Here is a 144,179-nt window from a genome sequence, read left to right on the forward strand (position 1 = left end):
TCATCCGATGGAGATATGACTGGATGGTGCCTTAGCTTCCTGCGTAACTTGGGTACCTGGTGTGGCTTGGGGGATGCTAACGATTAATTACTAAAGTCCTAATTCCAGATGAGAACTAATTCTTTCTACAAGAAATAAGTTTCTGTGAAAGCTATGTAGCTATTACTCGTAGGCACACGGTTGCACTTGAGCGAATGCTAGTTAGTAATGACACCCTTATTAAATTTTATATTGCTCTAACAATCAGTACTTGGTCCTTTCAAATTGTAGCATGAGACTTGCTATAACTTCGCAATTATCATTTACGCGTTTTAGTGTGGTAACAAAATACAGGATAGTAATTAAGGTAGTAGCATCATTGGTATTAGTACCGTGAACTTTTTGGGTGCCACGTTTAAACTCCAGCAACAGCGAGGACTCAAAGCCGTGAACAGCGATGAGGATGTTTCGGTCGTGATTAATACAATGAGAGAACGCTGATCGTGATCAATACCGTGAAAGAATGCTTTCAGACAGCGCCAAGAAGAATGAACAATTGCTTTTTCCCTAGAAAGTCTTGCATTCTTCATCTGCACTTTCAAGCGAGCTGGCATTAAGAGGAATTTTAACGTAGGTGTTCACATGTCGATACCACCCCGCGGTTATTGCTATGTGAGTTCTTGCGGAGAAAGATTGCTGCGAATTAAATAAGCCACAAATTTTCAGCGGAGACAAATAGCATTAGAGAAACTGAGATCGCCTGCTGTGTCAAAAATTTTCTTGGAGTTTAATTTTGGCGGTTGCAATCCACCACGTCTTATAGCTTTTTACCTGAAACATTTAATCTTTCGTGAGCAGTTCATGCCGATGAGCAAAGTAGAAGGCGTAGTACGCCGCCAGGGCCGCAACAGCATCACCACGAAGATGTTACTACATGCAGAGCACCAGGCTTAATGAAGTGACAGGTTGCCCGGAGACAATAACAGCACCACGTAGAGATGACAACATGTAGTGCACAAGGCTGAACAAAGAACAATGCGGCAGGTTGGCGGGCGTATAGCTCCAAATGGGCTGTTAATTCGGAAGGCCTTGTGCCCAAAAAGAACCGGAACAGGCCGGGAAATTGATGGGAACAGCAAAAACTGGCGGCCATAGCGTTAGGAACAGGTATGGCGGCAAGCCACGTCTGTTCGAGAATGGTGCGGAAAAACATGCCGCCACTATGAAACGAATAGTACGAGACATCGTACACATAAGCGTTCGGAACGTTATCGTTATTTTTCCAGAGCCATCTGGTATCATCCAAAGACGATGCGGACAATACCTCGCGTGGAATGGCGGATGTAAAGGGCTGGGGCTGTGTCCCGGCGGTGGTATATAGCGAAAAAATGGCTGTGGTTTAGCTCTGGTTTAACATGGAGGGAAGCGATATCTACAGCTGGCCGAGTGGAACTCGCTAAGTCGAATTGCAAAGTCAGTCTTTCGCCGCTCCGTTTCGCTGGGAGTGGCGTTCCTTCTTCATCTTCGTCCCTGGACGTGGATTCATACTCTCCCCATCTCCACTCCTCCCCCATTCGGTTTCGCCGACGCGCCGCGCCGCCGGCAGCTGACATGGTGGTCTCGGCGCCGCAACGCTAAGGGCTCGAAATGCTAGCGTATTATTGGCGCGCGGCACGCACACCAGCTGCGGGCTGTGACGTCACTACGCGCATGCGCACAGTTGGCGGAGCGGTGGTGCCACGGCTCAGCGCGCGGCCACGCTGACCTAGCGAAGTGGCTGCCTTAGTGCAGCTATGGTTACAAAGAGAATAAATATGAACATTAGAGAACATAACTTCAATTTTGGAGTATTCTGATGCGACCTAACACTTTCCTTGGGCGAAGTTGACAAAGTTTCAAGGTAAAAATGCGCTAACATACGTAAGTTGCACTGATAAATTACAGCACCCCATTTAAATGCAATTTTATGTGCGTTTAACCGTTCATATTGGAGGCAGGCTTTCCGCCTTCATAAAAACTTCTTCATAGCACTGATGCTAGCTCCAAAAAGAGACAACGATTTATGGCAGTTGAGAACTTCTGTGTTCATAGCATGGTTACTGTGCGAAGTCACAGAATTGTGCGTCAAACCCTCAGAATTCATTAACATTTAGGTGTCCTTGCAATTGGAATTGCCGGCAGAATAATCACAAGCCTATCCCCTTTAGTCTCTTACATCCTTCACCGAAGCCAATTGAAATTTTCATTCTTTACCTTCAGCGAGTGCACGCTCATTCGGGTCTGTGCCGAGCATGCTCAGTGAACTGTGATTGAATTACGCGATTTGATTGCTGCTGCCACAGCCCGGTGGTAGCATGGCTACGGCATCAGGGTAAATTTACATAAGTGCACACAAGGCACATGAATGTTTCGACTAACTTGCTTGTGATCGGAGTTTGAAACCGGAAGCACTGCTCGTGCTGTTCTGGGTGCACCCTTCTTCCTTACATAAGCGCTTCACAAAGTGTAAATGTGTATAGATGTCCCAGCTGCCTGAACTCTGAGACGAATACCGAGACTAACACTGCGTATACTCGAAAAAACCTCTGAGCGTTCCAAACGTTCCTCTAGATCAACGCATAAAGTGCTTGTTGGAAAAATCGCTGAAGCGTGAAAAGGCCCATCGAAAGTGTGCAGTTGTTCCTTTATATTGCCTGGTAATTATTGTTCGAACATTCGTATTGTATCCCTTGAGTATCTGGGAGGGTTTTTGCAAGGAACTTGTGTAGTTTGAATCCTCTCTATGCTTGGTTTCGCTGTAGGTTACCTTCATAACAAATTTGTTAAGGTGTAATTCCGGAGTTGCAGTTTGTTTTCGATATATAGACACTTTCCTAACGGCGTACCTAAAGCTTGTAGCCGCCTGTTGCGGGAGTCTTTTATATATCGTTGTTTTTTCAGTGCGGCATGCAGTGGCTGTATATGCCTTTCAATATTTTGAGAAATTTTTCGCGTTGCACAGGCGATTATATGCAAATTATCTGAAACTCTAAAAAAAATGACACACCGTAAAAAAAAAAATTGAAGTACCACAGAAATGTATCCTGACCAGGTATGCATATATATATATATTGTGAAGGAAGGCCAGGCCGCGACGGCAAGACGTTTGTGAAAGAAGGATAGGCCGAGACGGCAAGATGGCTGTGCCTGGCGTTTTTCTAATGGCGGACCCGAGGCGCGTGCCACAAGCGCAGCCGCGGGATGATGATGATGGTATGTACAAGACAAAGAAGATGATCCCTGGAAGGCTCACACAATCTGCCCGGGGGGTCGGAAGCGGCCATCCTGGCCGCTCCTAAACAACCGATGCTCCGCGGCGCACAAACGGTTTCAAACGGGAAACGTAAACAATTTCGGTACCACGGTGGCGTCGATCGGCTGGAGGAACAACAGGTGTGACTCTGTAGTTCACAGGAGAAGTTCGATTGATGACCCGATAGGGACCAAGGTAGCGGTGGAGAAATTTGTCACTAAGGCCAGGTGTGCGCAGTGGTGTAAAAAGGAGTACTTCGTCACCTGGTCGGAAAGAGACCACCCGATGAGCAGAATCGTAACGACTCTTGCGGTCTTGCTGGCAGGCTTCAGTGTTGAGGCGATCAATGTGACGGCATCTGGCCACATGGGATACAAACTGGGCAGGTACTGATGTGGAGGGATATTCAGGCGTAGAGAAGAAAGAACTGTCCAGAATGGTGGTGGGAGGACGGCCGTACACGAGGAAGAACGGAGAGTAACCGGTAGTCCGCTGTATTGCTGTATTATAGGCGAAAGTGACGAACGGAAGAATAGTGTCCCAATTTCGATGATCCGGTGTGACGTACATGGAGATCATATCCGATAGGGTGCGATGAAAACGCTCAGTTAGACCGTTGGTCTGGGGGTGATAGCTTGAGGTTGTCTTATGAAGTGTGGACGATGCGTGAAGAACTTCGGCAACAACTGTCGATAAGGTCTTCCCGCGGTCACTTAGGAGCACCCGGGGAGCACCATGCCGCAACACAACAGATCCCAAAAGAAATTTGCAACCTCTTGATCCCGGTCAGTGGGCACGGGTGCTGTCTCGGCGTATCGCGTAAGGTGGTCGACAGCTGTGATGACCCAATGATTACCTCGATCGGAGAGAGGCAGGTGACCATATAAGTCGATGCCGACGACTTCAAACGGCGTGGCGGGACAGGGAAGGGGTTGAAGGAGGCCAGCGGGTGGAGAAGTCGGCCGTTTGCGACGTTGGCACAGGAGGCATGAAGCGACGTATCTAGCAACGCTTGAGGAGAGGCCAGGCCAAAGGAAACGTCGCTTCACGCGGTCGTAGGTTTTGTGGAAACCGAGGTGACCGGCAGTAGCGTCATCATGGAGAGCCGCTAGGATATGGGAGCGAAGCACCCGCGGCACGACTGGGATCCAACGAGTTCCATCGGGGCAATATACGTAGCGGCGTAGGATGCCATCTTCGAGCTTGAAGTTGCGTAGCTGTCGGCGCAGTCGAGCATTGGGTGGTCTCGAAGCGCCGGTAAGGTGGTCGATGATGGGACGGCAGTAGGCGTCGGCCAGTTGCTGCGAGCGGAGAGCGTGTTTGTTGTCGGAGTCGTCAAAAGAAACTGCTGTGATGTGCGTCGGAGAGGGTCGGCTTTGGTCAGAGGAGGAAAGGCATTGCGTAGAAAAACAGCAGGCTGATTCCGAAAGTTGGCAGCGAGAAAGCGCGTCAGCGTCCTTGTGTTGGCGACCCGATTTATAAAGCATGTCGAAGTGGTACTCTGGTAAGCGTAGAACCCAACGGCCAAGACGTCCTGTCAAATTTTTGAGCGAAGACAACCAGCAAAGGGCATTGTGATCGGTCATAACTGTGAAGTGGCGACCGTACAGGTAAGGGCGAAATTTTTGGATTGTCCAGACGATTGCTAGACATTCCCAGCTCGGTAATGGTGTAATTTTTCTCTGATGGAATCAGGGTCCGGCTGGCGAACGCAATTACTTTCTCACGCGAAGTTGCGTCCCGCTGCAGAAGTACAGCGCCGAGACGGTGACCACTGGCATCAGTATGAGGAATTGTTGGAGCGGTGTCACTAAAGTGGCCAAGGACAGGGTCCGATGTGAGAGCGTGCTTGAGGTTGGTAAAAGCAGTGTCGCACTGGTCAGTCCACACGAAGGTGCGGTGTGCTTTAAGTAGCTCATGAAGTGGAGCAGCAATAGTTGCGAAATTTCTGATAAAACGGCGGAAATAGGACGCCAGGCCGAGAAAGCTGCGCAAATTTGCAGTCCGTTGAGGACGAGGGAAGTTCAGGACCGCGATGATTTTGTCAGGGTCTGGACGAATGCCGTCGCGACTAACGAGATGTCCCAAAATTGTAATTTCCTTCTGTGCAAAGTGGCACTTGGTGTTCAGCAGAAGGCCCGCTGAAGCGAGGCACGTGAGAACCTCATTCAAGCGCGTGAGATGGTCTTGAAAAGTGGAAGAAAAGATAACAATGTCATCCAAGTAACACAATATATATTTTAATTTGCCTCTATTACCAACATTTATGACATGGAACGTATCACGCATTAAGCATGCGAACTAAACGAACCATATACTACGTAGAAAAGAAGCAACCATTATACCATGGCTGGTACTCGCGTATCGGAGGGAATCACGAAGTTTAATTGAAAGGTATGAACTTATATTAGGACAGCGCAACCAAGTAAGGAAAAGGGTTAAGGACCGCAAAGTCGTCCATCAGGAGGAAATGGCCTTGTGCAGGGCATGCATTCTGTAAGTAAGATAGCCAGTGGTCGTTAAGGGCAACAGACTAGATTCCAAGAGAACGTAAGCGTAGCAGGAGGCGGCAGAAAGTTTAGTGGGCGGATGTGATTGACAAGATTGCAGTGATAAGGTGGCCAGGCTTAAATTGCATATATATGAGAGAAGCCTTTGGCCCGCAACTGAGCGTAGTCAGACTTAATGTAGAAGGTATCGAGAATTTATTATTTCAGTGTTTATGTTGTTCAAGGAAACATAAACGTTGCCAGTTACATTGGCGCCCTAGTGAAAAATAAACCTACTTGCATAAAAACGGTCGTGGGCATGCGCTACAATTCTGGGAGCCATTTGTAATAGGCAGCACGTATTGCCGCCATTTTATCGAAAGGTGAATTTTGTGGTGACTCCTCGACGAGGTTGTCCTATTTATGGAGTGCACTTCAAGGATGTTGCCCATATAAAAATTGGTTTGCTGTTGGTTTTCAAATTTCTCGCGCAGGGGGGCCTGTACCTTCGCTTAAAACCGCCCTTGTTTTTTTATCACCAAGCTAATCTTGCCCTTGCTTCCATCCAAGCTTAAGATCCGTTAGTGATCGCGTCCACAAAGTCTGTGGTAAAGAGCGCAGTTCTTTTCATTGCGTTTAATATGAAATCTCCAATGTTTAAAACTTGTTTCTTGACTATGACATTCTCCGTCTTGATGTCGGCCATCTGAAATGCGCCACGTTGAAAGAAACTCGGTTGTACAAAGCCACAGAGTATAAACAGGCCACCAGGAAGAGCGCTGGTTCTGCCATGAGCGCAGGCTCATTGCTTTGCCAGTAAAATTACACAGCACCATAGGAAAAACGTGCTCTACGGTTTCAAACTATCCCTGGTATGTCGTAAGACAGTGACGGCATGGCCTTTGTCCTGCTCGGAACCGTACACGCGGCTGAACTCTTGCAGAAGCATGTCATAATTTCTCGGTGCTCCTCGGGCATGGTGCTCTGGCCTGGTCATCATCATTATTATAATCAGCTTCACTCCGCTCACTGCAAGGCAAACGTCTCCCCAATGTCTCACCAATTAACCCTGACCTATGCCAGCAGCGCCCACCTTATCTCCGCAAACTTCTTTTGTCTCATCCTCCACATTTTTGCCGCCCCTTACGAAGTTTGTCTTCTCTTGGAATGAACACCGTTACTCTAAACGACCATCAACCAGCTTTCCTTCACATAACATGAGTTGTAATGACAGCAAGAAATGGGCTCGGGCAAGGAATGTAATGCGAAGGCAAGATAATCGCTGTTCGCTAAAGGTAACGGTGTGGATTCGAAAAAAATGCCAGCGTAGAAGATGGCGGCAGAAAGTTAGGGGAGTGAGTTTCGGAGATACGTTGGCCGCAGCTGGTAAAGGACAGGGCTCATTGGAGATATATGGGAGGGGACTTTGCCCTGCAGTGGGTGTATTCAGGTTGATGAAAATCATGACTATCAGCTGGATGTACCAGAAGAGGCTTCACCTATGAAAGCTCTTTCGAGTGCAATACAATTCAAGCTGCCGCTGTTAAAGATCCACTGCCGTAGACAGGCTATTGATTTTATATTCTCATTAGCTAAAATTGCTCTTGGGAGCAGCTTCTCTATGAGACAATCATGATAGTTTACACCACCTTGTGCTTATTGCAAGAATTCCCTGGGCCTCTAAATCCAACCGAAGGCGCAAGATAGGTGCCTAAACACCTCAAACAAAAAATAGAAAGTCGTCACCACATTAGTGCCGGCAGATTTGTGGTCTCCGCGAATCGAAGTGTGCTAAAATCTGTCGTATAACAAAGAACGCGCTTTCTACGTCGCGCTCTTCCACATAAGCTTTATATCGATAGGACTGTTATCCATCGAAAGGGCTGTAACTGTCGTCAGCCAATAGTAGTAGAATTAGAGAAGCCTTTCACATCTGCCGATGGAGATTTGACTGTATGGCGCCTTAGCTTCCTGCTTAACTTGGGTACCTGGTGTGGCTGGGGGGATGCTAATAATTAATTAATGAAGTTCTAACTCTGGATGAGAACTTATTCTTTCTACAACAAATAAGTTTCTGTTAAAGCTCTGTAGCTATCCCTCGTAGGCACACGGCTGTACTTGATCGGATGCTAGTTAGTAATGACAACCTTATTGAATTTTATACTGCTGTAACAATCAGTACTGGGTCCATATAAAATGTAGCATGGAATATGCTATAGTTTTATGGTTTATGGGGGATTTAACGTCCCAAAGCGACTCGGGCTATGAGGGACGCCGTAGTGAAGGGCTGCGGAAATTTCGACCACATGGGGTTCTTTTACGTACACTGACATCGCACAGCACACGGGCCTCTAGAATTTCGCCTCCATCGAAATTCCACCACTGCGGCCGGGAGGAATATGCTATGTTTTCTCAATTATCATTTACGTGTTTTATTATGGCACCAAAAAAGAGGATAGGAATTAAGGTGGTAGCATCATGGGTAGTAGTACCTCGAATTCTTTGGGTCCCACGTTTAAACTGCAATAACAGCTAGGACTCAAAGCCGTGAACTGCGATGAGGATGTTTCGGTCGTGATTAATACAATGAGAGAACGCTGATCGTGATCAATAATGTGAGAGATTGCTTTCAGACAGCGCCAAGAAGAATGAACAATCAGTTTTTTTTTTCTCTTGAAAGCCTTGCGTTCTTCATCTGCACTGGCAAGCGCGCTGGCATTAAGAGGAATTTTAATGTTTGTGTTCATGTCGATACCACCCCGCGGGTATTGCTAAGCGCGTTCTTGCCAAGAATGATGGCTGCAAATTAAATAAGCCACAAATTCTCAACGGAGAAAAATAGCATTAGAGAAAGAGAGCACGTGCTGTATCAAATGTCTTGGAATTTAAAGCTGGCGGTTGCAATTCACGACGTCTTAAAGCTTTTCACCGTATCGGTCATGAGCGGTTGTCAACGATGAACAGAGTAGAAAACGCAGTACGCCGGCAGGGCTGCAATAACAGCACCACGTAGAGGTGAGCAGATGCAGAGCACCAGGCTGAACCAAGTGACAGGTTGGCTGGTGTATAGCTCCAAATGGGCAGTTTATTTGGAAGAAGTTGTGCCCAAAAAGAACGGGAACAAGATTTGTCTTCGACGGGAACAGCACTAACTGGCGGTCATAGCGTTAGGAACAAGTTTAGAGGCATGCCGCGTCCTGTTCAAGGCTGATGCGGAAAAACATGCAGCCACTACGGAACGAAAAGTATGAAACATCGTACACATAAGCGGTTGCGCCGTTATCGTGATTCTTCCAGAACTATCTGGTGCCATCGAGCGATGATACGCACAGTAACTCGCATGAAATGGTGCTTTTAATGTATTGAGGTAGTGTGCCGGCGGTGATAAATAGCGAAGAAAGAATAAGTATGAACGTTAGCGCACATTACTACAATTTTAGACCATGCTGATATGACCTAACACTTTCCTAGGGCGAAGTTGACAAAGTTACGAAGTATATATGCGCTGACATCCGTAAGTTGCCCTGATAAATTCCAGCACCTCATTTGAATACATATTTTATCCGCGCTTAACCGTTCATGTTGGAGGGAGGCTTTCCGCCTTCATAAAATTTCTTCATGGCACTGATGCTTACTCCAAAATGAGACAACGATTTCATGGCAGTTATGAATATCAGAGTCCTTTGGGGGTTACTGTGCGAAGTCAAAGATTTGTGGCTGAAACTTTCAAAATTAATTATCATTTAAGTGTCCTCGCAATTGAATTGCCGGCTGGAATAATCACAAGCCCGTCTCCAATAATACTTTACATCCTACACCTAAACCATTATAAATATTCATTCTTTAACTTCACCGAGTGCACGCCCATTCGTGTCTGTGCTGAGCATGCTCAGTGAGGTGTGACTGAATTACGCGATTTCTTTGCTGTTGCTACAGCCCAGTGGTAGCACGGCTATGGCATGAGGATCAATTTAAATATGTGCACACAAGGCACATGGTAGCTTTGACTAAAGAGAATGTGAAATTAGTTTGAACCCAGAAGCACTGCCCGTGCATATCTGGGTACAACCATCTTCCTTACATAAGCGCTTCACAAAATGTAAAGGTGTATTGTTGGGCCCAGCTGCCTGAATTGTGAGGCGAAGACAATAAAAACTAGCACTGGGTATACTCGAACAAACCTCTGAACGTTATAAACGTTGCTCTAGCTCAATACAGAAGACGCTTCTTATTTGAAAAATTGCTATAACGTGAAAAGTTTGTACTAATGTGCGCAGTTGTTTCGTTGTATTGCCTGGTAAATATTGTTCGAACATTCGAATTTCGTCACGGTGCGAATTTATAAGCCGTCCAAAGCAGTCGCGAGTTTCCTGAGCTGCGCAGCGAATGTTCCATTTTTCATCGAGTAATCGGCTCCTGTGTCGACGATTAGAGCGGTATTTTTCCGGCCATCGACAACTACTTCAAAGTTCGACGTACTGCTTCTTGCATTGCACGTCGCCCTCGGCGTCGGGTCACGGCTTTGTCGGGTATGGGAATCGTGGGTAGAACGTGTCGTCGAAGCTTTTCTCGCTAGCGGCGTCGTTTTGAAGGCGGTTCGCGTCGTGGTCGAGTTTTTCATTGTATGCGGCGTCAGCGTTTCAGGGGCGGCGTCTTCATGTTCTATGGTCGTTGGGGGATGTTCGTCGTTTCGCTCGTGAGCAACCTCATCTCCAGAGTTTGCTGTATTTAGTTTTCCCTACGGGGCTAGCAGACCTTCCGCGTAAAGCGGCTGCGTAGCTGCGGCGTGTCGACGCAAAGCGCGAGGCTGACGGTGATGGTGAGCACGAAAGGCGGATCATCGTGTACTCATCTGGATGGGGGTACTCGTCGATTTCCTGCGGTCGTTGGCCGATGCGTGGTCGTGGGGCGTCAACGGGAGATCTTCGAAGACCGATACGTTGGTACGGGCACTAAAGAAAAATATGTCCGACCTCACCACAATGGAAGCACAACGGCCGGTTCTTCCTTTTTGTGTTCGCGCTGCTGATACATATGGATCGCAACCAACTAGCCCGGCAGATGGTGTTATTGAGCTACATGCAGTCTAATTTGTCATTGTATACGTCTGATCATTCATGAACCAAGGCCACTCGGTTCGTCTTTCAATCTTGGCAAGCATTTACGATCAAAATGCGGGCTCACCCAGAACAACTTGGGCCGTGCTTCCAAAGTCCAACTCCTGTCAAAAGCCGCCGTGGTGGCTCAGTCGTTACGGCGCTCGGCTGCTGACCTGAAAGACGCGGGTTCGATCCCGGTCACGGCGGCCGAATTTCGATGAAGGAGAAATTCTGCAGGCCAGTGTACTTCGGGATGTCGGTGCACGTCAAAGAACCCGATGTGGTAGAAATTTCCGGAGCCCATAACTGCAGCGTCCCTTATAGCCTAAGTTGCAAGGACATTGAACTCCCTTAAAGTAGCTCCTGTAACATATTGTTAACTGGAAATTATCAGGTGGTTTCCTAGCGAAAGCTACAATTGCCAAGAACTCGCAGTTTCGCAGTGCTCGCATTGCCATCGTGGTCGCACCGCACCACGTGACTGGTCCCGGGAACAAACGCGTGACGAACCACGTGACAAGAACTAGCCAGAGAACCCGACTAACTTGGACTTGCAATCAAGATTAACCAAGGCTAACCAAGCTATGTCTTAGCTTTCACTACGGATAACCTGGCATAGATGAGCTAAGCCACTGCCAATTTTTTTTAGGTTGGAGACCATATTATCGGCAAAAACAGTGGTGAATTTAACTAACTACAAAGTGTTGGGAAGTTTGGGCGCGAGAACTGTCACTGTGCATGAGAACCGACATTTCCATCATTTTCTGCTATGCTGAGGAACTTTTTTATTTCTAGCTTTTTATTTACTGCCACCTGTGCACTAACTTCACACACTGTGCACCGTGCCAGGCGAACAAATGGTCGCATGCTTGCTGGATGGAACACGATGATTCTGGAAGGGTCGGTTGTGGGACCGGTTTTGCGTGCGACAATCGGGAGTGGTCACTAAAAGTGAAGGCCTGCTGTCTAGTACGTTCCACACGGAGGGATGAAAGATAGAAGCGTACCCTTTGAAACAGATTGGTGGCAATTGCCTCTCTGCTCGTTTTTTTTTAATTTTCAGTCGTTTTCTTTAAATACATTTTGTGTCCGGCACTTCAATCTTTATTTTACCTCTCTTCTTTTGAGCCACCAATCATCCAATAGTTTTCTGCTGACTTCCAACGCCGATTTATTCACATCAGCATTGTTATCTATATAAACCATAGGGCCTCAGGGAGAGTGACGGCGCCTGCGTCGACATCGGGATGCATATCATCACGGTTGAGCGTGAGGTGGTCAATTGTTTCTGCAGATTTACCATGTGATGATGATGATGATGTAATCAGGCTTAATAGCACAGACCCAAAGCGGAGGATTGGCCACGGTGCATTCCCGGTACAGCACATGCGTCATATTCTTCGTTAATTTTTTAGCTGCACGTTCTAAAAGCCCCTGACCTAGCTTCAGAATAGGGTACTGTCTCAAGAAGCAGTGCCCTACCCTGAAGCTGCTCTGAAGTTATCGTTGAACGATTGCTTTCTGATCTGCCTTTGCCAGTATCGATATAGTTCTGCACCATCCTTGCTTTCCATTGAAATAATGCATTTTACCTTCTGCGCTTTTTACCGGCCGTTTAATTCTCTTTCTTTCTCCATCCTTGTATCCTGCATGCTTACTGGTTAGTTTGCTAGTTCTTTTCCAGCAATGTGGTCAACGCTCTATATGTATAAATACTTAAATATGTTAGCTGTCCACTTATTAGCGCTCAATTTCAGGAGGTGTTCTTCATATATTTTATTCCGAACTTTTCGATTACCCTCATCTTTCCGCTCTGCTTACCGTGCCACTTTTAAACAGAACACTCCATGGTGTCATGGTCATTCCGATCGCTACGACCGCCCACTGTTCCTGTTTTTATAGCAGCCGCTAATTTGTTTTGTATACTTTGTAGAGCGCCTTTTCATCCAAGTAAAAAGGAAGTTTGGAATCTACGCAGACCACTTTTCACTTTAACCAGCATTCTGCTCTGCTTGCAGTTATAACCACATGATAGCATTGTTTAACCGTGCCTGTTCATGGCAATCTACATTCCAGGAAGGCTTCACCGATACTTGCCGCTCTTGATGTATTAAATTACATAGCGTGAGCTTAAAGGCTGAAGTTTGTGACCTGCGACTTCACAACCCCAAGAGTGCTTAGCGAAGAGAGGCTCTCTACGTTTTTCCAGCGTCATTTGTCTTCGCTGACAATAATCGTTTGTGAGTTGAGTTAATAGCAATCGCTCTTGGCAAGAGCGCTCACAGCAGAAGCTTCGGGTTGCTGACACAAGTACTACGCCCTAATATCCGTCTTTTTTGGGCGCGCATGCCTGCCCGCGCAAGGAATGTGGGGCTTTCGTCGTAAGCAAAGCTGTTGAGCATTCTTCTTGATGCTGTCTCAAACCAACTACTATCTAAACTCATCACGTCCAAAACCTAAGCATCGTGCTTCAAGGCATCCTGTTCAAGCTCTTGTTAAAGTTGAAACCTGGTTCGTAAATATCTCATTCTATGCACAACAATTCTACCATCCTAATTGTTATTCCATGCATCGCTGTCATATTTTTCTCAGCGAAGCATGATTAGATATAATGCGCATGTGACACATTCACAGGAAGGAGACAGGAAGGAGCAGTGATCGGCGTTGAAGCGTAGAATAAATTTTCTATGAAGAGCAACTAATATGAGTTTATCAAATGTTAAAAGCATTTCTGATAACTCTCCAGGAGAAGTAAATTTTAGTTTCAGAAAGTTGCAACGCCATGTTAAAAACCCCATCTCTCATTGGTGCGTTTAATTAAAAACCTATAACAAGTTTCTGGTTAGCACCATGCGATCCGCCAGCAGTTATGACATTTTAACAAGCGCACGGCATTGTTGCATGTACCGTATTTTGCGCCGCGAAGGACTGCTTAGCGCAAGAGTAACAAACACAGCAGGCCCTATTGGAAGCACAACTATCCGATGACATGGAACAGAACATAGCGGCATGAATTATGAGTTCGGTGATTTGTACTAAACGTTTCATGGAACGCGACCTCTGGTTTTTCAGAACCAGCTTTTGTCGCATAATATTAGCACTTTTGGCGGACGTAAGAAAACAGGCGAATTAGCTGACCAGTAAGCTCGTTAACTAAATTCTAATAATTGTCTTATTATTACAGATAGGCTCCTCATTATAATTAAATATTTGTAGCTGTCTATTATTAATACCCACTATTAGTTTTAAGAATTTCTAAGACGTGGTGATCCTCGACACAGTGGCTCAACTAATTTTGGCCATTCCTCGAGAAATTCGAAAAAGGTGGGTAGGCGTTCCCCGCTTAGCGCCGCCCGTAAAATCACGTTACTCCATGGTAGAAGAACAACGTGTCCTTCTATATTTTGCCCGCGCAGCGGTACTCAGCACTCCTTGTGGCTAAAGTCAACTAAAGTAAACCTAAAGTCACTGGAACGGGAACGAACCGCGACTATCGGCCGAACTTCGGCACGACCACCATATATGATCCAGCGCGTATAGAGTGCCGTCGTCTGACGGCACTCTAGTAGTTTGATACGGGTTTTGAATAGCATAATGCGCGTCGAACTACTTTGCGGTGTTTTAGTGCAGTAAATAAAGCATGCCGTTGCTCTGTTCCAAACTAGGTAACAGTGTGCTGCTGTTATTTTCTTACAACAATCGCGCATTCACAATCGGCAGCGTGTCTATGGGGCAGTAATGCTTTGACGCGCACTCTAAACTATCAGTAATTCACTTCCTGCAACATGCGAGTGGCATGAAAAACAGGCATTGTTTAAGCAGTACTCAGACGCATATTTGGTTCTGCACCTCTGATTACTACGCGATACCCAGTCTACTATGGCAAGCTAGACAAAAAACAGCCGCACAAATAAAACGGTCTGTGTGTGCAGTTTTTGTTCCGCCATGCGTGTCGTGAGTGACTAGCACTGAGTAATCAGTGATGTAACTCGATCTGAACTAAAGTTCACCCTTTTTCCGAATCGCCAACAATTAGGTCTCGAAAACTTTGTCTCGCGATGTGAATGGGAATAATAGCAAAAATTGGAGAAAAGAGAAAAGATTTTGAGACCCACACCTTGTCCTTGTCTACAACTAGGAGCAATGAGGCAGGAACTTCGCATTCTTGGTTTGTCTTCCTGAAGAGTCTGCAAATTCGTTTCCAGAGACGGCTCTTACAACACCTCATGGCTGACGCGCTCAGTGGAAAGGACGCATTGAAAGGACAATATTCCTGACATGCCGGTCGAGTTAATGTTATTTTCTTTCCACCATTAAATCTGGCTTGCATACATTTCGTCAAGTGAGTTGAAGCCCAGCATGACCGGAGCATACTTCATAGCTTTTCGCGGCTATGCGAGTCTGATTTTGTATTCTACGAGGTAGCTTCACAAAGTAAATGGCAATGAATTTCTGACTGAGGTAGGAGATTTTTCCTGACTCCAAAATCTCCTGACTCAGGCAGAGGATTTCAGCGGGCGCTCTAAAGCTCTAATTACACCCGAAAATTTCAGTCAATTTTTTGGTCTTTGACACCAGTGTGAAAATAAGTCAAGGGGAAATTTATTTTTCACAATACCTTTTTACTGCAGTCGGTGCTGCGAAGGGAGCACCAAAGCTCTTGCATTTATTCGCGAAATTTATTGCTACGAAATATTCTTAAGCTGACGTAGCAGCCGGCGTTTATGACGTGTGCCAAGCGAACTGCGAGCGCTGTGCGCATGACATTTCCTGCAAAACAAGGAATGTCCGCAAAAACTGTAAACAGATATGCGGCCTGCGTACGAAGGACGAAAGTAATCTGCCCGCCTACTTGGCTTCTTCGCCACGTATTAGCAGTTTCATTATCAAACTACGGAGAAGCAAGCGGCACGTCGTGTTTGCTGATTTTTCCAAGTGGGACCACGGAAAGAAAGCCTCTGAGTTTTGAGAGAGACCTGCACCCAAATGGCTCATAGCAGAGCATACTTCGCTCCGAGGGCATGCTAAGTTTGCAGCACGACGTCGAAATGCAAGAAGTAAACATCAATAGCGACTAGCGGTTAGCAGCAGACGCGGAGAGCGCAGGTGATGCCAGGCGCGGCCAAGCGTGGATCATTAATGCAGCAAAGTGGCCACGTGATCAAGAGCTGCCAATTGGCGTCGTGGCGCCGATGGCAACTGGCGCCGTGAAGAGGCGTCGAGTGGTGTAGTTCCGCAATATAGTGGCCCTGAACAAAACTATAAATTATGTTATCAGTATGACCATTTAAGTTCGCACCTCTCCCTCTCTGAAAGAGATATAAATTATTTATATTCAACGGAATTGTTATGTTTAGCACTATATAACGTGGCCTTCTCGGCTATAACATTTCACTCCTTTGCCTTCATGTGACTACGACAGGGTATTTTGTAAGCTTCTATGTGTACCAGGTATAATATGTAATAAGCGAGTCTATATTCAGCGATTGGTAAATGTTAAAATAAAAAAGCTCCCACGTAGGGCGACGAATAACAACATCAGATTGTGGTAAACACCCGTGTCTTACTTCGTATTAATTAGGTAAAATTTTCTAATGGCAGAAAAATGTCAACTACTCCGCATTGTTATTCAAGTTGAACACCGTCTACTGCCAACGTCTACGATCTACCGCAAACGTATTGCCGCGAATCTTTGGAGTGTTTTTTCATTCTTCAAATCTGCCGCCACGCCGCTTTCACGCTTTGTTTGCTAGGCAAGACGCGACTAGATTTATCTCGATTGATCGCAGCCATGCAAAGCTCATTATACTTTGTTCCAGACTGTTCTAGTAACTCTGAACGCTTTAACTAGAAAGTTCGTCAGCTTTAAATTGAGCGCGGCCGACAGCGGCCGGCATTCTGTTCAACGACCGCCGAGCACGCTGGTCGCTTCGCCATCGCCGAGTGATTCAGTCCATTGTGGGCGCAATTCATCCGAATAAACCGTTTTCTTTTACAAGTCCTTTTGTCCATCATAATCGCTCCTTCGACTGCCGTCATCACTACGTGACATCTGGTGGAAGTGCTGGGTGGCCTTCCATGTTCCGGTCGCCTTCTTCAAGTCGCAACGCCAGCCCTCAGCGCTTTCCACACAAGGACGAGCCAGCAGCTCAGCGAACCAGCCGACGTCTCCACGGAGAGGAGCCTGAGTTCGGGACTCTTCCGGACCGCACCAGACAGCGAAAACACACTGCTACGAGCAGCGCAACCTCACCGACGATGTCGACACCGATCATATTGCAGCAGCCGCGGGTGCCGCCAACTTTCAATGGACCCCTAGGCAAAGACCCCGAAGAATGGTTGGATCAATTTGAGTGCGTGGCATCATTCAAGAAGGAGATGATGCGCCAAAAATTTGGCACGTATTTTTCTCCTTGGATGGCTCCGCACGCACGTGGTATGAAATTCACGAGTCGTCCGTAACGACATGGAGGCTATTCAAGAAGGAACTCTTGAAGGTACTCACCAGTGTCGTGAGGAAAGAAAGCGCCGAAAGACTCCTCGAGTTCAGGATCCAGCTTCCGATTGAGACCGTCCGCGGTTACGTGGAAGAAATGAAGCGCCTCTTTCGCTGCACCAACCCCCGGATGACCGATGCAAAGAAAGTTCAGTTCTAATGAGCAGCGCAAAAGAACAACTCTTTGGCAGCTTCGGCTGCCAGCCGCCAAAAGCAGTCGAGGAATTCATTCAAGAAGCATGCATGATTGAGAAGGCCTTCGACGTCCGAGCTCGGCAGTACAATTGCCCTTCCTCTGCCCGTGCAATCTTTTCCGACACGATGACCACCCCCAACGACAAATTGCGGGAAGTTATTCGCGAAATCGTTCGCGAGGAGCTAGGCCGATTACTGCCATCCTTCCCACAGCCCCAAGCAGCGAATCTCATGGACGTGGCACGGGAAGAACTGCAACAGGCACTTGGCACCCCGACGGCCACAGAACCCCTGGCCATGACCTAAGCCGCTGCAGTAAGGACTCCTCAGCCCTAACAACAACCTCCCGTCCTCCCCGAGATGATCCACTTGTTCCACAACACCGCCGCCTAGCCCCTGCACGCCCAGCTTATGACCGATGCTCAAGCCCCGGAAATGCGATGCCTGGAGGACTTCCGACAACCGACCATTGTTCTTTCATCGCGGTGAGGCCGGGTATATTTTTCGTCACTGCCCGTACCCACGGGTCGGTCTTCGAGGATTTGTCGTTGTCGCTTCACGACCAACTTCGGCCAACCTCCGCAGAAAATCGACGAGTACCGGCGTCGAGAGGTGTACACGCCGAACCGGCTTTCGCGCTCACCATCACCGACAACCTCGCGCTTTTCGTCGCCACGCCGCAGCTGCCGCGGTACGAGGAAGGTCTCCCAGCGCCCGTAGGGGAAACGAAAGACACAAACCTCTGGAGGTGAGGTTTCTCACGAGCGAAACGCCAAAGATCCTCCAACGACCATGCCGCACGAAGGCGCTCACCCGCTACACCGCATGAAGAGCCTACACTGGCTGCACCGACGCTGCACAAAATGACAACTCCGACCATGACGTAAACTGCCTTCAAAACGACTCCGCCACCGAGAAAAGCTTCGACCATATACCCCACCCGCGACTCGCATACGCGACGAAAACGTGACCCGACGCCGAAAGCGACGTGCAATGCCAGAGCCAGGACATCCGTCTATGAAGTGACTATCCAAGGCCGGAATGTTACTGCTGTAATCGACTCAGGAGCCGATTACTCGGCGATGAATGGTACATTCGCTTCAAAGCTGAGAAAAGTCACAGCTTCTTGGGACGGCCCACAAATTCACACCACAGGGGGCCACCACATTACGTCATCAGGACGATGCACAGTGAGAATAACTGTCAAAAGACATATCTATCCTGCGACCTTTGTTTTGCTACTGCAATGCTCCCGCGAAGTGATCTTGGGCATGGATTTCCTTAATGAAGATCAGGCGATCATAGATCTGCAATCTAAGCTCATCACGCTTTCGGTGGACGAGGCTATTCCTTCGATGAAAACTCTGGAAAATCCCGTTGCCCTGATTGGCGTGGAGGAAGAAGTGAGCGTCCCACCACGATCAAGCGTTATCGCGACCGTAGGCGCCACGAAAGTCATTAGCGCGGAGCCCATCTTTGAGGGGAACATGCAGTTGCTTCTAGATCACAGATTTCCGCAATGGCCAGGCCGAAGTACTGCTCACTAACTTCAGCGAATACCACCACATTAACAGAGGAACGAAGATTGCTTTCTTCGACGAAATATCCGATGTACGAGACTCTTTCGCCCTCTCCGACCCATCGCAGAAGATTCGCCTGACCAAGAGAACTCGCCCACATTCGACATAAACACAGTCCTGCGCCGGAACAGACAACATCAGATCCGCGATCTGTTTCGAAGTTACAGCGAATTCTTTTCGTCATCGCCGAAGGTCCGACGAACGCCAATTCCCAAGCATCGCATTATAACCGACCAGCCCGCACGACCTTTCCGTCAAAGCACCTACCGCCTGTCGCCGCCAGAACGACAAGCCATCCGGGACCAAGTGGAAGAAATTCTTCGCTATGACGTCATCCAGCCATCAAACAGCCCATGGGCGGCACCGGTTGTTCTAGTGAGAAAGAAACACGCCGCACTTCGAATCTGTGTGGATTACCGCCGCTTGAACATAACAAAGAAGGACGTCTACCCCCTCCCCCGCATCGACGACACACTGGACCGCCTCTGCAACGCCAAATATTTCTCATCGATGGACCTCAAGAGCGGGTACTGGCAAATAGAGGACGACGAAAGAGATCGCGAGAAGACAGCATTCATCACTCCGGATGGGCTGTTTGAGTTAAAGTTGATGGCATTTGGTCCCTGTTCCGCACCAGCGGCGTTTTAGCGAGTAATGGATACAGTGCTAGCAGGCCTGAAGTGGCGAATTTGCCTGGTATATTTAGATGACGTCGTTGCCTTCGCCTCGAACTATCAAGAGCACCTCAAAAGACTTCGAACAGCACTTGACGCAATCAAGTCGTCTGGCCTAACCTTGAAAGCAGAGAGTGTCACTTTGCTTACAGAGAGCTGCTGTTTCTAGGCCACATCGTTAGCAAGGAGGGAGTACGCCCAGACCCGCAGAAAACAGATGCTATTGAACCGTTTCCATCGCTAGCCAAACAGAAAGCAGTGAGCAGATTCCTCGGGCTGTGCGCATTATATCGATCATTTGTGAAAAACTTCTCGTGCATCGCCGAGCCCGTGACCCAACTGACGAAAGCAGACTTTCCATTTAAATGAGAAGCGCAGCAAGCAGAAGCCTTCAAAGAATTTCATCGTCGTTTACAGTTCCCACCGATACTCCCTCATTTTGATGAAAACGCCAATACTGAAGTTTATACCGACGCAAGCAGCGTGGGCCTAAGCGCCGTCCTCGTTCAAAAAAGTGATGGGGTAGAGAAAGTCATCGCATACGCCAGCCGTTCCCTTTCCAAGGTCGAGGCTACCTATTCGAAAACTGAGAAGGAATGCCTTGCCATCATCTGAGATACGTCGAAATTACGCCCCTACCTTTACGGACGACCGTTCAAGGTGGTCAGTGAACACCACGCGCTCTACTGGCTTGGCAATTTGAAGGACCCCTCTGGCCGGCTCGCTCGATGGAGTCTGCGTCTCCAGGAGTTTGATGTCACCGTGGTTTACAAGTCCGGACGTACGCACTCTGACGCCAATTGCCTCTCACGAGCCCCTGTGTATACACCGCCGCCGGACGGCGATGCGAACGCTTTGCTGGGACCCATCAGCCCCAGCTCTTTTGCTCAGCAGCAACGCTCGGACCTCGATCTAAAACGTCCCATCAAGCCCCTGGAAGGCAAGGTTTCATAACCCCCCGCTTCATTCAAGCGCAAGCGAGTACTGTGTTCCTTCTGTGTACATAATGATGTCCTTGTGAAGAGGAACTTTGCAGCGAGCAAAACATCCTTCCTCCTTGTTGTACCTGCTTGTCTCCGCGATGAAGTTCTACACGCTTCACACGACGAGCCGACAGCTCGACCTCTCGAGTTTACTCGCACCCTCCGCCGCATTCAAGACAATTATTACTGGCCCTGACTGTCTGCCGACGTCGCACATTATGTGAAAACCTGCCGAGATTGTCAGCGACGAAAGGCCCCTCCCACATGACCAGCAGGATTTCTGAACCCCATTGAACCTCCCTCAAGGCCCTTTCAGCATATCGGCATGGACTTGATTGGCGCTTTTCCACAGTCAACGTCTGGAAATAAGTGGATCATAATAGCGACCGACTACCTGAACAGCTACGCCGAGGTGAATGCCCTACCGAACGGAACAGCAGAAGTCGCCAAATTTTTCATGGAGTTCATTCTTCTGCGACACGGCACCCCCGATGTGCTCATCACGGAGAGGAACAGCATTCACGGCGGAACCAACGCAAGCCATCCTGCGTTACAGCCAAACCAGCCACCGGAGGACAACTGTTTACCATCCGCTGACGAAAGGACTGACCGAGCGCCTGAAAAAAAACCATCGCCAATATGCTCGCCATGTATGTCGATGCCGAACACAAAACATGGAACGTCATACTTCCTTGCGTCGACAGGTGACGCCTTTTAGGCTAGTCCTTGGCAGGGAGTCCTAGACCACGCTAGACGCCATGCTGCCCAACGTTACAGAAGAAGAGAACGCCGACGTCGCCGCCTACCTTGAACGCGCAGAAGAAACTCGAAGGCTAGCCCGATTACGGATCAAAGATCAGCAGCGGACCGACGCCAGACGCTAGAACCTACGAAGACGCAACGCTGATTACAAGCCAGGAGACAAAGTCTGGGTTTGGACGCCCATTCGCCGCCGTGGATTGAGTGAAAAGCGTTTGCGCCGCTATTTCGGCCCGTACAAGGTTCTTCATCGGCTAGGTGAACTGGATTGTGAAGTCTTCCCTGACGCTATATATGACTGCATCCCAGCGATGCCGCGTACGACCAGTTGTCCATGTCGTCCGTCTGAAGCCCTATTATGCGCGCTAAAGGGCGATTCATTTCCACACTCTATTTTCGCAATACCGGGTCGATGCTTCTTTGAGAGGGGAGTAATGCCGCGAATCTGCAGTGTTTGTTCATTCTTCAAATCTGCGGCCACGCCGCTTTCTCGCATTGTTTGCGACGCAAGACGCGACTAGATTTATCTCGGTTGATCGCAGCCAGTCATAGCTGATTCGACGTTGTTCCAGAATGTTCTAGTAACTTTACACGCTTAATCTAGAAAGTTCGCTTTTAGCTTTAAACTGAGCACAGCCGACAGCGGCGGGCATTCTTTTCGACGACCGCCGAACACGCTTGCCGCTTCGCCGCCGCCGAGAGATTCCGTTCATTGTGGACGCAAGTCAGCCCAATAAGCAGTTTTCTTTTAAAAGACCTTTTGTCCGCCTTCATCGCGCCTTCGACTGCCGTCACCACTACGTGACAGTATACTGCATGTCTACTGCCTGATGTTACGTCCCCCAAGGCATTTCTGTTACGCAATATTTTGTAGAAACAAGGATGGAAGGAAGAAAACTCTTTTTACTTTGTCACCTGCATTTTTTTAACGTTGTTTTGTTATATTGAGCAGAAGAAAAACCACACGATAATAAAGAATAAGACACTTTTTAGACGCAGAGCTTAACTAGCTATTCGCCGCTTCGAACGCACAATTATTTTCATGTGTAGTTCTTAAGCAGGAGTGCCACGGCGCCATTAAGTGCGAAATATGCAATCCGCTATTTCTGGTTTTGCAGCACGCAAGCAGGGAAACATGAGTATCAGTGAGTTTAGAAAAAAATTAGCTGCGGTTTAACTACTGCTGAAGCTAATTAGAGATCGAATGTTGTGGTGTATAGGGCAAGTACACGTGGCTTGGTGTTTGTATCGTTGAGTGCGTTCCGGACAGTGGATAGGCAGTGCGCCAACCCTACCACCCTGACGTGCAGCCCACATCTCTCTCTCTCTCACCGCCTGTGTGTACCTTAAAGCGCGATTGAGGTGCCCATTGACCCAGGGAGCCAGTTATGCGCCCTTCCTTTACTCAAAATCGTCGGAGTCTATAAAGTTGTCAACGACAACGCCTATAAATAAAACGAACGCCGAAGGCCACCCGCAGCGGTGGCTGAGTGATTAGGGCGTTTGGTTACTGACCCGGAGTTCCCGGGTTCGAGCCCGACCGCGGCGGCTTCGTTTTTATGGAGGCAAAACACTAAGGCGCCCGTACGTGTGCTGCGCGATGTCAGTGCACGTTAAAGATCCCCAGGTGGTCGAAATTATTCCGGAGCTCTCCACTACGGCACCTTTTTCTTCTTTTCTTCTTTAACTCTCTCCTTTATCTTTTGTCTTACGGCGCGGTTCAAGTGTGCGCAGAAATATGCGACACAGATACTGCACCGTTTCCTTTCCCAAAAAACCCAATTATTATTAACGCCAACGGCCTATAGAAACAGAGGCAAGCACTCGGTTTCGGTGGAGGCGGTTGAGTGACGTCATAGCTGTAGTGTGGTTCATGGTCGGTTCAACGTCAAACGCGCTCAACACGGCGCACACGGCGAAGAAGCAACAGAAGACATTAGTAATGCTCTCGCTTTAAGAACACTCCACGCCCATATTTCTTTGTGCTATTGTCGGCACGCCCTTGTGGTAACTCTATTGACAGCTGAAGTATATTTATCAAATAATAAGATTATATTCCTTAAACGGGGGTCGTGTTTCTTTTGATTTGACATGACTATGAAATGCGCGATGTCTTTCTGAAAAATTTTTGCTGTGGAGTTTGGTTCGTGTATATTTAGTTTGCTTTTTAGTCGCAAAAAAGCGCTTGTAGCTGCACACCATAAAAATGTAATTAATCAACGAGGCTTCCTTGACAGTTCAAATGAAATTGTATTGATTTAAATGTCGCCGAATCCAAGGGGACACCTCGTGCCTTTTCAAGGCATAACTGTTCTTGAAAATTAAAGAAACCTCTTTAGATGCAATAAACTGATACAGCAACACGGATCGCATCCTCTGCGATACGGCGTGGGCCGTATATCAAATGACACAGTCGTCACTCTTTATACCAGCCTTCCGGTGTCTGCCGCTTTCTTCTTGAGGAATACTTGAGTACTGCTATTCAAATCGGGGAAGCACCTGCCAAATGTATTACATCCCATACTTTTTCTCATAGTAAATTTGGTAGCGTGCGGTGGATCTGCGCTAACTTCCTCATTAAATGTATTCCCGTTCTAGTAGTCATAAACCGGTAGACTCCTTCTCGTTTCTAATTCCTTGTTGTCTATCGTAAGCTGCGGTTTGCTCTTCTCACTGCTGAGCAGTGCTTCATCCCTGCAGTAATTTTTATTATAGCAATATCGTTTTCGAAGCTAAAGTCGTTTTGTTAGCGAAATGTGATCAGCAACCTAATTGATATAAAGTGTGCAAAGTTAGCACAGTGACTATTATATTGATGTTGCTTGTGCCTTATCAAATTTCATTTCAAAGATTGCTATTTGACTTCAAAGCGCATATGTGATGGCCCTTTTCAGTCTGTATTCTTAGAAGAAAGCATTTTGCCATCTAATTTTTCTGTCGCAGATGAGGATCATATCGTCTTCTACTTGCAGTAAAACTCGTAACTGACCGTACTAAAACAAATGTCACATCAAAGCTTCAATGTACCACTAAGCAATTCTCGCTCAAAAATGTGAATTTTTAAAGAAAAAGCTTTTGTTTTCTGGTATCAAGCCATTGACACAGAATAACTTCGATGATTGAGTGTTTTTTGAATAAAAAATGGAAAGCTTTGTCAATAAGATTTTTTGAACATTTAGCATTTCATATTTCACTATATAAGCGGAAGACATCGGCTCTAGTCCATTGAGACATTTGGACTTATAGCATTTGGCTTCGAAAATGATTACTCGAATAACTTTAAGACTTGCGGGTACTAAGTATTCGCCAGCCCCATGAAAGTGGTGTCACTAGGATAATATAGCTTCAGTGAATAGCGCAGGCAAAGCTAATCGAAATTTTGTTTACACAATGCAATTGCTCAAGTGAATAAATACAGCTGTTCAGATACTAATGATCTCGAAACAATACAAAAGAGCAAAACATCAAACTTAGAATGAAACATTGTACTATATACAAATTTCGCCAGCTAACAGCATTTTTTCTTTAATTTAGCGAGCAACACTTAGAAAGCACTGTGTTCCGTCATGTTTTCAAACTCTCTCACAGCAGTCGTTTCCATTTCGTCCTTCTGACAATTGCGGTGACCGGGCCTATTGTCGAGTTTTTCAACATTGTCAAGCAGATACGAAAGTTTAGCCGATTTACCCAGTAGGGCATAGACCGCGTATACGTGTTCAAGCTTTTGTCACAAGTCTAGTGGCAGCTATCAGACAATATTTATTGCTGTTGTTCCGTATTGGCGCAAACAACGGTCGTGAATGGAACTTACTTGAAATTTAGAGAATCCTGCCCTTGAAAAGTGATAGGCCATTTGAGCTCATTTTTTCTGGTCTCATTGTTCTTCTTCGCTGAAGTTCTGAATATCTGGATTCTAGCCTTCGGAGCACGGCCTTATCATATTGCGTTCGACGTATGAGGCGAGCAACCGGTTGTATGATGCACTCTAGACGCAACAAACTCTACTCATGGGACAACGCTCTCGTGTCACTGGTTAAACTTACACTGCACCAGGGTGTTTGCGACAAATAAGAGCTCATTATTTTATAAGTAACGCATTTTCTTTAAACATGCGCTTAAAGGGTCATAGTGATCTGATTGCTATAAGCGCCAAGTATTGCTATTGCTACTGCAGCCGCAAGTTTTTCTTTCCATTTGTTGTGGAAACAGGTTCTCCGATATGAACAAACGGCGTGGCGATATACACATTTAAATATGTCGCTTTTCTTTATCCTGCTGCTCTGCGAGCCGTCACCACTTCAAGAAACTTCAATTCTAGTTACACCTACACGCTACAATCTATACCTAGAAGTTCAGGGATAGGGAGTAAATAATCACGACAGAATAGATATTTTTGTTCCACAGATCCAAGCTAGAGGTCACAGTGTACCACCTCAGCCTCGACAACCCTAAGCAAGTGTTTTTAACAGCCAGGCGCTCTACGTTTTCCCAACACTATTTGTCTTTGAAGAGAAGTTCCCGCTGCGCAAAAAAAGAACAGTAACCTTTCTTGGCGACAGCGCGCAGAGCAATATCTGCGGGGTACTCTCAAGAATACGGCGCATTGCTTTCAGTCTTAATGGTGGCGCGCATGCCAGTCTAAGTAAAGAATAAAAGTTTCTCGTCTCAAACGAACCTATTGTTCATTGCTGTTCGTGAGGTCACGTAGCCGCATAGCAACAACGCTAACACTATCGATTGCGGCCAAAAGTTAGGCATGCTCATGGATAGGCACGCAGCCATTCTATTCATCCCTTATTATTGAACGCGACAGCCAGTTTTATCTCCACTTCGCTAACCATTAGCAGTGAGGAAGCAATAAGGAGATGAAGAATTGACCGATTAACTCAAGATTTATATGTTTTTGCCTAACATACTGGCACAAAATTAATGTCAGCAAACATGGGCCTAACGACTCAAGCTACTTTATTCATTTCAACATACTGCTAGCCTCACCCAAGAGGCTGTTGTAGCAAAGGGATTAAAAAAATATCTAGATTCTTGTTATCCTGCAATATATGAGGAGAGAGTTTTAACGTGTCATTCTTGATAAGCTGGCGTGGAAGGCTGAACTGAGAGCTGGAAGGTATTTATCACATCAGAAGGTCAAGTCGCGACTCTCTATGCAGTGCGCATCCATCTTTCTTTGTCATCACAACTTTTTTGCGGATCTTCCTTATTCCTTATTCTTTTTCTCATAGCCACCCACTGAAAACCTCATTTATTACTTTATGTTCACCATGACAGGCGAGCCATCATAAGCTCACTATATGCGCGCATTTGGTTCTGGAAGGATTCCGATTTGTTGCGACGCCTTTGAGTTACAATAAACTATGGCACGTATTCCGCCAAATACTTTATTTTAAACCCCAACGTTTCGGAGCGGGCTCTACACATTCTTCAGGGGTGACTAAGGGCAGTAGCTAATGTCTTTAAGCGTGCATGGACAAGAGCAGGAGGTCGAAAAAAGAAAGCGATTATGAGAAAGACGTAAGAGAACGGAGGTTGGGGGTGGAGGGGTTAAGGCTGTGTGTCACGTTGTGGGATGGTGCGGAGGATGTCAATGCCGATTTTTCTATTGTCAGCTGCCAAGTGAATTCCCTCTGCATTTACTGCGGGAAGGTTTCCTTTTAAGGTGTTGATGCTGTTCGGGGTTGTTTTAATGTGCCCGAACGCGACTAATAGCCTTTTTGGGAATTTAGTTCAGTTCTCAGAATGCTGCTTTCGTCAAAGTTGAATCTGTGGTCTTAGTGTTCCGAATGTTCGGCTACCGGATTGCCTTCTTTGCGAAGTTGCGGAGTCATGATGCAGAGCGCAACCTTTAGCCGAACTTTCCGAAGACTACTACCACAGAATGAACTGCGACGAAACCAGTATCCTCGGAACTGAAACAAATTACAGCAAAAGGCTTGGCTATGGCTAAAAGAATAATCGTTCCAGCCGTAGAGCCTGACGTTAATGACCAAGGCTTACGACCTTCGTCTTGACAACTGCTAGGAAATGTTTCTAACATCCTGGCGCTCACCGTTTTCCCACAGCTATTTCTATGCACTAATGTGTGCGTTTTGAATTTAATCCGCAGCAGTCTATCTTGGCAAAAACCCGCAGGATAAAATCTGCGAGGGGCTTACAAGAATTACTATCCGTCTTACTGTCTGTTTTTGTATTCTTGCTGTCTGAACATTTTCGCCAAAAGCGAAGCTATTTTTCTTTCTTGTTAGCGATTCTAAAAGCAGCAGCGCTTGCAGGTCATGCATCCTGGATGGAAGTTCTAGCTGTCGCTTGAGTTCAAACCCCATGCCTAAGGAATTCTTTCTGCGGAGCACGATGCCGCCGCTTGAATTTTTTTATTGTATCGCTGATATTTGTTCTGCTCCAAAAGCAATCAGTTACGCCTCGAGCCGTGAAGTTATGCGCTGGCAGGACGATTTAATGATTGCTAAAGCAACGATTAAAACTTATCAGAGCCAACGTGATCTACAGAAAATAACTTCACTTTCTGAGACACTTCATGTACACAAAATTTGTTTCAGCAATCTGAAACTCCATGCTTAGAATGCTTCCCCTGAAACAGAAAAGTGGGATACCTCTAACCAGTCTTCAAAAAAAGCAATTGAAGCTTGCAGTTAGGTCACATTTCAAAGCATATCGCATAGCTCCATATGCCACATTTCAGTTACAGAGAAGCGGAGCGCTGAAAGTGGCAGAATTAACCAGAGCTCGTTCAAGAACTCCAAACTGTCAATTGTGTGACACCGGATGGTGCATAAAATATTCCTTCTCTTTCTTATTTGTATTCGTATACGTGTTTTAAAGATACTATTGGTGTTGTGATAAAAATTCTATGACATATTATTTGACATCTTTTACGGCGGAACTAACAAGAAATGCTCGGCTTTTTTGTGTTTATGCATAAATCAACGGCAGGTATAAAAAAAGCGAATCAAAATATATAACGTGCGTTGTGACGCGTTTCGATAAGTTGTGATAAAGCGGGCATTATTACGAAGTGTCCCGATGCTGTTGTAATCCACATTGCCAGTTCGTAAGATAACCGCCATGAAATCATTTTCTTATGCGCCTCGAGCATCGCTGAGCAAAGTCACCAGCAAAACTCAAGAAAGCACGGGAATATTTGTTGTAGCATTATAAAGGCTATCATAAACATAGCATGGGTTGATATCAGAAACGTTGCGAGAGAAATTGGTTAGTGCGATAAATAATAAAATTCTTTGCTGACTCTATTTCAGCAGCTAGCCGCTTGGCTGCAAGTAAAAGATTGTATCGAACAATGAGCGCAACCAAGATCATTTATTGAATGTAGAAAATGTAATTGCTCTTCTCTCTATGACGCTAAAAATTTCAATCCTCCCCACGAATGAAGGGGGCGCGCTGGTTGCGTGCTGTCAAACGGTATCGTCTAATTTTGTCACCAACACAGTGACAGTCTTGTGGAGGTGTGATCTCATGTTTTGTACACCGACGATCAGCAGGACTTCATGCCCTAACATATTAGCGAACACGCCTGCTCATCGTGTAAGCCGCAGGCTACGACGCTTACCACCTGAGGTTTCACCATCCAGCTTGTCCACTGTGAGAGTCGGCGCCACTCCAATGCATGGCGTGCATCCCCAACTTCACACTACACAGCCTCCTTATCTCCATGTCCATCAACGCGACGTCTCTGAAAGCGCGGAAGACTGGCTGCAGCACTAAAGGAGAGCTGCCGCTTTGAACCAGTGGGATGATGGCACCCAGCTCAGAAACGACTACTTCAGCCTTGACGACGGTGAGCGGGGCTGGTTCGAAAGCCGCGAAGAGCAGTTCGCCGTCGTCCCGTGCGTCGTATCCTGGAAACTTTACGGCAGCTCGGGTCATCGCGAATAGGAAACTGCACTTTGCAACGCCGCGCTCAGTTCCCAAACAAAAATGCCGCAGCGTATGTCGAACACAAGATCTGCGTCTTGAAATTTGCAGACCCCACAATGTACAAGTACAAAAGGCTGCTACACCTCAGCCGTGGTGTCAAGGAGCAGCTTTTGCTGGCCTTGTCTAAGGCCCTCCTTAAACTGTTGCCTAGATTCTCACGGAGTCTTCTAACGCTGAGCAGGCGCTTCAGCAAAGAGCTACAGCGTACGAGAGTATCGTGGGTGCCGCCTCCGTTTTCGGCAAGTTATCATCGCACGGAACTGATACCATTATATTAATAACTCTCATCCGTTCGATTGTGCGCGACAAACTCCAGCAGCTCTCACAGCGCACCTTCCACAGCTCCCACCTGCATGCAAGCTTTATCTGAGAGAAGGTGCAGTACGCCCTCTGGCCGCCCTTACCCGGCGAGGAACCTCGCCCATCCCCTCCTCCTGTCCCGCCTAGATGTCGTCGGCTAATGTATGCCGAAGCCCTGCAGTGCCTTGCTCTCACTTCAGCGTCCTTCGTTCCGGCTTGTGTAGAGGTGCCGCAGCCACCTGTCCGCGTGCTACACTGCGTGTGCGCGGAAAGCTGACGTGTGGCTTATCCCCGACCAACATCCTTTATGTTTTCGCTGCGGCGAACCTGATTAAATCTATCTGCACTGCCCCTACCGCCGTCTGGGGATCCAAGGTTTTCGCACCGACTCTCCTTGACTCAGGTATGAACAACGGCCTCCGACTGTCGAGGAATCCCTGATTGAACAAGACAAGTTTGAATCTGCTGATCCACTGTTCTATCTTCGTCGCCAAATGGTCGTCTTCATCATCTACCGCGCATTTTTTCCTTGCAGGTCAGGGCTGGTCGTAAGGACCGCGTCGGGAAAAATGACACCAGTGGCATTGAGAGTTCGGCTAGCTGGACATCGTTTTCCAGAAAACTCCCCATCGACACGGAAAAAGAATGACGACGAATCGACGCTTACAAGGTACGCGATCTTCGATGACTCCGACACATCGGCGCCATTACATCGTCCAAGCAACGCCTACAATTTACGGGCGGAACGGCGCGCAGACACCGAGAATAAACAACAATCATCGAGTCCAGAGCCGGAAACTCGCGCGGGGCTTTCCGTGGGTATACTTGTTATATTCGGTGGACGCAAAGTTTGAGATGTATTGTAAACTGTTGCTGATTGTTAAATTCTGAGCAGCGAGCTGACCGTTCTGAGAAAGAATTTCGCACCATGGGCTGGCCCACACGTTCGCACGGCGGGCGGTAATCTGATTACGCGTAACGGCATTGCGCCGCCCGCGTTCAAATCCTGGAGTACAAGTATTTAGTCAGCTCTCTTGTTTCAAAAACTTTACCGAGACCTTATTTTCGGCTTCGATTTTCAGTGCCACTTTTCGCGGTACTTCCGTAGCAATTGCCAAGCGCATCTCCGACGTCTCCGTGTGTTTATTTTCTGGAACGGCAGCGCGGAGACATCTGCTCGCTACCGCATCCACCGCAGTCGTTTTTGAAGCCTGTGATGTCCCTGCGTGTTTCATGCTAGCGGCGTCCTCTTTCTATCGAAGGCGCAAGTCTTCGATGTTACCGTACCTGCGGGGACTTGTCCGGGATCCGACGTTCACGAGGTGGCCTCGGCAGTGGGTCTTCCCTAAGTTTACTGTGTCAAGCATATAGGCGCCCTGTCTTTTCAAGTAACAGTCAAGAGCATGGCATATATGGCACTCATCCTTGACGCCGGCTGCCTGGTCGTAGGCAGCGAGCGTATGACCGTAGTTTCAGTAGGGCCACAGGTCACCACCGTTGCTTGGCTGTTCTGCCCTCATACGTAACCAGTGAAACTCTCGTCCAGGTCCTCAGCCAATAAGGGAAGGTCCTGTAGGTTACCGTGGGCCAGGTGGGTTCTATGATGAAAATCCGCAGCGCAAAGAAAAACGAGGACACAAGGAAGACACATGGAACACACGAGCGCTCATCATGGATCACCAAAGTGCGCACACTGCCACCTTAGTGAACAATATTTCTTCTACATTAGGCTCCTTTCTATGTATTCCTCTTGTGCCGTCATCAAATCTGGCTCTCATCGCAAGCGCAGTCTGCAAATCCCGGTCACTTTCATTCTGCATTCGAAACAAAATTCTGCCAGAGGACGTTCGCGCCTTCTGTGGAAGCTTCCTGTGGAACCAGGGAAATCGGGTCTGCAAAATTAAGAGGTCTAAATGGCCTTGCCTTGCTCTTCTCCGCCGAGGGCTTTGGCAACGCAGCTAAGCGCCGCAGGGGACAATTCAACAATTGTGAGGCGGCTCCGAGAGTTCACTGTCCTTGTCGACCAAACCACCAAGCACTTCCGGCAACTTCTTCGGCACCTTCGTCGAGCCCTCCATGAGGAGCGCTCAGTGTGACTTGGTACTGTCCACGACCTTGAAGAAATCATCTTGCCTTAGGATATACAGAAGGTGCTCGCACTGGGACCAAAGCTTGCGGCCCGAGAGAAGTCAGGCACGGAACTCGCGTCCTTTGTCATACGTGTGCCTCTGCGGAGGAGTCTCTGCGCTGTGTGTCGGACGGCGTGGATGCCTTCAATACTGCAAGCAGCCTGTCCCGAAGGTACCCGTCAAGCGCATTTTGTGCTTTTTGAAAGAACGTGCCCTTTGGGTTGTACCTTCTGATAAGGAGGGGGTTTGCTGTGCTGTCTCACGGGCTTTTTTTTAAGGTCAAAGTTTGAGAAGCTGCTTCGAATGCCTTTAATCCCTGCAAGAACTTAGCTACGTCAAAAGTGAAAACTCAAACAAAACAGCTCTCTACTAAGCTGAACTTAGAAAAAGTTGGCAAGAGCATAGAAGCAAGTCGCCGTGATTTTCTTGAGGTCTTTCTAGCGTTAAAACGTATAGGTTTTACACCTCTTTCAGGATCCATTGCCACGCTTCTTCAAAAAACGCTCAACCTGTTACGCATCGTCGACCCATTCCAAGTTAAGAACTCTAATGTCGTCTTGAACTACCTCAAGTGTTCACTTCATAGCAACCTAAGGGCATTCTCTGTAGATATTAAGGATTTTTCTATTCGTTGCCACAGTCTGGCTTACTCTCTTGTGTCCTGGGCTGTATTGATGTATTTGGAAATGTAGTTTTTATAAATGAAACTCGGATGTGAAGTGGCTTCTTAGAACTTCCTTAGGTTTTTATTCGGTCAACTTTTATCCAATCGGAAGGCCAGCCATATCTGCAGAAGGGGGGAATTTTTATTGGCTCCTGTATTGCCCTAGTTCTTAGAGAGTTATTTTTAGCTCACCTTGACAGAGCCCTTTGTAGCAGCCTATAAATTTTAAAGTAACAAAGATTTAGGTATGTTGATGATTTTCTAATATTACTTGACTGCAGTTCGGACTATCTTGAACCACTAGCTGTTAACACGCTGAGCTTCGTACGCGCAGGCTTGTCGCCCCTAGAATTGACTAACCAGATGCCTTCTGACGACCGTATTCGATTTTGGATATCAGGCTTTTATTTCGTAACGCACAGTTCTACTGGAAGTACGAACGACGTGCTAACAAGCCGCTGCTTCCATTCGGCTCAGCGCATTCCAAACTGTTAAAGAGAGGCATTGTAGGCTTGTGCTTGAAAAATGCGCTTTGTAAATCTAGTCCTGAGCTAATGGCTGCTAGCTTCAGTGAAAAGATCCTTCGTCTCAGAAGCGCGGGTTATCCTACTCATGTTATGATCAGTGTCGCGAAAACACTTCTTAAGCGCCTGTGCTTAAATCAAAGTAGTACCTCACTAACGCCTTCAACACAACTGACTGCTGTGATCCCGTACATTTACGGTCTGTCTCATTGCCTAAAAAATATCGGCGTACGGGGGAACGTGAAGGTTACTTTTTCTGCCCCCGATAAGATGCAAAAATTCTGCAGCCTTTCCAGGCCCCAATGATTCGAAGACTCTCAACTGCAAGAATCACTGAACAAAGTCACTAGAACGTACGCATTCTATTCTCTACAAACTGTTTAAATTGTGGGAGGAACTATGAAAGACAATGGGGTAGCTGCTTGAACTACCGCCCCCGAGAACATTGTAAAAATGTGCCTGAACGCCGAGGAGGGTTTCTTGACGCGCACTGCAGACAATGTACGAAAAACGGCGAAGATGAAAATTGAAAATAATAGCGATTCAAATAAAGTGTTCCTGTACAAGCCCGGTTAAGAAGATTGCTCTGTTATTGCCAAAAACCTTTGCCAACTGACTCGAGCATGTCGTTGCGATTGCGATTCAGGCGCTCTATGAGGCCGTTTATTCTGGGGTGATAGGCGGTGGTCAGCTTATGTTTAGTCGAGCAGGAAAAAAGAACGTCGACAACTTTAGACAGAAAGCAGTGGCTGTGGTCGGTGAGAAGTCGGCAGTGTGCGCCATGACGGAGGATGAGGTTGTACAGGAGGAAGCTGGCAACATCAGTGCCAGTACTGCTGGGAAGGACCCGCGTGATTGCGTGGCGAGTGGCGTAGTGTGTAGCAACTGCAGCCCAGTTTTTACGGAGGTTGACTCAGTGAATGGGCCAAGCGATTCATGCCAATACGATAGAAATGTTCACAGTGCACATCAACAAGGTTGAGCATGCCCGCTGATAAAGTTACAGGGAGTTTCCGGTGCTGGCACTGGCCGCAAGCACGACCATAGCGGCGTACGGACTGGTATAGGTGTGGCCAAAAGAAGCGGCGACGCACGCGGGCGTAAGTACGTGAGACACCCAGATGTCCAGGAATGGAGAGGTTTTGGACCTCGTTGAGTATATCGGTGCATAGGTGCTTAGGCACAACTAGCGGGAGGTCGTGGCCGGCAAGCTTAAGGTTTCTGCGATGTAAAGGTACGAACACACTGGCGGCAAAGCACGCGCGGCACGCCGCCGGTGGCAAGAACGCCGTGCGGCAGAGAGGCCACATTGGTTGTGCGCGCGGCGGCCGCCGCGGAGTCACGTGACAGCGCTGATCTCGCCTTGTTTCAAACTGCGCGAGCATAGGCGCGATTTCGCGGTTTTCGCGCGCTTTTTGCTTGCTCGGTAAACAGACCACATACCAGCTCCTCGTCCCTCGTCATCTACCGCGCTGGTCCCGTTGACTTCTGCAATGACAGGTGCAGACGACGATGGTCTGACGAAGGTGAGTGTTTTGGTCATTGTGTGTTCTCTGCTGTTGCGATGGATGCGCGCGCAAAGGCACGCAGACGAATGTTTTGGGTGCACCCCTGCTGGCGCTACAGCGACGTTGAAGGGCAAGCGAATGCTTTGCTTCCCCGGTTGCGCGCCCGATATGAAGGCTTCTTCCGAGAGTGAGTGATTACAACCTTTTTAAACGCGTAGTGTGCCGTGTGAGTAACGTGATAGTGATGTTGTCTTTGATTCTTGATTATAGCTTCCTTCGGATGCCGCCGAGCTCGTTCGACACACTGCTCCACCTAGTTCGGCCTGTGATTGAGCGGCAGGACACTCCGTTCAGGCGGTCGATATCCGCACACCATCGACTTGCCATGACAGTAAGGTAAGTCTGAAAGTCCGTGGCCCGGTACTGTCCCGTCACAGTGCCTGATCAGCAGTTCGTCGGAAAATATTGTGTAAAACATACCGCATGAGCACTGTGATGCAACTCACCCCCCCACCCCCTCATTTATCCTTTGAGACGTATGTGGTGAGAATACGCTTTTCAGATTTCTCGCATACGGAGACACAATGAGAAGTATGCCGTTCAACTTCCTGACAGGACGATCAACGGCTGGAATGATCGTAAGGGAAACTTGAGGCATTATGGGAAATACTTCAGCCAATCTGTGTAAGATTGCCACAAAAAGCAGAAGAATGGAAAAAAGTAAGTGCACTGCAGTCCGTTTTGTTACTGCGGAGAGGGTTTATAGTGTTGACAAGCGTCCAGCTTGCCTTTCTTTACCTCATTTGTTATGCTACTGACTTTCCCAATGCCCCCTGCGTACCGACTTTTCAAATGTGTTAAACTCCTGCATCTCATAAGGCATAAGACAACTAAAGGTTGCCTTATGCATTACTACGCTATTGTTTTGTCACAGTCTCATATTATATTGCCTCCCGATCACTCTCAGATAACCACAGACATGCTTGTCGAGTAGAATTTTCCCAACTGCATTGGATGTACGGATGGAAAGCTTGTGAGCATTGAATGTCCAGCAAATTCAGGGTCACGATACTTGAATTACAAGACGTCATTCAGCACAGTCCTCATGGCAACATGCGATGCACATTATAGGTATGGTGCATTGATTGCAAAACAAAACTTTTGTTAAACTACTCGTTAATGGTGCATTTTTCTTCTGAATCATTAAAACAGTGTATTAAATTCATTGAAAGAGAGTGCTATTGTATGCACTGAAAGAAAGAGGACAGTTCAGTGGTGTAAGTTACATGACGAATTAAGGAGCATAGTGTTGACAGGTGTATGATTGCAATGGTTTGCTCATGCAGGTTGACAGTAAACATATTTGGTTCTGCACAAATGGCAGCAGAAGTTAAAATGGTAATGTCTGAATTGTGATTGTGTGTGGCATGCATATTTAGTCAAACTATAATGCAGCACAGAAATGACTTTACGAGACTTGAACGCAGTAGTGACTTCAGAAGGAGCAAAGAGAATATCATGTTCTACATCAGATGCTAAATGGGCTACACTGAAACTTCTTGCTTTATTTCAGATTTGTGTATGTGGTCGTTGGCCACTACGGGGGAGAAAGCGATGGAGGAGTTTCGTTAAGAACGAAGTTGATGCACATATTGGGCGAGCGCAGATTTGGGATCTCCCCAGCAGCAACAGTGGGCTCAGCGGGACTGATACCATACTTGATGGTGGGCGACGAGGCCTTTCCATTGAATGCTTAACTCATGCGGCCTTATCCTCGACGTTGCAAGTTGCTTCAATTACTTTTAACGCTGACATCTTCCTCTGATTGCCGAGATGAAATATCAATGCACCTGTACTGTGTTACTGCTGCCACTGTATGCCACAGCAGATACAGTTTTGTGCAATGCATGCATACGGCAGAAATGGTCAAACAATTTCTACAAAAAATTTACAAATGCATTCTTGCCTGCATGCATGTATATAGCAGGTCTTACAAGGAAAGGCTTAGTTTCTGCATAAAAAAAGAAATGGTTCAGAGGACTAAATTTCGTTATGCAGTGCAATATGAGAGTAATAAAATACTTTTATTACTGATAATTTACGTGTTATGTTGCATTTTGTGTGAAAGCAATAACATGATGCAGTAATAAAATGTAATGTTGACATATATGGTTTAGTTGAATGATTGCAAACAAATGCATGAGCACTATTTAACCTGTTTTACTGACTGGATAATATACTGAAAATCACAAGTTGTGCAATGCAGCCAAAGGGGGCCCTATGTAGCATTTCTTTAGCACAACTTAAGCATGCAAAAAATGAATAAAAACACTTATAATATCAGTTTATGTAGCATTTGAAATTGGCCGCACCGGAAACAGGCACCCAGAGGACATAAGATGTAGGAACAGTTTTTTTCTTTTCAAGTTGTGTTCAGCGGGTGCGCACAGCTGCCAGTTATTTCAATGATTTGAAATTAGTGCCATTGCATTCTTTATCTAGGTATGTACATGTTTGCTGCTATTTTAATGCCCTGACCTTTTCTTTTTCTAGCTCTTCATGCCTACAGGGTCAGCCAGTACAGCGAGTACTTGAAGAGAGCAATGTTTAATTACCGGCTGATTCGTGCAAGGAGGCTCATAGAAAACAGTTTTGGTATACTGGCTAGTAGGTGGCGAATACTGAACAGACCCTTTCGAGCGTCATAAGAAACTACTGAGAACATTGTAAGGGCATGTGTGGCGCTCCACAATTTTCTAATGAAAGATTCGGTGTCTTCAAGGACAACGTACCACCCTCCTGGATTTGTTGACCATGAAGACTGGGAGGGAAATGTCACGAATGGGGCATGGAGGAACGACAGTAGTGCCCTTCCTGGATGGACAGACCAGGGGTACCACTCTGCTCGGTAATTATTATTTCCATGACGGCATGAAATCAATAATAGTTTGCTTTTCCTGCTTTATTTACATTAAAGCAATTGAAGCTCATCAATAACAAACAGCGAAACCTTCAAAATATTTGATTTAACTTGATCATTTAACACATGACATAAGATCTTGTTCATTAGAGTTTGCGTTAAGAATTGTAGCAGTGCCAAAATACATGCGTATTGCATGTTTTCAACAAAGTCAGTCGGTACAGCTAGCGACGAGGAGTAAAACACGCCCATTAGAACTGTCACCTCTATCAGACAGGCAGAATAAGCTGAAGGAAAAGGTTTAACATCTCCTGCATTTGAGAGTTACAGGGCTGCATTGGAAATAAGGGATAGGCTGGCATCCTACTTCATGAGTGACGGCCAGGTGCCATGGCAGGAGAGTGTCGTGACCCGTGCAGGACGGCAGGTAATTTCCGATAACAGGCAACTACTTGTCAGCATGCACAAACACTATCATGTCTAAAGAAAGCCGAAATTGCTTGCTTTCATAGAAAAATATTATCGATTGCTTGCACTTTACATTTCATTTACTCATACTGCTCCATTTCGGCTTCATACAGCACCTTGTGGATTTGGAATGTTACCTCACATCTTTTTTTGTGTGGTAGCATCCTCAGCTTAGCAGCTATCCAGTTTGCTGCCTCTTGGCTGTCATCTTTCGGTGCAGGCATTTCATTTTTATTTTAAGTTCTAACAGCGTAGCTGAGCCGCTCCCCAAGACATCTTTCACCACATCGTCGAAGCTGTCAGACTACCTTGTTTTGGTCCTGCATATAAATATATACGCACAATGTTTTCTTGCAATCAGTGATTATCATTCAAATACTGCAGGAAATGTGAACCATGCCAGTACCGAGAGGAAGGTCCATTGGATGCTCGCCTTTCGGCAGACCTGCAGGACAGGTCACATCATTAAACTCAAGAAATGCACTGGAAAAGTATGTCTGCTTCCAATAAAAGAAACTGCGCACAGCTTTCTTACCTTGGATTTGGGGCAGCGGCTCCTGCTTGTGAAGTTGACAACCTGCCTCAAAAAAATGTTTGTTATGGTGTCATATTCCGACACAAAAAGGGAACACCAACTTACCCTGAAGAGCCAGCAGCAGATGCCGCACCGTCTGATGTGCTGGTGAGCCTATAGAAAAAATAAAAATGCTGCCATTTATGCCGTGAAAAAAACATGTTGTCTACTTGCAATGCTATGAAAAGGAGCAAGAAATATCACACTCATCTAGTACCCGAAAGCTTGGTTTCACACCTTGTTGCAGTTTTTAGACGTGCAGTCATTAAATAGAACACTTACGTTTTTCCCCGTACATTGCAATGCAGTGTTGAGTGTGTGATTCACTTGAAACTGCAGACCAGCGGCGAGTCATGACGGCAACTATGCCAAGATCTGTATGCACATAAAACTAATCCATTTCTGTGGGAGTGCAGCATAACAGCGCAGAATAGAGTGGACGCACTCTTAAACGTGAAAGGCTGGTGAAAAGGGTGTATTGATATGGAACCTGTGATGCACCACAGCTAGGAAAACTGAAAATCACCACTCACCTCAAATTGTCCTCATCGGTTAAGTCATTGGGGCTGTCAGAGTACCTGCATTATATAAACACATAGGATGTTGCTACTATTGGTGGATAATGACACCACAATTAGTACAGCTTACATTTCTTGACAACGCGCAGCAGCCGGGCTTGACATACAACTGCACAGGTGAATTAAATGACAATGCTGTACATAAACTGTTTCACTGCAGTAACCGTTATGGTAAGCAAACAATGAGGGGCACACCTGGCCACCAGTCTCGGACTGGAAGGGCTCTTGGATGACCGTGGAGATGTCAGAATGGAGCTGCACAAAAGCAGAGATGCATAACAAGTTAAATCACTTGAAGCTTTATAAACTTAAGTTACACTTATGGAAACAAGACTTAACGTACATGTCCTCTTCTGGGGGCACATTTGATGAAGACCTGAAATTTAAAATTCGAGGTGTTTTGATACAAAGCCTGCAGATTTCTTGCCAGGAAAAAGGTAGTGTGAAAATACCAATAGCGAAGCTATCAGCGCAGCTGAAGAGAAAATAAATTCTTAAAAACACAGACGCTTGGGCAGTCAAAGCAGGTAAAAAGATATTAAACACGAAGAAAGCGGCTTAAAAAAGAATGGTAGGACAAGTGACAGTAGTGAAGTTATCAATGCCAGGCTTGAGTTGGAGCAGATGGCTACGCAACAAAGTTGCCTTTTTTTACCTTTCAGCATAATGTGATGTGCTCCTCAGCATGTCATCCACGATGTCAAAAAGTGTCCACTTCGTGTGGACCTTTCCGGCCTCTCCTCCGGCGCCACTTTTCCGGCTCCCCTCCGACGCCGACACAATTTTCAGCCAAAGATCCTTCACGTTTTTAAATTTTTACGGCTGCTTGCGGTCCTACAGCAATGCCACTGTTTATCACCTAGAATGGTTGAAAAATGAAAAGATGAGCAACTTGTTTGAGTGCTCAAGCGGCGCTGAACGAAGCGCGCAGCCTGATACGACATGCGAACCGCTCAAGCAAAATCACCATGTCCGTAGGAAACCGAGATTCCACATCATTTGCTCCGCAGCACACCGCTAAAGCACTCTAAACAAGTGTGCTCACCCCCGCACATTCAGCGGAAACTCTGATAAAGAATGAAAACAACTCACCAGTCAGATCGAATGTTCTGCCGATGATCGCGTACAGGTTCATTTTCGCGCCCTTATCTTTGTACTCCGGGTGAGTTTTGTCGTACAAAAAGGGGAAAACGCGAACAGTCTCCAGAAATTGTTCCACCATGTTCTCCCGGCTGAAATTCATTTTGCCACGTGGATGTACACGAGAAGAAAGCACTAGCGCTGTTTGTCGCGGCTGGATCGGAGCGCTCGATCGTCGATCGTGGTTCTGCCGCCGCCGCTGGAAGTTAACATCGGCAGTAGCCAAGAGGTGGCGCTAAGAGAAAGCCCGGACGTTTCTCATTGGTTCGCGGCACGCGGCAAGCCGCCGAAAATGGCTCCTCGACCCATCCTCTGCGCGGCAGACCAAACCGCCTCCGCGGCAGGTTTCGCGGCACGCGGCGCGCCGCCGGCGACGTGCCGCGCGCGTCTTGCCGCCAGTGTGTCCGTACCTTGACGTGTCATGATGCGGCACAGGCCGGCGCACATTACGGTTAGATGGAGAGGAGCTGATGCGGTAAATTACAGAGCGCAGGTCAGTATTCCGTCCGTATTCATTCCAACGTGAGCTATAGCATAGTGCGAGGAGAGGTCGGCGGCGCAGTCAGTTCCAGGATGGTGAGAAGATTCAGCGGACTGATGTAACGGACTAGAACATCCCGAAGCAGGCAGTGGCGCGGGATGGAGCACTCACGCTAGGCCAGCAGCCATTAAATCATATCATCGCCATTCGTTATCACGTCTAGTTCTTCGGCTTTCCGTCGAGCAACAGTGGGTGTGAGGTGCTGGATAACTTCATCATTCAGGTCCCGGAGCTTAGAAGCCTGCTGTGCACTGAGATCTGTCAACTACTTGTGGCCTCGAACATCCCGGCGTTCCCGCACCTGCCAGATATGCCTCGACGCCGCCGCTCTCCTTCCCCCTACCCCAAGCCTCGACCGGAAGACACGAAGACATGACTACGATCACACTGATTCACGACCGCCGCCACTGACCTGAGACGCCACTGACCACCCACCAACACATGAAAGCACAGCACCCCATCCCCTGCAGTTTAGTGCATCTACGGGCCTCGGCGTTGGCTTCCGGCGAGCGGTGGCTCCTATTCTTCGTCGACCTGTCTTCACCCGCTCATCATCTGTTCATCTCTTTCATCGTGACGGCAAGCCCTTTATCTTCGCTTCTGTGTTCATCGCTTCTACAAAGCCCATCGTCACGAACTGTGTTTCATCGTCACTGCTATTCTTTTAGTTAGCGCTGTTGGGACGATCGCTCGGTGGCCCCGGGTCATGTGATGGTCTAGAAGATGAAGCGGGCAGTGGAGCGGGCAAGAGCGCTCGCGCGCTAGGCCAGCAGCTACTAAATCGTATCATCGCCATCTATCATCATGTCTAGTTCTTCGGCTTGCCGTCACGTAACAATATTAACAGCATCTAGGCGCTATAATTTGTAGCGGAGGAAGATAAGGTCTGTTTCGGCTATGTAGCTTTGGCTAAATAGAAAAGAAATGTCGCGGAGTATAAGTCGGGACTTGCCCACAACCCGCGCACCTAACATCTCGCCCCTCAGCCTCTTTTTCCCTCCTTCGCATTGATGATTTTTTTCTTGCCAATCCTTCCTCGCTCTCTTACCTCCTCGTGTGAAGCCCTCAAGATGGGGCGGTGAGGACGCTCTCATGAGGACGTGCTCTCGTCACATTGCCTATGTGCATCTACCTCATATTGAAAACTGCACTTCGTGACAAGCTGGCATGGAAACCTCAAGTCAGAGCTAAACAATGTTTAGCAGATCACAAAGATCAGTCGTGAATATAAGCAGATCGTGCTTTCCTCTTACTTTGCTACAGCCATTGAAAGTGCCGGTGCATTTTTAAAGAAAATTATTTAGTGTGATCTTGGCCTCCAAACATATTCTCGCTTGTTTCCCACACAATAAATGCTTATAGTTGCGCGCCACGAAATTCAAGCAATCCCATCGGCTCCTACGAGACATTAAAAAAAAATTAGTTGAAAGTCATGCCTACTGGCTTGAAGCGGGCTTACATTGTGGCTACATGACGTAATTGTTCTTGGAGCTTGCGCACCTCCTTTAGATGCGCTGTGATGTGTGCTGATACGACGTCAGATGAGGTGGACTGGTACGACGGCATCCTCATGGTCGAAGCATAACAGGGGAGAGCGGTTTAAATATAAGCACTAGTACACGAAAAAAATAAAATAAAACATGCCCTTTAATTTGCAAGAGGTATATATGAGACTTCTGTACGCAGTTATTTTTGCGTACATGAATGTGATCATAAACGTACGTGATTGCGCGATCGTACGCCAACCCGATCATAGGCCTGCGCGATTGTAGAGGAATGTGACGGTAGGTATACGTGAACAGAAACGTACGTGAATTTTAAGACAATTATATGAGACGTACATGATTGCGCAATGGTACGCCACGTCCCTCGTAGCCTGAACTGCGCTGGGACGTTAAGCCCGATAAAACCAATCCCACGTTACAAAACTAAATTTGGTAACGTTGCAGACCCGCCGCGGTTTCTCACTGGATAGGGCGCTCGGCTACTGATCCGTAGTACCCGGGCTCGAACCCGACCACGGCAGCCTCGTTTCGACGGAAGCGAAACGCAAAGGCGCCCGTCTGCTGTGCGATGTCAGTGTACGTTAAAGAACAAAACCGGAGCCCTCCACTACAGTACCTCTTTATTCCTTTCTTAGCCCCTCCTTTATCCCTTCTCTTAGGAGGCTGTTCAGGTGTCCGCCGATATGTGAGACAGATACTGCGCCATTTCCATTTCCGAAAAACAATTAATTAATATTTAATGTACCCGCCGCGGTCCTACAAGTATCATGCATCAAATGACGTCCCAATTTATTCCGCTTAGTGAAGACCTCGTCTGGCCTGCGCACTGAGAAAGACCGCGCGCATGTATAATTGGTCTAAATCGCTTATCGCCGCCTGGTCGGACCTTCATTTTTGCAGGTTGCATGGTTCATGCGCCAACCTCACTGAGAGAAAGTCTATCGTCACTTGACGCCTGGCTGCATGTATAGGCAATGGACGGTCATGTGAATGCACCTTACTCTTCTTGGTATTTGGACCAATGATGTCATGCAAATCTGCATCTGGACTCCTCTGGTGTGCAAAAACGTTGCTGCTATGTTAAGTTTAGCTTGGACGATTACAATGCTTACGTTTTCATCCTCCTTTGTTTAGGGCATATCTCGCGCATCGATGCGAGACATTGTTCAGAGCTTTCAGGCGCTTCCTGAGGTTGTTGAGGTTGAGGTGTTGAATGCTACAGGTAGGGTTAGCCTTGCTTTATCTGCCGGCAATTGCTCCACCGCAGCGTCCCTTTGATATTAACAATGCCGCATCTACCCCGCTAAGCGCACAGTCTCTTATAATAGCACACATTCTCTCCGCAGTCACCATCTATGCACACAATCAATCCACACAGTTCACATCACAGTCCACTCCAGAAGTCACCATCTATGCCCATATTCAGTCACAGTAGAACATAGGCCAATGTAGCGCCACACTCCATACACACGCTCACTCACAGTATAAAGGAGTCTACTCCAGAAGACACCATCTGCGCACACATTCAATCACAGTAGGCCATTGTCCGTTCCTGCTGTCGCCATTTAAAAACAAGATCCGTGTCCTGCAGAAATGTTAAAAGAAGGCGTGCAGCCTCCCTTCTGCATGTCTGGTTTCCACTCGGGTAGACAATGTCCTGCACTGTGCTGTGACGGGTTCCTGTCTTCTTGAAGGAAGCGAACATCACATGCCTTTCCGCGTTGTACTCTGGGCAGTACATAATATAATGCTCGATATCCCCGCACACACCACATAAAGAGCAGAGCGGAGACGATGCTATGCCGGTCTTATGCATCCATGCAGGAGTGCGAGCAGAGGCCGTGCGAATTTGATGTAGAAGGGTCGCCTGAGATCTTCTCAGTCCCTTGGTCACACATGGCTTGTGGGACGCACTCCACAGGGTCAGTCGCTTCCTCTCAGGATCCTTCTTGCCCAGATGCCCTCGCATATATGCACTAAAGCAATATGCAAACAAAGAATACAAACCAGAAAAATAATTCCAGTCAAGTTACATTGAAGGACAAGAAATTTTGGCATGCAACTGGAAGCAAACTTTGCAACATTTTGTCGCTCTGGGTGGCGCAAAGTAGGAATATATAGTCGGTTAAAAAAAGGCGCAGACCTCTTTGAGCGTGTCTGTTGACGTCGAGCATAAAACCAGTGCGGAGCCAGCAGCTAGACAAATTAATGATTTGAAATGCGTATTTGCGTCCTAGCAATAAGACGTCATCGTTAAGAAATCCTTCTCCAGCTTCGTGGCCCCCATCGCCCCACCGGCGGTAAGTATTGTTCGCCATTCGACTCACGTCTATCGGAGCAAAGTACTTGATCATTGAGACAAGGACGACACATTTTCAGCTATCCTTGCACTGGACATACGCGTCCGATGGCATTGGTGAAATGTTTAGGCGACTCCCTAAACGAGGAGTAAGATTTTTTCATAGGGGGTCATTACTCGGAAGTTAATTCAAACTTTGGCTTCCTCTAAACATTTGAAAAACAATTTTCCCAATTCCAGATATTGAACAATTCGCTCTCGACCTACCATATGCTAGCCGTCCAGATTAGCTCAGTTCTTGACTGGTGCGATGAAGCGGTGGTTTCGTGTTCTAACAACGGATCAGGAAGATTTTTTCTTTATATATGACGTTTCTGTGTAAGCTGCAGAACTTTCCTTTGTAGCGGTATGGTTGCGCTTTTGGTTGTCAGTGAGTAATTACTCCTTATTAGGATGGCGTTACCATCCTCGATTGTATATATAAAGGAAACAGGAGGAAATGGGCCAAGGACGTGTATGGTAAAATGGGAGCGAGGACGAGCGAGTGTCAGCACGCGAGCACGATAGCGCGTGTTTTCGCGGCCTCCACCTTCGCCTCACAACAAGCCCAAACGCACGACAGGAGAAAAAAATGTGAGTTTTTATCTTGAGAAACAGCGCATAAGACGGGACACAATAAAGACGACAAGAAGAGCGTTGACTATTAACTGACGTTTTTTATTTCAGAGGGCAGGAATATATAGGTTCTGGACGCTGACAACAAAGGCACAAAAAGCAATCATGGCTGGCATAACTCATCATATGAAGGCGAGAGGGAAGGCACATGCTCCGCTCCGCTGCTAACGAGACCCGAGGAGGTGGGTGTTAAGGAGCAACAAAAAAGCATGAAATCGAGAACGAAAAAAAATTCAGGACCGGTGCAGATTTTAGTCCTGCTTCGAAGCCTCCCTTTAACCAGGGAACTTCCTGTTGATAACCAGCTCTGGTTCTTGGATTTGCTGCTAGCCTTCCCACAAAACCATGTTTGCTGGCGCTACATGCCCCGCTCACAGAAAAGCCTTCCCGATTAACCTCTGCGCACTCGGCCTAGCTAAGCGAGCCATAGCTATTTCTGCCAATAAGAGTGCGCTCTGCCGTTCATGTCCGCATTAGGTTTCTTCGAGCTTTCTCTCACAAGTAAGCCGACTTGCATCCGTCGGATTTTCAGAAGACCTCCTGCGGAATCTGAGTGAAAAACTGTTAAAACATTGTCACCGCAACTCCTGCAAAGAGCGCCCAGCCGTCGAAGTTTCACAAACTGCTGCCATCCCATATTTGCATGGCTTCTCGCACAGACTGAAGACAACACCACGAATGGTCGGAGTATACGCCTGTTATTCTCGGCGCCTAATAAGCTCTCGACGATTTATAAACTGGTTAACAGAGACGAACACCCAGTTGTAGCACGCGGCAGTAACCACAGGCTAAAATTGACCTAGTGTAAAAGTCACGTTAGGTATGAAACTCCGTTGTCTTGTGGAAACCGTATGTAGGATAAATCGAAGGCGCATAAATGACAGGTTGAGCGAGCCCCGCCGTTCTCTCGGATCGACAACAGGTTGTGTCCTTAGAATTCACTGCTCCAATTGCGAAGGCTGCTATCCATTGTTTAACAAAACACGCATCCTAAAGAAATATCACGACCAGCGTGCACGCGAAATTTGAGAAGCCTTCATCATCCGCGTAAAAAATCAAGCCTGTGTCGGCACATTATCCCTCACTCTGTTGCCTAAGGAAATTACATTACTTCACAATCATTTCATTGCACGCGCTAAGCTGCAAGGTTCTTGTTGTTGATGTTCACAAACCTTTTTTTTTTTGGGCCTTCTTTTTTTTCTTCTGTTTTATGCTTTTTCTGTTGCTCCTTAACCTCTCCCCCCCCCCCCCCCCCTACCGGATCTCGTTAGAAGCCGAGTGGAGCTCCTGCCTTCCCTCTCGCCTTCGCATGATGAGTGTTGCCAGCCTTGAATGCCTTATTCTCTCTTTGTTGTCAGCCTCTAAAGCCTATATATTCCTGCTCGCTGAAATAAATATGTCAGCTGAAAGTCAGCGCTCGTCTAGTTTTATCTTTCTTGTGTCCCGTCTTTTGCTCTATTTCTCAAGATGAACCCAAACCAATTAGCCCGACTGTCTACTCTTGTGCAAGGTTTTAACTTGTTTTAAAACTGAATATACATGCCACAGCATGTATATAGCTTGGTTTGCTCATGGTTTGCTTTGATGGGTCATCAGCACATCTGGCTACGAAATCGGACTCAAGCGCTCATCCAGGTTAAGCTTATTTGATATAATCGCGCCGCGGATCGAAGTTGATGAAGACGACGATGTGCAATGCAAAGCGCGAGTGTGTGATGCAGTTCAACACGAGGAGTGAGAGTCTGCGGTGATAGCATAGTGCTTTCGTGGAGTGGCCAGCGAAGCCGATCTCATCGCACTGCCACGCATTTGAATCACAGTCGCTGCATTAATGATTTATTTATTCAAAGTCAAAGTGAAAGCTCCTGCGATGGCCCCCTTTCGCAGTTCTGGCCGTGAAGTAGAGCTTTCGCTCTCAGGTATGCAAGCGTCTTCATGTATTTAAACCGAATAGACATGCGAAAGCATGTGTTCATGTTTCGGCTCTTCTTTCTGGCATCTGCATTTACATGGAACTCTTATTTCTTGCTCTTCATCTTCACATCCTGTCTCTACTCGGCGGCATCTGGCGCGATGCCCTCCTCGGATTGGCTGCCGCTGGCGGCACGCTTCTCCGAGTTTACCCGAACTTCCTGCTGTTGATTGCAGCTTGCGCGACGTTCTTCCGAACTAACCCAAACTTGCCCGAGTTAGCTCGAGGCTTCACGCAAGACTCTTGGTTAAGTTTTACCCCGTTCTGCACTAAAACCTGGCTCAAAGCAGCGTGTAAGAGGGGGCGGGGGGTATTCCTTCATGACGTCAGTGCGCTGTCACGAGGCTCAATAGCAGGTAGTGGAGTAAGAGCCTCCTCGCCGGTTTAGAGGAATGACACGTAAGAAGGTGGCGGGGCGCAAAATGTTTGGAAGAAAGCTTCGCATACCAGTGGAGGTCTTCTCACCGTGTGTTGTAGACAGAGCTTAAGAACTTCCTCACCAGTTGAGAGAAAAAGGTGGGGTGGGACAGGATAGTGAAACGGGGGCCATTGGCAGAGGAACAAAGGTCGGCAGAAAGACCGGAGATCAGCCGGGTTTTTGTTCCTATATTCCACCCAGGAATAGCAGGAAAAGCGGTGTAGAGGAGGAAAAAAGGTCGCAAAACAATTTCTTAGAAGCCGTGCACTCATTTGGTGTTTTTGCCGAAGTTTTTAATTTTTGTTTGGTTTTTGTTCGCTAGTACAAAGCTTCACCCCTTCGTGAACACCTCAAGCTGCCGTAGCGTAGCGTAGCTAAATCGCTGATAGGTAATCTCCGGTCGATTTCTTATTCGTATCTCTTTTACGGAAAGGCCGGGGCCATTGCCGTTGCCCATGGTGCGCGTTCTTCCCTTGTACAAGTTGCGTTCTGAAATTCCGCGTGTAATTCTAAGCAAGAATTTTCTCTGTCTTCATCGACACGTTGCTACAAGCAGCAGCTGATGGGGAGGTAAGTTGATGGAATGAACGACTACACTAACCAAGCTTCTGCAGCCTCGGGCGCCGTGGCCAGAGGCTGGCTATGTTCGATAAGCAGTCTTGAAGGTCATGTGCCACTCGTCGCACGGAGACGGCAAAAGCCTTTGTAGAGCTCGTGCAATTGAAGTGCCTTTAAATAAGCAGCAAACCATGCACTGGATGCTTTCTGGGATGCAACAGTACCGGACTAGATCAAATGAGGTGTTCACATGTGCAAAAAAACTACGACCACTTCCGAGGTAACACATTGAGTTCAAAAAAAATTATGACGTTGAAACAGCATATTCTTCAGAAGATTGAAATAGGTATAAGGTCTTGATATGTGGACATGCTCAGTGTGCTTATTAAGCGGTTGCCGAACTACTCCTGCTGTACAAGGCCTTCTGTGAGCTGTGATCTCCTTTCGACTCTTTGTATTATGGGCTTCGAGACTGTCTGTAGGAGACCGCATATGTCGTCTACGTGATTTTCTCCGAGCTGGATGACGCCTCCTAACACTGTGTATGAGCCCTAAGAGACTGCTTGGCCTGCAATAAGCCGTATGCAACGTCTGCCTGTTCTTACACTAGTTTTAGGACATCTTTTCAAAGCTGTTTTGGCCATCGCACATCTCTACGAGGCAACGTACGGTCCGTCTACAGCTATACTTGACATGCTAGGAGCCCTACGAGACCTCGTAGTATTTTTGTACGATTCGTCTAGCTCTCATAAATCTCATTTAGGACACGCATACTTCAAAGCAATGTACTGCTAAGTTATCTAGTAAAATCCGGGCCAGTAATAACATTGCCGCGTTCTGTGGAACGTACGAGAAAACTGCTGGTGACCGGAAGCAATATCCTGGGGCATGGCATGAAGGACAACGCCACGAAAACTGGCAGGGACAACCAGCAGCAGACGTGCACCCTGGGCTGAAAAGTTCTTTACGAACACGCTCTCTGATATGACGAACTGCGTGACAGGAGCAGACGTATGGGCTTGTTCGAACAACGGTTGGAGACTAGAATCCTTGCATTGTGTCTTGCTGAAAAGTCTCAAGAATGGGAAATTCAACGAAGAGAGAAGGCAAGCAGTCGTCAAAATCCTCATCGTAAGTCGCCGTGTATGCTAGAGGGAAACGGGAAAACAGCCGGCATCAGCATGGTGGCAAACGCTCCTATACTCGAAAGTAAAACTATATTCTTGTAGGCATAAGGCCCAGCAAGCGTGCCGACTGGAAGGATCGCGGAGGCTCACACGCCAACACAAAGAGCAATGGTCTTTAACGATATTGAAGTGGCCTCCATGTAGATATCGTCGAAACTTTTGCACAAGAAAAAGACCGTGGGACACTCGAATTCCTGACGGTATAGCTGCCTTCCTCTTTCGTCAAATTGTGACTTGGGTATGCGACCACGTGCTGGGCGCCGTTGTGCAGTTGGATAAGTGCTTTGCTAACGCCCACGCTGCTGACGTTGGTGTGGACTTTAGTCTGCGCCGCCGGGTCAAAGTGGTGCAAAATTGCTGCAGAAGTGAGCAATACCATCACCTGCTAGAAGGCAGACTAATATGACGACGACAATACACGCGGGGCGTCTTTATGAAGGACGAAAATCAAAGGATGAGCGAGCTTAAGAAGCCTTGGATAAAGCGGCAGAAATAGACGAATAGGTGCAGAGGCCTTCAAGGCGTTTGAATGAGCGTGGTTGCGGGAACACCCGTACGGAAGCTGTCTTCTGTGGGTCTGGCCAGATACCGTCTTTGTCAACAAGAAACTTGATAGCAAAGGTTTGCCGCCCAAGAAAGTGGAATTTCTTAGAGTTAACACCAGTCAAGCTCGTGCCACGCGCGCCAGCGCCATACCCAGTCTTTCGTTATGCTCGCGAGAGATCTTTCCGCAAAAGATCATAACATTGAGGTAACACATACATTCCGCCCACTTAGGCCCACGCACTATCTTGTCCATAAATCGCTTGAAAGCAGCGGGCGCATTGCATAACCCAAAGGACTTGATATCAGATTAATACAGCCCATTTGGCTACAGACGCTGCCTTCTCCCGGTCCGATGAGTGCATGGGGATCTTCCAATACTCAGAGTGCAGGTCAACCGGCGAGAAGCACGACTCAGATTGAAGACAATCCACGGCATCGCCAACACGCGTGAGCGGGTAGACGTCCGTCTTGGTGACAGCATTTAATCGACGGTAGTCTGCGCAAAAGCGCCAGGAGTTATCCTTCTTGCGCACCACTATAACAGGAGCAGCCCACGGACGCAGTGCGGAAGCAAAATATTCGATGGTCGTTGAGGGCAACGGACTGGATTCCAAGAGAACGGAAGCGTAACAAGGCGTGGCAGAAATTTGGGTAGGCGGAATAGATAAAGAAGCTTGCCGTAATAATGTGGCAATAGCTGACAGAGTACAAGGTTAATCTGAGATGTAAGGCAGAGGCCTTTTTTCTGTGGCGGACGTTGTCAGGCTGCTGCTTCTGATGATGATGAAGCAAATAAAATCAGCTTGCGAGGAATCACCGAGTATGCGGTACAAATATGAGTAAATGCTATCGGTTGCGTATTGCATGAGACTTTTCCGAAAGCCTTTTTCTACCGATGTGAAAAATAAGCTTCCAGAAAAGTGGCAAGGTTTCAGCATACGATGTTCTCGAGTAGTTTGCCACATGTACTAGCAATGGAGATTTTCCTGTTGTTTATTAGTGAGTTTTTATTGCCTACTTGTAGAACATAATCATTTTCTCAATTTAATATTCAGGTATTGAAGTAACTGTATCGAATGAGTGTTCAAGTATTTTTATTAGTGCAGTTTAAATGTAAGCAGAAGTCTTAGAGCGGAAGCCGTGTAAGTGATACTCGAAAGAATCAATGGTTCATTTTAGTGCAGGTTTCTTGAAGGTTAGCATTGGCAACAGCAAAGGAATGTTTCTTTAACTTGTCGTTTAGTATTATAGCACATTCGTTAGGCGTCACTGTCCTCCAAACGAAATAAATAAAAAGGCAACAGAGCACTTACGGCAGAAACTATACTACGCTGCGAAACCACGCGCACCATGGCACCCGTAAAATTGCCAACTTATGCCTAGCTCCCCACATCACCAGCATGCTGACCAGCTGCGAGAAAGCGGCCACGCATTCGAGCTCGAAATAACGCTCTTGCGCACGAGCTGAGCTCGAGAGAAGAAATAATAATAATAATAATAATAATAATAATAATAATAATAATAATAATAATAATAATAATAATAATAATAATAATAATAATAATAATAATAATAATAATAATAATAATAATAATAATTGGTTTTTGGGGAAAGGAAATGGCGCAGTATCTGTCTCATATATCGTTGGACACCTGAACCGCGCCGTTAGTGAAGGGATAAGGGACGGAGTGAAAGAAGAAAGGAAGAAGGAGGTGCCGTAGTGGAGGGCTCCGGAATAATTTCGACCACCTGGGGATTTTTAACGTGCACTGACATCGCACAGCACACGGGCGCCTTAGCGTTTTTCCTCCATAAAAACGCAGCCGCCGCGGTCGGGTTCGCCTCATGAGAATTTTGGCGACACATTTTGGACAATAACCATGAAGCTCCACAAAATTATCAATGGCCAGCAGTCAATCATAGGGCATGCAGAGAAGGTCCCACGTGATTAGAAAATGCTTTCCTGTTGGTTGGAAACAGCGGTAGAAAGGTATTCGTAGGCGTTTACAGAGGGGAAGGTGAAATTAGGAGTTGTAGGGCTTCAATGGTAGGTCAAAATGAATCATATCGTCATGCAAAACTATCTGTAAGTCAAATAAAACCTGGAATAAAAAGTACAAAGTTACAAGATGCACACAGACTAAGGTTTTTAGGGGTGTAACAGAAACATGAAGATAAAAAGAAACCTAACAATCCGAAACTTTGGCAGCATTTACTAGATATATGTCATGCAAAAATCAGTACTAAATATTCTAAAATATTGAACAACAACGACTGTAGAATCATGGGCTAATTAATATGTAAATTAAAATTCCAATTACAGGTTTCCTTACAATCTGCCAAAATAATATAGTTGTCGAATTAATGCTTCTATAATACTTCATAATGGAAGGCAGTGCGTTCCGAGTCCACATGCATTTTCACTATTTTTCTGGTTGAAATCGTGAATTTACTACGTAGTCCTAAAGCCAACTTCTTAGATAATGTTAAAGCACTACAGCATTTCTTCCAACTAGTGGTTATACACATAAAAAATCCTTTTCAAACGGCATTCATTCAGCCGTGTAGAGTCACAATCAATATAAACGTCATTTGTTTAAGTGGCAGGATCCGTAACTCGCAGGTTAATGGGGGCTCATGCACAAGTATGATTAACATTTCGCAAGCAGGTAATTGTTTGCATATTAGCAGAAGAAATTATCACCTGTTATAAAAAACTTTAGTAATATAGACAACTTGTAGTTGTCTTTATTTAAAGTTCAAAACTAATTTCCGACATCGATAATTGCAAATGTTTCGAAAACATTTTTCCTCGTTGGTATGAGATAATTGCCTCATGCTACACTGCGTGATCAATAACGTGAGCGTGGAAAGTTAGATTTAGGATTCCTGAAGTTTGCTGCGAATTGAATGGTACATATTAATAATCTTTTATATTCCAATAATGAATGCCGGTGGAACTTTTCTAATGATTTAGACGGGCTACTCACGAGCACTCTATCTAGCTGGTGATATGAACTGCACCGCTCGAATTTTTATTTTTGAATAATGGTTCTAGACTTGTCGAATAGTCATTGGACTGTGAAATGAACCGTAATATACTGTTCTTAGAATAGCAATATTATGTTAATGCCAGCAATTTAGTTGTATGAAAAGGCACGGGATAATTTTTACAGAAATATGTGATGTGTGGCCGCCAGTGCAACTGTTCGCCCAGTGTAACTGCTAAGGGTTTTCAGCAACTGTAAATAACAGAGCCTTGAATTATATTGACAGTATTTATTTGTGGTAGCCTACGTGACGAGCTAAGTAACTTACGCTTTGCCTTAGAATAAAAAAACAATCCTATTACAGATAAACCTTTCAAAGGAAGCGTCTAGTTCTACATGAACAATATTGAAAACAACTTGATATCATTCATAGCACAGATGAAAGCCATGCCGTAAACATGTTATCAATATCGAAAACTAATTTAACATTTTGTGGAAGTCATTAGTGGAAATACAGAATAAGACAGGCCTAAAGATTGATCTGAGGTACCATAGTACCAACTACACAGTATTTTGAATTTTTCTGCAAATATGCAAAACACGTTTTTCTGTTGCTTAAAGAGCTGAAAATAAAATTCAAGCACTGTTCTCCGAAAACAATACCACCCTAACTTGGCAGTAAGGACATAGGGTCTCTCGAATTAAGGCCCCATTAATGCGTAAGAAAACTCCGAATACAAGCTATTTATTGTTTAAGAGTTAGTTCATAAGATAGAAAATACAGAGAATCGCAGCACTAGTGGATTGAGTGTTCTTATGCTAACTAGTAAAAAGTGTACCTTCGCTTTCCAAGACCTGAAAGTAATTTAAGGAAGAAATTTCTTGAAACCAAAAAGAATATAGGGTAAAAACTTTGACATATAGCTGCGTAGTTCTAGAAGAAGTATCCGGATTTATGCCTTTCTCTTGCTTTCTTTAAGGCGTAGGAGTGCTGTGTTCTGCATTCCAACCTGGGCAAGTATTTATTTATCTATTTTAAATTATTTTTGCATTTTGCAAGAACATTCGACGCCAGCAGTGAACACGTTAGAGAATTAAATATTTATTGCATTAGGTACAGATATAATGCATATGATTTATTTCAAACAATTTATTTTTTGTGATTTTCGCATCTCTGCTCAGCCCCGCCTCTTTATCTATTGTATTCCGTTCAGCTTCTGGCATGATATATTGGTTACAACGCTCATGAGTGAAAGCATGTTTGTTAGTACAGAGACTGGTGAAAGTGGCATCTCTGACTGATGAAGACATTGCAAGTAGAATGCGTTCTGACGAACGCTCTTTTCTGCAATGTTCTGGTCACAGGCAGTATAAAAGCTATACTGCACCCAACATAGAGATACTCTTTTTAACATTTGCCTGCCAGCGCCACGCTTTCCTGCCTGTAAGGATGAGATGCGCAATGTTCTTCATTGCTTTAGGAGTCCTTTTTATCCCTGTTGAGTAAGTGCTCCACCTTTCACCTCCACTAAACCACATATTGACCATTTCACAATGTCAAATGTGAATAGAGTTCGATAAATTGCAATTCAGAAAGCGGAAAATTGGGTTCCGCCAATGACAAAGCTCTTCTTCACGCAGCTTTACTCGGTAGAATTTTACCCGCTTATCTGTAAATTGCTCGCCGCTCTTCATTTCAGGTCGGTTTGCTTTTATTCCCAGGTATTTTACCTCAAAATGGCCTGCCCAACATTGTCGAGGTCCTAAAGGATCTAGAAAAAAAATGTGGTTTATGCTCTTTATTTGTTTTATTTTCCGCGTCCTTCCAATTTAGGCCAATATAGCAGCTTTCCTGGCAGCTCAATTTCGTCTAGCAGAAGAGTCAATATTTTTACCAGGGATGTTTTGTTTACGTAGCTCTACCATGGTTATTTGCTTGTAGCGCCTGGACGGCATTATTGCAGGAGAATATATAGAGTGTACACGTTGTGAATATTGTCCAAAGCATTGTATACAAAAGAATATATATTTATATATATATATATATATATATATATATATATATATATATATATATATATATATATATATATATATATATATATATATATATACAGGAAGCCAACGGTCACCGAAACCAAGGTGCATAGGGGAATGTTTCTATTTTTTTTAAATTGGTTGTGCAATCCATTGCTTTAAAGAAAATTACTTAAAAAGCAGCAGAAAAAACCAACCGTCGGTGGGATCCAAACTCATGACGTCCGAACATCGCGTCCGGTGCTCTACCAACTAAGCTACGGCGACGGCGGTCCAATCTGCTGCTATCGTTGGTATTTATGTTTTGGGTGTAAGCGAAACATGAGTGTGTTCACTAGCGCCACCTTCGTCCATAGCGGCAGACGTAGCACAATCTGTAATACGGCGAGTGTGACGTAGAACGTCATCTAACGGCGAGGGCAGAAACTGTGCGGGAACGCTCTTATGCTACCTATGACATCAAGACTGCCAGAACCGAGATCCTCGTTAAGCTATTAGCAGACAAGGCAAAATGAAATGAGGGGCTCGTTCGACAAACATATCAAGGAAGCCAACAGTCACCGAAACCAAGGTGCATAGGGGAATGCTTCTATCTCTTTTTATTCTGTTGTGCCAGTCTATTCGTTTAGAGAAAATTATTTAAAACGCAGCAGAAAAACAACCATGCTGTCGGTGGTATCCGAACCCACCTTTCGGTGACTGTTGGCTTCCTTCACATGTTTGTCAAACGAGCCCCTCATTTCATTTTGCCTTGTCTGCTAATAGCTTAACGAGGGTCTCGGTTCTGGAAATTTTGATGCCAAAGGTAGCATAAAAGGGTTCTTGCAGTAACGGAACGCAGCCGGTGGGTAGTGGCAGAAGAAAATGTTTATTGCTGGGTGTTACTGTCTTCATAAATAGAGCAAAGGTGACATCACTGGTCATGATAAGCGGCACGTGTGAAACAGTCTTTGCTCCTGCTCTACATCAGCCGGCGCTCTTGATAACATATCGCGCGTACTTTATAATACCACATCCCTTCCCCGTAAGCTGAAATGCGTGAGACGATCTGGTGGCTTCCGTAGGCAAGTCGAGCGACGTGGTGGTTGTCGATCTTTGGCTTGAGAGTGTACTTCCCCTGCCTCCGTACCTTGATGATTTTCTGGCTGCTCGGGGCTACGTTGAGCTTCGTCGTGGGTCTGTACTGGGACCGGCTTGCTAGGTGACGACCCCACGTCGAGCCGAGGCCTGAGTTGGTCCACGTGGCGCCGCTGCAATCCCTCCATTGTTTCCAGAATAACCATGCGTGCTCCCGTCGTGGAGACTACAGTCGCAGGCATCCATTTCCGATCAGATCAAAACTCCCGACCATACAGGCTTTCCCGGTAAAAAACCGCGTAGGTGATTTTGTCGCTACTGGAACAGGTTCACCGCAATCATTTTCTGTGACCTTGATGTTCCTGAGTGTAAATGTCAGCCTGGTTCGGGGACAGAAACCCAACAGCAGTTCCGCTGGCGATTTCCCTCCTTCCAAAGCTGTCGTTCTATAACCGAATAAAAACTTTATTAGTCGTTCTTTAAATGTAGCTGCTGAATTCTTTCGAATCCTGTCCTTTACCATCCGCACGGCCCGCTCCGCCAATTAGTTTGACTGAGGATGGCATGGGGCTGTTCGGACGTGTTTCACTTGGCTTCTCTGCAAGAAACTAGACATGGTGGCACTTGCAAGCCGTGGTCCGTTATCCGATACCAAGCAGTATGGTAGGCCAAACCATACTAAAATCCCCTGAAGTACTTGAATGGTGGTCTCCGCTGCGGTGGTCATCAAAGGCATGGCCTCCATCCACTTTGTCTCGGTGTCAACCAAAACCAAAATTTGGTAGACATTGATGGGGCCTGCAAAATCTATATGAAGTATATACCATGGTTTGTTGCTCGCCGGCCATGGAGACGGAACTTCAGCAGCCGGCATGGACCAGCTTTGAATACAATGAGGGCAACATTGAACCAACACTTCGATGTCCATATCTAGTCCTGGATACCAAAATAACGCTCGAGCTGTGCGCTTCATGCCTGTGATACCGGGGTGACTGTCGTGCAGTTCCTTTAGCATGCATCGCTGCGCCGCCTCAGGCAACACTACTCGATGGCCCCAGTATACCAGATCGTGGCTGACGGCGAGCTTTTTACGTCGAGAAAAGTACGGCATCAGGTGTTGCTGTGCTGCTGATAAGTGCCGTGGCCAGCCGCGTGGGATCCACTCCCTGATCTGCTGAAGTGTATCGTCCGAGCGGCTTAGGTCCGCTAGTTGCCGAGAGGAAAGGGCGATAAAATTTAGGCCCCGCGTGTAAAGCACGTATTCCATGGGTCCATGCTCTTTTCGCTCACCCAAGCCCGGCAAAGGTAGGCTACTGAGCGCTTCTGCGTTAGCATTTAGGTGTCCTGGGGGGTACTCTAGGTCATAATGGTAAGACGACAGTAGCTGCGTCCACCTTTGGATTCTTCCCGCGGTCATGTGCGGAATTGGCCGCTCCGGGTGAAACAGCCCGCTCAGTGGCTTGTGATCCTTCACTAGAGTGAAATTGTTCGCCAACAAGTAATTTCGAAACTTGGTAACGCCGAACACCAGAGCCTACGCTTCTCTTTTCAGTTGCGAATAATTCCGCTCAGCCGGTGTCAGAGCTTCGAACGGAACGATATGGGGTGGTGAATGTTCCCGATTCGATGTGAAAACACCGCGCCGACCCCCACTGGCGAAGCATCGCATTCAGGCCGCAACGGCTTTTCGGGCTCGCAGTGGACGGGAAGTTCCGCTTCCCCCATAGCGCACTTGGCTGCCTGAAAGACTTTTTCGTGCTCGGCTGTCCATTGCCATCGTGCTAATTTCGCCCACAGCCTATAGAGTGGAGCCAACGTTGTTGCAAGGTTCGGCAAAAACTTGACGTAATATGTAATCAATCCCAAAAACGATGTGAGCTGGCTCACCGTCCCTGGTCATGATGCGGCGGTGATGGCTTCCATATTCTGAGGGGCGTGTAAGCCAGTTGCATCGACCTTGTGGCCCAAGAACCTAACTTGCTTCTCGCGGAACCTGCATTTCTCAAGGTTCAACTTGAGTCCGTTGTCGCACAATCGCTCGAAGACCTGCCGGAGAGTTGAGTCGTCGTTCTCCTTTTCAGCAATAATGATGTCGTCCAAGTACACCTTGACGCGAGGAAGACCTTGCAGAACGGATTCGAGGTGGCGCTGGAACAAAGCTGGAGCCAATGCAATGCCGAAAGCGAGGCGCTTGTATACAAACAACCCTGTGTGTGTTCAACACGGCCATTTTTCGTACTTCGTCGTCCAGTGGAAGTTGATTGCACGCGGGTCGTAAATCTAAAGTAGTGAACACCTCCCCACCGTACAGAGATGCGAAGATGTCCTCAATTTTTGGAAACGGATGTTACTCCAGATGTGTCGCCGAATTCACGGTTAACTGCAAGTAGTCTCCGCACAGCCTAATAACCCCGTTTCTCTTCAGTACAGGCACGACGGGCGTAGCCCACTCGGAAACCACCCCTGGTGAAAGCACACATTTCATGACTGGGCGGTCGATTTCTGCAGACACCTTTTCTCGAAGCGCGTATGCAACCGGTCGAGCCTTGAGGAAGCGTGGTAGAGCGGAATCTTTTTATGTAGTTTCACGGGTGGCCCCTTACAACAACCGAAACTCTGCTCTAAAACTTCTATAAATTCTATCAAAAGTTTCGCTGTCGTGGCGTCACCATGTATGACGTACGTTCTGCGACGCGCATTCTTCTAGTAGTGCCATGCCAGCCCTTCGGAAGGCTTGGATAGTGTTCTGGCAGCACAAAAGACGCCAGTTGCCATCCGCTATAACCAGCGAGCTGTCCACTTGCGTGCTACCGCATTCTACTTTCATGGCTACTTGGCCAAGGACCGACAGCGGCCCCAGGAAGCACGTCAGGCGTAGTGAAGTGTTCTCCAGTGGCGGCCACCATTCACGGTTATTCTCGAATACCCTTCTTGTAATGACGCTTATAGTGGACCATGTATCTACCAGCATGCGCAGGTTCCGGCCTTCTCAGATGAAATTCCTTTCAAATGGCCGTGCGGACTCGTTCCTGTCGTAGCTGTGAGCCTCGAAAGCGTAGAGCGTTTCCTCGCCACTTCCGTCACTGCCGTCTAGCTCCTTCACCGCGTAAGTTCCTGAGGGGTTAGCGCGACCGCTGGAACACATCCTTGCCAGGTGACCCTTCCGGCCGCACTTGTGACACGTCGCTTCTTATGTCTGCACGCTTCCGAAGCATGGTGCGAGCCACACCTTCCGCACTGAGTGGACTCTGCCATGGATCCATGCCCACGTACGAACTTCTGCGGATTCCTCCTGTGCTTCTGTACGAACTTGGCAGCACCGTTGCAGTTGAAGCTCTTCTCTTGCATTGCCCGGACATTCGTTTCTGCGGCTTCCGCTGCTAGGGCAAACGCTGCTGCCTCTTGCAGGCTTAACTCCTGTTGCGACAACATGTGTCGTTGAGCTTGTTCTTCACGGATTCCGGAGACAATCCGATTTCGCAGCATGCGGTCCAAAAACTTCTCGAAACTGCAGTCCTTTGCGAGACGCCTCAGGTCGGTGATACGGTCCCGCAGCTTTTCGCCTTCCGCTTGGTTCCGTGTAAAGAAAGCGTAGCTTGCTGCAATCTCATTGGCTTGTGGGTCGAAGTGGTTGTCCAGGTGCTGTAGGACGACTTCGTAGCTCAAGCTGTTCAGCGATTCCGACTGGCACTGGCCTTGAAGCACGCGAACCACGTTGTCGCTCAGGGCCGACACCAGGAGCGCACGCTTTTTTCCCGGATCTGGGATGCCGTGGCCCTCAAAAAAGGCCTCCAAACGAACACGGTAACTGCTCCAGCTACCGGTCGTATCAGCGAATTCGGGTGGCCTGGCTGTCATCGTGCAGCTATCCCATCCTCGTCGCCACTGAAGTAACGGAACGTAGCCGGTGGGTAGTGGCAGAAGAGAGAACGTTTATTGCTGGATGTTGCTGGCTTTATAAAGACAGCAAAGGTCACATGACTGCCCATGAGAAGCGGCACGTCTGAAACAGTCTTTGCACCTGCTATACATCAGCCTGAGCGCTTGATAACATATCGTACGTACTTGATAATACAGTTCTCACACCGTTTCCGCTCTCGCCGTTAGATGACGTTCTATGTAACACACGCATTATATTTAAGCCAATTGGTTGGCGCAAAAAATTTTTTAAAAAGATCGAAACATTCTCCTAAGCGCCTTGGTTTCGGTCGGTGACTGTTAGCTTCCATCATATGTTTGTCAAACAAGCCCCTCATTTCATTTTGGCTTATATATAGCAGGCACTATTATATATATATATATATATATATATATATATATATATATATATATATATATATATATATATATATATATATATATATATATATATATAATAGTGCCTGCACTTCACTGCACTGTTGCCTCTACGCGCGCAAGCGGAATCAGGTAGAAGTTTTTCAATTAAACTAAATTCCAACAGTATCGAAAAGCGGACAAATATCCGTGCGAGCGTTGCTCAATAAAACCTTTATTCGTTTTTCTTAATGTCTCCTCCCAAATTCTTATAAAAAGCCTGCAAAAATCTGCGAACACTACCTTCTGTTTTTTTTTATTAAACACTTTAGCACAATGACAAAATTACTGATATGAGTATTCGAGAGATGTATAAATACAGTGTTGATTTTATGGCGCCAAGTCCACCAATATTTAAAATTATATTTTATACCACAATTAGCGCATACGAAAACGACACGCTGAAAGTCGTTCGCTGAAGGGCTGTGAGCAAATGTATTATTTTTCAAGTGCCTTGTAAATAGGCTTGACCACAATGTTTGATCTTACTGCAGTGGCTTTGCTCGTGTTATAACTTTTTTGTTGGTTTGGGGCGGGATGCTCACCGAGTTTTTGCCGCGTGTGGTGGCGCTATGGCAAACATAAGTTTTCATCGTTTCTATGGGCCTACATTGTTCGCAGTCACAGTTGTGAAAGGTTACTTCATTTCACTTCGGTCAATCACGAGATAGAAAAGTTATTCCTCTCGTAGTTGATCCTTTGTCTCGTGAACAGTCGACAGCGTTCTTTGCTGATAAGAGACCCCGAACACTTATTCAAATGGACCCCAGTATTACAACTGGTACATAAGCATATGCAGCATATGATTTATTCGCTCCCCCCTTTTTTCCTTTTCCGAAGGAACCGAGGCAGCCTCCGCAGCGTTTAGTATGACCCGCAAAGTGCTCATGGCGGCCAATCAGTACTTAGTATTTTATATTTCTTCAATTTACCGCTGTGTCCAGAACAGCAAACCTGCACCTTTTCTTTGAGGGGCAAGAAGTATAACTCTTCACCGACACCAGTATTCTGTTGCTTTGCGGGACTACTACCACGGCTTGCATGCTGAAAGCTACACAGAGTTCGAGCATATATTTTCGCCTGCTGTAAAACCACAGCGTTTGTGAATAGCGCCACTACGTGAGAAGTTTTGGTTAACAATTACTTTTACCGCTTTAAGTGCGTGATCGCTTTTTTAAGGAAACCTGTAATATAACTTCGTTGAAGAGGAAAAGACGAGAGTCTGCGATGCTCATACCGACTCGTGCCGAGATTGCGGCACGGTTGACACAATGGACAATCCTGTCCACTGTGCCTCTACTTTCTCTCTTTGCTTCTCGTGATCCATAAATTGTCCATCCCGTGCCTCTCTGTTCTGCTGCCTTTTTGTTTATACATTCAGCACTAAGATCTAACCTTGCAACAGCCCTCTGATTTATCTTTGCCTTGGAACAAACTTCTTCTCGTACTCATAGAGCTGCATTCCCAAAAGTAACTCCTCAGCAATTATTTCTTTCGAAATACGTCTCTGTACTTTATACCTGTGGCACCCACATAATGCTCCATGCTTTATTTCAGCGGCACCTCTTCGCGCTTCCTGCCTAGAAACATGTTGGTGCATTCCTGTGTAATTTTTGTCTTATTTATATTCAGAGACCATTGTATTAGCCCTGCGAGGTATTATGCGATGACATCGTAATTTGAGCTCGATTTCATTAGTATCGTTCAATATTGTCACGGACGCCGTAGGACGTTCAATCCCTGGCAGAACTGTACCTGGCGAGCACACTGCGCAGACCGTAGCCGGCAGGGCCTAGCACCGAGCCGAAGAAGACGAAGTCCGGCGCGCGACAAAGGTCGAAGACAGACCGCACGGGGGAGCCGGTATCGTGATGGCTAAACTAAGTGCGGTATTGCCCCTCCCCTCTGGAAAGGCATCGACTCGATGCCTGACAGTGAGGGGGAGCCACGTGTTGGTGTTAACAGAATCCCAGGCACCGAACGTGGTGAGAGTTGTCCTAGCGGGCATGGTATGGCTTGAGTCTTGCGACGTGCACAATTTCGGATGTCGGCGGGCGTCTGGAAGAACGAACACTCCCTTGTGGGCGCACCTCATACGTAACGTCGCTGAGTGGGCGGAGTACCTCGTAGGGGCCGAAGTAACGGCGCAAAAGCTTCTCGGAGCGACCGCGCAGACGGATGGGGCTCCAAACCCACACTTTATCGCCAGGCTGGAAAATGACTTAGTGGTGACGGAGGTTATAGCGGTGAGCATCGACTTCTTGCCGCACGCAGGTTCGTTGCCGAGCCAGCCGGCGGGCAGCCTCTGCATGGCGAACGAATGCATCAGCGTCGGCAACGGATGGGCGGGCAATATCGGGCAACAACATCGTGTCCAACATAGTCACTACTTCACGACCGTGTACCAAACGAAATGGCGTGAACCCCGTCGTCTCTTGAAGGGCAGTATTGTAGGCAAACGTGACGTACGGAAGGATTTCGTCCCAGTTCTTATGGTCGTCGTCGATGTACATAGAAATCATATCAGCGATAGTCTTATTGAGGCGCTCGGTTAGGCCGTTGGTTTGAGGATGGTAAGCTGAGGTCTTACGATGACTTGTGCCACTGAGCCGCATAACTTCCTGAGTAAGCGTGGACGTGAACGGTGTACCTCGGTCAGTTAAAACAACATAAGGGGCGCATGGCGGAGGACTATGCTGATGATGAAAAAGTCAGCAATTTCAGCAGCAGTGGCGCGGGGAAGGGCTTTCGTCTCACAATACCGGGTGAGGTAGTCGGTGGCAACCACAATATACCGGTTACCCAATTTTGACGTGGGAAATGGGCCCAGTAAGTTTATGCCGACTTGGTGGAAAGGAATTCTCGGCGGAGCAATGGGTTGGAGCAAGCCAGCCGTCTTGAAAGGTGGTTTCTTCCGACGTTGACACTTGCGGCAAGTACGTACATAACGCTTGACAGTCGCAGAAAGCCTGGGCCAGTAATAACGGTGACGAACTCGTGCCATCGTTCGAGAAAACCCGAGGAGCCCGGAAGGAAGCTCGTCGTGGCATGCCTGCAAAACGTCAGTGCGGAGCGCCGTTGGAACCACGAGCAGGTAACCAGAGTCCGTCGGGGCGTAATTTCGTTTGTAGAGGACGCCATCTCGCAAGCAAAACGACGACAAGCCACGCGCGAATAGACGAGGCGGTAACGAGGCGGTACCCTCAAGATAATCGATGAGTGGCCGCAATTCCGTGCCGTCCCTCTGGTGTTGAGCGAGGTCGGACGTTTTCAGAGCACCAATAAAGAGGGGGTCATCTTCGAGGTCATCAGAGCTGGACGGGATAGGAGCACGGGACAAGCAGTCTGAATCGCTGTGTTTGTTGCCCGACTTGTAGACAACTGTTACATCAAATTCTTGCAAGCGAAGACTCCAACGAGCTAGCCGGCCCGAGGGGTCTTTAAGATTCGCGAGCCAGCACAGTGAGTGGTGGTCACTCACGACCCGAAACGGGCGACCATACAAGTAGGGCCGGAACTTCGTTATCGCCCACACAACAGCTAGGCACTCCTTTTCAGTGGTTGAGTAATTGGCCTCGGACCGAGACAGCGTGCGGCTGCCGTAAGCAATCACACGCTCAACACCATCTTGCCACTGGACGAGGACTGCACCGAGGCCAATGTTGCTGGCATCGGTGTGAAGTTCGGTATCCGCTTCCTCGTCAAAATGGGCAAGAATGGGCGTTGTTTGTAGGCGTTTGCGGAGCTTTTCGAAGGCGTCCTGCTGTTCCTGTGCCCAGACGAAAGGCTGATCGTCTTTTGTCAGCCGTGTGAGAGGCTCAGCCAGCTTGAAGTCTTGCACGAAGCGTCGGTAATATGCGCAGAGGCCAAGAAACCGGCGCACAGCTCGCTTATCAGTGGGAGTCGGGAACGCAGCTACAGCAGCCGTCTTGTCGGGGTCGGGGCTGACACCCTCAGGTGTCACAACATGGCCCAAAAACTTAAGCCGTTGGTACGCGAAGTGGCATTTTTCGGGTTTTAGAGATAGACCGGCTGATCGGATGGCCGTCAATACTGCACTCAAGCGTTTGAGATGTTCTTCGTAGGTCGCAGCGAAAATAACCACATCATCAAGATTGACGAGACACGACTGCCATTTCAGGCCAACCAGGACAGTGTCCATCATTCTTTGAAAGGTGGCAGGAGCGGTACACAGGCCAAAGGGGAGCACCTTGAACTCGTACAAACCGTCAGGCGTTATGAACGCGGTCTTTTCACGGTCACGTTCATCGACTTCGATCTGCCAGTACCCACTGCGTAGATCAAGAGAGGAAAAGTATCGGGCATGACGCAGGCGATCGAACGAGTCATCAATTCGGGGCAACGGATAAACGTCCTTTTTAGTAATCTTGTTGAGGCGACGATAGTCGACGCAGAATCGTAGGGTGCCATCCTTCTTGGCGACCAGCACAACGGGCGAAGCCCACGGGCTTGTTGACGGCTGGATAACCTCGTCGCGGAGCATTTCCTCAACCTGCCTCCGACCCCACGCCGCGACGACCTTTCGACGCCCAGAGACGCCTTCTTCGCTTGACGCCTCAATTGGACAATCTGAACGACCCTTAAGTCCGACGACTTTTCGACGAACGGAGACGCCTCCGCTTGAAGCCCCAACCCGACCGCGAGAACGATCCCCTAGTCCGACCTCCCTCACCCAGCGTTTTTCTGACGGTGACCAAGCTTCAGCTGAAATCTCGGTCATCGTTGATGGCCGCCGCGTGACTGCTCTCGTAGATACCGGCGCCGATGTCTCCGTCATGAGTCGTGGTCTGACGCTTGTCCTGAAGAAAGTACTGACACCTTGGCCTGGAACACACATCCGGACAGCTGGAGGCCATCTCTTGACACCGCTTGGCGTCTGCACCGCTAGAATGGAGATTCGTGGTGTCACCTTCACTGCCTGCTTCGCTGTGTTGGCTCATTGCTCGAAGGACCTCATCCTCGGGTTAGATTTTCTTCGGGAACACGGTGCGATAATCAACCTCCGCGAACTTGTCGTGACGTTCTCACCTCATTGTGCCATAGCCGACAGCAGCGAGCCCGACAGGCCTGTTTTTCGCGTGTTTGATGACAATGTCACGCTACCACCACGCTCCAGTTTGTTTATTACGGTGGAATGCTCCAACCCACGCACTCCTCACGGGGTTGTGGAAGGTAACCTGTCGTTACTGCTGAGTCAACAAGTCTGCGTTGCGCGGGGTGTTCCTTCCCTCCGCGGACTGCGAACGCAGCTTTTTGTTACGAACTTTAGCGCCGAATACCACCACTTGCCGCAAGCAACCGCCATGAAAGATGATTTACGTGTTCTGAATTTAAGGCCTCGAACATTTCCTTCGTTTCCAAAAATATCCACAATTGAGTGTAGATCTTTTTTCCCCGATCAGCTAAGTGCACAAAATTTGTCTATATACAAAAAAACACTGGAAAATATTGGCAGGCGTTGCGACGGTTCCTAATGACGACGTGCGTTAGCAGATTGCACTTTCAGGATGATGCTTTACCGTGGGATGCATTTCCCTTTTTCCACGTTCAATTGCCTGAAAATTGCTCTAATTAATTTCGCTCTACCTGGGCTGGCTCTTCTCCTCACATAGAGCGTCGTATTGAATCATCCGACACCACTCGCTCGCTGACGAGATACGCTGACAGGCTCCCGCTTTCGGCGCTGCATTCTCTCTTGCTGCTCCCTGGAGGGCGTCGCTGCGCCCGCCTCTCCGCGAACGCCAATGCAGATTTAGCTTCCCGCCTTTCGTACGGAGGTGGTTCGCACTCACGGCTCGAGCTCGCCTAAGTGTAGCCTCCAGAGGCTTCACTTCGCGGCCACGCATTGTCGCACGCCGGCACGTTACGCTACTGGTACTCGTATTGTTCAAAAAGAGAAGAAGCTGCAAATGCAAAGTGAACTGAACTCGGCGTATGAAAAAGTTGTGTGGTTGAAGAACACCGCCTTTAAAATTCACCGACTGTCTTACCTTTCAGCAAACGCGATTCGCATTCGGCAGCACTTTCTCACTACTTCCAGAAATGCCACGAAACGGATAGTGTTAAATTACTTATCACATGAAAGGAAACTTAACGTTCTCAAAATGTCTGCACGTGAACTGCAGACATCCAGATAAAAACAGTTACGGTTTACAGGACATGTTTTCCTTCCAATCACGTGTTGTTCTGTACATGGGTGAGGGTGCAGGTGGAAGCAGGCAGAGGAGGGGAACTCGTAATGCTGGCGTACTCGGATCTCCCATGTGGCACAGAGATAAATCGGGAGTAGGTTATTGAACTGGATTTTTTCCATTTCGGTTCGAGTGCAAGTTCATTTCCAGGTTCAGCTCCACAGGACATTCCGCTCCGGTTCGAATTGGTGCACATGAGTTCAAACGAGTTCAGGGCCAATAAACATTTTGAATCTAGATAGGTTTTTAACCGTCCATTCTTATGCATTGTTACCTATTTCTTTATGCCGTAAGTACACGGACTCAAAAAGACGAACTATATCTTACGCAAGACGTTTTTAGTACAAAGAGTTCAATTTTGTGTCCGCTGGAAAAATGTGAAAATTTGCAGCGACAATCACAAAATGAAATAAACTCAAAATTTTGGCCGTGTATCGTGTTCCTCGCCGATTTTAAAGTTTAGCAGCAGGTTTTTTATTATTTTTTAATTTTTTGTGCCTTGCGTTACCTACCTTCATGAAAAAATCTTTCGAAAACAACTGCGTTCAGAGAAGACATTTGCCAGCCTAATATTTAATAATGTAAAACAGGAAATAAACGCTGGAACAATCAGGCGGGCCTGAGACACTAGAAGGGTGCGTTTTTTCTGGAAACAGACGAGAGTACTTTTCCTTAGCCTGAGAACAGTTTTTGGTAATGTGGCGAATTTCGTAGCCTTTCCTGACCACCGTTTGAGCTGACAAAACATAAAAAGGCTTATACAGAAAAAACACTAACGAAGAGTAGTAGATAGATTTGGAATACACATACGAGTTTCATATAATTTAAACTTCAGCCAGTCCGAACAGAAATTCGCAGACCATTGGCAAAAATAACTGAAGTCGACTATGTATATGAAAATAGTTTCATCTCAGCCGGATGGTATAAAACGAATAGTGGGTGAGTTTTATCTGTGCACAAGAATTAGCCATTCTCAAAATCACTGCCGTGTTACTAAATATGTCTCCCACTGAACCTCGGATTATATGTATGCCACTTATCCAACTTTGGCTAAAAATACCTAAATAAGCATAGGTGTAATGTCAAACAGCGTAAACAACTAAAAATGGCTTTATTCTGCTCTAAACAAAGAAGCAAGGAAACCAGAGAAATACACAGATTTGTACGGGTGTAAGAGAAGGGAGACTGTAGGGACATTGCGCTTCGGGAAACTTTCTGCCTTGTATATGCGGTACTTCCTGACCGAAACATTGCAGGAAGCATGGAAATAGGCTAACATCATACTATTGCATTGCAAAGGGGTTGGTCATCATCATCATCCGCCTGACTACACCCACTGCAGGGCAAGGGCCTCTAAATGTTTCGCCAATTAACCCTGTCCTTCGCCAGCCGCATCCACCCTATGCCTTCAAACTTCTTACCCTCATCCGCCCACCTAACCATCTGCCGCTTCCTGCTACGCTTACTTTCTCTTAGAATCCACTCCGTTACCCTCAAGTTTCCTCTTCAATTCGACTAGGATGTCATTTGTCATTAACCCACGTTTCTTCCCTCAGCCACTCTGCCCGCTTCCGGTCTCTTAACGTTACACCTATCATTTTTCTTTCCATGGCTGGCTGCGTTGTTCTTGACTTAAGCTGAACTCTTTTCATTAGCCTCCACGTTTCTATCCCGTAGGTGAGTACCAGTAAATTACAGCTGTTGTACACTTTTCTCTTGAGGGATACTTGGACACTGCCATTCATGATCTGAGGGAACCTGCCATGTGCGCTTCACCCCATTCTTATCCTTCTAGTTATTTCCCTCTCATCATCCTGATCAGCTGTCAATACCTGCCCCGAGCAGACGTATTTCTTTACCACTTGCAGCATCTCGCGACCATTTGTGAACTGCTGTTCTCTTGCTAGACTGTTGAACATTACTTTCGTTTCCTGCATGTTAATTTTAAGATTCACCTTACTGTTCTGCTTGTCTAACTCATCGATCATGCTTTGCAATTGATCTCCAGAGTGACTCATCAAGGCAATGTCATCAGCGAATAGCAGATTAATTAGGTATTCTTCATTAACTCTTATTCCTAGCTGTCCCCTATTTTGGCCTCTGAATACCTCCTGTAAACAGGCGGTGAATAGCATTGGTGAGATCGTGTCTCCCTGCTTGACGCCGCTCTTTATTGGAATTATGTTGCTGAAGTTATGGAGTACCATCGTAGCTTTGCAGTTTCTATAGGCATCGTTCAGTACTTTCACATAAGGATCTTCTACGCCCTTTATTACGCAATGCCTGCACGACTGATAAGGTTTCCACTTAGTCGAATGCGTTCTTGTAATCAGTACCATCCGTTCTCTTTTCTCCGCATCCCAGAAAAACATTCTCGTCTATGATCAGTTTGTCATAGACAAAGATTTGCCTTAGCGCCTTTGGCTTTTTCTACAGCTGTGCTGTCCCGCAAAAAAATACGCACCTCATGAATTCGCTCTTAGAAGTCATTTGACAAAGAGTACGATGGGCCTTTTAGTTTGTGGGCTACGCCTAAGATGGACGTCTTTTCCCTTTGACCAAGAAATATGACTACAATCTGCAGTGATTTGTTCTCTGATTTGCGCCCAAGACTGTGAAATTGTTCAAAATTTATATACTCTCTTTCATACCTCAGGTGCAACGCTGTGAAAGGTACAGAAATAGTCCGGACGGGAAAATAATGGGAGGCGTGTGACTCCGCGCTTGTCCTGTGCCCTAGTGGTCGATGGCACGAGGAAGCGACAGCGTGTTGTCAGCAATAACAATGCATTTAATCAAGATCATGACAAATGTGCCATGTGGTAAGCCTACAGGCAAAACATTTACTATGCTTCGCTGGTCACATATAACGCACTACTTTTTGTCGCCGATGCAATCAGCGCAAACAAGAGCGCTAGCTTCGACAGCGTTGCACCAGATATTTGAAACGGGGTACAGTTGTTATAGCTAACTTTTGGGTCATTACATCTTCTCTCAGCTTTCTTTTAAGATCCTCAGATGTTTGATTTCAACCTCTTCAATCCCATAGAATGATCTAGATTTTTGTTATGGGTTCGGTTTTACAAATTGTCTACTTTATCCGACTATCGAAATCTGAGAGTTCTTCGATTGAGCTTACTTTCCTTTCTAGCGTACCAAAGCTTGATAATTGTAGCTCAATGGCATCTGTTATGTTAATGAGGGGTGTTATTTTATTTTTGATTTCATTTTTTGAGGTGAACATTCCTTCTAAAGTTTCCTGATTTTTTTTGTCAATCGAGCAGTTCTGACACCAACTCTTTTTCAGTGGCGGCCGGGTTTGTCTCGATGCCGCCCGAAAGCATTATGTTAGTAGGGAAAGAGACTACATGCACCAAAATGTATCAACACAAAGTGAGCACGGGAGCAGCAACAAAAACCGGTCATCTCTACGACAGCAATGAACGGTAATGTTCTTACTGACCTGTAGAACAAGGCAGAAATGCGTGACGAACACGTTGTCGACATTGCTGCTGGCCTACCTACTGCTGAACATCGTCGATGCACTCTCGTTTATAAAGAACTGCTGGGCCACATGATGCGACGTAACCGTTGTCGAGGTAGCGCCATGTGCAGTCACTTGCGTAACATAAGGAGCTTCGGCGATCGGACATCTGGCACGAGCCGAAGTTTTTTTTCGGATAGCCTACCTCCATTGATGCGCAGGCTCCGATCCATGGTTGATCTCTTTGAAGCATGAGCTTGCAGATCCTGTCCACGCGTGCAGCCTTTGGGTCGCAGTAACTCAGCGCAAGTGTCTGCTCACAAGGATCATAATAACCTGTAGAACAAGGCAAAAATGCGAGCTGAACATGCTGCCGATATCACTTTTCGCCTGCCCACTAAGCAATAAATTCAGACGCGGCTTGTTCATACCAACCAGCATGTGTCGCCCGTGTCTCCTGCCGCACAGGCCTAACACAAAAGAATTATAGCCTGGTCTCGCAAGCCATGGCAGGCTGCTCATAAATACTAGCAAGCTTATATGAGGCTTATGCATTGCGTTGTGCTCAAAAATAGCAGGGAAGAGCCTTAAGCACTGCACTTGCCTTTTTGGATGTTAGAGTGTAGGGTTAAACATCCCAATGTTACAGGTAGACCTTGAGTAATAACGCAGTGGAGGGTTCCGGTTAAATTTCGATAGCATGGTATTCTTTAACTTGCGCTTAAAATGTGCAGCGCATGTTTTTCTTTCAATAAGCAAGTGAAATGTGTATTTCATACCTTTTTGTGCCTACCTGTTCTGAGTTCAGCAAACTGAACTACAAGCGTTTGCACGCGCCGAAGCGTCTATTTCTTTTTCGCTCGTCTGGGTTACCCGAAGAGGATTTGGAACACAAGAATCAATCACGAAACGTCAGTCTCAAAGGAAAATTTGACAATAGCCTCTCATGGTGGCTTACCTCACCCACATTCTGGATAAACATCATACCGTGTTCAGCTGCAGCCAAAAGCCAGCCATTTTACCGAATGACCTTGCTATAAAGCGCATAATGCTATATTTTTCTCTCATTCTTTAAACCACACGAATAAGGGGTGCTGTGTGCTGCACATAGAAATGAGCCGTTTGGTAACAAGTATGTTGACGTCTCAGCTGCCACAAGTTTTGATCGCTTGCACGATATATGTAGGTATTCTGACAGGTTTGTTCAGGTATGTGGAACAAAATAAATAATTGACGTCACTGACGCTTTGAAACGCTATGTTATCTAGCAACTAATAACAACATTGATTCCTTTCTTTTAGAAACGCAGCCATTTTGAAACGCTATGTTATCTAGCAACTAATAACAAACTTGATGCCTTTCTTTTAGAAACGCCGCCACCTTGGGCTCAAGAAGACCTTTCAATACTTGTGCCGAGCGGGTAAGCGCATTATTCTGTGTTAGTCGCATCTATTAGAACGGCAAGGAACATTTGAATGTATTTGGTTGCTTGCGAAATCACCATCATAAGGTGCTACAGTGGCCATGTTGATAGCATGATTATTATTAAGAAGCAAACCATCGCCAGAGAAGTGATACACCGGTGTGTTTGCTTAGTGACGCCAAAGGTGCGAAAGAGGTTGATTTACACTTTGTCCCTGAAGATCACTGCAGTGTAGGTCAATTAGCGAACGCAATCACGTAACTACTAACAAAATATTAGCAACGTCATTCAAACACTTTGGGCGGTGAGATCCGGAGGGCAGGCAATGAACAAGACGGGCAGCCACACGACTGTTAGTACGCATCGGTTGCTGCATTTAATTCTGGTGGCTGAAGTCCACTGAGACTCTTGAGTTGGCTAGGAATGTTTCTTGGAAATGCTGTATAGGCCGGCTGGGCAAACTCGCGTCTTGGCATGCAACTGCCCACGAGGGGAAGACGATTAACAATGAATTGGAATAGAGGAAAAATGGAAAGAGATCATAAAGTTGCACTACCCACCACGCAAAGCAAAGCGCAAAGTTTGACGACAGAGCAGAACAGTGGGTCTAAAAATTAAAATGAAGAAAGCGTAAGTAATTCTCAATAGTCTATCAAGACAATCGCAGTTCAGGATTGGTATCGAGGTACTGAAAGTTGTAAAGGGATGCATCTACTTAGGGCAGGTAATGACGGCTAATCCTGATCATGGGAGGAAAATAATTAGGATTATAAGAATGGGGTCGGCGCATATGACGGGTTCTCTTAGATCATGGATGGTAGTTTACCCATATTCCTGAACAGCAAAGTATACAGCAGCTGTATCTTACCGGCACTCACCTACGGGGCAGAAACATGGAGGCTAAAGAAAAGGGTTCAGCTTAAGTTAAGGACAATGCATCGAGGTATGAAACAAATTGATAGGTGTGACGTCAAGAAACCGGAAGTAGGTAGAGTGAGTCAGGGGCCAAACACGACTTAATTGCATCCTAGTCGAAATCAAGAGGAATAAATGGGCTTTGGCAGGGCGTGTAATGCGAATGTAAGATAACCGCTGGTCCTTAAGGGTAACGGAGTGGATTCCAAGTGAAGGCAAGCGTAGCAGGAGGTGGCAGAAAGTTAGGCGGGCGGATGAAATTAAGAAGTTTGCGGAAATAGGTGGCTGCAGGTGGCAGAAAAGACAGGATTAATTTAATGTGCAATGGGAATGGTCTTTGCCCTGCAGTGGGCGTAGTCAGGCTGATGATGATGATGATCAGCCACTTACTTATCTTGGGTTCAGGTCGTAGTGCGGTCATGAACGTGATCGTAGAAGAAATCGCATCTCTTGCGATCGCGGCATATATTAGGTTCTAGGCCGGGTTAACAAAAATTTTGCAAATTATCCTTTTTGGTTTTGTGGGCTTGGAAGTCTTTTTCATATGTCGAAACGTAGTTGCACTCATGGGCTTTGAAATTTAGAACCGCTAGACCTTTAAAGGTTAACTACAAAAGAAACGCTCAATAAGAATGGACAACTTTAAACTATTTTTGAGTGAAAAAATTGTGAAAGTGGTTCTTATCGAAACATTCATTTCCAGAAGAGAAGTTGAGGAAATATTGTCACTCGGTGGTGACGGGAGTCCAGGCAGTGAGGAAGGCAGAGAAAAGTGCTTCTAAGCATAAATTCTTATTGGGCTGTATTGTACCCACGAAGAACAGAATGCCTCAGCGGTGATGAACGCGACAAGCGTGCCCGGCGGTCGTCGAACAGAATGCCCGCCGCTCTCAGCCGTGCTCAATTAAAAGCTGACGGCGAACTGTTAACATACGTTGCGCAAAGCAACAGCAACAACGTGGAACAACATAGAAATGAGTCCGTATGGGTGCGATTAATCGAAGTAAATGTGATCGCGTCTAGCGTCACTAGCCTGCGCGGCGCAAAGGAAACATGTCCGCTCCCGCCGTCGAAGGATTGAGAAGGTTGGAGTAAATTCTACTCCTTTCCGCCGGAGAGGCCATAGCCTTGAGCGTGCTGAGTGACGTCCTCCTTACTTTACATGCCGGCGCGGCGTCAAATAAAACATGTCCTCTCCCGCCTTCAAAGGATCGAGAAGGTTTGAGTAAATTCTACCCATTTCCGCCGGAGAGGCCGTACCTTTAGCGTTCAAAGTAATGTCCTGTCCACTTCACTACCCTGCGCGACGCCAAAGGAAACATGTCTGCGCACGCCGTCGAAGGATCAAGAAGGTTTGAGTAAATTCTACCCATTTCCGCCGGAGAGGCCGTACCTTTAGCGTTCAAAGTGATGTCCTGTCCACTTCACTACTCTGCGCGACGCCAAAGGAAACATGTCTGCGCACGCCGTCGAAGGATCAAGAAGGTTGGAGTAAATTCTACTCCTTTCCGCCGGAGAAGCCCTAGCCTTCAGGGTCCAGAGTGATGTCATCTTCACTTCAATGGCCGGCGCGGCATTAAAAGAAACATGCCAGCTTCCTGTGTCAAAGGATTGAGAAGGTTGGATTAATCTAGTCATTGCCGACGGAGAGGGCGCCGCCATGAGCGTGCTTAGTGATGCCTTCTCCACTTCGGTCGCGAGCCGGTGGCGGTGCGTACCTATAGTATATGAATGGCGTTGACCGCTGCCTGGCACCTTGAGCCGCCATTATGGCTTCAGAGAAGCGCGCCCGCTCGACTTTCGGGTCAACGCCGCTTGCCCACCCTCTGACCAGCGAGGCAGCGGGAGCCAATCTGCGGGACGGCTCTGTCGTGTTCCTCAGGTCGTCGGACTGTCGCAGTGCTCGGTGAACAAATTTTGTTTTGTTCGCTTGCCTTTATCCTGTGTTAGTGCAATTTAGGCTCAAAGCTTTTGTTGTATTCTAGCCTCTCCAAAATGTTATTTTGCACGCGTTGCATTGTATTGTTGATCACTTTATATGCCCTCACTCGGGTGATTGTAAATTTATTGATTTATTATTTCTAAGATACTGCCAGCCTTATTTCAGGCCTTAGGCAGGAGTGGAAAATAAGATAGAAACTACATTACACAGCACAAAAAGCACTGCAAAACATTTTAGCACAGTTTTCACGTAAAAAAGTAAAAAGAAATGTAGGCACATGAATGCTAATTGTAGACCACCGTTGTGGTAGGGAAAATCACAACAAATAAATAAAACAGGTTATACTTCATCTGTTTCCAATAAAAGATTTACATACCTATGTTTTTCTTTGCTCGCTGCAGAATGACTCGGCCGATCGACTTTCCACTGTGTTTGGAGACAGGAAGTTCCAATCTCGGACCGTTCGTGGGAAATATGAATATTTGAAACCATCGGTTTTACTAGTATATTCCTTTAATTTTTTTGAGTGATGCGATCGCGTTGGGCGTCTAGTGACTGGTTAAATGTACTTATTCTTTTCTACTCCTACTTTGGCATGGTACAGTAAATACATGATCTTCAACCTTTCCCGATAGCGTCTGATTCGTAGCGGGTCTAAGCCAGCCTGTTTAACAAGTATGCTTGGTGAAGTGCGCCAGCTATAGGAACTGAATATAAATCTTACCGACTTTCTTTGGATGCTCTCCAACTTATTGATATTATGCTGGGTCCATGGATCCCATACAATACAGAAATATTCAAGGATTGGTCTAATGTAGGTTTTATACGCTAGAAGTTTTATTTCTTGTGTTGACTGTCGCAAACATCTCCTCAGATATCCCAGTTTCTGCATGGACTTTTTTGTGATGTAGGTTACGTGTTCATTCCATCTGAGGTCGGATGTTAGAATTACACCTAAGTATTTGTAACTTAGTACAGAAGAGAGAACCTGTCCATTGATGCAGTATTTAAAGGGTAATGGTTGCCGTTTTCTGGTGACTGTCATTGCTACTGTTTTCTTTGTATTTATCTTCATTTGCCATGTCAAGCACCATGATTCGATAGCGGTAAGTGAAGACTTTAATATGGCCTGGTCTCTTGGGCTGTTAACTTCATTATAAAGGATGCAGTCTGCAAACAACCTGATTTTCCCCGGTATATTCGTTACTATGTCGTTAATAAAGATAAGAAAAAATAACGGGCCGAGAACAGATCCCTGTGGGATGCCGGAACGAACAAGTGCCGGGCTTGAACACATTCCATCAATGAACACGCTTTGTTTCCTTGATGAAAGATATGCCTCCATCCATTGTAGCAGTGAGTCATTTTTAATATCGGTTTTAATTTTAGAAGCAACTCTGTATCGTGTCTTTGCTGCATAAACTTTGTTTTGTTTGTGAACCCTTGGCTCGCACCCATTTTCTGGCTTGGAAACTGCTAAAGCTGGGCACCCCCCCCCCCCCCTTTGCAACTTGGTAAAAGATTTCTGGCTAAACTTGTCACTCTGAATCGAGGACATCTCCTTCGAGAGCGACACCACTAACCTCACACACTCTAAGGGTGCCTTGCAGAGCAGGCATACGTGCGCAAAATGAGTGACAGACACCGGAACAAAAAAACAGATGCGGTATGCAGCATAGAAATTTCTTGTCATAACCTATTGCGAGAAAGTCAAAGCAGAATGAAGTGAAGTAGAAGTAGTTCCAAGTGCTGCACTGGTCCCCAAGCGCAACAAACCAAGGCAGCTGCATTTTTACTCGGCAGAGTATATAGCTCGTTCGGTCGAAAAGCCATAGGCCTAATAGTAGCTGGCGCGACGTGTCGGTAATAATGGGGGGCTGCGAAAAAAATGTGCATCATGGTTAGTTCTAGTGATTTATGATTTATTGGTGTGGATAGGTGATTACGATTTAATTAAATCATTGTATTTAATTGATCAATTAAGGTACTGTGCATTGAGCCACTAAGGTAGCAGCTCGAGATGGCTGAGCTGGCCCAATTTCGTGGCGAGTTAAGAAAGGAGATGCGAGAATTCAAAGCTAAGATAGAACGAGATTTAAGGACTGAAATACGGGAACTGAAGACAAGCCTATCGTTTCTAAGTGATCAAAATGACACTTTGCTGTCAGAGAACAAGGCACTCAAAGAGCTTTTAAAAGGCAAAACTAGAAATTGAATGCCAAGAACTGAAAAAAGTTACAAACTTGCAAGAGCAGGGGATCACGGCGTCCGAGCAGTATTCTAGTGTCTGTAACCTAGAACTAAAAGGCATACCTCAACAACAGGATGAGCATCTTCCTAAGATCCTTCACGACATTGGGAAACTTCTGCATGTGCCCATTGCTGATGATGACATTGAAATTTGTCACTGCGTGCGAACAAAGAATTCAGATGCTGTGCCGAATATTGTCAAATCCCGGCACCGCTCCAAGCGTGATGCAGTGCTACAGAAGGCGAAAAAGATGCGCATTTCGACAGACGATCTTGGCCACTCCCCCGGCGCCCCTGTTTTTATCAATGAACATTTTTGCCCGGCAGTTAAGCATTTACTTGGAATGGCCATATCAAAAAAGAAGGAGCATAAGTGGAGCTTTGTTTGGATCAAAAACGGAAAGGTGCTTGCAAAGAACGATGAGTCATCTGATGTCTTTCATATCGGACAAACACAGGACCTTGATAAGATTGTTTAAATGGAAATGGCGGTGCCCCCATCTGATGTAAATCCCGTTGTTCGTTCCCACAAAGAAATCAGGCTGAGATGCTTTCACCTTAATATCTGTTCCGCAAGACATAAAGAAGAAGAATTGGCTACTTTTTCAAATGAATTTTCCTTTGACTTCGACGTGCTCATGTTAACAGAAACAAGGTATACATCAAAGGAAGAAGTATACAAACCCCCATGTTATCAAAGCTTTTTCCTGAACCGCTCACACAAAATTGGTGGTGGTGTGGCAGTTCTGGCGAAATATGGACTGGGCTTCGAACTGATCGCAGAGCTCAGCATTTTCAATGCAGATGTTGAGTGTCTAACTTTGAAATTTCGTAGTTACATGTGCTGTGTAATTTACCGGCCTCCTGATTCTAATTTAAATATTTTCTTCGTTTTCCTTGACAATATCCTGGAATCCGTGAACAAAAACAGGTTCAAAGTTATTCTTGCAGGAGATTTTAACATCGATATTCTTAAACCCTCGCCTGCTCGAACAGAGTTATTTTCGATCCTAGAATCAAATGCATTCACCGTTTTTACAGAAACTCCGACCCGTGTCACCGTCCGCACAGAAACTTTAATCGATTTATTTATCTCGAATATTGACGCAAGCCATGTGCATTCGGGTGTCCTTTGTAGTGATATCAGTGACCAGTTTCCTATTTACATGCTCATAGAAGACACTCATAAAGTAGCGCACGACGAACCTTCATTTACCATACAGAATTTTACACCCCTTACACTTGATGCATTTCTAACGAGCATAGCAAACATCAGCTGGGATGATGTGTACTACTCTGAGGACGTGGATGCAGCCTACGAGTCGTTCATTTCTATATTTAGAATGATTTATAAACAACATTTCGAAGAAAAGACTGTCAGGACAAAGGGAAAAAATCGCAAGCCCTGGATTATTAAAACGCATCTAAAGATGATAAAGATGAAAACAAAGCTTTTTAAAAAATTTCTGAGTAATAAATCTTTGAGTTACATGGCGAACTATAAGCAATATCGAAATAAGGTGAATGCTGTTTTAAATGTCGGGAAAACAGCATTCTTGCATGATGAATTTGAAGCCTGTAAGAGAAGCAGCGACGTTTGGAACAAACTTAATCAATTATTCTGTCGTGCATCAACTGTACCTCCGTTCAGTGGATTAATTCTTGAAGGGCACCACAAACAAGGATCAGAATTGGCAGAAGCATTCAATAACTTTTTCGTAGACATTGTCGGAAATGTGCCATGATATGATACTGTGGGGCTCTTTATAAGACGTAATACTGACAGTATTTTTCTTCGACCAACTGATGAGCATGAAATTTGCAGCATTTTTACCTCTTTCAAGAACAGTAAATCCTGCGATATTGATGGCATTCAAATAGGACCGGTGAAACATGTTATCAGTCCTGCACTTACCTATATATATAACCTTGCTTTGTTTTCCGGGCAGTTTCCCAAATTAATGCAGATTTCTAAAGTTATTGTGCTTTTTAAAAGTGGAGACAAAAATAATATGTCAAATTATAGGCCTATACCCATCCTACGAGTTTTTTTCTAAAGGTTTAGAAAAGGTTATCCACAGTAGATTAACAAAGTTTTGCGCTGAATTCTCCTTACTTTCTTCATACCAGTACGGGTTTTTGGAGGGCAAGTCTACTGAAACCGCCTTGTTGATGCAAAAAGAGATTGTTTTGAGTGCTTTGGAAAATAAACTGGTACGTCTAGGTGTATTTATAGATTTTTCTAAGGCATTCGACCGCCTTGATCACCAGCGTTTATTAAGAAAATTGGAAATTTTAGGCATTCGTGGCACTCCTCTGTCCCTTATAAAGTCATATTTTCAGCATAGTCTTCAATATGTAGAAATAAAAAAGCAGGCCTCATCTTTTTTTACTATTAAAACCGGTGTTTCACAGGGTAGCAGTTTAGGTCCGCTATTGTTTCTTTTGTATATAAATGACATCACGAACGTCGACAACACACCAGAGTACATAATATACGCAGACGACACAACTGTGATTTTTAAAGGCGACACTCCTGATTCAGTAATTCCAGTTGTAAACAGTACACTAGAAAAACTGAGGGCTTAGAGTGAACAAAACTCTCTAATCATAAATACACACAAAAAAGCAGTCATATTCCACCCCAGGCAATGTACAATTTTTAAAAACTTTGATTTATGCATGGGGGACTCCATTATAAACTTTTCACATTCTGTTAAAGCACTAGGAGTTGTTTTTCACGAAAATTTGAGTTGGAACGCTCAGATTGACCAATGTTCCATCTAAACTTTCAAAATGCACGGGGGTCTTGCAAAATATCACTCCTGTTTACCAGTGTCAATCAAACTCTTAGTGTACAATGCACTGTTTTTGCCCTATCTCAGTTATTGTTTCTTGGTCTGGGGCAGTACCAGGGAGACAAATACCAAAAACTCTTTCGACTGCAAAAGAAAGCAATTCATTTTATTGCAAATGCTGAATATCGAGCTCCCACGGACGAGTTGTTCACCCGCCTCAATATCATCAAAATTCCAAAGCTCTACGAATATTACTTAGCCACAAGGTATAAAAAATCCCTTCACCATATCCATGATAGCCTTCTAGACATGTGTGCGCTAAAACCAAATGATCTAACAAATACTCTTCGAAATCCTTAATTTTGGTGGATCCCTTTTTCACGCACTACATAAGGTGATCAAACGCTGCGCCATAACGTTCCAGTACTGCTAAATAAGCTTATCTTGAACAACGTCTGTATTGACACCTGCAATCAGAAAGACATCCGGGACATATGTTAACGATTGTAGTGTTATTTATGTTGTTTGTGCCTGAGACAGCAGATTAATCACTTGATGCAATTCGGTTTGTGGTATATTTTGAGATCGAGTGACCGCCTTGCTTGACATGTTTCTTGAGTTACCAGAATGTATATCTTATGTGCCAAACGTTTTGCGCTTTATTTCGCACGCAAATATTATTCGTGTTTTTTTTTACTTGTTTTGTACACGTGTCCCCCACGCGGGGGGTTCAGGCAGTTTCAAGTGGAAGTTGTTTCCACTTTTTGCCTGAACCAACTCTCATCATTTTGTGATGAAAATAAAACGATTGATTGATTGTTTGAAATAAAAAATGAAAATGGGAGTCTAAAGGTGTCAAAATGCTCAGAATGAAGACCAATGCTTGAAGGTTGTAATTAAGAAAATGAAGAGCGCGTAATTAACCAGTTAATTAGTTGAAACAATTGCAAGAAACGTTAAATGGCTTCAAATTTATTTCCAGCGGAAAAGGCCTCGTGCTGAACGGGGGATGGCGTTGTGTGGACTCCTTGGCTGCGATACAATACGCTGTCGCGTTGCTATCAAACGGCGATGCTTAAGCGTCCTCCAATTTTTATTGCAGCAATTACTAGAGAGAAATGAACCTGCTGCTATTTATCTTATATGCGGCTTCGTCGAAATATATTTTCATGAATAGGCATCATAAGTTATCATGTCATTTCTTCTTGAAGCATTTTTGAAGTCTGGTACACGAACCAATTTAATATTTCGCGATACACTATGTCAAGCGAAAGAACGGGCCATCTTCTAGTTAAGAACATGTTTGGGTAAAGCAATATAGGCACACTACGAATGTGTATGTGCAAACGATTATTTAACCTGGTTTCCACGTTACAAAGGATTGAAAATTTTTAGAGATTCCTCTTTGCAGTGATATGCTGGATTACTGAAGCAGCATTACCTTCAAGACGAAAAAAACAAGCCATGTTGAACGTCGGATGAACAGTGCGAGAAACACATGGACGAAGGTAGAAAGCACAATTTCTTTAGTTTTTGCAATATTCACCACCAAAGCATATCAACCGAGCAACTGGCCCAGCCTACAAATTCTTGAAAAGCAACCCACTCATATGAACAATCCACTACCAAGCTCCTTTTGAGCAACTGGTACTGGCTTTGCAGGAGTGAACCTCTTTTTCAGATTTAACAAACAGATATCAGTTTGCCTGTCGTGGATCTGTACGCATGAGCAAAGATGAAGTAGTCATAAACATATCCCTTTTTCAGCCAATTGATTTTATCCAGAGTCCCTCTAAACTCGGCAAAGAAAACAAATGGCCAAAAGAAGTGGCACCCAGGCCTCAGTGAAGGCGCCAGATGCCTGGAAATGAATTTATTGGCGCTGTTTAGTCGAAGCAAGCACTCTCTTAAACTAAACAAAAGTTGCCAAGGTTGGGCAACAAAATTTTTGGAATTCGGTTCTTTCTCTTCAAGATACACACATATTTTAGTGTTCCTGTCCGAGGCCGCTGAAGTTATGGCTAAACTTGACACATGCCCAGCAATTCTGGACAAAAGTATTTTTCACCTGAAAGCTGTTTACGATCGAAATTATTTTCATATAATATAAGAGTTTACTGTTACAATGAATATACACTCATGACACCTAACGCCACTCTTGTATTTTTTTAATTCACGATTTTGCTATCGTCAAAAGTTATCACCATTAGACTTCTGGAAACATTTTTAAAGAAATATTTTCCTACAGATAAAAATAATGATTCATTGCCTTCTATATTTCCATAACAGCGCGTTACAATTTTTCAATTTTCAAAATTTTTTGCCTGAGAAAGCTACACATGTTGGCTACATGCATACCGCAAATGGCATAAAAATTTTGAACCTTTTCCACCAAGCCGTAGCGCCTGGTGGTAGAACAGAATCAGCATAGGAAGGTGGTAAAAATAAGAAAAGAGTCAGATTTATTCCCTTCACACATGGCATGTAACAAGTAGTCAAGAAACTTTCAGGATGTGCCCGTCCTGAAGAAGCTAAGTACATTTTACACATCAAGTTCCGCTGGAAAATGCAACACGGCTTGCAGATGCAACAAATTTCCCATCGAATGCCATGTGCTACAAAGAAATGGAGTAAACACGATAGTTTACATACAGCACGTAATGGGCGCCGACCTAACAGGGGAACGCATAAGCACTGCTTAACCAATTGCCTTCCAAATCTGCCAGTGCAACGGCCAGACGAAGCATGATCCCTTCTGGCTGCCTGTTGTAACGAGAACTGTCCAAGCTTGTATTCAAATGTTAAGACACCACAGCGTCTGTGCACAATAAATGTGCAAAGACCTACCTCGGAGCTACCCCAAGCAGCACGCCAATAATGGACCACCAATGGCATAAGAGTGGTGAAAATTGGCGCAAAAATTGGTCCTTCATAAAATTTGGCCAAATTACTACATTTCTCAAACATGGCCTATCGTTCGCGCCCGTAATGGGCCGACGTTCAGCCACTCTGACTGCCAAATATGGGCCTGTGCAGGGCCCAGTATGCGCGAATGGTAGCTTTTCAGTTATTGGAATAGCGTGGCTGCCTACAGGCATTTCCAACATGGCAACCTATTAGCTTTCCCAAAAGCAGCAGTGAGGAATTATCTCATGCAATTTGAGGTCCCGTTTGTTTTTTTAATACCATTGGACCTTTTTTATTAATAAATTTGTTGTAGGTCACGAAACTAAATTTAAAGTAATACTGGAATCTGTTTTGATGGAGCGTATCGCTTGAAAATAATTAAGTGATTCAAACAATTCTACCGGACACATTTTATTGAAGTACCATTTATTATCAAGTTTGCTACCGTTCTGAGTATTCCGCTCGGGATATGCAGCTTGGCAAGCTGACGTAGCATGGCTAAGACACCCACAAAGTGATTCTTGGCGCTGTATTGCAGTGAAATCACGAGTCGTATCAGAACTACTCATGGCACTTTTATTGGAAGATAACTTTTGCAGAGCCTTGAAACAAATTCCCGTCCAATATTTGCACGATGACCTCGCAATACGTCGAAGCTGTAAAGAGATACACGTTGTCGTTATCAGCATAATTATGACCACAGCAGAAAAAGAGGAAAGTTATTGACTTTTCTGCGCACAGTGAACGAGAAGACACTAGCAAAACGTTTTTATAGAATGATTTGTAAATGATGCTTAAGAACTATCGCCACATTAAGTGCAAAATGTGTAATCGATTTCATAATGGTTTTCATGCAGTGAACGGCCGATTTCTGAAACTTATTGCGCCGTTTCACACCCCGAAATAAACATATTAAAATTCACAAAGAAGTTAAATTTAGCACTGGATACAACTGAACGTATATTTAGCTTTATTATCATATTTACACATCTATAAATAACAGGCCGTTTTTTGCATTTTTATTCGAGCAGTGTTATGCCACAGGTGGTAGCATCTCTCCTCAATTGACATCAAAACAACTTTGAACGAAGCTTTTTTTTTATATGGAATAAAATATTTCGTGCAAAGATGGCTTGTATAGTTTAGCGAAATGCGCTGACTGAGGGTATTTTTTTTAAAAAGCAAGCATCTTACGTAGCTTCGCGTGCATGTAACATGGGAGACGGAACTCTTTCTTCAAATCTACACAACATTCTTCTGAGAGTCTATGGATTTTTAATTCAGAGGCAACTTGGGCAAAATCAGCTGGAACCAGCAAATCAATATTTTCTGGAACACCTGCAAGTGGGCAAGCGAAAGAGAAACAGTTTGGAACTGTTACACATATTCTGACTGGCCTGCTTCAGTGAAAGAAGGAGCATGTCTGATTTTTATCTTGCACAAACGATAGACAACCGTCTTTACGATCACAGCATGTGTCGAGCCACAATGACACCCCACCCCGCTGGTTTAAAAGATGCACAAAGTTCGATCAATGCATTCCATAAAAGGTGAAAAATTGTTCTCACCATTGGGCTTTCATTCCGTTGCGCACGCTGTCAAGCTAGAAATTTCACAATGAGAGTTGGCGCACAAAAGTCGTCCTTGCGCTTTGACGCTTTCTATTTTCCTGCGAGAAAGGAAAGGCGCGTACACAAAGCAGCAATTACACACATAAACGTATTCATTTTTGACTGCATTTAAAGAAGAAAAGAAAGGCGGTACATACAAATAGGATCTTGCAGGCCAGGAACGGCGTCAACTCGAGTGTACTCCACATGCTTTCCGGCGCACTGGTTGTGCGGTTATTCACCACTGTGCCAGCCACACGCGAAGCGCGTCTAGTCAGAGCTGCGGCATAGGGGACACAACCTGGGCCAGGGGGCGCTGCTAAACGCAGTGAACAGCGCCCTTACCGCGCGGCTCCTCCTAGTTGACAGGGCAGGACGACGAGCTCCCCTACTGACTTGTGTGTGTCTGCATCCACAGCACGTGAAATAAAGCCGTTTTGCCCGCGCGCGCGCGCGCGCGCTCGTCCTTTTTCACTCGCCCGCTCGCGCTCGGTGGCTTGGTGATAGAAATTTCATTCGCGCGCACGCTCTCACACGTTTGCAGGCGGGAAATCTCTTTCGCGTGCGCGCGCTCCTGCTTTGTTCTCCCGCGCTTGGACACCCGGGTCAAAGTAGCCTGTTTTGCGCGCGCGCTTGGTACTCGTGCTCTTTCGCTCACGCTTGAACGCCGTAGTGCGTAAAGTGGGTGGGCAGCGATATACACACTTAGATGTGGTTTCAAGCAGATAGCCGACAGTGATGCTTTTTTTCGCAGTGCGAACATAAAAAAGGTACACCTGTTGGTGGGCCATGTGCACTGTGTTGAGCAGATTGTTGAGAAGAACACTGTCTTCGTCAAGGCGAAGTGTACGTCACAAGTGAATGACAACATCGTGTACGACGTGGAATTTGAGGTAACTATTTCACCTTTTTGCATGATCAATTCAGCAAACGTTCAGCTTGGTAGGGTGACCGCAACCATTCGGTGAGCTTAGTCTATGTGTTTGTCTGGGTTGAGGTTGTTGAATATGAATTAACGGGAATAAATGCGTTTGTTTGGATCATCAATGCCGAGCTTATATATATCTATATATATATATATATATATATATATATATATATATATATATATATATATATGTGTGTGTGTGTGTGTGTGTGTGTGTGTGTGTGTGTGTGTGTGTGTGTGTGTGTGTGTGTGTGTGTGTGTGTGTGTGTGTGTGTGTGTGTGTGTGTGTGTGTGTGTGTGTGTGTGTGTGTGTGTGTGTGTGTGTGTGTGTGTGTGTGTGTGTGTGTGTGTGTGTGTGTGTGTGTGTGTGTGTGTGTGTGTGTGTGTGTGTGTGTGTGTGTGTGTGTGTGTGTGTGTGTGTGTGTGTATGATCGTTGCGCACGCGCATAATCAGAACAATTTTTGGACAGTGCCTACCTTCATAGAATAATGCGCGTTCACATGCATGCAAACATGCAAGCGACTTAATTTTCGCTGACGTGGCAGTTTCGGCTTCTGTGTCCTTGCCCCTTTGTGCGCTGGAGGCTTCCGTCCTGTTAATTTTCTCGTTTTTTTTAATCCGTTCCGCGAATAATTCGAGCAATTTCGACTCCGCGAAATGTGGTCAGCACTTACCTATCGGCAACTAGGAGTGAAAATGCGGCGGCCGCGTAAGTGGAAGGTGAAAGGAAAGATTTTAAAAAGTAAAGCTTCCTCCACACCAGTTTCTGTTCGCTCGTCAGTTGGGGCTTTGCTTCCTTGTGTCGAGGCCTTTCCTCATCATGACATTTTTTGGACACAGCGACGAACAAAAAGAGTTCACAGCTTTTTTAATGGCTTCTTGCTAGTCATTCTGTGCAGCGTGAACTGCGCGAATTTACGACAAAAAAAAAAAGCTTAGGTCGTGGATGCGAAATTGGACAGGCGTCCCCAGAATCACGCCCTTTTTGAAGCGATCAGTACATTATCTCTTTCTGCGATTTCGTGCAACGGCCGATACGAGAGCGGATCACGCAGAAACACGAACCACATTCGAAAGTTTGCATCAGTTCATTTCAGTGATGCAGCTCGCTAATGCGAAAGCATTACCAAGCCACATTCAGAGAGATAAATCAGCAACGAAATCCGGCGTCGACGCTGAGTGGGAGAAGTGGTCACGAAAAATAGACGTGACGTCATCAGACCAGGGGCAACTAGTGAATGAGTACTTGTGAATGGGTACGCACTGTAGATGGTGATAGTGACGTCATATGTTGTTTTCCTCCTCGCCCCGAAAACGGTGTACACATAGACATCCAATGGCCTTTATGGTGGAGGCCTTTAGATCAAATTGCTTAACGGTGAAGGCCTTAAGGTCAAATGCGTTTGCCCGAAAGGTCTTCACTGCGAAGGTTTTGGGCCTTTAGGTGAAGACGTTCAGGGAAAATGCCATTGACATAAAGGTTCCAACCTGAGGGCCTTTACTGTAAAGATCTTCAACATCAAGGCCTTTAGCTTAAAAGTATTCACTCTAGAGGCCTTTTAGACTAGTGCCAGTTGTCGTTAGTAAACGTGTAAAGGTAACTTGTAGGCCACAATGACACACATATGCTTTCGCATTCACAGCACATACGTAGTCTCAACTGCACTCCATCATTTTTTTACAGCTTGCATGGTCATGCCTCTTAAAACGCCAGCTTAAGATTTGCCATGGCAAGTGCACTTGCAAGGCAGGTATCCAGGGGCACTTCAAGCACGCTGCTGCTGTGTGCTCTTTCATCAACTCTCACGAAGAGAAGTCCTGCACAAGCCAGCCTCAACAATGGGGAAAACCAAGCAGCAAGAAAATGAGGCTTTCATCAGAGGACGTGATTGACTTCTTCCCTAGTGAGTTTGCTGTGACAGCCCGTTTCAAAAAGTTGCTCATTTTCCCCTAGCCACATTTTTGTAGTGTTGGTCACAAGTATTTGTTGAATAGACAACTTTTATATGGTTAGTCCTCTCGTTAGATTAGCGCATTCAGCCCACATTATGTTCTGAACACTTAATTTGTAGACACACAGTGGGACGTTTTCATCTTCTTCCCATTCTTAAACAGGTCAGAAAGCCAGTTACCTAGATGAGTATCCAGAGATCACATGCTCACTGCAAGAAGTGCTGGAGCTCACGACGCAACACGCAGACAAATTCATCTGCAAAGAAGTCCTAGATGATGTTGTTGAGAGGGCTTCAAAAGCTGTTGAAAGAGAGCTCCTGGAAGACCTGTTGGCTTCAATGTTGACAAGGCCTGTCTACCATTACATAGAAATTATAGATGATAAGAACACGCAACCAAAGGACTTCTTGTCTGAGCTGAGCTCCGACCAGAAAAAAAAATACATGCAGAAGATACTTTTCCACGGGAGTGTTGCTGACTTGCCTATTCTTACTCAGGGCCAGGCGAACTGCGCACGGTATTGTGGATTCTAACAGAGAACTTGCACACAATATGAATATCAGAGAGTCAACATTGCACATTTTTCCTTTATCTAGATGGCATATGGAGCGCAAGCTGAGGATCAGCGGATCTAAAGCCCACACAGTTGTCGCAAAAAAATTGACGCCGGACTTCAAAAGGCTGCCCAGCAACTGTCAAAGGCCACAACCTACTCAAGTGCTGCAATGCGTTACGGTTGGTTTCCTGAATTCATGAGAACCTGGTAAAATGAAAATGATATTAGAGTATTGCAGTCTATGGCAGGTCTTGATTTTTTCATTAGAGAAGCGCATTTACAGACCAAATTTTTAGTACTCTAAGTAACTATCATGCGTTACTGTTTAACAGGCATCAAGACGGCAGGTGCAGCTCGACAGAGCTTAGAAAAGAAACTTGAAGCACGCATTGTCCAGGTATGTAACTGCTTTGTTTTGCTATACATGCATTACACTCTTATTGATCAATGTTTTCATTGTAAATTTTTGGAGAAATGCTTATAGCCATCTTCTGCTTTCCAGACAGGATTGGTGGTTCTGCCGCAGCAGCCTTGGCTTTGCTGCAGCCCCGATGGTCTTGTTGAAATTGGAGGCGAAACAGTGCTCATCGAAATCAAGTGCACTTTCAAGTTTAAGGACAGCCCATTTATAAACTATGAAGAAAGGATATGCCATCTCCCCTATCTCACATTCACCGATGACATAATCACACTCAAGGAAACACATCAATACTACACACAGGTGCAAGTGTCGATGTATATACTCAATTTACAGAGCGCACTCCTGTATGTTTATTCACCGAATCAGTCAGTGATAGTAAGCGTGATTCGAGATGAGCTTTTCCTTTGGGAGGTTATCCCAAAGCTGGAGCATTTTTATTTCAAGTTCTTTATTCCAGCAGTGTTTTAGCTTCCTATCCTGATTCTTGTGTTTCTATCTGTTTAAAATTTTTCGATAATATATGTTGAAATCCTGCTTCTGTGATCATTTGAATCCATGTTAAATAATCTTTAAGTCCGTATATTATCTTCTGTGCACGCTGGAATGGGAATACATGGTTGTGTTAAGTGTTTGAAAAATAATCGGTCATGGCTTTGTTGTTTATCGCAAAAAAATATATTCCTAACTTGTGCAATCAGCATTCAGCCACCTTTAGCCACCGACAGCATGTGGTTGTTTTTTCTTGTTCTTTTATTAATATCCCATCGCTGAAAACGATAAATTATGTTTTAAAAACAAGAATGACATCCTCTATGCTCCTTGATTTCGGTGGCTGTAGGCTTCAGTCATGTTATAACGAGCACCTGTTTCCCTCCTCTTATCTGCTAAAAACTGATACAGCCATTATTGAAGACCGGTCACAAATTTATAATTGCAGCCAGGCTTCTAACTGTGATCATTAAAGTGATAATTATCGCAAATAATTTACCCGCTTACTAGTTGCCTTTATTCACCTATTCTGTTATAGTTGCTGACGCTGGTACAATTATTATGCCCCAAAAACAGTCTTCATACCTCACAAAGCCTATTTCTGAAAATTAGTCTTCCCTAAAACACCCTGTATAACCATGTTTATGATGGGAGCATCATGCAGCTTTAGTGCAGCACAGACGTGGAATATTTTATTTCGAACTTGACTGCACTGAAAGACGTGCAGCTGCTGCCATCGGTGACATGGGTTAGGTACATGCATGGCTTATTGTTTTTTGTTTGGCGTATTCTGGTCTGGCTTGTCGCTAAAACCAACATGCTGCTAAAACAAAGGTGCGTTGATATATGGCTACAATAAAAGTCAGGATGAATTTTGAGTTCTCTGCCTACGCATGAACCCACTTCGTGACTTGGCGGAAAGTCCGTGCAGGTCGCAAGTGGGCTACTTGTATATGCAAGTCAAACAGAACATTTCAGCAAGCTTCATGCACAGTTTAATTTCCTGAATGACAGCACAATGTCTAGAAGGTAGCCGTCGAGCGACGTGAGGCTAAGTGCCTCATTTCTTTACAATAGGTGGCTGCATGTTGACAAGGGCAGCGCAAACAGAAAGCACTTTGCTCATGTCGGGGACCAAACTTAGCGGTAGTCTGTTGGATAAGATCTTGTAAATTTTTAACCTCTGAATGACGCGCTCAACGTGAATGCGTGCAGCTGCAATTTTGTATGTATTGTCCATGGCCTTTTCAGAAATCTGACCCCCAGCAGAATTAAATGGGGGCATGAGTAGAATTCCACCTTTTCCTTCTACGTTTGTCCTAATGCTAGGAAACCCTTTGTCACTTAGTACGAGATCGCCAGGTTTGATCAGCTCTAGGAATCCAGAGTCTTGCGTGATGAAGGAGTCAGTATGCCGTCCACCATACACTTAAGACACAAAGGCTATCATCTTATTGGGGATGATGCCTACAAGAAACCTTACGGTGTAGCCTGCCTTGTAGTTGGAGTATAAAACATGTTGGCAATCTGGTTTTGATGGCACATCTGTACGGATTTCGCTGCAGTCTATGATGAAACTACAGTTAGGATAGTTTACTTTAAATGCAGGTGGCATGGACAGCTTGATGACTTCTCTTGGTGGCACGTAGACCCATTTCTGCAGCACCACACTCAAGATCTCGAGCATTTTCATGAAGATATTTGAGGCAGTAGTCGCACTCACTCCGAATATAACTGCCAAGGTGCTGTATGTTATCCCAAGGCGAAGTTTAGCTAGGAACAAGCGTAACTTATCTTCACGTGTGACATCTGTGCTCTTGTACCTAGAGGTAAGTAGCAGGTTCAACAACAGGCTGAATACTGGGAGTGTCACACCACACACGTCTTGTAGAGCTTCTTCATTTCCTCGCATTCAGTTAAAGCCTTGAAAGCCACACCTTCGCCAATTTCCATCCGTCCCAGTGACCTATAGAGAAGTAGAGTGAACATCAAAATTACATGCTGATAAAACTGCAGCAACTTTAAGAAGACAATAATTTCTTCCTTGAAGTTCAACCATTAAGCAGACAAAAATGTCTGTTTCTATATAAATAACCAAAGATGTACAAACAAAACAGAGGATGAAAAGTTCAGTGAAGGTTCAACCTGGTCAGTCTGCTCGGTGTGCGTAACTTGAGTAGATGCTTCATCACAATTCGTCATTGAGAGAAAGATAGTAAGCTTCCCAGTGGCTGAAGACTCTGTTTAGCATGCCTGAAATAGCGAAAAAAAAATTGTTTGCAAAGTATATGCTTTTGGTATGCTCCAAAGTGTTGTGAAAAAAAGACCAGATGGAGTGTGATCATAATGACAACTTGCTGGAGTATAAAAACATTTACATCGCAACATCTAAAATAATACTGGGTGCTTACAACATGAGCCTTTGTTACTAGTGAAAGGCTTCCTGCAGTAGGAGACTTCCGATCATCCGTGTCACTTGTTAGCATCCCATCGTCTTCAAATTTGTCACTGCAGTCCATTTGGTGCTCATGTTCCTCTTGCGTCCTGTCTGCACTGACTGAATCTTCGAGTGTAGGTGCTGTTGGCACTGCCTCTGTGGTTGTTTGTGGCAAACGTATCTTTTTTATACTGTGTAGCCTAGATGAAACTGCCTGAATCAAGCGTCGCTGACACCTGCATTGAAAAATAAAGCAAGAAATGAAACATAACAGCTCTGTTGGGGAAGTACAAGGCACGTAGCTGCCATGCACTGGTGTCTAGTGCAATGCATTACCGCTTCTGTCCATGTGCATATATCATAGCCTTGCACATTTACACGCACATTTACCAAAAGTGACCGCAAATTCTATTTTTGGTTTGATTGGCAATATTACCTTTGCGTCCTTTCGGGGTCGGGCGTTCTCTTCCTGTACACAGGTGGAAGAATAATTGGAATGTACGAGGGATGCTCACTCATATTACTTATGCAGTTGCCCACAAAATGAGTGCTGCAAACTCGTGCCGCGTCTGTAGGCGTCCCTGGAGTTCCATCAGGGCTGCGCCAGGAATAAACGTAAATACTGTTAAAGTTAAGCATACAACATTCAATATCAAGTAGCATATTCATTCGAAGCATGCAGTTCTCCCACAAATTAATTAAAATGACACCTCTGGGTGCCATTGGTGAATAATGTTTTTTTTATTTTATGAGAAATACACACATATATCTGAAACACTGCTTCAGAAGACATGTAAAGGGATGAATTCTATTAGCTCCTTTACTTAGGCTCCGTAGTAGTACTACAGTTAACCCCTTCAAAGGCGAAACATTGATAACAAATATTAATTTTAAATATTACTGCTGCTATGATCGATTAATATTATTACTAGATACAATGACAAAATGCTGCTGGCAGGAAACGATCGCCCGCAAGTGGGGCGGTTCGTGCGCGTACTCCGGGGGACAGGCCATAGAACAACGAGATTTGTAGGCTACCAATCGCGCCATCCTGTCGATGTGTCCCCGCGGAACGCTTGAAGTTGCTGACGACTCTTTTCGTGCGGCGCCTAACTGCCTCTGTCATTGAGACACTTACTGAAACCGAGAGGGGGACAAAGGCAGCGACCGACACCCGCGGAGACGAAAACAGCTAGCGGCTTCGGTGAAGGAGGGGCGGCGGGCACACCGAACGCCAAGAAGCCGAGGTTTTAAACGAGGAAGACGACGAAGGTTGTGGTGGAGAACCGCCGCAGCCAGCGGGCGAGACGGTCGGACAGAACAAAACAGAAAACCAAACCTACGCCACCACCTGAGAGCACGGTGCCTAGCCATCGCTCGAGATGGTCTCCACCAACGCCTCCCCACGCCTGGCAGCACAGCGAGAACGACCAGACGAACCACCTTACACGCGGTTGGCTTTGTCAGCAAAAAAAAAAAATAGCGGATTCACCAACGAGAGGTTGGTTACTAAGTATTGCTTACTGAATTACAATGCAAACTCATGTCTGCCGGCTTTACACTCGTCGGAACCCTCGTCAGAATCGTCACATGTTAAAAAGCAGAACATCTGACATGTTTAGACAGTGAAATAAAACTCACTTGACTCTGCGGACGGCTGTAATCTAGGCTTGCCGCCTCTTTTGTTCGTACCATTTTCCCGGGAACTGGTGGAACTTTCACGGGCGGTTCTCTGCTTTTGGTGTTGATGGAACTGTTGTGGCAGCCGACAACACAACAGTACACTTCCCCACTCTTCGACCGCCGCGAAACCGTTCCAGACATACTTCAAAATGAGCCAGAACTCCTCCTCGTACGCCTGCGAGGCACCGCAGCGAGCACTCGCGAAAACATTCAGCGCGGGCAGTACGCGCAGCCGCCAAAACGCTGCTTGGCCTGGCTTGGCGACTGCGCTGCGCTGGTGGCGCGCCCGCTCGGTAGTACCGAATCTGACCGCGAGGCGAGCAGTGGCGCTGCGACAAACTTTAGGTTGGGGTCCCTATTGATCGCGCTACGCCATAGCGAATCCTGAGGAGACGAAGAGACAGCGAGGGGATAGGCTCATTCTCTTTTTTTGGAGAGGGAGGAGCGGGAGAATTTTGTTGCAGCAAGAGAAACGGCAGCTGAAAGTGGCAAGAGGTAAATCCAGAGAGGGAGTATGCGCTACCGCGCGTAGCTGGGCGTGCGGGGAAAACAGGTTGTTAGTACAAAAAATCACAAAGGAAAAACAGTGCTTTGCGCGGGAGAGACCAGCCCTCTTCCTAGAAAACGGCTCGGTCAGGACATAAGGCTACTATATGAGACTTGAAGGAACGAGCAGGGGGTGAAACGAGGGACAGGATTCCGGAATGCTTGGAGGATGTGTCATAGGAAGTTGACAAGACGTTAAGAGGGAAGGAAAGGACGACGCCAAGGTGTCAGACTGCTGCCTCAGTGCAAAAATCTAAAATCAAGAACGAAGAACGAGCCTCATGTTCAGCGCCGGAAACTTTTGAAGCAAAAACTTGGAGCACGGTCATCGATTTCACCAAAAAACGCTCCAAGTTCAAGCGTAATATTTGCTCTCGTGTGCTGTATCCTCTTTGGTAGAAGATGGGATAAAAGTGCTGCTATCAGAATACAAAAATACGGAATAATCACTGAAAATACATGCACAATATGTGCTCATCGAGTGTTTCATGAATGACACATGAGGCTGTCACAAAATTCGGCGCCTATTAGAAAGACAGGGCGCAGCGCGTAAGCAATCGCGCCCGCGCGCTGTAAAATAAAACAGAAAAACAGAGGGGAAACAACCCCCGGAGGGGGGGGGGGTGCGTAACTTTCCACTAAACTCGCCGGCGCGGCACTGAGGGAGGCATGGCCGCGAGCGGCGTCAAATTCTATAGAATGTCTGAGTGGTTTCTACTCATTGTCGACAGAAAGGGGGTAACCTTGTTCACGCTAAAGTGATACTCTCTGCCCTTCGCTCTTGCGCCGATGACTCTGCGTGGCGCGAATGACCTAGATTTTCTAGAAGGGGGTTTCCGCGCTCGACCAATGGGGTTCGCGCGCCCAGCGCGAGAAGGAGAAGGAGCTTGTGCACTTGATGCTGCGTGTATGCGGGCGCCTGCCTTGGCGCGAAGAACAAACAGACGCGGGCTGCGCCTCTAAATGAGGGGATTCAACGGCTGTCGGTTAGCTCGAGCTGCCGTTTAAGCTTCCGAGAAGCGCGCCCGCTCGACTCCCGGGAGAACACCACTCGACCAGCCACGGACGGACCAGCGAGGCAACGTGCGCCAGTCTGCAGATCGGCCCGTCGTGCTCCTCAAGTCTTCGGACTGTCGCAGTGCCCGGTGAACAAATTGTGTTTTCATTATTGGTCTCTCTGTGTGTTGGTGCTCTTTAGGTGCAGGTATTTTGTTAAATTGTAATCTCTCTCGATTGTTACTCTGCATGAGTTGCTTTGTATTTGTAAATCACTTTGTATCTGCTCGTACGAGTGATAGTGAAATCTTTTGTATCGTCTCCTCGCTGTATAAACATTATTTTGTTTTGTGAACCGTTGGCTCCGACCCATTCTCTCGCTTGTTACCGGCGAAAGCTGGGCACCAAGCGGCCAACCCCCTTGTCACTTGGTAGCTGGTCTCCAGCTGAGCTTGCCACGTTGATTCGAGGGCATCTCCTTTGTGACCGAGACCACTACCCCTACACGCTCTAAGGGTGTCTGGGAGCGCACGCAAAAGTGCACGATGTGGTGACAGAGGCAAACATAGTAGGATAACACACGTCCAAGCAACACAGTTGATAAATACAATGATTCGCTGAGAGAGCGAAAAATCCTGTACGTTTTATGCACAGCAAAGAAGACAGGTCGGCCTCAGGAATGATCAAGCGGCCTGCCAACGCGTGTTTGAGGTAGCAAAAAAAATTCAAAAAGAAACAAGTTCAATTGCGACTGGTAACAAGTTCCGATGCTTTTAATAAATGAAGGCGATGTTTATAAGCATAAACTTATGCAAGAGCCATAGGGTGAAAACACTCGAAAACACAGTAAATCGACAAAAACAATTTACTGCCATAGAAAAGCTAGCCAAGTTAGCTTCACGTCTTCAGAAGGTAATGCGTTTTCTGTTTTTTTTTTTTGCTTTTTAAATCTGAACTATACCTCTTTCTTTCTCTTCACCTCCCTCTTCACGCAGTTTATGTACAGGAATTGATTACGTCCGCTGTCGTTGATTTGCGATAAAACCTCAATCCCGCTTTAATCACACCCACTATTCTATCGGAATTGGTGTTTCAAAATACATTAATAGAGGATTTAAAAATAAACTGTGCAGTAGGTAGGTGAAACCAATGACGTATTGTTTTCCCTCGTGTGGCCCTCATCAGAGGAATTTTCATTTTCTGCTTAATTAATTACCTAAGAATACTTATTAAAAACTCTTAGCATTCACATAACGGACACGTGCGTTTCATTAAGTTGTAGAGGGTGTCACGAAAGAAACGATCCGGTTTTTTGTAACAATGTATCTTCTACGTAGTTCTTTTTTCGTTAATTTAAAGCCCGCAAAATATGAAAAAAAAACACGGGATTGCGCACTCAGGCTAGGCTATACTAGCCCTGCTCAAGCACGTTCTGAATCAACGATGCGTGCGTGCTCACCGTCTCGAAGTGGCGGCGCCGCTCTCAGCATAGTCTTGAAAGTGCGTTAGGACATTCTTCACTTATCGCGTGATCTGCGATAAGTGATGTGCGAGGTTGGTCCTTCATTGGAATTTGGGCAAATAACTACATTTTTCAAACGTGCGCTGACATCGCACAGTACACGTACAGGCCTCTATAGCATTTCGCCTCCGTACAAATGCAACTGCCGCGGCCGGGATAGAACCAGGACCTTTCGGGTCAGCAGCCACAGAGCCACCGCAATGGCTACACCTCCTTTAAACTCTCTCGATATGACACAGGCAATAAAATATGAGACGATCATTGATGCATCATAAATTGTTTCGTAAAACAGCACGACCAAAATTTTTTTCAAGGCAACAAAATTCATTTGGTGGTTCATTGCCTCAACTTTTAAAATTGGCGAGGCCTACAATGGAACAACAAAGGTCAACGTCGGCCAATGCAGCCAGTTCCCAAACTCGGTGAGGCCTACGTTGGATGAGCAAAGGTCAAAGTGGGCCAATGTGACCAGTTCTTAAAATCAGCGAGGCCTACATTGGATGAACAGAGGTGAGAGCGGGCCAATGTGGCGAGTTATAAAAGTCGGCGAGGCCTTCGTTGGATGAACAGAGGACAACCGGGGCTGATGCTGTAACCATTTCTTATGTGACCTGGCCTTTGTTGGACAAATATGCGGAATCTTGGGCCTATGTCGAGAAAGTGGTGAACTGGCTGAACCTATGTTGGCATGCCGCAGGGAAGTCTGGTCCTATGTCTGGCCACTCTGAGCCAATGATTTCCAAATAATGAACCACTTTTCTGTGCTGGTTGGGACTGCAAAATGTTGGCGGCCCGGAATGCAGTGTCATCTCATCAGACTGTGTGGCTGCTTGTTTTGGGAAGAACCAGTGATTGTTTTCAAATTCTCGTGCAGGCCGTCACGCCCTCTGTATCTGATTTTGAATTCATCAGTTTTAACCATATGAGTCTTTTTCAAAAAGCCCCTGCCTATTTCTCCCCATTATTTCTCATCACCCATTATTTCTCATAACCTATTTTTCATCATTATAAACCATCTCGTAAAATGGGCCAAAACACAGGCTGTACCTGATAGTTCGGCGAGACAGACTATTTACTTCCACGAACAACAGCTGCTTTTGAGCCACTGTTCATTTTATTACTAAATGATGAAGCGGCTCTATGTCAAACGAGTTCTAACTTAATCTCACCCACATGACACCTAACACACGACAACATCTCTGTCCCCATCCCACAATGCAATGGCCCCGTAGAATATGTAAACTCTGTCCTCATTCACACCTTTACCTAATGATGGTATTTCCCACATTGACGGAGGCATTTTGTACCTCATTTCATTTTCGCCATTAACATGGCCAAGAAAGAAACTCCGCCAGCAATGCCATTTTCTCCAGTCAACGGACACTCTCGATTCCTTCCCTTGGACCAGTATTCTTGGCTACATGCTGCTGGTTCCACAGAGTTATTAGTTCAAAGTATGCTTGATGCCATATTATACTTGCTTCACAACCATATTAGGGTCCAGACAGCTGCTAACATTGGTGCCCAGCCCTTACTTTCTTGTCAGGCTGGTGGCCGGGGGGTAAATGTCGGCAAGGAGCAACTGCGTTAAGCGCGTGCCCAAATTTTTTTTGCGCGGCAGGCGTCCCGCATTCTCAGATCTTAACATCTGCCTGCTGCTATCGGTACTATCACATGCCTACATGCACCCCTGCTCAGTTATGTGTCATGTAAAGAATAATTAAAACCCTGTAGACAGAGTGGATGGCAACGGCCGACCACAAAGGACGCCGACTAAACGGCTGCGAATAGCGCTACAGCTGCTCGTCTACTCGTTGATTTTCAATTCGGGCTTGCGGTGTCCCCGGACATTGCTCCTAAAGGGCTTCAAGTTACAGGAATAGGAGCTGCAATTTTATTTACGGAAGTGGCAAGGCGCTGCCCCCGAGCAGGGGATATAGCGACGGCGATAAAGAAATTTTGAGGTACGTGCAACTAGGTGCGATGTGTAGTGTAACAATCCAGGCTCCTATAAAGTAGTTTTCCCGGAATATATTTCAAAAATACAGCGGTGAAAGGCCGCTTGCATGTCTTGGGCACGCCGCGTAAAGATCGCGAAAAAGTGCGGCCCTCACTCGAGTGTGTAATGAAACTCTCGCTCACATCCTGGCCAATGAGAATGGTGTTCAGGTCGATCTCCTGGGCCGGCAATTTGCAGAAAATGCCTGTGCTGTTTCTGACAGAGGTGGGTCGGGCTCATGTGGGCTTTGCAGTGTGTGCGCTTTTGTGGGAAGGAAAGCAACTGTGAACAGCTACAGGTGTTAGTTCTCTGCAGTAGAGGAAAGAATGAAACCTTGGGACAATATCTATTCAGCTCCGTTCTTCCATGGTAGAGGAAGGAGGCGCTTTTTCTTCCCTTTCAACAGAGCTTCAGAGGGCGAAAATCCATTCATCAAAAAGTTTGTTATTCCAAACAATTTTTGATGATTATAAAAAAGTCATTCTTCAGCTCTGTAAGCATTGGTTAAGAGTAGCATTGTATGGTACGGGAAACTGCCTCCCATAAAACAGTTGTCTTTCCGGGGCTTTACTCCTTGCTATATTTCTTTGGAATCGTAAAGAGAATAAATTGCTGATCATTGACTACCGACCGGACCCAGGCTTTTGCGTTGTCAGAACGAAAAATTCCAAATTTGGAATGTTCAGCTTTACGTGGTGTGGTTTTTCGTATTTCCTTGTAAAATTTCTTGCCGAGTATGATTACTTCGCCTAAAAGTCTTTCATATTGAGATAACCTAAAAAACAATTTAGTTTACCAGTGACAGTAATCCTTTCAGCTTGCAAGGATTGAGCTCTGTTAGTTGTGTCGATATTTATAACATGACGCCAGCTAAATAAAACTTCATCCGTGATTAGCGCCAAGAATCACAGCCACCGGGCGGCTGTCATGACATCGGCATTCGTTTCTAAAATAATACAATCCTTACGAATTTCTCAAACGTTATTTCAAACTACTGTACGCTGGAGTTTCTCCATTACCAAATAAATAAAGAACAAGCGCAATGATATACTCCTTCTATGTAAATTAAGCCACTACAGAAAATTTGTTATCCATGGGGCTCTGGGAAGTTGCATAAAGTTATCAGGGCCCAATCGTGAGCTTCCTGACACATTTATAATACCTGTATGTTTAGTGTCCTCTGTGCAGCGCAACAGACGCAAAGCGTCATGTTCGCGCATTCTGTATACACCTAATCATTTCTTGGGTTCCTCGTTCCTTTCACCTCTTTCAGTGTCATTTCAGCCAAGTTCCTGGACTCTCAGGGAACGGTTGTGGACCTGATTGCGAGTGCCGCAATTCTGATGGAAGCAGTGGCTTCAGTGGGAAGTGCTACCCGAAACAATATAGGATGGTGTAAGACGACGTCCAGTTCCGGTGCAGCAGGAGCTTACCCGACATTTTAGTGGGTCTTGAGGAAAGTACAATAAATATTTCCAAATTACGTAATTGTAAGTGAAACCTTTTCAAACACGTTAACCAGCACACCAGGCTCGCAATCATCGGCGACTTCGTGGTTCGCAGTCATTTTTTCCTTATGGTCACTAAAACAGTATGCTGCATAGTCTGCATCTCAGCGAAAGACGTCTTGTGCACAGCTCAATACTCTTAACATCGTGGTTAGCAAGTATGGCAAACCCTACACGGCAGAGGTCTGTTTCGAATTACGATTTGATGGCCTCGCCTCCTAAGGAACGGGGTCTGTGAGCCATGCTCTCGCCCAAAGAGTCAAGCATCCAAAGTCACGATAAAATCCCTTGCTTTATTCTAGAAGAACGAAAACTTATGAAGGGCGCAACGCGAAACAAACTGGTGGAGCAGAGCATGCGGTTTAAGCTCTCGAGAGCGCAAACTGGTCGTTGGCATCTGAACAGATACGGGCTCGAAGCGGTAGAAGAAAGCAGGCTGCTCGAGTTGAAACCCCTCACGCCGAACAGCTATTCCTTCTTCCGAAATACCGCTAGATATTTTGTGTCTTCATCCTGGTAAAGTGCCGCCCCATCGTCTGTAGAGGAGAGTCGGGGTCAGGAGTCTCTGATTCCCCATCCATGTTCCGATTGGCGCCGCAGTACATGAGGGTGCCACCTGACGATGCACGCCTGGTTTTCAGATAGAACAGTAGAGCAAAACATTTTTCTGTGTTTTAAAATAAAGACGAACTGTTCTGCTGTGAATGGTGTCCTGGTTTCAGGACTCCAGTGTTCATGACTTTTTTCTTTCCTGGGACAGCAGGTCAAGTTTAATCCTCAGGACAGAGCTGGAGAGAACGGCCTCCTACTGCTCCTTCATGTATGGTGTGTTTGTAGGCAGCTGGTGGTATCTAGAGTCTGTGGTATCTAGAGCCTGTATCTAGAGTCCTTGATGATACAAACCACTCCCGGTACACTAAATCGGACGCAAGGAAATCTGCCTGCTGACTACGCAAGATCATTACGACGCATTTTTGAATAAGATATAAACGCATGCTTTTGCCTGGTTTCACCCATTGTGAACAAGGAAGCCGTAGGGCTTCCGAAACGTCAATACGTTTCTTTAAAATTTTGACTTTGTCAGTGACCCTATGTTTTTATTATGCCTCTACCTGACCAGACGACGTTTCGTCAAACTCTTGACTACATCAACATACGCCATAAGTATGGGCAGCCAGTCATTACAAGCATCCGCCATTTCATTCGTAGTTCGTCAAAACTGGCAGCTTTCCGAACGCATCTGCAATTCAACTTGGCCTGTAAGATTCACCGTGTGACGCCGAGATCCCTTCGTCTGCACAGACCCGTAAGATCTGCCTTTGGACACCAAGTGATCAACAAAGCGGAGCGCCTTCTCGTCCAAGCCCGCATTGAAGAATGCAAACTTACTCTGAAACGCCTTGACAATGATGTGTTCTGTGAAAGGCGCCTCCTAGAATCTTCGGCTCCAGACGTTTTTCACGAGATCCAACTCGTTGCCAACCAAGAAGCCCGCTTGACAAAGGAAAAACACGAGAGGGCCCAGGAATCGAAGCTCGACAAACTTACCTCCGAAAAAAGGGGCATACGGGCGACACCATTGTCTGAGGTACGGAACCTTTCCTCTTGCACTCTGACTCCGAGCGAAGCCCAGGTTCTAAGTCACGGACTGAACTTCAACCAAGGAAAGCCACCATATTCACGAAAAGTGATCTCTGCCGTTGAAAGCGCTGTTCAACTTTTAGACGTTGGTCTCAGGGATGAAGTCCGTACGAAGGCGATAGGGATACTTTCACGTATACGCAAGTCTGACCCTGTGTGCCCTCTGTCCTCAGAAGAGCGGAAGTCACTAGAAAGGCTACGCAGTAACCGCAGGATTGCGATACTACCAGCCGACAAAGGAAACGTCACAGTTATTCTTGACCGTGAGTCTTATAAAGCCAAAATTGAAGATTTGCTTCAGGACCCGGAAACTTACAGCCGCCTACCCAAAGACCCCACTTCTAAAGTCCAGAGGGACCTTCAAAAGCTACTGTCAACGATTTTTCAGTTCCTTCCACCGTCAAAAAGAAGCCTATATTACAAGCTACTCTGCACAAACGGATCGGCGCCAGCTATCTACGGGCTGCCGAAAGTTCATAAGGAAGGTGTTCCGTTGCGTCCTATTGTGGATTTTACAAGGTCTCCACTCCAAAGTTTGTCTCGCTACCTGCAAAAGATTTTATCTCCTCTAGTTGGCAAGACCGAGACGCATATACGGAATACAGTGGACTTCATTAACAAAGTGAAGAACGTCGCACTTGAAAGTGGTGAAGTGATGGTTTCCTTCGATGTTTGTTCCCTTTTCACGTGCGTTCCGATTGACCTGGCTGTGGAAACCTGCAAGCTTCGTTTGAACGAGGACTCGTCTCTTGAAGAGCGCACACCTTTCGACGTACCCGACCTATGTAAGCTTCTTTCCTTTTGCCTTGCCAACACATATTTCTCGTACGGTGGCAATTACTATCGACAGACCTTCGGCACAGCCATGGGAGCATCAATTTCCGTGACGGCGGCTAACCTCACAATGGAAGCCATCGAGACGAAAGCCCTAGAAACATTCGAGCCACGCCCTAAATTATTCGTCAGGTACGTGGATGATTGTTTTTGCATCTTAAAGAAACAATACGTCCAACGGTTCTTAAACCACCTCAACGGCATAGAAGCCTCAATCAAGTTCACTGTGGAAGAGGAGGCGAATGGCTGCATCTCTTTTCTGGACACCCGTGTGACGCGAAAACCCACGAGCCTGGAGTTCACCGTGTACAGAAAGCCTACGCACACAGGCCGTTATCTTGACTTTTATTCTGTCCACCCGATGGCACACAAGCGCTCTGTCGTCTGCTCTTTAGTCGAAAGAGCAATAAACACGTGCTCAAACGAGCAGTCCCTGAAGGAAGAGCTAAAGACTGTTGAAAGGGATTTGGCGAGAAATGGCTATCCAAGAAGTTTTGTGGCAAACACAAAAAAGAAACTACTGGAGCGACCGCCACCTTCTGACGTCGCCAATGCTTCTAAGCCAAAACGCGCATCCATCCCCTACATGCCACATATCAGTGAAGCACTTGGTCGGGTATTCCGAAAGTACGGCGTGCAAGTTGCCCACGTTCCAACAAGCAAGCTTAGAAACGAGCTCGTCAATGTGAAAGACCCGCTTCCCCCTGACAGATATCCTGGGGTCGTGTACAAGATTCCGTGTGAAGATTGCGACCGGAATTATATCGGGGAATCCGGAAACTGGTGCAGACGGATCCAGCAGCACAAAAATGACGTGGCGAAAGGACGCAGTGCTGCTAACGCTCTGGCCGAACACGTGCAAGAGACCGGACATGTCATCAATTGGGACGGGGCACGTGTGCTTGCCAGAGAACGAATCACTTCTAGACGCCTGTATCTAGAGTCCTTGATGATACAAACCACTCCCGGTACACTAAATCGGACGCAAGGAAATCTGCCTGCTGACTACGCAAGATCATTACGACGCATTTTTGAATAAGATATAAACGCAGGCTTTTGCCTGGTTTCACCCATTGTGAACAAGGAAGCCGTAGGGCTTCCGAAACGTCAATACGTTTCTTTAAAATTTTGACTTGGTCAGTGACCCTATGTTTTTATTATGCCTCTACCTGACCAGACGACGTTTCGTCAAACTCTTGAATACTGGTGGTCTGGTGTATCGCCCGCTAAGTCTCATGTGATGCACTCAAACCATTGGTGAGGCAAGTTGATGCATAGCTTCCAGAAATCAAGCGCAACAAGGACGCCACACTGAAAGGAGAACTACGGTACATGCGCTACAGAAAACACATAAACCAATCACTTGTTTCCACGCAAAAACTCAATGATTTCTGGGCTGTTTCTCACAGAAAAGGGATCCTCTAGAGCCAAGGTATTCAGCTTTTTCAAAAGGAACCGGCTTGCCAGGTTCTGCCAAGCACCTCGTTCGCTAACTCTGCACCTAAAAGATACATTTTCTTTGTGTGCTTTGCGGTGAAAAACGAAAAAAGTCACGAATTCTTCTCGCGAGCTTCACCAAATCAAGCTCTTCACACGAAGAAAAACCTCGACGTTTTACCTTTCCGGGTTTCAATTTTGTCGCCTTAAAGTTCCGGTGCATGGCTTCAATCGCTTTAACATCGAACATGCCCAAAGGCATGGAGACGAATCCTCCTTTTTTCTTGGCCACCATGAGCCGCAGGTCATTGTCCCTAAAAAAATCCACAACACGCTTTGTTGGCGTTCTACGTCGATGTCCGGTGTTGAGCTCAGTCTTGAAAAAGCTGTCAACCCTATCTAGAAGGCACCAAGCTTTCCTTGTCCTCGTCATCGGCTTTGTTGACCAACCTTCGGTTTAGGGGCAGCAACTCATGTTCTGGGGTCTTCGGCTCCGCACTGTAGTACTTAAGCTCTTTGTTTAGGGTGCCAACAATGTCATCCGGAATGCTGGCTCCGCCTAGAACTTGTGCTGTGCAGCCACCTTGGGTTTCTTTGCGCTCTTTGGCAACGCGAGGAGCGTCCTCTGCCAAAAACACTCTGCAGTTTTGTGTTCTTGCTTCTTCATATTGAAGTCATCGACGTGTTTAGTAACTACTGTGATCGCTTGCGATGCTTTATTATCGCTTTGCAACTACAGTCCCACGATTCTGATGAGCGGCACTCTCCGTACTTGCTCCCCTTGAAGGATGATGTTAATGGGGCCAGTAGTTCTATCGCTACAAACACTATATATGATCTACTTCAGACAGCATTTGAGCTGCACCTCCTTCGGTCTCCCCGACGTAGATTGCGGTCGTTTTCAGTTTTTGTTCTCTATGAGCCAGGAAGCCTTTGCTTGGCCAAATCGTTATATCGTCGGCGTAGAGTGCGAATCCGATGTCCATGATTTCTTGTAGTGCTCGAGCGACTGGTATCATGGCGTTGCTAAACAGGAACTGAGAGATGATCGATCCTTGTGGCATGCCTTTTTTGGCTTGTCTAGACGATCTTATATGGTCTCGCCCAATCCAGTTGATGCCGTGCGATTTGACAATAAGTACCGTGTTGGAAAATGCATGTTCCGCAATTGATATCGGTTAGCTCTTCGAGGATTGCTTCGTGAGACACGTTGTTAAAGGCTCCCTTCAAGCCAAAATATATAATCCTATGTTCCCCGCCTCTTGTAATGCTGATGAGAACTTTTCGGATCACTCAGAAGGCGTCTTGTGTTGACAAGCCGGCTCGGAAACCAATCTTACCCAGCAATTCTGGGCAAAAGCCTTTTTGAGCTGGAAACTCTTCATGAACGCAATTTTTTCTTATAATGTAAGATTTAGCTACAACAGTCCGTATATCCGCCGGTCACGCGACGGCAGCCTTGTATTTTTTTCTATCCACGTTTTTGCTGTCAACAGCATTCCACGTTCGTTTTCTATGGCAGTCTTAACTCTTAGATGCGATTACAGGAAAGACTTTGAAAGAATGATTTTTCTACATATCAGAATAATGGGCGATTACATTCAATATTTAATTAACAGTTTCTTACAATTTTCAAAACATTTGCTTGGAAAAGACGGACGTGCATAGACCGGTGGAAGAGATTGTTCTCCATGTAGTGCTGGATGACGTCTTGTTAGAACGATCCGTTGATAGACCTTCCCCTCATATCATGGTAGAGAAATTGGACGCAGCGCACTGATGGTGGGCTTCTTCGCTGGTTTTGGTATCATTAAGATTGCAGAGTGGCTCTATTCTTGCGGAATCACATTCTGTTCCCATAGGGAGTCATTTATGTATTTAGTATGTGCCGTGATCTGATCTTTTCTCAAGTTCCAGATCACTGCGTTGTTGATTTGGTTAGCTGCCATACTAAATTTTGCTCGCGGGAGAGTTCACGTTCTTCATTTCGCATATTGAACTCCCTCGCCGCACACCGACTCCGCCACATGTGGCTCATACGTGCAGCTGCTCACTCCGGGAATCCCGGAAGCGAGGCTGCCAACGCTTTAGCCCTAGGTTCTCTCAACCGGGCACCAGCGGTCTCTGATCTAGAGTTTTCTCGGGAGCGCATGCATTCATTCCTTCATTCAGTGAACTGACGAATACCTGCAAAGCCAAGCTTCGGCTCTATCCCCCCACACCATCCCTCCCTTTACAAGTATTTGGAGGCCACTCCAAACACGCACCTTACCCTCCCTTCATATCCACCCAAAAGCCACTCTCCACCATACGCTTTTCCTCTGGCCGGCGGATCCTCCCCCGTGAGACCTGGAGCACCTTACCACTTGGGGGGCTTGGAAGACCCTACTGTGCTCCGAGGACCTGGCCAAGCAAGCCATCGCCACAGGCCGGGCACCAGCGGCATGAGCCTCCGGGAATTGAACGTTTGAGCGGAGTGCGGTCATGCAGGGGCCCAAGAACCTGCATGTCCTGAACTCCCATTTCAAATAAAGTTTTAAAGCGAAAGCTTTATTGGCCGCAGACTCGCGATTTCGCCGTGGCGGTATTCCATCGAGGCACGTGACGTCACAATGTGCGCCCCGCCGCGGAAGGTTACTGTGCTTCGCGCGCTTGCAGCGCCATCTCGCATGACGTCACACCGCGCCGCTCGCAGCCGTTTGGTAGGACGTGACACCGCGTTCCTCGCCGGTGCACTCGCCACCGCTCGCTTCGACAGCTGCGTCGCATGCGTGATGTGACAGGACTGAAAAGGAGAGCTGGCGTGCGCCAAAGCCACAGTTGAGGCGATAGTACGGACGGCGACAATTCTGATAAGCTGGAGGAGGCCTGCAATCGACAACGGACCGAGATGAAAAGGAAACGAATCGCCCAGGAAACAGACGAACAGCGCGCCGAACAACTGGCTAAATGCCGCCATGAATATGCCGCCGCGAGACAGGCACGTTTAACGTCCAGTGTCTCGACCGCTAGCAGCAGCGACAGCAGCCGGAGAGACCTGAGTCCTGCCTCACTGAAGACGGCCAGTGATGAGCGATGGAATGCCACCAAGAGACTTCAGCTGCGGGCTCAAGAAACCGGAGAACAACGTGCCGTTCGCCTAGTGATTAGGCGTAAGAGTGACGCGACCCCTTCAATCCTTGGATAGCCTCGGTGCTGAAATCAAATATGCACCTACATGTCATACTGGGCGTTTATGCCTGTGCGTCATACGTTGTGGAATATGCGAACAAGGCGAACCGAAGAGTTTCACACTTACTTTCGCTATATATATACCGGCATAGCCGAGCTAAGCCACTGCCATTTTTAACCACCACCTCCTCTCGCGGTATTGTTCGTGCACGCGCGAAGGACTGCGTGCACTTCGGCCTCTCAAATAGCGGCGTCGAGATCTTTGTTTTCTTGTCCAAGGCGTTCTTTTTGGCAAGGAGGAAGTCCCCGTCTCCAATGTATCTACTTTTCAGCTTAGGCGTGCACGCACCGTTGTCGACATAAGGAGTGCACGTGTATGGTTAGGTTGCACCTCAAGCACCGCGGCCCAGTTCGGAACTTTCGTTCGGTACGGTTTAGAACCAGGATGTCGAACCGGAGTCATGTTCATGAACCGGACTCATGAACCTAATGCATATTTTAACGCGATAGTGTTAAAAGCCCAGTGTTAAAAGCCCCATTGGCCATAAAATCCTCTGTCGCTGTCGGCGTTGTGAGCGAGAAATTTAAAGCACGACCCTTGCAGGTGGAGCGCAGAGAGAAACCTAGGATGCAGGTAGGCCACCTAGATCACGCAACCTTGCGGCGTCATCACAACTTTCCCACCGTTGCAGGTGGCAGTTAAGATAACATTTGTCGCTCGAGAAAAGCAACCTGGGTCGCACAAGGCCAACCGCTGGGAGCACCTGGCATCGTAGCCGCTGCATCACATCCCTAGGAGGGTATGGTGACTCCCAGAGATCTCTGAATGTAATGTAGAGAATGATGCTCTGCATATGAGAAAATTAACCGGATACCCTGTGGCGTCTTAAATGAAAGGTGGAGGTTAAATTGTCTCCTCCAGTTTTTCAAGGTGCTATGTGCATTGGAAGAGAAAAAAGAAATGTCATGTCCAACAGTTAGAACAATAAATATTATCGATAAGAAGTGTTTGGACGAGCTCATGTGGAATTTTCTTGTGAAGTTTCTGTGAAGAAAAAGTGATGTCTAGGATTATTACTCGTTAGTGGAGAAGTTTGATGAGTTTTGCGATATTTCCACGAAGGAGACTAAATTCAAGTCATGGCAACCTGAAAAAAAGTATAAAATGGACTCTATACTGAAACTATATCATGGAAAGAACCGACTTTAGAATCAGTACAAGTAAGATGTCGAGAACATAGCCTTCAAACAGCAGTATAAGATACATCGGAATAACATTACTGCCTAGCTGAGGCTAGCAGAAAAGCAACATATTTCTGCTGAATCCGTGAGGTGTAGCATCAGTACCAAAAAAAGCTGTAGGAGACACTTAAGCTTCACCTTAAGGGTATTATGACAAGAAAGCGTAGTGGCTTCTTTCACATACATGCATAACTGGTTATTCTCTATTTTACCTGGGAAACCTCACACCACGCATGGCGCTGTGGGGCAGCATTTAAGAAATGCCCTATGACGGCAGATGCAGCCACCGGTGGTCCTTGTGCGGCCCATGTTGCACTTCCCAAACGACCAATCATTAATTTAACTGCCACCGGCCACAGTGGGCAGTTTACTGAAAATCAGGTGGCCAGGTTGTGATGACGCTGCGAGGTCCCGTAACCTACGCGACCCACTTGCCTCCTAAGTTTTTTTCCTGTGGGAATTTGTCGTAGATTTTTTGCACACGATAAACGACGCCAAAGAAGGCGACTTCTCATTTTCTGCGACACGAGCTCCTTAACGGTATTGCGTTGAATCCTAGGGTCTAATAAATGATTTAACTGCCAGGAGAAAAATTTGTCTGAATAAGAAGTCGCAATGGACTTCTGGAAATGACGATCCGTTGGCTATTCCCCGTTATTTTATTAATGTCTTGGTTTAATCTATCAAGAGAACTCAGAAAAACAATTATTTTTACAATCCCCAATCAAGGAAAAAAGCAAACAATTCTGCATTTTTATCTGTTGACGAAGTGGTTGCAGAAACTTGTTAGGACGTAAGCACACCGCCGACAGCCAGGCTACGAAAGTATTACGTTGTGGCAATTACGAAGTAAGTATTCTAAACTCATAGAGGTATTTTTACATGTCCATAATGGTTCTTTTATGAAGCTAGATATACAACCCGGTACTAAGATCTAAGATGTAACACCAAATACAAGTTCTCAAAAGGTCCGATGAAACAAACTACAGGCCAATTTTCATACAACCGGCTATTAGAATCCCGATGGAGAAAATTGTACATTTATCTATGACATCTTTCCATGAAAAATATTCACCTTTAAGCACTACGCAGCATCGTTTCCGTCATATTGTTGGCACACATGAGCTTCTCGAAAATAGCTGAAAATTTGTCAGCGGTAGTTTGGGATAGGATTGGAGTATTTTCTGGTTGATTCTGGATTTATCGAAAGAATTCGACACTGTAGAGCACTCTGTTTTGTTAAATAGGCTAGAATCTATTGGGTTCCGTGATCAATAGAGAGATTTTTTTCTCAAGCTTTCTTTCGAAGCCTAAACAAGTAAGAAAAAAAAAGATGCATTCAGTGCTTTTTCTGATATTGTCCCGCAAATTTCATTGCCACAACCATTCTTGTTTAATGCATTTCATTTATGCTAACGATACGGTTGACCCCAAATTAAGTGCAAAATTATTTCAGTATTTTCAAATCAAAGTAAAATTTTGGGTGGTTGCCTGGGCTATATTTTAGTGTGGTGATGTTATGACACTCCAAAGCATATTAATTTTTGCTTAATGCACGTCTGGTGCGAGACCATGCGACTAGGCGAGGCAAGGAGACTTTATAGGCAAGCACGTGGTACATTTTCATGACGTCAAAAAAGGCGGGGTTTCAATACGTCTTCACACTCGCTTATGACACGTAGGATGAGGCCATAGAAAGTTCCGCACTTCCTGCTGCTACCTTGTAGCAGAAACTATGTTCGACTCTATCCATCAAATAACATGTCAATGGTATTGGCTTTGAGGTTCCATATTCGCTTTCTAGAAGAAATTCCTGGGTCGGGATTTGACCCATGGTAGTTTTTTCTCGTTTGTTTCTGCTTGGCTGACGCGGAAAGAATCCAAACAGATCGCTGAAACCTCTCACCACACCCAGTAATGCGAGCACACTAAAGCGTTGGTCTAGCCGTTGTCTTAGGTGTTGCCACAGAAAGCAGTCTCTTGTGGTCACCTCCGATAAAAAAAAATAATGTGGATTAGCTAAGCTAATCCAAGATATACAAAGTGAAAGATTTCGGCGTTTACTATGTTCATTGGCGTTGGCGCAGACAATGTTCTTGACGGCGACGGCTTTGAGCCAAGGAAGGGCACATAACTGGCTCCCTGGATATGCGGACGCCTCATTCGTGCTTTGATAGATGTGGCGGTGGTGAGAGAGAGATGTGGCCTGGATTCATCAGCGCTGACAGCGTTGTGGCGACATGCGGCACTGCAGCAATAGCCAGGCCGCAGCGTTCATCTGGTGATCAATCTCTCGCGATCAACCATTAACTGCATTACACCTCCAAGATGGCAGAGAGGGCGCGCTGCCTATCCAGTGTGCGGAACGCAATCAAAGCAGGCTTTTGCAGTCGGACACCAACGCCATGTACATGAAAGCTAGATTGAGGTCTGCACTGACCCAGGGAGCCGGCTGTGCGCCTTCCTTTTCGTGAAGTTGAACGGCCTTTACAAAGTTGTCCGCGCCAATGAACTCTAAGAACGCCGTCGGCTCACTTGTTTCGTTGGGATTTTGAGCAAAGGAAATGGCACAGTAACTGTCTCACATATCTCGGTGGAGACCCGAACCGCGTTCTAAAGGAAATGATAAAGGAGGGAGGAAAGAAGAGAGAACTCAGAATTGAAAGTTGGATTTTGAGGAAAATCGCGGCGCTGTGCAGCGGCGGAACACCTGTGGCTCGGTGCTACTACTGGCGCATGCGCAGTAGTGACTAAGGAGCGAGAAAGAGAGAAATATCCGCGGCGAGGCATGCGTTGTGACGTCATGTGCCTCCTCGCCGCACCGCCACGGCGAGATCGCAAGTTCATGGTCGGTAAAGCTTTCGCTTTAAAACTACGCGAGCGGATCACTCCGCAATGAAAGTTTTCAGATTCATGGCGGGAACACGGTGGGGCAGCAACTACCGGTCATTGGTTCTGCTGGAACTACGTTGAAGGAGCTTTGCGGTACTGTCTATCTGTGCTCCAACAACAAGCAACACAATCCTCGAGGTCACGCGAAACAACTGCCTATAGATAAACTGCCTATAGATATAAGGAGGAATCACTTCTCACACAGTGTTCATATAACCCACTGTAACTCTAGCTCTGGCCAAGGTGTGCAGTTGTTGCCCATCCCTACTATTATTCAGCCACAGAAACTACTACCTCTGACCTTTCCCACTGAACACTCTGGCCTCTAAAGATGAAGAAGTTTATTCCAAGTGTGGACACAGAGCCGCATGCCACAGGCAGCGATACTGCAAGCTGCTCTAGCAAGCTTAACCGATGAATATACACACCACACCCACATCGATGCTCGTGGGATCAACTTCTGAACTTTGATTCAAGAGAAAAAAGAGAGCAAACCTTGCCCATATTGGCCTACGCCCTGCCTGCAGCTCTGCAACATCGCTCGGAGTATCGTAACATTAACGCGACTAAGCATGTCGCCGCCAAGCGTATAAGAAGGACGGAACTACCCTCGACCGTGTTTTTTGGTAGCAGCGGCAGCAGCAGCCTTGTCGACCGAATGTGAACGTTGTTCTACTGCATTTTTGCAGGTTAGCCGAATATTTCTTTGTTGCATTCTTACCTCCCTTGTTTACCCTTGTTGCTGCTGCTGCTGCTGCTGCTCTTTCGCTGCAGTTGTACTGTTTCTCTCGTAGTGCGGTGCTAAATACGCGTGCGTGAACTTGTACTTAGCGCATGCTGTCATGTCTGCGGAGGTGTGTGTGGCCTGCAACAGCGATCGTCCAGATGACGACGGCTTTCCAAGTGTGGATTGCACTTAAACGTAACACTTGGGAGAGTGCCCGAGAGTTGCAGAATCGATGTTCAGGCCAAAGGGCAACGCATGGCGTAAAGCGGGGCGCTGTCGAACATGTCGGGATAAAAGCAGAAGGGGGAGCCAAAGTGGCAGGTCGAACACGGAGTAGCCCGGGGCGAACACGGAGGAACACGGAATAGGTCAGCTTGTTCATGAGCATAAATGACAAGCAGGAACAAGTTATGACATTGAAGTGCGCTGTGGAGAACATTGAGTAGTCGGTGAAAACAATGTTAGATCAGTATGACACAATTCTTTAGCACATTACCCATCAAGGTGAGGACATAGCCGAATTAAAGAAACGGGTGGAGGTTTTAAAAATCAAAGAACGCTCACTCAACTCTGAGCAGGTAATTAAAGATATTAATGGCCTTGTGGGGCAAAGGAGGAAGCTAAACATTGAATTCCATTGAATTTCATAAAATGAGAAGAAGGACCTGCTGTCGAACGCTCTTACGAGCAAGGTGAACCTTCCCGCTCTGACTGTGCGCAATGTGGCCGCAGTGCATCGATTGCTAGCAGTTGAAGATAAGGGCCCAGCGGTGATTGCCCGGTTTTCAAGACAGTCACAGAAGGATTTCTTCTTAATTGAGAAGGCAGGACTGAACCATATGAAAACAAACTGCTTTTTGTTCGATAACTTAACAAGAAACAAGGATTTGCTTAGGAACGAAAGAAGCTGTGCTAAAAACAACTTTAGGTATATTTTGGCAGAGAAATGGGAAAGGTTTTCTTATAGCGAAAAGGAGCGAATGCAATTCATGTTGTTTGTACATCACATCTGGATCAAGCTGTTTGACTTCATTCGGTGTTCCTTTTTCGTTAGTTCTTTCAGTTTCAGTTTCCAGTGAGCACGCCTAAGTATAACTCCATTGCACATGGCGTTAGAGACTTTTGATCATGTATTGACAAGTGAATTTCTGAACGCCTGCGTGATGTAGGCAGTAGCCTCATTCAGCGGTGCCTCAGACGGCCTATCTCGAGTTGATTTTTATGCAATTAGGCTTTGTTTTTGATATGGTCATTCTTACCGAAACATGGTATATTGAACGTAATAATGCATTCAAGCTTCATTTGTACGACTCACACTTTAACAATCGCACGAACAGTCGCGGTGGTGGCCTACCCTTGAAGGTTGAAAACATTTTCAATGCGAAGGTTTGCATGAATTTTTTTTTGTCAACCGTGATTATTAAGTTCTGTCCCTTGTTATCGAAAAGAAGGTTGTGGCGGTTATCTATCGCCCCTCTAAAAAACTTAAAAAACCTTTTTTGCCTTTCTCGACCTTTTCTTTCGTAAGAGAAAACAAATACGATGTTATTTTAGGTAGTCATCAGTTCAATGTTAACCTCCTTCGAGATAACCCCACGAAAATTGAATTTGAAAATATATTCAATTTTTTCGGTCTTATGAACGTGATTTTCAATCCTGCACCTGTTACAGTGAAGCGTGAATCATTATTTGACCTATTTATAACCAATACGCACATACCTGTCTTGAACGCTTGAATAAATACGGATATCAGTGACCAGCGTGATCAGTGATCAGTAATCATACAGTGATCAGTGACTTTATTATCCATTTCGAAAAACAGGAAAAAAATTGATCAAATTCAACGAGGAAGTATATAGTCATGATTGGAGCGACGTCTTTAAAGAAACAGCTACCGCTTTGCTTCAATCTTATGTTTTGCTTTTAATGTCCTTTTTATGTATACACAAGTGTTTTCCTTATAAACATGCAGAGATAGGTAAGAACATGAGAAAGCCATGAATCACACCTGAATTGCAGAAGAAAATTCGTAAAAAGGATAGGCTTAGAAGGAGTTTGAAATAACACAAGATCCTTGCATTTTTAAAGCGTTTAAATTGTTTCGAAATAAACTAAGGACCGAAATACGGAGTGCGCGTGATTAATATTTTTGTGACAAGTTTTTTCGGTTAATAAGTGTGCTGAATTATGAAGGAAACTTTACACTTATGGGCACATCTTCAGGTTCAAGCCCAGTAACAAAAATTCAGAATGGGGGTAAGGAATTGAGCGGCATTTACTTAGTTAATAGATTTATCAGTCACTTTACAGATATATTTAGTAATTTCGTCGATTTAATTGAAAACTCTTGATACTCGAAACGAGAAATCTATGTTCTAATCACCAATATCACATTGAGTTAATATTGGTTTTCATGGGCTTAAGTAACAACAAAAGTGCTGACGCAGACGGCATTGTAATAAAACCGGTCAAGTATGTGATAGAAAACATAACAGGGAACTTAACTCACATATTTAACCTTTGCTTGTCTCAAGAAATATTTCCGAATCAGATGCAGCTTGCCAAAATGAGTGTACTGCACGAAAAAGGAAGTAGTAATGATTTTACAAACTTTATGCACGTATCAATATTTCCCGTTTTTTTTCAAAGGATTTGAAAAAATTATTCTCTCTAGAATAACAATGTTTATTAAAAAATGCAATATTCTTCACGACGCGCAGTACGGTTTCAGAGCACATACATCAACAGAAATGGCACTGGTAGAGCCAGAAAAAAAATATCTTAGAATCTCTAGAAAACAAAGAAGTAGCCTTTTAAGTATACGTCGATCGCACAAAAGCTTTTGATTACTTGAGTCACTCTATCCCGCTAAAAAAAACTTAAAGTATACGGCTTCCGTGGAACTGCGCTATGGCTTTTGACATCCTACCTAAATGATCGCAATCAGCACGTACACTTAAATGGCTACTCATCCAATGTATTACCTATTTCTGCAGGAGTGCATGAAGGGAGCATTCCTGGCCTATTTCTGTTTAACTTGCACCTAAATGACATTGTAAACATCGATCCCACGGCGAAATTTGTCATTTACGTTGATGACGTGACACTGTTTTTCACTGCAACTAGCCTAGATGAGGTCATTGCTAGAGCGAACAAAACTCTCGAGAAATTAGAAATGTGGGCTGAAGCGAAAAAAATTTAAAATAAACGTTAATAAAATGAAAGCTGCCCTATACCGTGCGAAAAACAGAAATAGAAGCATTAACACAGAAATTAAGTTAAGCAACTCAAAGATAGAGAGAGTAATGCGTTTAAAATACTTGAAGTTAATTTCAGCGGAGATAGAATGTTGCACAATCACGTTGGCCACGTTATGTGAAAAATGTCTTGCATCGTGGGCTTTACGTACGCAAATAGATATGTCTGACCTCCAAAGGTTTAACATTTAGTGTACAATGCACTATTCCTTTCACACATCAACTATTGCCAAGTAGTCTGGGGGAATACAACCAAAAGAAATATGCAAAAGGGTGTAATAAATGTGCGTCTGTGTGGGCACACCTGTCACCTAGTCCATTCTTTCAATCCGAGAGTTCTCCGGGGAGATCCGTGACAGTTGCCGGCTACAAAAAATAAAATAAAACTCCAGTTTGAAAACGACTGTTAGTGAGGGCAACGGTGAGGGTGGGCGGACGATGTGATGGTGAGGGCGAGTGAGGGCTAGCAAAGTTTTCAAAGTGAGGGTGATTATTAGGGAGGGCCGGATAACTTTTCTAAGTGATGGCGGGGGTGAGGGAGGGTCACAGATCCAAAAATGCGAGTGAGGGAGGAACTTTAAAAATGTGGGCATTTGCCCACCTATACTCGCACTGCTTGTGCTGACGTTATAAGTTTGAAATAAAAAACACCTATTCTCTCTTAGGGTTGGCATCCCCTCGTGAAAGGGATTCCTTATGAGTGTAGAAGCCCAAAGCCTTGGTTAATAAAAACGTGCAGCACCTATATGGACGGCAAGTGATAAACAGAATGCTACCGCACTTGTTGAAGTTCTGTTATAGTGAAGGTATTACTCCCGAGATAACTTCAAAAAAAAGGACTGATATTGTTTTTCTTTGACAAAAATCTGTTCATATGACGGTTTCTTTCTCGCATTCAGCTTATATACGCTGTACACTTCATTGAGAAACAATTTTCAGTTCATAGTTCACAATGCGTATTGCGCCTCTTCGTCATTTCCTCTACTTAAGTAAAGTTTTTTTCTGTTTCAAGCTTTCTCAAGCGTGTACGTTTACTTATCACCGGTGTCTCATGTAGTTCAATTATAATTCTTTTTTGTTTTCATATCTCCGATGATCTCACTTTGTAAAGAAGGTATTTTTGTAGTTTATTTTGTGATTTGTGCTCCTGTTCTTATACGTTGCTCTGCCATGATTTTTTTTTCTCTTCTTTTCTTTATTGAATTTCTGCACTCTGCGGAGCTGGGAACTAGTCTAGCTGAATTTTAAGCTTTTTTTACTCCACTCCCTTACTTCATGAGTGAAATGCAGAATTTACTAGGGTCTTTGCGCTGTTCGGCTGGCATGTCCGAGATGTCAAGGGACGACGAATCGTAAGCGGCAAAGGATGGAGGATACGGGTCACTCGGAATAGGGGAATGGAAAATGGTGTCAGCATCCGATTGTTTGCGTTCGGAGCAATAAACGGCATGAATGTCGTACTCCTGCAGGCGGAGGGCCCAACGAGCATGACGTCCCGACGGATCCTTCAGAGAAGATAGCCAACACAGTGCGTGATTATGCGTTACGGCATAAAACGGACGGCCATAGACGTAAGACCAAAGTTTGCCGAGCGTCCAGATGATGGCCAAGCATTCCTTTTCTGTCATCATATAGTCCACTTCAGCTTTTGCTTTTGTCAGAGTGCGACTCGCGTAAGCCACCACGTGTTCACCAGAAGCCGGTCCTGGCAGACCACATACGTGGCAGATAGGGCGGTTATCCGATGTGCGCCACGGGTTAAGAGCGAGAGAGCGAAGCCGGGGCACCAGGCGAGGAGGTGGCAGCAACAGTGTGGTGAAGTCTGGTGAATGAGAATAGTAGGCGTTCACAGAAGCGCAGGCGGCAGGGACGAGAGGGCACCGCGGTTGTGCCATAGCTTCTGCGTACGTGAGCGCCGCGCTCACCTGCGTGACAGGCGAAGTAGGAGGAATCGCCTGTGTGGACGTGAGCACCGCGGTCATCTGTCGGACAGGTGAAGGAGAGGGAATCGCCTCAGTGATCTACTCTTGGATGACTCGGCTGATGGACGGAGCAGCCAGATGAGAGGGCTGGGAGATGGACGGCAAGCGGGACCGTTGGCGGGCAATGTCTTCACAAATGAAATCCTTCAGTCCAGTCAAGGCTGGTCAAAGCCACCAAACGACAAACCGGCGAGAGGCTCCACAGGGTTGGTAGGACTGCGGGTGGAAGCGCGTTTGTCATAGCTGAGGCAAAGGGTGGTAACCTCGTCAACGTTCTGAAGTTCTTTTTGCCAGCAGCATCTGGAACGTGTCGTTCTCGATGCCCTTCATGGTGTAGTGAAGTTTGCTTTGGACATCGTCGGGTTGAGACGGTAGCAAAGGTCCACAACGTACTCGATGTAGCGAGAGAATGTCTCGCCGGTTTGCTGGGCGCGACCACGGAGCCGTTGTTCGGCGCTAAGCTTCCGAATGGCAGGCCGGCCGAATGCATCCACAAAGGAAATCTAAACGCCGACCAAAGTCCGAAAGATCGCTTCGTATTTCCGGAACCACTGATGGGCAACATCCGCCAGGTTGAAGATGACAGACGACAGTTTAACGGGGTCGTCTCAGTTATAGCTGCTCACGCAGTCATGCGTGGAGAGCCAGTCGTCGAAGTCCTCATCGGCGTGGCCGCGGAAGAGAGGGTGTTCGCGTTACAGAGTGGTACTGGAAGAGATGAATGCAGCGGAAAGGGTTGGTCTGGTTTGGTTCGTCAGGGATACCAGGCGGCCGCAGCCAGGTTGTGTTACGAAGTTCCAGGCTGGGAATCCAGTCACACATCCACCAAATGTGGGGAAGCTCGGGAGTTTGGGCGAAGGCAGAAGGCTGCGGCAAGGCAGCGGTCAAGGCGGCATCAGGGCGACGTCCAGTTAGTTCAAAAAGGCAGTTCCGAAGGCAGATCTCGCGGATCGAACACCACTGCCGTCCTCATCTTCAGCGATTGCCTGCACTGAAACCGCGCTGGCCAGCTATATTGCATTAATATTATCTTCACAGACGGTTAAACCACTCAAGAAACCTCTTGTTGGGGCCTTTATATGCCCTCAACAAGCCATGTCCTTTCTTACCGGCTATGGCGGAAGACTTCGTCTACGAAAGCTGATCTTGACAGCATTAAGGCTGTTTCCTATATACGAAGATAAACCCCCGACCGATGGATTATCTTTACCGACTCCAAAGCATCTCAGCATATCCTGTCCAGGCTGCTGAAGAAAAGCAGTCATCAGCTCGTTTCCCATGACATCGGTTATATACACCGCATGGCTGTCGTGGCAGACCACTGCATAACATTTCAGTGAATAGCAGCACACTGTGGCATTTTGGCCAATGAAAAAGCAAGTCAAGCGGCTCTGAAAGGCCACCAACATCGGAGATACATTCAGACCGTCCTCACGAAATGTGATGGGTTCCAAATGGCTAAAAGATTTGCTTCAGAAGCAATATCGGCTCTAGAGCTTACCGACACACCGGTACCAATTTTTTTGCACAGTCGACCCACACATCTGATCAAGACACCCACCCAGAATTCTTCGCCACCTGGAAACATTTTATCGCCGACTACGCATGAACGCTGCATTTACAAGCGGCTTGCGATACCGCTTCAGTCAAGCGAACAGTCCGCTTTGTGACAACCACGGCTCGATCGAGTCGGTGGAACATATCCTGCTTGAGTGCCCTACATATACGGACCAGCGTGCGTACTACGGACAGCGCATGGAGAAGCTCACCCCGGTGCCTCTAACAACGGACAGTGTTTTAGGTCCCTTAGCCTGCCCTATGCAGCAAAGACAAGCAATGAGCTTTTTGTTCGCGTACTTAAAGCTCTAATTTCATCTAGCATGTTGGGCTCATGTATTCTTTTTGCAGTGAACTTTTTTAGCCCATTTATCAGAGTATGAACTTTATCATTTTATATGTTGCATCATCTCTCGCCAATGCACCATAGTAGGAATTTAATGGCCGTGTTTATTGGCCCCCTCCTTTTTTCTTTTTTAATAATTGGTTTTTGGGGAAAGGAAATGGCGCAGTATCTGTAATGTATATCGTTGGACACCTGAACCGCCCCGTAAGGGAAGCGATAAAAGAGGGAGTGACAGAAGAATTGAAGAATGAGGTGCCGTAGTGGAGGGCTGTGGTATAATTTCGACCACCTGGGTATCTTTAACGTGCACTCACATCGCACAGCACACGGGCGCCTTAGCATTTTTCTTCCATAAAAACGCAGCCGCTGCGGCCGGGTTCGAACCCGGGAACTCCGGATCAGTAGCCGAGTGCCCTAACCACTGAGCCACCGCGACAGTTTTTTTTTTTATTTCAGTTTGGCTTTTCCCGCCCCGCTCTCCTTCCGTCTTAAACTCTCATATACCACTTCCCCACGCAGAGTAACATGCCAGCGATTTTTACACGTCAGCTAAATTCTCTGCTTTTTGATTAAAAGGTATCTCTCTCTCACTTTTCGTCTGCACCTTCGTTGGTGCTAGGCCGGACGCGCTCGCACCAAATGACCCGCCGATAAAGTCGCGACTTCAGGAGGTCTCTTTTGCATCGAAGGCTGTTTCACTGAATAATTTCGCCGAGAGTTACTTTTTAGGTACGTGAACCCGTCAGTACAAGTTGTGAGAGGGTTGCTTCAAATCTGTATGTATGCTTCACGCGTCCACCCTGTTTTATGCAGAACGGTGTGCTTCTATACACATACCTCTGACGTAAACATTTAACCGGACGAAACATGTGTGATGAGTTACCAAAGATGAAGTCGAGAGTTCGACGAAAACTCGTCTGGTCGGGGACAAACATGTTGACGAAGAAGAAGGAGCGCCGACCAAAGAAAACAAAAAAACATAAACAGACGTTTCGGCTCCCGTACGGGAGCCTTGTTCACATTGAAATGAAGCAAGCAGCTCAGTGGCATTACATATGCTTGAAAAGAGGGCGCAGGGAGCGTGCGTAGATTGGGTTAAGATTTCCATCGTTGCGGTTGAGGGTGTGACTAGTAGTTTGGATGATTAATGATTCCAAGTGCAGGCGAGGGTATAGCTTCTGTTCGGTTGAAAGCACGTGTGCCCGACCCCAGTCGATGTCATGGCCTGTAGATACTGCGTGCTCGGCGATAGCATTTGATTACACTTTTTTGTTGCGTACATTGTTACTATGTTCTTTTAGCCGCCTCTCGAAATTTCCGGTTTCGCCAATGTATGCGTAGTCACAGTCGAAACAAGGAACCTTGTACACTACGCCTGGATATTTTTCTTTGGGAAGGGGGTCTTTGACATTTACCAACGCATGGCGCAGTTTTCTTGTCGGAACGTGGGCGATATGAACACCAAAGGTGCGCATGATGCGTGCCAAAGCCTCGCTTAGCGAGGCTTTGGCACGCATAACGGCTTCATATGATGAGACCTTCCGGACTGCGGTTCAATTGCTAGGCCGTAGAGGAGAACTTAAAAAACTCTCTTTGCTTAGCACCTTACCGGTCCAGGCCATTTTTCGACCGCCTTGTAAGTACCAGATGGACTACTTGGTTTCCCGCTTAAGACCGGAGACAGCAGACTTTTGCTGCTACTCTTCAATTACTGAACAGTGCAACTAATAATAAATTTTCGCATAGTTCAACGTAGCCAGGTCTGTTCATTCGAAGTTAATCGAACAATTAACCGTGAGTGCCACTGATTGAACTCGGTCTTCTGATGAAGTTCATGGTAGAAAGAAGTGCAGTTGGTTCTTTAGAATCGCGAAGTGAGCAACAGAGAGGAAAACCTCATGGTGCTTGCCAACGTTTCAGGAATAGGACCAGCCTAGACGGAGAGAAGTCCTGTTGTCAAAACGTTGGCAAGAGCGCTGAGGTTTTGCCTTTCCTTGTTTACTAATGAAGTAGTTACTTTCTGAAATTATGCGTGAAAAACAGCCTGCCGGAATTTCAACGCAGGCATTACGTCATTTTTGAAAGGTCGCGGCTCCCAGGAAGGGGAAAGGAGATAACAGTATTGTGATTTGTATCGCGTGAGAAAAATACCTCTACGCCAGGCACCAAAAGTTGATAAATTAAAGGTTGGGTAATTATGTCCTCAGCCCACACCATGGCCAACACCATGTCACACAAGGGCGCTGCTAAAACCTCCGAAGTGAACTTCACCCTGCAAGAATCAATCAAAAACAGGACACGGACCTTTTTTGTATAGGCCCGAGCCCGGCACATTTGCCGGCCCGGCCCGGCCCGGAGGCCGGGCCCGAGTACTTGAGCTAGTGCAGTGCTCTAGTACTTTGCTCTCCGAGGATTGAGCATTAGGGATGAAAGGAAATACAGCGAGGGAACCAGGCTGTCTCGGTTTGGCTACGCTGCTCGTCGAGAAGAAAGAACAGAGCAAATGAAAGTTCAGGATTTTGGTAATAAGCGAGGCTCATCGTCATAAATTTTTGTAATAATTAAAAAACAAAGCGCGTCGGCATTGATTAATAGGCGGGTGCTCAAGCCTTTCGCTGTTTAAAGCCTAAACAGAGTACTGTAGGCTCAATTTGTTATAAACTTTTGCCTGTCTGCGAAAGTCACAACATTCCAAGCTGTGCACAAATATTTTACCAAGCGTAATGCTACACCTACTAACAGACCTTGTAGAGTACATTTCTAATTATATAATTCTGCAGACGTCATGCGGTGCGAGCAAGAAGGGCTCACTGCAAAACATATTTTGATTAATGCCATAAAGTTTCTACAAGGAAAAGAAAGGCATAACGCATGACACCACAGGGCAAAGGAAAAACTCCCCAAAAAACACTGCGTTTTTTTTTTCTCGCCGATTACTGCTCACAAAACATTAAAATTTCTCCTTTTTTACCATCGCCTAAAAGACGATCTGAACAAGTTTGTTTTCGCAAAATATGGTGGTAGGGCATACATAAGTTGCTGGCAGCTTTTTCGTGTCGGTATGTTTGCCGTATTAACGGCGCACTGCAGAAAAGAAAGCACAGACTTCATTCTTAAATGTTAGCTCCTCTTAGAGACTGTGAGTCAGAACAGCAGAGGGCTGGCTTTGGAGATATTCGTTTGTTCTTACAGGGAGAACAGTGGAAAAGTAGGTACGCAGTCTTTTCCTCACGCCTAAAGCATTACTTCTTAAGCTAGGAGTAAGCCATGCTCTGAGAGATGAGCAAGCGTCCGTAAACGCCATACCCAACACAGGCGAATCCACTATGCTTTTTTAGGTTTTTAGTGAAAGAGGTGATAAACAGAGCACATTTAAGGGTCATAAAGGGCTTCAAGCATGGGGTAGAGAAGTTCCTAGATGCCAATATGAAGCTGCAGCCATGCTGCGTGCTTGCTTGCGCACAAAGCAGCCTTGCTGCGTCGACTGCTGCCAGCGGAATGCACTCACCCAATGCTGCCATGGGAGACCAAGCAGCTCTAGGAGTATTACCGCGTGTGCCACTGTCTCCTGAAAACCGCAAACTTATGCCTTAACCTTAGAGAAATAAATGGTGTAGAAAATGTCTGATACTTACCACCAGCGGCTCGTGATCTCATTAGCTATAGGCTGTTTTGAAGCATAGGAAGGCAGCTTTTGAACCACCGAATACTTCCCATATTTGGTGGGATTTATACTGATATGAAGAACAGATACTGCAAGCGTGGTGAGTTCGGAATTCTTGAAAATTTACATGAGCAAAATTTTCAACTTAATTTCTACCTGTCTCCCAGGATAACCTCGTCCTGTGCTAAGCAGGCGCTCCAGACCGATGAATCTGTGTGTAAAACCGGGCTTCTCAACATGAACAAAAGGAGCATTTAATAAAAGATTACCCTTTTTGCAGTTTCTTGTGCGGTAGAGCACACTTGAGTCAAAACAGTAGTTTCGAAGCTATTCCCACTAGATTAGATTCGAAAGCTGGTGAGCGCCGATAAGCTTTGAAAATGTGACGCCCCATATCTATGCCGCCAATGGAGTGTTTGATGCAACGGCCTTCGTGAACGATATTGAAGCGAAAAGCTTCACTACGCTAGGTAACGCAGTCGTCGCGTAGGCCGGGGACTGACCATGACCGGCCTTCAGCCGAACCAAGGATCCCTTCACGCTCCGTTCAGGTGTCCGCCAAGCTGTGAGACACACTGATTAATTTCCTTTCCTCCAAAACAATTTGAAATCTTACTCTTTCTTCTTTCTTCTTTCCCTCTCTCTCTTATTCATTTCCTTACTGCGAGGTTCGAGGGTTCTCTAATGGTCTTCTCGATTTCGCTGCACTTTCTGCACCAGTTCAGGAGGTGCAGCACTCTGACACTCCATTCGACTTCACAGTACAGCTAGCGCCACCTGCACTTTGGCACTCGATTTATATTCGTGCTGCACGAGTTCTTCACCTCTTCTGCCCTAGCCTCCCCGCAAGTTCTTTTCTCATCCAAGTAGTGCAAGGTGCTGGCGCACTCCGTAGCGGACGGCTCCGCGGGCCTTGCTTGTTTTAGTGAGCGGCATTGAGCCCATGGTTGATATGGCAGCATACGCGAGCGTGATGGGGAATCAGTGCCGTGCGCTCACCAAATATCTGAAATGACAGTGCATGTAGATGTGTGCTTGTGGGTATGCGTCTCTGTGCACGTACGTAAGCGACTGGCTGACATGGCGCACTGCTTATCGGTTCTCATATTTCTTTTCAGCCTCTCACGTTGCTTTACACCGTTTCTCTTTTATGTGCAAATATGATTTTTGCACGCAGCACTATGGAGAGTTTTCATTAAGAAGCAGATGGTGAGGGGTTTTTTTATACGCGGGTGATAGCATCGTTTGTGATATGACTCGCTACGACATCAGTACCTCCACTTGACAGCAGCGAGTGGCCTTGTGGTCGCCGTCAGCCCACGCCTTCGCCTGCTAGTTAGTCTCTGATAGTCACTTCGACGTCACCGTCCGCAGACAGTGAACGCGAGTTGTTGAGTTCACATATAGTCCAAGTTATCAGGCAACTCGATCTTTCATTCTGTAACTGGCGGAAAACCAAAGGTCACTTTTTGAACAAAATGGCAACAGCCTGAATCACGCCTATATGCTGTCAAAGGTCATCTCTAGCGGAAGTCTGAATAACCTCTTGAATTCAAAAGTTTGTTGCTCTCCAAAGTACGCGTTTCCTCGGTCACGGTCGACCGGACTGCGCTACTTTGCACAGCGCAACGGATAGAATCACTTTAGGGGTTACAAATTTCATAGCTGCTCCAAGAGATGCACCACTTCAAACAAATGCAGAGCGTTCAGTACAGGTAGCTTAATCCCACGCATATGTCAAACCACGCAACAAACCACGCAACAACCACGCATCGAGAGCACTAGTGTCAGACTACACTCGCGGCGCAAGAACAGGCGCTGCACTAGCAAGGCACTTTTGTTAACTAGTGCAGAAAGCGCAACCAACTCGAGGAGACCTCGAGATGTGAGAGTTAGTGCACAATTTAGTTTCCTCAAAAGCCAAACAAAACAAGTGAGCCGCCGGCGTTCACTGGCGTTGGCAATGTTGTAGAGAGCGTTCATTTTCACAAAAGGAAAGGCGCACAACTGGCTTCCTAGGTCATTGGACATACTCAATCTCGCTTTTCTATACGTGGCGTTGGCGTCCAACTGTAAAAACTTGATTTTGATTGTGTTCCGCACACTGGATAGGCAGCGTGCCCACCCTGCCGCCTTGGCAGGTGGCAGTTAATGGTTGATCGCGAGACGTCTCTCCCCCCGTGAACGCTGCGGCCTATTGCTGCAGTGCCGCGTGTCTGTCACAAAGTTGTCAGCTCTAATGCATGCAGCCCACATCTCTCTCGCACCCCTCCCACGTACCTCAAAGCGCGATTGAGACGTCCACTGACACAGGGAGCCAGCTACAAGCCCTTTTTTTCCTCAAAATCATCGGCATCTGGAACGTTGTCAACGCCAACGCCGATAAACCCAATGAACGCCGAGAGCTTTCGGTTTTTTTTTTATTTCCTGAATCAGCTGAGCTCATCAAGATTTATATAACGGCTGCCGCGAGCTTGTAGTGGAGCTGCCATGAACGAGCCTCAGAGGCTTAGCAAGCGTCCTTGCTTTTCGCTGAATTCCTTGGTTATCCAAGTTAAGACGCTGCCATTTTTTTATTGCATATTGGACGGCGTGTGTCGCTTTCTGGCCTTACGGGGCTGGGATATGGGGGCTCTCATCTGCTGACGGCTTCTTTTCAGTGGGGCTATCTGTTGCTAAGCCGTCGTTGTCGCTTCATATGACGCAGTTGTCGCGACGCGCATCCTTTCTTTGAATCTTTTTTCTCATATCTCTTTTGACTCTCTACTGTTTGCATGGGGCTGCATGTGACTGAGCTTGAGCCCGTGTGTAGGCCCGTGCACTTTCTTTTTAAATCTTCCTGAAGTCGCGACAACACAACAATGTATATTCTATAAGTATCAACGACTAAGTTTGTACAAAGAGGATGGCGACTTCTGGGGCGAACCGACGGTCTCCTATACGCGTGTAAAGGGCCTGGCGTTGTGTTCTCTGGAGAGCACGCAATTAGATTTTCCACATGTTATATACCTAAAGTGCACGGTAAAAAAAATGATAAGAATATGGTTCTCGGACACGACAGTATACACATCCCTAAAATTTACCGTGAATTCCCACTAAATAAAATTTCATAAGCGGTCATAGAAGACCGCTCCTTGTATAGAATGCCTGTATGGTATAGAAACCATTTTCAATAAATACAAAAATAAAAAGGAGCGCGTTTTACACTAGGACACTCGCTAGCCTTTGAAAGACATATCATACAGGAATATTACGCGGGCGACAAAGGTCGCACTAGCGCACTTTTTGGTAAGCAAGCTCTGATCAGCTGTTCGCAGGCAGAAAGTGGCCAGCGTTCCTGCGGCTTTAGTTTTCCAAGAACTTGGATAGCCGCCAGTGAGAAAGCTGTGATGACGATATCGTCGGTCAACACGTAGGGTATAGTGCTCGGCAAAGGTACTTTGCCTCTGACCATGACCTCCGGTGCCCTAATGTCGGAGGCCCGACCTATATTCGAGGGGTGGCTTATAGCAGCTGCTTGGACTTGACTTTCGTTTCACAGTGCCTTACCAACATCGTCCGGTGGTTTTGGGATGTTAAAACCCATGGCAGCGACCATATCCCGACCTATCTGATTATTACCGGCCATTCCACAATTTCGCCAGCCACGTGTAGGCAGCGCATTGGCTGGACAGTTTCTAAATTACTTATGGAGGCTGCTTGCACAGAGGGCTTCTCTACCGGTCTTGAAAAAAAAAATTAAGGAGGCCATGGAACACGCCACCTACCCCTTTAACCCTGTCGCTAACTACACCGATTTTTACTTCGAATTGCAGCGACTGCACTCACAACGGCGCCGGCAGAGCGCAGATACCGACGCACAAAGTCACGCCTAGACCTAAGGAATGCTAGGCGCATACATAAGAAGATTCAGCGCAAAATTCAGGCACCGCAAACAAAACGCTGGAGGACATTTTGCCAAACACTTGATGCACGGAAGCCTTTGTCACGCGTTTGGAGTGTAATTCGGGGTCTTCGCACGTCCCCTCAACAGCGCTAACCGTTCAAATCCGTAGCGCTCCACCAAAGGCGCAGTGTGGTTGACGTATCCGAAGCTTTCTGATCAAGAATAACAGGCCCCCCGAATCCAGGCGCAACGCTGCACTGCAACAATCTACCAGCCTCACGGGATTCTGGGATGGATGTACTATTCTCCATGAAAGAACTTGATGCTGCGCTGTCTTGTTGTAGAAGGTCTTCATCACCAGGGCCCGATGGTGTGACGTACTCCGCACTTGCCAACCTTGGCCAAGAAGCTCGACGGGCTTTTTGGACACTTATAACACGTCATGGACTGTTGGCATAGTTCCTCATGATTGGAAGACCAGTCGTCTGGTTCCACTTCTTAAACCGGGGAAATCACCGCTCGACCTTTCATCATACCATCCAATTGCACTCTCCAGCTGCGTCGGCAAAGTCATGGAATGCTGCTCACACGCGTGGAATGGTACTTGGAGCGATATCAGATTGATCCAACCTTCATATCTGGGTTCCGACGGGACCGCTCTTCTATCGACAACGTGGTTGGCCTTGTAACGTCGGTGCAACACAGCAAAACTTTGAAAAGATTGACCGTGGCATTGTTTTTGGACATCAAGGGCGCGTACGACCAAGTAACGCATCAAGCCATTTTAGACGCAATGGAAGCTGCTGAGATCGGAGGCCGCACGTTCAGCTGGATACGCCGCTATTTATCACACAGGACTTTTTTTGTCCTGACTGCGGACGGATCAACGTCCTTACACCGAAATTCGCGCGGAGTCCCTCATGGTGGAGTGCGGAGCCCAGTGCTCTTTAACCTTGCTCTCATCGGCCTGGTCGACGTATTGCCACAATCTGCTCAGATCTCTGTATATGCAGATGATATCTGTATTTGGGCATCAGGGGTGACCCGTCCTGAAGTTCGTGCAAGACTTCAAAAGGCAGCATCGATATTGACATCTTATCTTCGCTTGCAGGGCCCGAACATTTCGACCGAAAAGTGTTCACTTGTTGCGTTCACACGCAAAATAATGTCACGTTACACCATTCGCATCAATGGCGAAACCATTCCCTATGAGGGAAGCCCAAGCCCAGCTTTCAGGGACATGGCCGTTTAGTTCAGCAAACTGCCACCACGGCCCGCTTCACCCTGAACTCCTTCTTTCTCTTTTCTTTTCCCCTTTCCTCCCTCGCATAGCCGCACGCAGGCAGACGGGAGGGCGCACAGCTGCGGGGTTGGGTTGGGCTGTTAACCATTGTTCGGATTCCACACTGTAGGAGGAGGAAGGAGAAAGTAGGGCTTTGTGGGCGAAAAAAAAACTATTAATGCGGCGTGAAGCCTTCGCTGCGCCTGAGGAACGCATGTTCAGTAGCAGGATATTGAGAAAGGCGCCCAGTTAGAAGAGAAAGAGGGGACAAAAAGGCAAGATGGCTGAAGGGCTTGTGGAGGCCGTTCGATAGGGACGCTGTGTGGAGTGAAAACGCATGGTTCTTTTAGACGAGTTGTAAGATAGAGAAGAGATACATCCCAGCAGAAGCAGGACGCAGTGATACAGTGTGTCATGTCTCACCGGCCCCGTATCTTTTCGCTGCATTACAACTAGCCCAAAGTGCCACCTTAGTGAACTCCTGGATTTAGGCTCATGATTAGAAGCCAAATTAATATGTATAAAAATAAAAAAATCAAGGACGCCGAATGAAGGGATGTCAGATGCTTGCAGAAGAATTATTTAGGTGAACTCAATGGAAGCGTCCAAAAGGCCAATCTCAACAATCATTTGGGGAGTTAGTTGCAAGATGCCGTTTTGGTTGTGTAATTGCTGTCGCCTATCTTTGTGGCGGATCAGTGAACCAGCTCTTTTATCGGCGTAATGCCATGTACAGTTTTCAGAAACACGTCGAACTCCTCATCAGCACGACTAAAGTTCAGCGCTATATTTCGCGAAAAGTAACGGTTATAAATTTTCTTTCTTTATTTTCCGAGGACGTTTACTGACTGCAGTGCTCTCCCTGAGAGAGTGATACCCGCTTTTGACTTTCTGAAGGCCTTTGATGATGTATTTTAGTTACTGTATAGCGACATTCTTCAGTTTTATTTGTCGTGCATGTTTTTATTACTGACTTATTGCCCTTGTATGTTATATCTTTGTGCCCTTCCTGCTTGCACCCAAGCAAGAGTTCTGCAGTATTGGGTAAATAAGTAAATAAATAAATAAATACAGGACTTCGTGTCCAGAACTTAGCGTATCTAACATCAACTGGTGAAACCACGAATAGCGGCGCACTCCAGGTTTTTTTTTTATGACCGTAGTGAGACACTCCTGTGCAATCTGAGGAGACTGAACGTTCTCTTGGACACCGTCTCTCTCATCGTGTACCCTCAGCGTTCATGAACTGAGCGGCTAACAATGGCTTTGCGGGACAGTGGTAGAAACATTGTTTAAATTAAGGGGCTCAGATGGAGCAATTTCCGACAGACCACAGTAAGGGTAATCCCGCATGTACATTGAAACCACCACCACTGCTCTCCCAACAAGCTGCACAGAGCATGAGTAGGATTGTTTCTTGGTTCTGTTACGTAGTTATCAAACAAATCCATGTACCACTGTTTGCGCTTGTTTGTTAAATTATCCTAGCCCGAAGAGTCGCCGCGGTGGCTAAGTGGTTATGGCGCTCGGCTGCTGGCCCGAAAGACGCGGGTTCGATCCCGGCCGCAGCGGTCGAATTTCGATGGAGGGGAGGCGAAATTCTAGAGGCCCGTGTACTGTGCGATGTCAGTGCACGTTCAAGAACCCCAGGCGGTCGAAATTTCCGGAGTCCTTCACTACGGCGTTCCTCATAGCCTGAGTCGCTTTGGGACGTTAAAACCCAATAAACCAAACCAGACTAGCCCGAAGCAAAAAAAAAAAACTAACCGTCCTCACCATGTTTTGTGTACTACAGCTCATGTACATAGTAATCGGGCCGGACAGTTATTCAAAACACTGACTTCAGTGTTGCAACAATATTAGAAGCGCTGCAACGCCATGCGTCGGGTTCCGACATTATATCTCTCTATGGTTGCCTGTCTCGGTCTCCCACTGCAAGCAGTTTGTACATTTGCAGCATAGTTTCAGAAGGGAATCTGTGGACTAAATTGGGACATGCAGCAACGTAACCTCCCGAAAATGGACACAACGTTGCTATACAGAATACGCGGAGTGTAATACGCTTCTTACCTGCGCAAATGTTACATTTGCATCGAAATATCAGGCTGCATACAAATATTACGTTAGAACCAGAAAAAAAAAATTCAGGGGGCACTTTGTTGAACTAAAGTGCGGTGAGGCGAAAGCCTTTAGCGCGGTGTTTCTGCTTGTTTCACTGATGTGGGGTTAAGACGTTAATTAAGTACACAATTGCTTGTGAATCTTAAAGGCTGGAGACACTGCAGGGCATTTGGTAGGTATCCATCTGATTCGACGCCCTTTTGCAAACACTCTCCAGCGTCCTAGACAAGCAGAACTACATATGCGTTGGCAGGAAGTAGCGTAGTCGTTAGCACGGTTGGTGTCGGAACGGAAGGATGGTAGAGCTACTCTCTGAGTATTTGCATGCTTGCATTCATACTATTATGCTCCTGCAAAAGTGATGAAACCGTTTGCTGTATTAGTTGCCGGCGGCCACACCATAACAATAAAGTAAAGACTTCGAACGGTGATTCCTTGTCAATGCACAGATATCAGTGAATGTTTGCGACCCGATTTTAGGATAGTGTCTCGCTTGTGAGAAGCATTCGTTCTTAACTCACTCTTGAAATCTTTTAACAAAAAAATAACTAAACAGATAGCCTCACTAGAGAGAATACATGGGTAAGCATTTACCCTTCATCTCGTTATGAGAAGCTGAATTCGCGTTCTTGCTTGTATCATACTCTTTTCAAAATTTTTTGCGTGTATATTAAATTTTTTCTTTTGTTGGATTCCAATGGCAGATCCGGACCAAGTTTTTCTGCTCTGTTGGGAGCAATCGTATTCCAATGGCAAAATGGGAGTGCGAGTTGTCTGTTCCAATGGCAGATCGGGATCAGACGTTGATCCCGGATCGCTCCGTGGAGCAGCGATATTTGCTCCGCCGAAATCGGCAGATTTGACCGGAACCCCGCGCGACGTTTTAGTTTCCCGCGTCTGCTTCCGGTCACGACCGGCCGCTGCCTTCCTGTCGTCGCTACTCGGTGATTCGGGCAACGTACAAGCAGTATTTTTGACTTTTTTAAAAATTGAATTGTCCCAAATGTAATTATTTTTCGTTTTGTTCGCGCCCGCACAGGTTAAAACAAAAAATTTTCTTAACAGGATGTCAATTCCATCGCGGTCAATTCTTTGTGACGGCTTTTTAGACCGAAATCGTTGACTTGTTTGCACTTCCCGCGCTTTCTGACGTCAGACGACGCGTACTCTCTAAGCCTAGCAGCTCTGTAAATAAGGAAGCAATCTGAAAATTTGGCGCGTTTCATCACTAGAATTTTGTGGTGCGGGCATCATCCCACAAAGCGAAAGCTTCGTGCGCTTTTTGTTTACCGTGAACGTGAGAGACAGAGTGGCGGCAAGGACGAATCGCTGGTGAAGCGAGAGGCCGCGCTTCGATGGGCGCCGCCATGTTGCCGGAACTTTGAGCTATTCTTGCGCTGAAGTGCCCCCGCGGGAGCGCATGCATTCCATTGGCAAAATGGGAGGGAGTGATCTCCGCCTGAACTACGCGCTCCGTTTGTGATCCGGCGGAGCGCTCTCGATCTGCCATTGGAATTCAACATTTGTTTTGTGCCTTGTTATGAACGCTGCCAAGCTGCAGACATGAAGGACGTTCATTAATATCGTGTTGGCTGCAGCAAATAGCGCGTGCTTTTTTTTCTAATGTATACACATTTTTCATTTAAAAGCCGTAAAAGATGCATCGTCGTGGTCCGTGCAGGTGGATTGTGCGCCAAGGCGGACATTATGTCCGTGATAAATTTCATTTAAAAGACTGTTAATTAACTATAAATTGAAGGCTGTACACATCGAAAGTTATCCAAGTCTTCAAAATTCTTTAATAGATACAAAGTCCTTAAAAGGATCCAATTCCCAAAGTCACTCGCGAAATGCGCCGGTAGTAGCACATCTCCACTTTATGCCATGGGGATGAGTTTATCGCCGCAATAACTAAACAGCGATACTTAATCGTCGGGCCGACCAGCTGCCTTCTGTGCGCCGCGAGAGATTTGGGGAGGCAAAGCCGCTTGGATAGTGAGAATTACTCGCCTGCATTCGACAGTACTAGTATAGGACTGACGCGCCTGACAGAGTTCCTGAGAGAGGCGCACCAAAATCAAAAAAGAGGAAAACAGGGACCACGGCAATAGAGTAGAAAAAAAATGACGAATAATAAATGGCGTCGGCAACCAGCTGAAGGAACTTGGGCTTGGATTGAGGGGGACACATAGGTATTTGGCTTTTCCCGTAGCCGCCTTTGTCGCTTCGACTCAGGCGGCTGGAATGCACGTTTTGACAGTGATGGGTAGCAGGTGCTCGTCACGTGCAAAGCCAGTTTAGAAGAAAAACTTGACGACTCTGCTCATCGGGCCTTTCCCCTTTGACGTCACGCTGTTTACCCCAGGGATAGGTCTCTCCCCGCTGTAAAGAAAGTGACAATGCTTTGGTTTACACAACCGGTTTCGTCGGAAGGTAAAGCAAAATTCCAAAAAAAGGAATTCTTTCGCGATGTTTAGTTTCCGGGAGGCGTCTTGGGACAAAAGGCAAAGCACGTGAGCCTTGCACGTGATCCCGAGTCCTTGACGCTGTTTTTATGCTAGGTTGTTCGCTGCCGTACTATAAATACAATACCATCGAGATGCTGAACACCATTCGTCCACACCCAGCAACTGCAGCCTCACCTTTCTGCCAGAAGCAACTGATGTACCACTCCGTCGAGAGAGTCATCGCGAAAACGGTAAGTTTTTAACTTTTTTCTTTCAATGTTGTAACATTAAAAACTTTTTTATATTTGTAACGCACTGCTGGGTACATTTAGTCATTACATGTGGTTTGATTTTGGTATGTGCAGCCATATACTTCATCAGAAAAATAAAGTGCATTTATTCCATCTGCAGCACTAAGTTTGAAACCTAAGTAATGGTCTTTCAGAGATTGTTAAAAAGGCACCCTGGAAAACTCGCTCCATTTAAAATAACGGCAACGCAAGAACAAAAAATAATTACGCATTGTATTAGATTATCTGCTTTAAGTGTGGATGATTCATCTATCACCGAACACACAGACTTGTTAAAGACAGTATGCATATGGTAGGGAATAAAACAACATTGAGGGTCACTTATATTTACTCCGCTCACGCATAATTTAGTCTAATAGTTGTGACTGTTTTCACCCGGTTTAGGAACGAGGTGCAAACTGCATTCCCATATTCAAATGCACTTGCTCCACTTTGCACTGGACTAGGCCCGAGCAAGACAACATCGTATCATTCACAAAAATGTACAAGTTCATGTACATATCGTTTTCTGTAATGTTGTTATAAAAATATTTGTTGCGCTTCTGTTATGGGTCACAACATTTTCGCGTAGTATTGCGTGCCGGCAAATAGTTGTTCAATTTAGTATTTGGTATTTGTAAGTCACCGACCTTAGTATACCGAATTTAGTATTATACCCCTGCTACACGGGCGCTTCGAATGCCTTCCAACCTAATGTCATTCGACTCGACTGCCGAACTTACGCTGCTACATGAAGTTTCTCAACGGCATTCGGTTCGGATGACATTCGAGTCGACGGAGCTCGGCGGAGACATTTCAGATTTTGGAATGTCGTCGAAACGCGAACGCAGCCCGAACCGACCAATAGGCGTTGCCGCCGCCGTCGCTTCGCCCCGCCCACAGCCGCGCGAGGGCTTCGTCTCTGTGGCTGCTCATTTTGATACCTGCTTCTCGCTTTTTCCTGCTCTTTGCTTAGCAATTAGCTCGTGTTCTGTCTACGTAAGTGCTTGAAGATAACAGTGCAACAAAGAACATTTACCGCGTGAGCAAGAAATTTCTCCAGCAGTGTGGCGATGAGGACGCCTACGCGCATATACTATTGTTTACATGGCTGCGTACGAACAGCTAGCGCTCGTTTGCATGACTTAAAACACATTCTGCGCTTTAGTTCTATTAAATAATATCATCTTTTTTGTACTGGTTGTACCCGTGGCTTGTTAAGGCAGTGCGACAATCTGTGGGAGGAATCGCCGATACGATCGCTCGCCTGAGAAACACTTGAAAGTTGGGCTACTGACATCGTGTACGATCGGCGCTTGTCGCTGATTGTCCCGACTTCGTCCGACGCGATCAGTAGTTTATTTTAAACTGCTTTATTCAGAAGTATGATTGGGGACCGTTCGCGGTAATTGAAAAGGCATAACTTGTTATCCACAAAATAGCAACGGCGACGACTGTTGCTGGTCGTAAAGCAGTGCTCGGCGGTTTGGGTCACACCGGCGCTTCCCGTTCATTGTATGCGCGCCCTGCGATGTGAGCAATAGTTGATTTGAGGTCACTGTTGTCAAAACTACACTCGTCGATAATATTCGTTCGCTCAAACTTGTGAATTCGCTCTTCACAACCGCCGAATTCGAAGACGTAACACTGCGGACTCGCTAGGCCTAGTCGTCGCGGAAGGGAAGGGAGTCGCCGTCAATTAAAATTAATTTGGCAAGCGCTTATATCTGGTGAGTGTTCGAGTGTGCACATGTGAAATATACCCGTTCCTTTCGCTTATTAACAATATGGATAAAGTAGAAGGGCGAATATATTCACACCGTCGCCTCAGCGTGTTTTCGGTCAGCCGCCGGCCAGCCGAGGACATTAAGGCTGTTAGTCCGCCAATCGGATTCGTCGGTGTCGTTGGCCTCAAAAACTTGTCCCACTGCAGTCATATATGCTGCTGTTGACCGTGATAGTGTCGTTGTCGCACTAGTGTGACCACCGCCGCCGTCGTTACCGTGCACAGAACACGAGCTGAGGAAATTTGAAATGCGTTTGGAAAGTGTCGTGTAGAGCCGCGGAAGTCCATCGTGTCCGAATGCCATTCCAAGTTGCGAATGTCATTCGACTCAGGTGTCATTCGAACGTGCCCGTGTAGCACAGGTATTAGCCTTTCTCGCGATTGCCAAGGACGATTTCTATTAGCGTTTGTCGTGATGACGCTCTGCCGCCTTCATATTAGCAGCAGCATTTTTTTGTTTCATAGAGATAACATGCCAATTTTTCTCGTAATAAGGTGAACGTGCGCTTGCGGATCTTATAAACCTAATAAGTACCACAACAAATAAAATCCTGAGATTCAGTTTCAGTTTCCCTGCTTCTGGTTTCACTCCCCCCCTCCCACTATCTTCAGATAAATGAAATCGTTTCCTAAAGTATTGACAAAATATCTTCATTTGACTTTCATTTAGCGCAAAGGATACCTGATCCATTGGAAAGGGTACTCCAAATGGCATTGTACCCTGGAGCCTAAGAGGAATCTCAACGAGGCCTGTCTGCGCGAGTTCACATCCCCAAGGAAACCATCGAATCGACGCCTCCAGTCTGCCTCTGATGAGATCGTGTACGAAATTCAAAAAAAAGCTGTCCAACTGCCATCGATCAAGCGGTCTCCTGAAGGTGAAACTTGACCAGGACATTTATCGATGGGCTTTTCACGGGAAAGTCCAGCCATTAAAAAAAAATGGCTACTCTGTGAGGAACATGACTTCCCCAGGCTCCAACTTCCGTCTGCATGGTCGATACGGGAAACGAAACTTGGGAACACAGTGGCGATTGAGTTTCCAATCAGAATTAAGGGTGAGGTAACACTTCAGAAGTCTTGCAAGAGGTTTCCTTGCGGGTTTCCTCGTGAGACCTTGCAGGTTTTTATCGTGACAAAGATCATTGCTGGCGCATCGTAATACAGTGATAAGTGTTTATTCCCAAGGAGTTCAGCTTTTGTTCTATTTGTTTTGTTTTCGCGTTATTTTGGCTTGTTTTGTACAACGTGTCACCTGTTTAGCTCACTGAGTGTTACTGTCTCTATTCCACTGCTATGACTTCTTGTTCGCCCAATTTTCTAGTTTTTATTTAGTTTGTTGTTTATAGCTCCACGGAATGGCCACGCCAGATAACCATATAATCTTGTCTGCTACATTTGACAGTTGCAGTGTCATATTCACGCTGACAAATGAGACAGCTATAAAGACAAGACACGAAAAGGACTTTCTTCGAAAGACATACTTTGAAACTGTGCAATCATTTTTGGCCCCGTATGTAAGGCTTCCCATTATGGGTAAATATTTTGAAGACCGGTTTACGTCACTGTGCAATATTGCGGATAGGCGCTATAGGAATTTGACAGGCCGTGCGAAAGCGTCCTTCTTAAAAAATAAAAGGTTCATAAAGATTCACTTCGTGTCTCAATCTAGCCCACCTGAAACGAATACCGGAGAATCCATAGAGAACATCAAAATTTCTGCTCTGCAAAAAGAACTCGAAAGAGTAGGAACAGTTTCAGAAAAGGCAATAAATGCGCTCAGCGACACCGTCTCTGCCTATAAGGCTAAGCTTCTTAACCTAGAGCAGGAGAATGAAAAGCTGAAATCCGAAAAAACTACAATTCTACTGAACAAAGGAATGATGGTCGGCGAGGGGTGCAAAAAAACAGACAAAAGGAAGCTTAATGCCGCTGGATATTCCATCGGGCAAGCACTTGACGCTGTACTGGAGCTACGGCTTAGATGTATGCCAGCTTCTCGTAACTGACTTAAAAGGCCTGCTGCATGAAGTAACATTCAAGGAAAATGGAGAAATTATTTGTAATTGCGGTGTAAAAAGAGGTTTCTGCAGCAATGGTCAAGTTAACTATAATGCCCTTTCTTCTCCAAACAAACAAAGTTTGCGAGAAGTTGCAGCCCTCTTGGACGTACATTTTGTCAGTAACGTTTTCTGGGAGCACCTCTCCGCGAGCGTCCCTAATCTGCCTACCATAAGACTAATAAATTCTTACAGAGAGCACCCAGATAGCAGGATAACTGTCTTCAAGACACCAGGTACCTCACCTGGCGCTCAGGTTTCATTTGAGGAAGACTTGGCGTTAGCTGCGCAAGAGCTAGCTAAAGATGTAGGCATAAGTGTGACAGAGATCTCCACCGAGGCACTCCTTGTAAAAATAGAGGGTGATGGCTGCGTTGTGAGTAGACGCACGACCTGGACAACATTATCATTCGTCATCATTTGCAAAGCGCGGCAGCTACAAAGCCATAACCTTCATCGCCTTCTCGGTGTGGCGGAGATCTCGGAGGGTCATTTTGAAATAAGAGAGGCTTTTCGGGATTTCATAAAAGAAATTACTGTTGTCGCACGATGGGGGTCAGATTTGAAATTTTTGCTTGTTGTTCAGGATCTGCAGTCTGCTGCATCACACTATCCTTGTCCATTTTGTCGAACAAACCCACAGACAAGGTGCTCAGTTCTGACAAGTAAAAGGAGCTTTAATGAGCCTGCTTTGATCCGCACTCTTGAGAACATGAAAGCTGATTGCTGCGCAGAGGCGAACGGGATGAAAAACGTGCCATTGTTTAACTTCGACTCTGATTTGATAATTCCTGATGTATAGCACATGAAGCTAAGAATAGTTAACCGCCTTGTAGATGGATTGCTTTTAGACGCAGAAGACAGAAATTACCGTGAAAAAGTCCGCAACCCACGTTGTAGGACCATACACGTTCAGGACATCGTTGACGCCATAAATAACTGTGGGATTAAGTTTCACGTCTGGGAAGCCAATGAAGGAAACAAGGAAAAAACATTCACGTCGGTATCGGGGGGCGATTGTGAGCGCCTGCTGAAGGCTTTGCCTGAAAAACTGGCCGGGAAATTGCACCCTCAAACAGAGGGAAAAACTTTGCTCCTTTCGAAGCTTATACGGAAAATTTTGTACCACCTGGAAAATGATGTTGAAGGTCGCAGCATAGAAAGAGAAACATCAGAATTCTTTCACACGTTCTTAGAATTAGGAGCCCAAGGTTGCAAAGGCTATGGTGGCGATAGAGTTACGCCGTACATTCTTATTCTCGCGCACCACGCTTCCGCAAAGCACGAAAGGTTCAAGTGCCTTGGTTGGTTTTCAAGCCAAGCGTTAGAGAAAAGAGACGACGTGCTAAAGCATCTACACCATGGGAAAACTAACAAGTGAAATGCAGCCGCTGACGCTCTCAAGCTGGCGAAAAGGCTTGAAGTGAGTGAGAATATCAGACTAAGCTGTGCATATAAAAAGCGGGACCAAGAGTATTGGTTTGAGGGACTTATTCAAGAGACACGGGCGAAGAGGCTACGCTGTGCAGAAGAAAAAATGAGCGAAGGAAACTGTCTACAAAATGTGGACGACATGGATGCAGGAGAATTGCGCACGGAGCTTCGGGCTATGGGAATGTCGACGAAAGTCAAATCAATAGAAAAACTTCGCAACCTTGTAAGGAAAGACAGAGAAAAGCAATGATTGTAGCCATAGGAGGAAATAACAGTTGTGTGGTGAGATGTGCCTTTCAGTTTTGCGTGTTTCCTCCTATATTTATAGTGCTGTGTTGTACCTCTAGTTTAGAAAGTGCATCACTGCTTGAAGATGAAGAGTACTGTTCCTTATTCCTTATGTAACCTGCCCCTAAAGGAGTGTTCGGTGTGTAATAAAAATAGTGTATTTGTATTGTGTGACTGTTTACCTGCCATATATGCCCTGAGCAATTTTTTGGTGTAATATAAATGTGATATGTGCGTTTTGTAAGTAATGCTGTTGTCACTTTTAAAATGATGTTTTGGCTTGTATTTTGCGTAAGAAAATTCTTTTATGTAACAAACCATGGATAACCGATTTATAACGCAATCAGGACAGCTAGAAAAAGTACTTGGGGGGGGGGGGTGCTTTGAAAATGAACATGCACACACGCCTTTAAGTTCAGCGAGCAGCAGGAAAAAATTTTGCAGCGAATTTAAGAAAACTGATTGGGCGTATCGGGCCTAGATCATATGATACTGGCATCAAGTGCACAATGCGCACAAACAGGCTCGAGAAAAGTGACGACAGCAGTAGTACGCACATTCAATGCCATCATTTATGTTCATTTGTATGTCCTTCTTTGCTGACTCATTTTGTTTGGCAACCGATTAAAAGTTTGCCTTGTTCTTTATTCATTTCGCAAAGTATTGCTTCTTTTGTATGCCATGTTGCTGTGAAGTGTGTTTAGTTATATTCATATTCGTTACGTTTGGAGTGCATCCTTCTGGTTGTACATGAAACATGAACACAAGGTAATGTCGCTATGTGATTCTTACTGTACACATTTTGTTTCGAAATGTTGTATAAAAAGTGTATAATAAAATATTTTATGTCGGCACTATAGCCCTTGTCCTTGTCCTTTTGCGGGGAAGTTATAACCCCTTCCGCGCCAGCTATCAGATAGTGCAACAAGTGCAAGTTTATTGACCGCGACGCCATGAAAATAGACCTATTACATTTGCTCGATTTCCTCCCCAAAGGTGCAAAGGAGAAAAGAAATATAACCTCCAGTGCTTCGAATGTTACTGTAAACGTAACAGATCACTTCCCATGAGTGCTATCGTTACGAAGGCTTCCCCTTCATTCATGGTAATTTGCTGACATTGTGCTTTCCGCTACGTGCTATGATGACATCCCCGCCTGCTATAATGACATCCCCGCCTATTTGATATTCTCATTAACTTTGCAACATAGAATGAAATTTGTGACTTATTTTATTGGTATACATTTCTTTTTAGCGGCTGGTTATTTTTGTTGCGCTCTACCTCTCTATTACAATTGTATTTGGTTTGATTTACCAAACGCTGCTGCTTCCAAAGTAAGCGATAGCATTGTTCAGTGCAGTATAATTAGTTTTTCACGTGACCACAGAAATCAAAGCTGCTTCAGGCAGAGTAACCTGGGAACTGGGAAAAGCTACAATGAAATAATACAAATTCGTACCATTACGGGCTATGAGGGACAGCGCACTGGAGCGCTTCGAACTAATTCGACCTCACGGGGGTAAACAGCCGGAGAGTTGTTGCATTTCGCGTACGCTGAAATGTGGGCACAGCGGCTGGGTCCTGAGCCGGCCTTACATCACCCGGCACCCTGTGCAAGACTTTGCCACCCCCCCCCCCCCACCCGCCTCTCTCTCTCTCTTTGAATGTATTTATGGGGGTGTTTCTCCTGATTTTTATTGGCCGTCCTAAGGGGGGCACTTCTAGTTTTCATTCTTTTAACAGTCTCAATGTATTATTTGTACTGGCGTGGGCAGGACACTTAGTTGTTTTTAATTTTTCTTCCCCCTCTAATTTATACCCCTTCACATCCTTTGATCATGCTATTGGCGGTCAATTTTTTACACGTTTTCATAGCATTCTGAAGAAGATGAATCTTAAAAGCAAGCTGCTTGCGATAACGCAACTCATCTATTATACTGGTGAAATAGAAAAATTTATTGCTTAAAATGATTACAGCCCAGCCTCAAAGGACAGATGCAAACGTTCTTCAAAGGAGGCTCTCAAGACAGTCGCTTCAGACGATTGATATGACATCGCGACTAACCCTGTTAATGCGTGGTTATGGCGGCCCCTTGCGGCGTCACTCTGGGAGGTGCAGGAGAATTAACTGCGATATCATGACACTCGGCCGACGAAGCAGCGTAGCAGCGACTGGCAGCGTAGCGGCTGGCAGCGTCGCAAAATGCGACAGCCACCATATTTACCATTTTTATATACCGTTATGACATGCTTCCTTGATGACGTCCATGAAAAGCGCTTTTTCGTAGCACAGAAGTGGACACAATTAAATACACCAATTTGTTAGCAAAAATTGAAAAAAATTGGCGGTATCTTGCGGTATTTTTAAAAGCGAAGTTTCGTACCTCAAAAGCGAAGCCTCATTTTTTCAGTTGTGTTACACATGATGGATCCCGGTAATACATCATGCATACATATTACAGAAGTCAAAATGAAATAACAGCAAAAAAAAAATCGCCAATAGCTGCAGCAATAAAATTATGAATAGTGATCATGCGTGAAATTTTTCATTCATACATTCATACTAATATATTTTCTATAGAAACGAGCACATTTATTAAAATTAGTTGACCAAAACAAAAGGTTCTGAACCCAGTTTAGAACTCTAAGTGCAAACTCGAGTCACCATATTCGGACAACGCTAGAGTCACTAATTCGAAAGCATTACAGGTGAACGTGACAGTAACAACCTGAACGTCTATCTAGACGCCATTTGCTTCTAGACTCCAAATTCTGTGTTCTGCCCGACAACAGCTGAACAGCTTCAGAATGTTTCTGAGTAAAGCTATATCAAATTTTCTAAAATAAGTATTCAAAGAATAAACTTAAACATTTATATCCGCGAATACTTTTTGACGGCCGTTTGAATGCCGCTACGCTCTTTAAAATTAACAAGAATAGCTAAAATTCAGGCGAGCTAGCTCTCATACCCTAATATATCAAGACCACACACGCCCCAATAAACTTTTTAGATAATAGCAAAGGGCTGACAATTTGCAAAGTTGCTCCACGACAAGCATATATGAACAGCCGCGGATACTTTATGTAGCTGCGTTAATGCATGGTCATCGTAACAACCTTCTTTATTTAAAGCTCCGGTCGAGACACTGGGTTCGAGCTCTGACATGTGTTCTTGTCTGCAAGGCAAAAGTCACCCGATAAAAAGGTAAGCGTCGAAATGGACGCAACTTCAGCAGTCCGAACCATTTCTGCAGCGTAGCTCGCTACCGGGCGCCATCTTTCATATTTTAGGCAACATCAGGTTTCAATCAAAAGGCCTCAGGAAGCTTCTTTATCAAAGCTATGCCAGATCGTTGCACACCATTTTAAACACAATATATTTGGGTACCTAAAACCGGGAAGCATTTTTGATATCTATCCGTGTTACGCTGCTATACAGTTTGAAAGTCTGGAAAAATGCCAAAACTTTGGCCCCCTCCCGTAGGCAGCATCGTATAATATTCAAACGCGCTGGGAAGCTCGTGTATTAATAGCACAGGACTGAAACATCGGCACATTCCTCAGCTAAGTGTATATTACACAAATCCCCGAAGCATATTTGTAGGTGCTTTTGTTCACGTTTTACGATTTTTTTTGTACCCCTTCCCATTCAGTTACCCTCCCTGTCGCCGTCACTGCCGGTACATGGCGCAAGTAGTAGATGTCCCAGAAAGCTGGGCATGACAGATTCCTGGGTGTTGTCATTGACAGGAACCTCTCGTGGAGTCCGCATATCTACGACATGAGAAAGAGACTAATTGCGATTGTCCACGTCCTCTCCTTCCTGGGGGAAAGTCCTGGGGCGCATCAGTGCGCTCTAAGCTACAACTGTACCGTTCCCTATTTCTGGGCTACATGCGGTACAGTCTTCCCATATTCAGTTCCATTAGAAAGACAAATATCAAGACTCTTCAAAGTGTGCAAGCGCAAGCTCTCCGTATCTGCCTTGGACTGCCTAAATGTGCATCAACAGCAGCAACTGTTCTTCTTGCCCGGGAACATCCTGTTACTACATACATTGCTGTTGACACCATGAGAACACATATTCGGCACCTCACACGGGTTCCCTGTCATCACCTCGCAACACTGCTAATGATTAGGCCATGTACTGCATTCGCCAAAGTCATTGAAGCCCATCGCGCATATTTCCATCGGAGTTGACCCCTGCGTCTAGACCGTGCTCACCCTTATGGAGTCATCGTGAACCTCGGGTTGACCTCTATATTCCTGGCATTACAAAGAAAGCTGGTGTATCACTGCCCGCTCTCAAACAACTGACAATGAATCACCTGCTGATATGCTTGGGTATCGGGACCGAGGTCTTCACCGCATGACGATGAACTCTGCAGACGACGGAGGGAAGCCTTCATGAGGGTTAGTATACTTGAAGGTTTATTTACATATTTTCAAGAGAAGCAGGGAGACCGAAAGTCAAAGATGAAGTGCCGTGAAACCAGCCAAATCGCGGCTTAAATACAGTGGATATTCCCTAGGCACCTAGCTAGGGAAACCGGTGGCTGATCAAGCGTCAAATGGGCAGACACACTCTTCATAGTCTCTTCCCTAACCCCGTGACCGCTCCGCCCCCACAAACACGCGCACAGGCGATAAGGAATCCTGGCGCCATGAGGTCCTGGAAAGCTGTGTCCGACCGGTTGAGCAGGTGCATAAGGTCGTTGGCTTAGCAGGCGGTGACCCCCTCCGTGGGAAAGACGCGTCCTGGAATGTGGTTTCCGACGGGTTGATCATGTGCATAAGGTCGTTGGCTTTGTAGGCGGTGATTCCCTCCGTGGAAAGATGCGTCCTGACGGCCCCGGGCATTCCAGAGGGTAAGATGAATCAGCCGTGTCCGCCCCCGCTTTGTCTGGCCGCGAAAGTGCAAGCGAGCGAGGCGGGTCCGGCGCCTTTGTTCGGGTCTTTCTGCCGGTCCACGTGAGGGCGTAGTTCGGGAGAAATACCGCATTCCATACTCCGGACGAAGGGATGAGAGGCCTGTCGTCACAGCTCACCGTCGCTAGGAGCCGTTCCTAATCCTCTTCTCAGGACGACAGCACCTTTGGTCAAACATAGTTCGATGGCGCCTGCCGGGCTCGTCTGTTCCCGCTGTCGGTGCCTCCGATCACAACAATCCGTCCGCCGCCAAGAATACGCCACGAAGTGGTTGCAGAGTGTCGGTGCACCACGAATGGGCGTCAGAGTCCCAGTCGGCCTCGTAGTAGTCAGTCCACTTGACCTGCATAGCTGGCAAGGGTCCTCAACGGAGCATTAGCGATCCAATCTGAGTTCAGCCCCTACCTTCGGCTAGGCAGCACGCGGCCAGCCTCAGAACATTGCCAGGTCTTTAATACAGAACAATATGGCTGCAAATTTTGGATGACTTAACCCTCGCCAACAGCTCACGCCCGGAAATCTGCTGAACCAAAACTAGTTCCTCTTTGTTTTTCCTTTTTTCGCAAAAGACATGCGTCTGAAATTTGGTAAGAAACCCTTTTTTTTCGGCAATGAGGTAGGTACGGAGAAGCAAGAAAAAAAACAAAAATGATACGGTAGCTTTTCTCGAGCATTTGGGCATTTTACGCCAGATTATGCAGGAAAGCTACGACTGAGACCGTCGGTATTCCCGTTTTCCCGCCCTTTTCGGTAGCGGTAGCCCGACTGAGTCACTGGTAGAGGACCGACTATGTCCCCCACCAAACGACGGAAGGGTTCGGTAATCACGGGCACTAACTTCATCGGAGCCTTCCCTAAATCCCCTGGTTTTCCGACACGCTGACAGGTGTCCCAGGACTTTACAAACTGCTTGACATCCCTGACGCAGCCAGGCCAATAAAACTCCTGTAGAAGCCGAGCTTTAGTTTTCTTCACTCCAAGGTGGCAAGACCAACCCCCACCATGGCACAATTTAAGGATGCCTGCGCGGTATTTCTGCGGCACCACGAGCCCATCAAACTGGACCCCCTTTGAGTCCTTGTACTCGGCGTCGCATCTGTTCCTGCCGCGAGCCTCCCCGATCGTCTCAGAAGCATCGCGTCCTGGGTTTGCCCCTGCCTGACCCGTCGTGGGAGATCCTTCGTTCTTCCTACGATTTACTTCAGCTGCAATCTCACTAGCCTTCGCACGAGTAAGCGCCTGGACGGTTCGATCGCCGAAACTACGACCCTCTTCCTGGAGCATCTGCTCCGACCGATTTGAAAACAGGTACTGAAATTTTCCCGGCAGATTCCGTGATACCGCTGCCTCCGTTTCCAGAACGCCAAACGGGCCTTCTATTCTAACTCGTGCGATCGGCAAGCACGCGCTATTCTCTTCGACCACCTGCCTAATCCCTGCACATTCCCCAGTAAAATCAACTGCGTTCACGTACGTGGGGTGGATTACGTCCATGGTGGCCGCGGAGTCCCTCAGAACCCGGCACGGTTTCCATTAACCTGCATGTCTTTCAGGTAAGGCTCTAGCAGGCGCATGTTCTCATCGCCCGCCTCCACCAAGGAGAGAACGATTTCCTGCTTCCTGCAAGCGTGGGCGAAGTGACCGGGCTCGTGACAACGGAAGCACACTGGTTTCTTTTTGGCTTCAAAAGCCTTATCCCTCTCTTTTTCGGTCGCCCCCTTTGTGGGGTTGCTTGATTCTGCTTTGTGGCCCTCGTTCCGCTCCCAGTTGCGGCTTGCTGCCCCTCCTGTCTGGATCCGTGGAAATTTTTTTTCTACTTTGGGGCTTACGGGGGCACGCGCACCCTCTGCTACGCGCTTGGCATAGA

At 46.2% G+C, this 144,179-nt stretch overlaps 1 protein-coding gene, 3 long non-coding RNA genes and 1 pseudogene across 4 annotated transcripts; 3 read left to right on the forward strand and 2 right to left on the reverse strand.

The window, feature by feature from the left end:
• Positions 1-37,330: 37,330 nt before the first annotated feature.
• On the forward strand, positions 37,331-38,614 carry LOC144134922 (uncharacterized). The gene is made up of 3 exons (XR_013315300.1): positions 37,331-37,547; positions 37,890-37,986; positions 38,412-38,614. It is a non-coding gene; the product is annotated as an uncharacterized LOC144134922 (long non-coding RNA).
• Positions 38,615-54,380: 15,766 nt separating this feature from the next.
• Positions 54,381-99,014, forward strand: LOC144134925 (uncharacterized). The gene is made up of 3 exons (XR_013315302.1): positions 54,381-54,513; positions 71,524-71,575; positions 98,805-99,014. It is a non-coding gene; the product is annotated as an uncharacterized LOC144134925 (long non-coding RNA).
• On the reverse strand, positions 56,009-59,982 carry LOC144133640 (uncharacterized; annotated as a pseudogene).
• Positions 83,591-84,428, reverse strand: LOC144134923 (uncharacterized). The gene is made up of 3 exons (XR_013315301.1): positions 84,159-84,428; positions 83,959-84,059; positions 83,591-83,728 (listed from the first exon to the last, which is right to left on the reverse strand). It is a non-coding gene; the product is annotated as an uncharacterized LOC144134923 (long non-coding RNA).
• Positions 84,883-89,226, forward strand: LOC144134924 (uncharacterized). Its single transcript, XM_077667727.1, has 6 exons — positions 84,883-84,893; positions 86,614-86,833; positions 87,045-87,399; positions 87,479-87,617; positions 87,771-87,835; positions 87,941-89,226. The coding sequence occupies exons 2-5, from the start codon at positions 86,794-86,796 to the stop codon at positions 87,804-87,806; spliced, it is 570 nt and encodes a 189-aa protein (XP_077523853.1). The 5' UTR covers positions 84,883-84,893; positions 86,614-86,793; the 3' UTR covers positions 87,807-87,835; positions 87,941-89,226.
• Positions 99,015-144,179: the final 45,165 nt, after the last annotated feature.

This window comes from Amblyomma americanum, chromosome 5 (genome assembly GCF_052857255.1).
Source record: "Amblyomma americanum isolate KBUSLIRL-KWMA chromosome 5, ASM5285725v1, whole genome shotgun sequence".
Taxonomy (NCBI): Eukaryota; Metazoa; Arthropoda; class Arachnida; order Ixodida; family Ixodidae; genus Amblyomma; species Amblyomma americanum.

What these genes read in the sequence shown, in the direction of transcription:
- LOC144134924 (XM_077667727.1), top strand. Translation starts at nt 86,794, where the DNA reads ATGAGGCTTTCATCAGAGGACGTGATTGACTTCTTCCCTA. An exon ending in GGCCAGGCGAACTGCGCACG is followed by an intron (nt 87,400 to 87,478) that starts GTATTGTGGATT and finishes TCCTTTATCTAG; the next exon opens with ATGGCATATGGAGCGCAAGC. An exon ending in AAGTGCTGCAATGCGTTACG is followed by an intron (nt 87,618 to 87,770) that starts GTTGGTTTCCTG and finishes ACTGTTTAACAG; the next exon opens with GCATCAAGACGGCAGGTGCA.